Source organism: Trichomycterus rosablanca, chromosome 20, assembly GCF_030014385.1.
Source record: "Trichomycterus rosablanca isolate fTriRos1 chromosome 20, fTriRos1.hap1, whole genome shotgun sequence".
NCBI lineage: Eukaryota > Metazoa > Chordata > Actinopteri > Siluriformes > Trichomycteridae > Trichomycterus > Trichomycterus rosablanca.
In genome coordinates, this window is record NC_086007.1 from 22,377,053 (window position 1) to 22,521,231 (window position 144,179).

Sequence of the window (144,179 nt, forward strand, 5' to 3'; positions counted from 1 at the left end):
TGGCACCACACTAGATCAGGCTCATTCTACAAAACTCATTTAAAAACACATGGACTAAAAAGCTATTCAAAAATTTGTAACTACCCCTACTGTTCATATTTGACATGATCACATGATCACATATTATGAAAAGTATGTCAAACCACATATACTGTATGGACAAAAGTATTGGGACACCCCTTTTAATTGGTGAATTCATGTGTTTTAGTCGTAACAATTGCTAACATGCTAACAAATTATTTATACAAAGGAAATTATATGCTTCCATTTTTTGGTCCAGCATGACCTATGCCACTTTGTCCTGACCTCAGCTTCATTGACCAGCTGTGGAATGAACCGGAACATCAATTGAAGCTTTCTTGACCAGCATCAGTGCCCAGTCGTACAAATTCTCTTTTGACCGAATGGACACAAATTAGCCACATATTGATGGACACTGGACACTGAAGAAAACGCAAGAAATACACATTCATGCTTTTAAGAACAAGTGCATCAGAAAACTGCAGAAAATCTCACTGAGGAAGATGATCACCACTGAGCAAGTTTACGAGATGGCCAGAACAGAAATGTAACTACTAAACCACATTAAGTCCTGTAAATAGTGTTGCTTTGGGTATGTGATCAGTGCCCACATACAGTGTATCACAAAAGTGAGTACACCCCTCACATTTCTGCAAATATTTCATTATATCTTTTCATGGGACAACACTATAGACATGAAACTTGGATATAACTTAGAGTAGTCAGTGTACAGCTTGTATAGCAGTGTAGATTTACTGTCTTCTGAAAATAACTCAACACACAGCCATTAATGTCTAAATAGCTGGCAACATAAGTGAGTACACCCCACAGTGAACATGTCCAAATTGTGCCCAAATGTGTCGTTGTCCCTCCCTGGTGTCATGTGTCAAGGTCCCAGGTGTAAATGGGGAGCAGGGCTGTTAAATTTGGTGTTTTGGGTACAATTCTCTCATACTGGCCACTGGATATTCAACATGGCACCTCATGGCAAAGAACTCTCTGAGGATGTGAGAAATAGAATTGTTGCTCTCCACAAAGATGGCCTGGGCTATAAGAAGATTGCTAACACCCTGAAACTGAGCTACAGCATGGTGGCCAAGGTCATACAGCGGTTTTCCAGGACAGGTTCCACTCGGAACAGGCTTCGCCAGGGTCGACCAAAGAAGTTGAGTCCACGTGTTCGGTGTCATATCCAGAGGTTGGCTTTAAAAAATAGACACATGAGTGCTGCCAGCATTGCTGCAGAGGTTGAAGACGTGGGAGGTCAGCCTGTCAGTGCTCAGACCATACGCCGCACACTGCATCAACTCGGTCTGCATGGTCGTCATCCCAGAAGGAAGCTGACGCACAAGAAAGCCCGCAAACAGTTTGCTGAAGACAAGCAGTCCAAGAACATGGATTACTGGAATGCCCTGTGGTCTGACGAGACCAAGATGAACTTGTTTGGCTCAGATGGTGTCCAGCATGTGTGGTGGCGCCCTGGTGAGAAGTACCAAGACAACTGTATCTTGCCTACAGTCAAGCATGGTGGTGGTAGCATCATGGTCTTGGGCTGCATGAGTGTTGCTGGCACTGGGGAGCTGCAGTTCATTGAGGTACACATGAATTCCAACATGTACTGTGACATTCTGAAACAGAGCATGATCCCCTTCCTTCGAAAACTGGGCCTCATGGCAGTTTTCCAACAGGATAACGACCCCAAACACAACCTCCAAGATGACAACTGCCTTGCTGAGGAAGCTGAAGGTAAATGTGATGGACTAAACCCAATTGAGCACCTGTGGCGCATCCTCAAGTGGAAGGTGGAGGAGTTCAAGGTGTCTAACATCCACCAGCTCCGTGATGTCATCATGGAGGAGTGGAAGAGGATTCCAGTAGCAACCTGTGCAGCTCTGGTGAATTCCATGCCCAGGAGGGTTAAGGCAGTGCTGGATAATAATGGTGGTCACACAAAATATGGACACTTTGGGCACAATTTGGACATGTTCACTGTGGGGTGTACTCACTTATGTTGCCAGCCATTTAGACATTAATGGCTGTGTGTTGAGTTATTTTCAGAAGACAGTAAATCTACACTGCTATACAGGCTGTACACTGACTACTCTAAGTTATATCCAAGTTTCATGTCTATAGTGTTGTCCCATGAAAAGATATAATAAAATATTTGCAGAAATGTGAGGGGTGTACTCACTTTTGTGATACACTGTATAACACTGAAGGTGGTGATAAGACAGGACTTGTGGAAGGGCCCAAGAATAAGCTGGATTGACAGCATCACAACATAGATTGCGTTATCAGGAGCAAGTCTGCAACGAGCGACACAAGACGAGGCATTAGAGATAGCTGACCCGTCTGTACACCCATCCATCGCAAAGCACATTATATTTACATAAGCTTTAATACAAATACACTCTAAGGGTACCTAAGTACCAGTACAGTTCAACACCTTATTTAGATTTTAGCACTGCTTTCGGTATCAATTATTTAGGAAGGTTAATAATCTTGATCCCCCCCCCAAAAAAAAAAAAAAAAGTGTTTTTAGATGCTCTGGATATTCTGTTAAGTTGATGGTTAACAGAATGTCACGCTCTAATGTCCTCCAGCCCTGTATACATCTTCCCAGAATCAGAAGTTTGCATACTAGGAAACAGTCACCTGTACACAGAGGCAAAAACTATTTTACTTCTTTAAAAACTAGCCACTAATAATCGATTGTTGCCTAATAAGGATAGCAAAATATGTTATATTGAATATATTCAATTAAAATACACATGTGAATTAAAAACATGTTTTGTTTAGTTATATCTTAAGTAATGGCTACTTTATTAGAAACACCAAACTAATACTGTGTACTGTGTCAGAACAGTGTTTATTTTTTATGCCATAAGCACTGCGCATTCTACCACACCCCAAAGCCGTTCTGGTGAATTCAGATCTGATGACTGGAGAGGACATTGAAGTCCACTGATTACACTGTTATATACATGGAGCCAGTTTAAAATAACTTGTGCTATCTTTTATGGTGCATTATAATGCTAGAAGTAGCTATGACATGATTTATTTATCAGACCAGATCGTTTTTTCAACTAGTACATGTCCATTGTTAGTGAACCCGACACTGTAGCCTCAGATTCTTGGCTGACGGGAGCAGAACCCGATGTGGTCTTTTGACATATAATTGCACTCACATGCGCATTGTGGTTTTCTGAGTTGAGATTTCATCTGTCCTCTTATCAACAAGGCATTTTTGATTCTGTTTGGTCCACAGAACTGCTGCTGACTGAATGTTTTTAGCTTTAGAACATTGGATGAAGTATCTGTCATACTGAAAACTGCCTGACTGGCACTAATAACCACACCATGTTCAAAAGACACCTCAAATTAGATTTACCTCATACATACGTTTGATGTAAACATTAACCGTTGACCGATTATGACCGGTGCCTGTATGATTTTATTCGTCACTCTGCTGGTTAATTGGATAATTACAAATGAGCAGTAATATAAAGTGGCTGGTTGGTGTAAATAACAAAGAACAATCTTAATAACATTATGTCTATATGTTTTAATACCTAAATTAGTATTTTAAAAGCACACACACTGTTTCTGGAGATACACGCTTGTGCGCTAGGTAGTTTGTGATACAGTGGTGCGATAAACAATGACACCTTTCAGTCAACACACACACACACCGACACTACTGATTTGTGTCAGTGCAAAACTAAAACATGCTGATCCCTCTGACCTCTGTTACTCATTAAAACCAAGCAAAAATAAAAATAAAACCATCTACTGTTAATGTCAAACCTTGATTTTGTAAATTTGACTGACATACTGTACATGCACACATGAAAAAAATGCATCATATCTATCTTGTACCAACTGTATTCTGTTTATTAATAGTCAGAAAACAGTCAAACAATAGAAAATGGTACAGTCCAGTCAGTGTTTTAAATGTGATGTTTTAATTGACCAACTTTCAGGAATTCCTTTCCTGCAATACTTGGGACAGGATCAAAACACACATCAGATAATAGATTGCAAATAATTCACATCTTAGTAGCATGTTCCTAATTTTTAATTATAGTATACTCTAATTGTAGTATCTTTGTAATTTGCAGTGTGAGAATTTTGAATGTCCTAGTGTGGCTGTAAGGAGCTCTATACATTTTACACTGCGTTTTATTTATGTATTAATTAAACAAATTGCTTCAACAATACAGAATACTAATGAAACAAAATATGTGAATGCTTATATTTGTATGAAAAGGTAGGTTGGGCACTTGGGTGGCGCAGGGGTCTATTAGCCCACTGCAGCTGGGATCCCTGTTTAAATTGGCTATGTCTGAGGGGGGTGGCCAAAGCCCTGCCTACAGGGATACTTTAAATCAAAGATAATGTTGTGTATTTGCCTTTACAGAATCAGTTTCCATAGTACTCAACATTCATGCAGAGAATTAGACAATTCGAAGAGTTCCAAGCTTCTCCCAACTGTAAAACTGTTAGCGATTACAGTGCTCGTTTTACTTCATCTGAAATCTCCACAGGTTTTACAGGGCTGTAAAAGCAGGTGACAATATTGCCTTCAGACGAGCATTTAAAATGTTGACCCTATATGATAAAGGTTGATCACCTTACTGTTTAAATGTTACAGACACTTATACTGTTTCAATAAAGAAAGTCATTTACATTTAACTGCAGAGGTTTGGATAACAAAATGTAGTCCTAGTGTTCATTCATGTTCAAAAATAATGTATCTTAGAATAGATGGCCAATTGCATCTGGACTCTTGACGAGCTTGTTCGACATCCCATTCCCAATCCATGTGCATTAATATGAAGTCGCCCTCCGACTTTCAACAAGATTCTGTTGGGAATACATGCTTATTTAAACAGCCAACTCATCAAAAGGGCTTTGTGCAGGCCACTTGAGTTCCACTACACCAGCCTCATCAAGCCACATGATTGGCCACAGTCATTCAGACACTTCATATAGTCATAATTATTTGGCTGGAACATGGTGGGTCAAGCTTTTCTACTAAAGAGCAAGGTGAAGCCCCACACCTGCAAGATGCTTAACCAGGGTAGAACAATAGAGAGGCCAAAATTCCACTAACAAAAATGGCCAACACAGTAAGAAGGGTGGCCAAAATAACATAAACAAAGTAATAAATGAAAGACACATTCACAGCCCGTAACATAGAAAGTTTTAGAGAAATAACAGCTTGCCAGACAGAGGAGCTGGCAAGCTATGAAAGAGAAACCATGATATGTAGAAACACTTCCACCTGGAGCGGTTTAATGATCAGTAAGGCATAGCTGACTGTCAATTAAAAGGAAATGACACAACAATCATCTCTGCCTCCATACCCCATCTGGCCAAATTTGCAAAAGCAGAAGGACACGATTTCATATCTGAGCCATACTGCCAATATCGACTGCAGGTGGGCTAGTTTCAGAAGTCACATTTGTGACCACATAATTTTGTACATAATGCGTTTTATTTGCTTTTTGTTAATGACTTCACTAAAATGCATATTCTTCACCTTTATAGGTCCTTATAATTTATTTTTGAATATTTTTACTACACATTAAGATGACTTAGATGTCATACAGCCTCTGCCAAAATTCTTACTGACATTTATTGACATCTATTGTGAGTGTGCCAGATTTTTTAATAAAAATTTCTGATTTATCACGACAAGAATTCTGCTAGATGTCCTAAACATGCAGTAGAAGTTGCTTTTTCTCCCTCATCACTTCCATTCTGCTAAAGAATGCGTCTTTTTGTAATGTGCTTATTTTTAAAATAAGTACTTCTGCTTTCCAGTTGTTTGCCGAACAGGTTTCGGGCAGGATGTTCCATTTCTCATGGCTGCTAATGGATGTGCTGCGTGGTCCTGCATTAATGAGGGGGTTGTGAAGCCAGCCTTAATCGCAAAGGAAACCAAGCAGGTAATTGCCTTTGAATGCTTAATTGGGTGGAGTGGGGGCTCAGTGGGATGCTTAGTAGGAGGATCAAAGTCACATGAACCTCTGACTTCCAGTTCATCCTCTGACTTCCAGCCTGCTCACAGAGGTAACTGCTGAAGAGTTTACCAGAGATATGATCCAGGAGAGAGACCTCAATGTACCACAACGTGGCGCCAGGGAGTGAAAATACGAGCAAACCCTGAAACTGGAACAAACGGAACATTATTAATTGCTGCTAGACAATCAAGTCTTGAACTGACCCAAAATGCAGCGCGGTATTGTAAAGCAGCATGCAAATACGTCTGAATGCACATCAGTGGTATTAATGACTAACACATGTATAGATCCTTTTTGTGTTCCTGCTTTTAGAGTTTTAATCTTCCTCATATGTTCTATTCTGGCAAAAGTATGAACAGTCATTAGCATGACAAGCAAGCCGGTCATTGGGGTTTCTCCTATAAAAGCCTTTAATGTTCTGTGAGGGTATTCTGATGAGGTTGGGCAGTTCTGAACCCTGGCTTGCAGTCTTTTTAGATTTATCCTTAGGTGATTTGATGGAATTGAGGTCAAAGCTTTGACGAAGCCAGTCAAGATCTTCATTACCAAACACACCAGCAATCTTGCTTTAGGTGTCAAGGCATTTTCATACTGGAACATTTCCCCCAAGCAGCCACCACAGGACTGGCGGTAATAATTCAGGACTGGTTTTATTGGAGTGTTTTCCAGCAGAGGAAACCTTGTGAGCTTAGGGATCTAAAGACGATTTGCCAAGAGGAATGGGTCAAAACATAACAATAATTATTATTATTAGTAGTAGTAGTATTATAATACTGTACCAGTATTATATTGTACTTACTGTATGCTACAGAATTAAGCATATGCTACAGACAATCCTTTCATTGGAACCAAATGAACTATATAAAAGACCTTTAGTTTGTTTTTCTGTTTTTGTCTTCGTAAAACTGAAATGCAATAACATTACAGCTCATGCAATGTTCTTTGTACATGTCCAATATTGCTTTTTCTTTTTATACTTTTAGATCTTAATATTTAAAGACCTAAATGTTGTGTGTTCTTGTTTCTTTTTTTCCAAGGAGTCGCCCAGAAAATTTCATTGTATTTTTATATACAATAAAAATTAAGGCATTCATTCATTCCTCCACCAGCTTTAAGATTTTCTCTGTAGCAGAGTTTATCTGGCATCCTAAAAACCTAGATTCCTTTGTAAGACTGCAAAAAATACTCCAGATTATGTGTTTTATTGGTGGTGTGCTTTGCACCATTCAACTGATGCTTATCAGTAAACGTTGTAGTCTTAGCCATAGAAGCCTAGTTCATGAAACTACTTCCAAAGTTATTGTCCTGACATTGAAATCAGAGGCAGTTTGGAACTTGGTAGTGATTGTTGCACCAAAGGACCAAAAAGACAATTTCAGTGCCCTTAAGTTTTCCAATGCAGTGTTGCTATAACATGTGATTTACTGATTGCTTCCCAAAGCACATTCCATGTGCTACATAATATGTAACTATACCATTAGATACACACTAATACTGAAGGACATTTCTTTTTAACAACTATAGCAGACTCATTTAGTGGACTGGGGCTGTGGGAGTTCTTAAAAACTGACATGTTTGAAAGGCTTCCAGTGACATTTGCACACTGAAAGGCACTTCTCTTTATATGAACCATTTTATTGGCAGTGGTTGTGTTTGATTTCAAGCGCATGTTAGCAAAAACTTAGTCTTGCAAGGCCATTCTCTTAACATGATTTAGTGTGTGGGAAAAGTCAATAAAAAACTTGGATCATTTATATAGTTTTGGTTATATAACATATGTACTGAATGCTGTATTAGGAGACACAGATTATCTGTTCATAATCATTCGATATGAACAGTAGATTGACATAGGAGACATAAGAGAATTGCACTCCACTGTCTAATGACACATTGTATTTTTCCTCTAATTACAATTTCTACATGAATGATAATGAAGGATAAAGAATCAGAGCAGACCTTGAATCAACATTAGTACCAGTGAAGGTGTGTGATCAGCGTTTACACGCCTTTGCAAAAGCCAAACAAAAGCCAAGTCAAAACCTTTGTCTGATCTGACCTTTACCTATCATAGGTGAACGCTGTGAAGCCGTTAGAGAAATTTGGGTTGGGTTTGCTTCCCTTTCCCACTTTTCATGCCTCAGTGTCCCTGTATGTGTGTGTTTTTGGGTCATTTGTTTTCTCTGAGTCATTCTGTTTAAATATGTGAGAGCTATTAACCTAGGTGCCAGCTGTCTTATTAGTCAGGCAACTGTGGTCAGGTGTCCACCTCCGAACCTTTATTCATTACACCTCTACTGGAACGAACACAGAAGGTTTTATGCACAAACACTGACTTTTCTGCAAACTGTCGCTGTTAGATGGACACAGTTAAATGAAAAAGACATCAGTGTGACCTTTAGATGTAACCTAACATGTAAATCAGTATAAAAATGGAACAGTGAGACAGACAATAAGACTTATTCTCACAATACATGTATATACTGGTAAGCAGCCCCGGTTCTGGACTGCTTTGCTTGGGAGGGCAGTAAAACCTAATGAGGGGGCATGTTGATAGTCATGTTTTTGAAGCCAGAAATATATTCAAGGCTTGATTTGTGCATGAATGATGACAGCCAAGCTATTGATACTGGCTTAAAGTGATGTATGAGGTAAATAAATAAAAATGCATGTTTTCGAACTTAAACTTAAAACCCAATGATTAAAAAATACATGTTGATTATGTAAATGGAGAAAAAAGATTATCTAATTGTATTTCATTTTAATACGCCCCCTTAATTAAATTGCCATTACTAATAGAACAACTCTATTTCTTGAAAGGCTTTAATACAAATTTAAGTCAAAGCTGACAAATGTACCTACACACAGACTGAGAATATTCAAACGTGGAAATAGGAATGAGTGAGAATATTTATATTATTGGGAAATTAAAATATAAAGAAAACAAAAGAATACTAATTCTGTAAAAAAAAAGTGTTTACCAGTATACCTGCCTCTCGCTCACACTAACAGAACATATACTGCCGAACTGAACTGTTTGGGGCAGTCTGCCGATTTTTATATGACTCAAAGAGCCAATCAGGAATAAGCAAGGAAATATCTTCACACTGTAAAACAAAATGCATTTTTGTGATTGGTTCAGAGATCATTTTAAAAATAGCCGTTGCTTGCATTGTGCTTGGGGGGGCAAAGACACAATTTGGGGGGGCAATTCCCCCCTCAGTCCCCTACCCCCTAGCGCCGGCCCTGCTGGTAAGTCATGGCCAGCACGGACAATGAGGGGTAAAACACTTGGTTCACAGTTACGTACAGTAAATAAGCAATACTCTGAGTTTCTGAGTCAATATTGATTTTAGGATGGGCAGGGTGAGCAGTACAGAGCAATGTGGCCAGAGGAGACATTAAAATCTTACAACAAAATGCTATTTCACCCATCCATTGCTCCATGTAATGTGAAAAGACACATTTTACCAACATGTATTTGCATTAAGGGGAATAGTCATGACTTAATCAGTAGGTTTATAACATACTTTTCTGTTTATAATTTGTAAGTACAAAGTCAAAAGCTGGTGATTATTAACTGTAAGATTTTAATTAAAGCTTCTAATGCATTTGCACTGTTTAATCAACATAACCTGGTAGGTCACATGGCCACAACAAACAAATAAACATTTGCTCTTAATTAAGAGTCATAAATTTATTTATTGGCTCAAATTTGCCAATGCATTTCCCAGTTTGATCATTTGTGTTGTATTTGATGCTTCTAGGGTTATACATTTGTGAAAAACACTTTTAGTGTCTATGTGTGGATAAATTTAAAATTTAAAGCTGACTGACTACAACATCAGTGCAGATTGTGAATGCATTGTGCTAACAAAGTTTGTGTGCTGTATAAGCAACTATATTACCATTATATTCACACAGCTGGCCAACCAGTGCATCTGTATTTATTTAGAACTACTGGCCGTTCATGCACAATGTGTCTTAAACACCTGATCACCAAAACTTTGTTCCAAATGGTACATTGTGCTGTAAAAATGTGTAGTAAGGTTTAATAATGCAGCCTTATGAAGACTTTTATTATTACAATTGCATAAAGACAGGTTAAATGCCGAATGATTTGAATAAAAAGACTATTAACCCTTTAAACAATTTAGTTTTTTCCCCTTCATCCCTGCGCAATTTTCCTGTACACTTTGGCAACCCTTGACTGTCACATGACGTTTTTGCTAGCCAAAACAGGGATGCAAGCTTGCCCACAAGTCATTCAAGGTATTTTTAATTCAGCCAGTGAAAGGTTCTTAGAGGGTCTAAGAATGTGAGAACCGCCTCGTTATTACCTCAGTGTTTTTGTACTGTTTAATCTGGTGTCTCAACTAGACATTTGAAGTCACTGGTGAATTTACATCTTCACTCCATCAGAAAGGACTGCTGTGCCACCAAAATGTCCACTTTAGACTCATTTTCCGCAGTGACTGGTATTGTGCAACAAGGTGATGGCATTTTCACCTCATAGAAATTATTGTCTCGTGTTTTTTATTTTGTTTGTATATTATTGTCATTTTTATTAACAGATAAATATGTCTATTAAATAATTTTGGAATTATTCTGCTCTAAAGTAGCATGTGTGGAAGCTTACAGTATGTACTGCATGTGTCACAGTAAAGCCTACGCAGATCCTACACTTTTTTTAGACTAAGATTGCACCCTTTTAATAACATGTAATTACACTGTATGATGAGGTCAAGCATTTCTGCCCAGCTGATGTAATGAATTCGAGCCTCCCTACAGTCATCGGTAAAGGCCAGGAAAGGATGGGAGGTTATTCATGGGGTCACTGTGCTCCGAAGATGAGTTATACTGTGCTCATGCAAGGACATTCTGACCCCAGCTCATGAGATGTTTCCCCAAACCCTCCCTGTGTCTACTTTATCATGTTCTTTTGATTGTCCTTGAGAAACCGGCCCTGGGTGCTAAATACATAGGTGAGATATTAAAGAGATGCTTAGACTGCTATCTCAAAACCTATTGTCTTTTGTTTGCAGGCGAAATTTTAAAACTGTCCACATTTTCAAAGCTATGGAGCCAAAATTATGTGGACACTGGACCACGAGCTACTTTGACTTTCCTTTCCAAAAACATGGGCATTAATATTAAGTTGCTTATGACCCTGCTTTGAGAATAACATGATTTTGGAGAGTGTTTGGAAGCTGGGGTCAGAGCACAGGAGCAGTCATTGTATGCCGTCCCTGGAGCAGACAGGGTTAAGGGCCTTGCTTAAGGGCCCAAAAGTGGCTGCATAGCAGAGCCGGAAGTTGAACGACTTATGTCTTAACGACTATGTCTTTCTGGTCCTTGCTGTGTGCATAGTGATACTGATATTTACATGTGCTTGTTAGCAGAACTCAATAATTGCATGTGCTACCTACATATGTTTGGCCATGTTGTTTATATAAACTCATTTTATTAAAATAAAAAGTACCAACAGAAGTTTGGACAGCTTATATTGATGAATCACAACAATGTAGTAAGGCGGAGCCTTATGATCCCGGCCCTGACAAAAGAGAGCTGTGATCCTGATCACACATCTCAAGCACTTCTAAAAGTAAACATATCAGACTAGACTTTCATGTCTCAGACTTCATTCAGGAAAAGTGCACACAAACGCACACCCTTTCCACCATCTGTTGACTGAGCCAACAGTGTTTGTGAGCCAGAATCTCAAAGCCAGAGAGAGGTAACTCTTGTGGGGTTGTTCACATCGTTTTGGTCTTTTCGCAGTCTGTGAACATCTAAGTCAACTTATAAAGGCAAAAAATGTGTTATTATTGTAGCTAGTGTGTGCTGCTGTTACTTTCCTTAAACTGTCATTGAAGAAATGGTGATGCTTTGCCTATCAGCACTTAATTTGCTTCCAGTGGTAAATTCAAGTGATCTAATCAGAGCCCTTACGTCCTTGATCAAAGTCAGTGATGATCTTGCTGCTTGGAACGTCTTCCTTAAGTAGTATCTCGCACAGCGCAATGTATTGTTTAATACTTGTACCAAACATAGCAATGTGCAATAGGAAAAAAATGAACAATACTAATAGACAAGTTAAGTATTGAGTATTTCAATTAGAGTTGGCTTCCAGTTGTAGCAGCAGCTGTTATTCGTTATGTTTATGTTGCACACATTGGGTGGCTTAGTGGGTAGCACTGTCACCTCACAGCAGGAAGATCTGATCTGATTTCCAGGTAGAGCGTTCCTGTTTCTTTCTGTGTGGAGTTTGCATGTTCTCCCAGTGTCTGTGTGGGTGTCCTCACACAGTCCAAAGACATGCAAATGAGGTCAATTGGAGTTAAAATGGTCCGTGACTGTGTTTGTAAGTAAGTAAATAAATAAATGTTGCATACATTTACTGATAGTTATAGTGGTAGATTTAGTTTGGCTACTATTAATTAAATTACTAAAAAATCAGAACAGCTAAGGAAACATGCAAAATAAATTGAGTTCTTGATATAAATGCTGCACAGGCTGCTCAGGTGGTGTGGTGGTAAAATACGCAAGCACTTCACTACTGAGATCCAAGGTTTGAATCTCAACATTGCTATCGGTCAGTCAGACGTCTACACAGACATGATTGGCTATATCTGAGTGTGTGGGGGCTGGAGTGCTTGGGATGGTCGAACAGCCAAGCCACTCCCGGGTGCACTTGTCAATGCTCTCAAGCCCGAGTTGTAATAGGAGGGTTTTGTCAGAAAGGTAATTCAACATAAAAACTGTCCCAGATCAGGTATGCGGACCAGAATGACCTGGTGTGACGAGCTGAGTACTACGTTGTGTCACATTACCATAGCTAATTACTAAGGACAGTTGTAACTGGTTTAGGACGCAGCCAAGATGAATGTTGCGGTTTAATTTAAACATCTTTGCATTTTCCATAAATCTAAATGTATTTATCCCACTCAGTTCTGTGGCACATGCAAGTTAACATACTGTAGCTGTTACTGTTTTTTAACTGACTAGCTATGATGAGATGACAGAAGGACAAGAGAACATACATATTCATGCATATTTACAGATCAAGGTTGTTTTAATTAGTGTAAAGGTGTATTTGAACATTTGCTAAACAACATCAGTTGTCACTGCTTTCAATCAAGTTAAGTTTTACTCTACACACTATATACACCTCCAGCAGCAGGTTGTGTGGAAGGAATAGCGACACTCTTTAAAGCAGAGGTGTGGAACAGTCGTCGAGTGCAGGTGGAGGGTAAGGTCCAAGTCACAGTGTGGAACGGGACATGATCGCCAGCCACTGAGCCTCACATACGCCCTGTACCTCTGCTGCCCTTTTTGCCCAGGAAAGTTTCCAAATGTTCCGCTCTGTGCTGCAGACCGTAGTGAGGGGGATTGAAAGGAGGTCACGCACCTAAACGCCTGCCAAGTTGATTTTAGTTTTAAAAGTTAACGTCAAACCACTAAATTCATAACATTGACACCATACTATAAAGTAATTATAACTGGATTGATCTTGTGGTTCAGACCAATGAAAGGTAACCTGCCAACATGTACCATTGACAAGGTTGAAAAATAAATAAATAGCCTACATGAATGCATGCTTAAAACATTTGAGTAATTGATGTTGATACTATCACATAATCTACTGCAAATCCATCTACATATTAGGGAACCTAGTAGTATTTTGTACTTAATGTGAAATGTATTAAATTCCAGTGAAATTCTAAAAAGCACATGAACTACTGTGTTCTGGACTAATTAGACCTTGCTTAAGTATCTACTGGAACATCCAGTACATCATGGCACTTCTTTCAATTTTTTTTTGTAGGTGCAGTTAGCCAACAATGCTTCACATCTACCAGACCCACCAACGGATACAAATGCGTTTCTTTTTACTGAACAGTGTATATGGACCACTATAGGTCATGTAGGTCACCTGAGATATCAATTTAAAGATGCAATACAAGTATTGCATTTGCTGTTATGATAAAAGAGTTAATTCTACCTAACATCTGTCAAATATTTCCCAATAGGCAAATGTAGAACCTTAAGTTTAGATAAAAGCAGAATAAAATGTGTTTCGTCAGGACACAGAGCTTAAAACAAACATTACATAAGTGCAAGATTTAAAAAGGGCTGAATGAATATATTTGCATTAACGTCATGTTTTTACACCTTTAAGCAAGTCTGTAGCCCGGAACTGAACAATGAAGGGATCAAATCTACCAGGGGATGGGGTGGGGGGTTTGTTCCTAAGCTGTCTAAAACATTCCTGCCATGTTCTATGATGTTAATATTATGTTGTATCAACTGATATACTGATGGATCTTAACATTATGCAAAGCTAGTGACTTGAATATAGGGGAGGACATGAAGACATAAGACAAAATATTTAAATTTATGACATTTAGCAGATGCATTTGTCCAAAGCAATATACAACTGTGGCTGATTTCAACACAAACAGTTGAGGGTTAAGGGACCTGCTCAGAGGTCCAATAATGGTGATGCTGGGGCTTGAAGCGGCAACCTTTTGCTCACTAATCTAGTATTTTTACATGTTTTACATGTTCAAGTGTATTGTAAAGCAGGCATTAAAATTTGAGCAGTTATTTTTGTGTTATCTTCAAAGTGAGCATTGTGGTGATACATAAATCTATTTTGCTTCATTGTTGTGTATTTTCATTTATTATGTTTATTTATTTATTCATTTTGTAGGTACCATTATTCTTTTCCTAATATTCCAGCACTGATTCACTGTCATTAATTTGTAAAGGACTTTATTGCTATCAGCATAGTTATTTTGAGTGGATTTTTAGTGTTGCTCCCTTTTTTGTGAGCAGGGGTGTCTATAATCGAGCTCAGAGATGGCTGGTGAGGTCCCGTGTTAACATGACTGATGATCCACATCTGTCCCTCTTACCCAGTCATGCTGTCAGTGTGATGCGTGTGAGAAAGCCTGAAAATGCTTAATGTATTTTACTACGCTCTACTACCCACATGGCTTACAAAACAGGATTGAGGACTTGCGCTCAGGATACATAGGCTTTGCTGTTTGTTATTTTTTGTTGTTAATGGTTGACATATTGGCAGCTCTTGAAGAAGTGTGAAATTTAGAAGTCCTTCCTTACAAACTGATTCATATGTTGTCTATCTGACAATTGCAGTGATGGAAAGTGTTTAACCCTTATGGTTTTTGTCATTTAATATACGTCTAGTGCAAATATCTGCTGTAAATATAGACACATATTGTTATTTGACATTGTACCTTACAATATAAGGCAAACAATGTTTTATAGGTGTAAACGTGTGTGTGCTTGTCCAGATTTGTCCCATATTGAAAGTTGGAGACAAAGTTATGGAGGCGAGATTGAGATGGTTTGGGCATGTGCAGAGGAGGGATGAGAGTTCTATTTGGAGAAGGGTGCTGAAAATAAAGCCACCAGGCAAAAGAAGGAGAGGAAGGCCAAAGAGGAGGATTATGGATGTGGTGAGGGAGGACATGTAGCTGCTTGGTGTGAGAGAGGAGGATGTTCAAGACGAATCATCTGCTGTGGCTACCCCTAATGGGAACAGCCGAAAGAAGAATAAGAATAAGAAGTGCATATGATATACCTGAGATGATTGAAAAAGCTATCTTATATAAATTATGAGTTATAGCTAGCTTAAGTATATACAAATGTTGCTTTGGACTCTATCTATCTATCTATCTATCTATCTATCTATCTATCTATCTATCTATCTATCTATCTATCTATCTATCTATCTATCTATCTATCTATCTATCTATCTAATGCATTTTAATGTTGTACCAACCTACCCCATTACGTGCCCAACGTTGGGTTGGCTGGAACATTATTATTAAGTCAAAATTATATATTTTAGCAAATATTACCTGACATTGACAGTGCTGTTTTAGCTATGATATTAAGAATGTGTTTGTTGCTAGCTGACCTATTGTGATGTAAACGAAAACTGTGCCAACCAACCACAACAATCAACTAAGTTTTTCGTGAGTTGATTTCAAAAAGTGTGTTAAATACAATATTTTTACCGTTTGTAGTATTAAATGCTGTTGTCATCTATAATCTACACTCACTGACCAGTTTATTAGAAACACCTGTACACCTGCCTCCCCATTCCACAATGTTCCCTTCATACCCACGGACTTATAGTTCATAAATCCAGTAAACAGTTCTCTCATTGTTTACCACAACTTAGAACATCGGTGAGCAGAAATGCATGTTAGAAGCAACAGCTTACAGCGAATTAAAACAACAGCAGAAGACCACACCGAGTCCCACTCCAGTCAGCCAATAACAAAAAGGTTAAAAATACAGTGGACACAGGCTCCCTGAAACTGGACAGTTAAAGATGAAACACTGCCTGCAGAAATTGCGTTATGCAGTCATGTCAGCTGGTGAAGAAAATATCTTAAAGAAATGTTTTTTAATACACTGTGGAACCCATGCAGATTTGATTTGTAATAATATTACATCAGATAGGACACGCTGATGTTCAACAGAATCCAAAGCTTGAAGAATCAAGAATTTCTAATAAAAATTGCGATGTGTCTGGGGGAAATATTTGATCCTTTAAGGAAAGCAAACTTTTCAAATTAACCTGGTAATTAAGCCCTTAATTTAACTTTAGTTTCCAGTGTTTGATTAAAACCTAGCAGTGTACATGGGTACAAATAAGCACTGCAGGGGTTCATTAAAAACTTCAAGTATTAATAAAAACATATTAGGCTAATAAAACACAAATGATTTTGTTCACTTTTAAAAGCAAAGTTCTTTAATGCTTACTTTATATATTGTTTTTTATTTAACACTATACTATGAATAAGATTCCTTTTATTGTTTGTTAGTTTGTTTATTACGTGCTGATATGCTGCAGGTGCAGCCGCGCCCAACAACTACCCATAATAATAATAATAAAAATAATAATAACTTCTGACTGAGCTAGTTTTATATACTATTAATGCACCGTAAAATGTAATACTTTCAGAGGAGATCGCAGTTGGTCGGCAGTCTTAACGTCTAACAAGTTTCATTGTTGTTGTTAACAAGTAACATATTGAAATGTATTCGTTTTTTAAAACTATTAAAAGAATGTTTCTATTTAGACCCTAGAAATTAATATTTAGTCGTTAAATGTTATTGTTGGGTTTGTATGGGACAGTTTGACTCAATACTTCAACCAACCGCTCTCAGATCAAGACGCGTCAATATACAGTAAATAGATAATAGACAGACATATAGATAGATAGATAGATAGATAGATAGATAGATAGATAGATAGATAGATAGATAGATAGATAGATAGATAGATAGATTTAATCTATCTATCTATCTATCTATCTATCTATCTATCTATCTATCTATCTACAGTGTATCACAAAAGTGAGTACACCCCTCACATTTCTGCAGATATTTAAGTATATCTTTTCATGGGACAACACTGACAAAATGACACTTTGACACAATGAAAAGTAGTCTGTGTGCAGCTTATATAACAGTGTAAATTTATTCTTCCCTCAAAATAACTCAATATACAGCCATTAATGTCTAAACCACCGGCAACAAAAGTGAGTACACCCCTTAGTGAAAGTTCCTGAAGTGTCAATATTTTGTGTGGCCACCATTATTTCCCAGAACTGCCTTAACTCTCCTGGGCATGGAGTTTACCAGAGCTTCACAGGTTGCCACTGGAATGCTTTTCCACTCCTCCATGACGACATCACGGAGCTGGCAGATATTCGAGACTTTGCGCTCCTCCACCTTCCGCTTGATGATGCCCCAAAGATGTTCTATTGGGTTTAGGTCTGGAGACATGCTTGGCCAGTCCATCACCTTTACTCTCAGCCTCTTCAATAAAGCAGTGGTCGTCTTAGAGGTGTGTTTGGGGTCATTATCATGCTGGAACACTGCCCTGCGACCCAGTTTCCGGAGGGAGGGGATCATGCTCTGCTTCAGTATTTCACAGTACATATTGGAGTTCATGTGTCCCTCAATGAAATGTAACTCCCCAACACCTGCTGCACTCATGCAGCCCCAGACCATGGCATTCCCACCACCATGTTTGACTGTAGGCATGACACACTTATCTTTGTACTCCTCACCTGATTGCCGCCACACATGCTTGAGACCATCTGAACCAAACAAATTAATCTTGGTCTCATCAGACCATAGGACATGGTTCCAGTAATCCATGTCCTTTGTTGACATGTCTTCAGCAAACTGTTTGCGGGCTTTCTTGTGTAGAGACTTCAGAAGAGGCTTCCTTCTGGGGTGACAGCCATGCAGACCAATTTGATGTAGTGTGCGGCGTATGGTCTGAGCACTGAGAGGCTGACCCCCCACCTTTTCAATCTCTGCAGCAATGCTGACAGCACTCCTGCGCCTATCTTTCAAAGACAGCAGTTGGATGTGACGCTGAGCACGTGCACTCAGCTTCCTTGGACGACCAACGCGAGGTCTGTTCTGAGTGGACCCTGCTCTTTTAAAACGCTGGATGATCTTGGCCACTGTGCTGCAGCTCAGTTTCAGGGTGTTGGCAATCTTCTTGTAGCCTTGGCCATCTTCATGTAGCGCAACAATTCGTCTTTTAAGATCCTCAGAGAGTTCTTTGCCATGAGGTGCCATGTTGGAACTTTCAGTGACCAGTATGAGAGAGTGTGAGAGCTGTACTACTAAATTGAACACACCTGCTCCCTATGCACACCTGAGACCTAGTAACACTAACAAATCACATGACATTTTGGAGGGAAAATGACAAGCAGTGCTCAATTTGGACATTTAGGGGTGTAGTCTCTTAGGGGTGTACTCACTTTTGTTGCCGGTGGTTTAGACATTAATGGCTGTATATTTAGTTATTTTGAGGGAAGAATACATTTACACTGTTATATAAGCTGCACACAGACTACTTTTCATTGTGTCAAAGTGTCATTTTGTCAGTGTTGTCCCATGAAAAGATATACTTAAATATCTGCAGAAATGTGAGGGGTGTACTCACTTTTGTGATACACTGTATCTATCTATCTATTTTAAAAAGTCTTTTTAAAGCTTTCTTGTGTTGTACTGACTGTATTTCGAAAAATCTAAATATATGTCAGCTTCGAAAGTCTTGATTTTGTAAATGCTTTCCCTGTCATATTTATATAAATAAATAATTATATGTAATAGCACGTATAATAATAACTGATCATTCTAATTGCAATGCATAAATACTGTTTTATTCAATTATTGTGGAGTTATGTATTTGTTACAAATCAAAAGTGTAATTGAAAAATAAATGAAAATAGTAATGTAAAATAATTAAAAGCATTAATAATAAAAGCAAAACAATTGTATGTATTTTATACTATATAAAAATTATTATTATTATTATTATTATTATTATTATTATTATTATTATTATTTACCCCCTTGCAGCAGTCAGAATGTGGAACAGTCCAAAGTTCAGGAAAGTTGCTGATAAGAGAGGCCAATAAAAGCGGCCAGCAGTTCCAGTGTAAACAGCTCAGCTCTACCTGCTGCGCAGCCACATGGCCCCGCCCCCTCATTAGCATATTGTATAAACCCCGCCTACCCAAAGCATCATGGCAAGTTATAGCGAGTGGCACAGCCTTACCAAGCAGGTGTCACTCGGGGAAACTTTTTACACACTGGAGGTGGAGAGGAGTGGAAAGTTGTCGAGGCTACAGTTATTTCACTCTTCTTTACTCCGCTCAAGGTGAACATTTTTGGATGTTCGCAACCATGGTGTCCAAGCTGACATCTCTGCAGCAGGAACTTTTGAGCGCCCTGTTAGATTCAGGAGTTACTAAAGATGTTCTGCTCCAGGCGCTGGATGATATGGATCCGGGCCCGATCAGCTATGGAGTTAAACTAGAGAATCTGCACATGTCGCCGTCTTCGTCTAAAACAAATACTAGCGACGTGGAGGTCAAGCCGATTTTCCACCAGCTGACCAACGGGCACAGTAAGGGAAAACTGTCGGGGGATGAAGGTTCAGACGACGGAGATGATTACGATACACCGCCGATCCTGAAGGAGCTTCAGTCGCTTAATACTGAGGAAGCGGCCGAGCAGAGAGCTGAGGTGGATCGCATATTGGCGTGAGTGGATTTTATTTACAATTACTTGCAAAATAACTTTACATTCATTTCTAAAAATTCATTGATTTAATGTATCACGATTGGCCTGTTTTACCACGCCAAATTAGAACCATCCAACAATGAGTCAAACTTAAGAGTCAAACATCTAAAGAAGTATAAATGATCAGTAAGAGTACATGTTGTGTACCTACTGAAAATAGAAGAAAAAATGATCTAATAAATTAAGTGTCAATTAAAATAACATTAGTGAAACATGCCCCTAAAAGTCAAACACTTTTCTTTTCATAGACCTTTATACTGTATATCTGAGTACTTGTAGCCTATATTTGGTTTCCATGTATTTCTGTGGCAAAAGTGTCCCAATGTACATAAATTCACTCTACATTACATTACTACAGTACTATACAGGCATACTTTATACAATAATTAACTTTTTTCCAAAAATGGAAGCAAACCGATTTTATTAGTTAATAACAGCTGTTTAAATAAAAAAAGTCATATGAAATCAGCCGGTCTAAATTTAAAACCACCCGCCAAATGTATCTTTTCACTTTCTGGTTACTAATTATCTACCTGGTTATTATTTCTTTAGCTTAGAGAAATATCAACTAAAGAAGCTCTATTTATCATTAACTATAGCAGCCCTGCCGATCCGAAATATAAACTGTGACCTGTTATTTGCATCTTTTCAAATCCAAATAAACTCTCCCGCACATTAAATCAAAAATAATTAAACACATAAACAAGCACATTAAAAATACAAATAATTCTATAATTCGATTTTTTTCTTTAATATATTAATTTGAATGCTGATGCGACTAATTAAAAGCAACAAGTGGGACACGTGTTTTATTTATTTCATAAACAATAAATAATTAAAATAATGCTGGATATATAGTTATTAACTAAAGGAAAGCGGTGATTACTAGCTTTAATATGCGAATTTTGAAATATAAACTTGGCTGTTTGGTGCGCAACACCAACCAAAGTATTTATATTTTTAATTCGCACCTGGAGTTATGATTATTATAGGACTTAATGTTAATTTAGTAACAGGATTTATTCTTTTCTTTTTACCTAAAATAGGCCGGTTTGACATTTTTGCATATCAGCCTTCTTAATTATATTTTTAATTAATATTATATCCCTAAGATCCATGTTAACGGCTCGTAAGTTGATTTTAGTAAGTGGTGAATTATACCATGTACAAACCGCACTAATGAATCTAATAAACGTAAATAGGAAAATTTATGTTTATTTAAAATGATGAAGCTCATTAGGTCAGCCGTAATGTTTTCATATTTTTATTTTTAATTAAAAAAGATTTTCTTTTTTTGTACGCAAAATGTCCACTTTTACTGATATTACCGTATTTAAAATAAACAGTAATTATTGATACAACCAGCCAGGAACTGAACATAATAATAATAGTAATAATAATAATAATAATAATAATAACAATAACAATAATAATAATAATAATAATGCAATGTTGCAATATTAAAAATCTGTGTGCACATTTGACGTACTCAAACACTCCTCTACAGTAAAACGTAAACACAGCAATGCTTTTAAAAAACCCAAACTAAAGCACGTGGCTCTGATTTCTTATTAATTTTATTCTATAAATCATCAACTGAAAGATACACACTGGGTATGATTAGCGTGAATGGAGATCTGGTTATTCATTGTCAAAAGTCATAATGCAGCTTCTGTCTGACTGGAAGTGTGTGTGTGTGTGTGTGTGTGTGTGTGTGCATCTTGCTGCATAAGTGAGTGTATTAGTGTGTGATTGGAAGTGTGCATGCTGTCAGACTTTAAATCAGACGCATTAGATTTGTTAGAATGCAGCGCTTTAATGATTCTCAGCTTTTACCGGTAAGAAACTCAGCTGTACACACAGTCTGTCTTTATACTTTCTGATCTACTGTAATTTATAGGCTTGTTTTTTAGACCCAAAGTAAAATCTTGTTGTAAACGATCATTTAATTTGCCGTTGTTGGTTACGTGTTGCATTTATTTTAGCCAATATTTATCATTTTTGACGTTTTAGACATTTCAGTGCTCGTACATCTAAAAATCTATGGACCTTCGTTATAACAATTTGCCTTTTGCAGTGCGTTCCAAATGTTGTTTAGTTTTTTATTTAAATGCTAAAATGTCTTTAATAAAATAAAAACGTGTTTACTGTATTAACTGAATTATTAATTAACCTAGTAATGTAATAATTAATTTACTTTATATTTTTACAAATTATTTGAATCGTACTAGTATGTTACAATTTAAAAGGCTAAAGCTGGGAATGTATGTGCTGTGTGAGTTATTTTTTTACATTTACATTTCATTTACTTTATTTTATCCAGTTCCAATTTCTTGTATTAATATTATTATGGTTAATAATAATAAAGAATTTTTAAAACATTAACCACCAACAAGACAAAATAAGACAAACATCCAAAATAAATTTTACTAAAATATATTCTTTCTTTTTCTTCATTTTAAATAAAATGTGATTCTTATTTTTTAAGAATATTTGGGGAAAAATTGCTTTCAAAATAATACATCATTATTACACAATAATGGCCAAAAGTCAGTAACATACCACATAACACAATTGAACATTTAACTTAATACAATTAAAAAAAAAAAAACTACTAAACTCTTTCCTCTCTTAAGCTTTGTAAAGCTTTTTGAAACTGATTACAGCTCTTTGGTCAAACATAATAAAGATAAAATAAACAACAATTTAGAACAATTTACAAACTCTCAGGACAAAAACGGAGAAATTGTGACTGCTTTTTTGAAGGCGTCCTTTTGTAATTAGATCACATCAGCTTGAATTGTGTTTCCCTCATGAAATCTGTAACCTTTGGAAGTATTTACAGCCTATTGAATGTGATGATTAACGCTCGTTTATTCGGCTGATTAACAATGGTGTGTGTGCGCGCTTACAACCACTTAAAACCTGGAAACAGGCAAAGCCGAAGGGAGTGACTGCAGAGAGAGAGAGAGAGAGAGAGAGAGAGAGAGAGACTTTTACATTTTTTTAGGACTCATTTTTTCAGGGATTATAATAATAATAATAATAATAATTGACGCTCTGGCCAGAGTATTCCTGCTTTTGTGCCTCCTTACTGTGACCAGTTCATGGAAATAATAATAATAATAATAATAATAATAATAATAATAATAATAATAATAATAATAATAATAAAGTGTTGAATGTATGTATTGTTTATTGCTCTATACATCTTCTCTCTCGCTTGACCGCTGTGTGTTTGAACTGTCTGGGTGCAGGGTGGACTCGTGGCGCGCGGCGCGCATGATCAAAGCCTACATGCAGCAGCACAACATTCCCCAGCGCGAGGTGGTCGATGTCACCGGCCTCAACCAATCACATCTCTCACAGCACCTGAACAAGGGCACGCCCATGAAGACGCAAAAGCGCGCGGCTCTCTACACCTGGTACGTCAGGAAGCAGCGCGAGATCCTTCGGCGTAAGTTCACTAAACTCACACTAGCACGCGGCATATTCATTTATTTATAAATTATTAATTCATTCACTTTTTGAGGCATTTTTGTGCCCTATTATATTATTATATTTTTTATATATTTCATAAATACACAAAATGTAGCACTATTTTATAATACCCCTTTTTTAGAAATAGGGCCACTTATATAGAAATAATTAATTATATTTTATTTCAAACAAACAAATATGCCATTAATTTTGGGGCATTTGAACCTAAATGCCATTTGTGGTGCAGTTTCAAAGTCAGAATTGTGTCAGGTGATTTCACTTGAACATGTCTATGCAATATCATGGCAAGTTTAGTCACAGTTGTTATACATGTGAAAATGTAATTATAAAATTTGTAATATTAAAAAAAAAACTGTTCAGCACCTGACATTGTCATTAAAATGAATGTAAATATTGTTTTAAAGGTTCTAAAACAATTATAATACACAGTGATTTTGAATGTAAGGGATGTATTTTGTATCCATTTCTTACATTTGTTATTTTTTTTATTTTAAGACTTTCTGAATATAAAATTCCCCTGTTTATTAGGAAAAAACAAGAATTAGTAAGGAACTAGTAAAGTTATTGTGTCTTTTTATGCATGGGAAATATCTGTTTTACTAACAAGTCATTCACATCCATTAGAATGTACATTACGAAATGTAACTTGGAATAAGTTTTTGTTGATTTCAGAAATGCACAGTAGCAAGTTTACTTGCAAACTTTTTTGCCCCATTCTTCCTATCACATGTAAGTCAACACACTCTCTCTTCATCCTTTCAGAATTCAACCAAGCAATACATGGATCTGGCATTAATATGACAGACAAGGGCAGTCAGGATCAGGTGCTCCTTCTTTTCCCAGAGTTCAATCAGACTGCGCCGAACATGATGCAAACAGTGGACGATGCTTGCAGTGAGCCAGCCCTTAAGAAGCTCCGGCGTAACCGCTTCAAGTGGGGTCCTGCATCTCAGCAAATCCTCTACCAAGCTTATGAGCGGCAGAAGAACCCGAGCAAAGAAGAACGAGAGGCTCTCGTTGAAGAGTGCAACAGGTAGTGAAGCTATTACAGTAAATACTAACAGTCAGTCAGTATTTGCACCAGCTAATGCTTTTTCTTGACCTGTTTAGGGCGGAATGTCTCCAGAGAGGTGTATCACCATCAAAAGCCCAAGGGCTTGGGTCTAATTTGGTCACAGAGGTGCGTGTTTACAACTGGTTTGCCAATCGCCGCAAAGAGGAAGCCTTCAGACAGAAACTGGCTATGGATGCCTACACTGGACAGACGCATGTCATCAACCCCCTCCTGTCGCACAGCTCACCACACCATTCACAGTCCAGCACATCTCCATCTAGCAAGATGCAAGGTACAAAATTTAATTCTCCCAACTCTAACTTATTGAAACTTTCTCTAAAGAAGCTCCAGGCTTTTTTTTGTCGTGGCTTGAAACCACTTGTGACAAAAAGGTGTAGCAGTGCACTTATAGCAAACACCATTGTGATTCTTCACTTTGAAATCTCCTAAATATCCGTCTGTACACGCATTCTGTACTCTACAGTCAACAGGCAAGAGCTGATTCACCAAACGCTACCTCCCTGGGATTAGCAGGGTCACCCTTAGGTCAAGCAAGCACACAATCAACTCATCACTGCAGTGTTTTGTACCTATATGATCACCATAGTATTATTATACCATTTTCTACTAGCCACTCTTCTGTATTGCAAAATAAGGCACATTCCAAGCTAGAATAATTGACATACTGTAGCTTGATACAGCAGTGCCATGAAAGTAAAAAGAAAGGTTTCTGAATTGGCAGGCTTTGTGACTATCATTATTCTTTTATGTCAGCAGCAGGAGAAATGATTGCTCTTATCATTAGGCATGTTGTTTTTAGTTTTGTGGACGCACTGCTTTTGGCAGTGAGTGGCTTGTTTGTTTGCTTGTGTATTTTCCCTTCTGTACACCTGGCCAGTCAATGACCTCAGGTCACAAGGAGAGGCAGGGTAATTTCCCAGTGTGTAAGGATGGAAAGGGCCAAAACTTTAAAAGCTAGTAGAGTGGGGGTGTTAGGGTTAGAAAAGGAGGACACAGCTTTTCAAGCTCCTCCTTAGCTGGGGGTTACAGGACTTACAAGGCATCCTACCAGCAACATCAGATGTTTTTCAGTGTAGGAGCCTGACCTGACAAGAAAGGCTCAGCAGGACCCCCTCATCGTGTTGCTAAGGCACTGTCTGTATTATGCATGCTTAATTGACAATTAAAACCCTCAGCTACTACATCTCCCAAGCCTTTGATAAGGGGCTCCCCTGTCCCCTGCTCTCTTTACTCTTTCTTAGCAGGAAGCCCTATTGTCTCTGGTGTATTAGAAGACTGCACTGACTGTAACCTAGGTTCATTTATCTCTGTTGGGCTAGAAGAGGGGAGGGGATGATGAAAGCCCCCCCAGCCCCCCCACCTTTATGAGCTAGAATATAGTGGTTGAGGCAGGGATGGGAGCAGATCAGCAGGAGCTGTCCACTAGTGTTGGCTCTTTTTGACCAGACAGGACTGATCACCCCTTTTGCACTGGATAAAGTGGGCTCTTGGTAAAACCCCCTGTCTTTTTGACCCTTTTTTGAAACACTGAGCACAGGTCACAAGAAAGGGGTCACTACAGGGTCAGAATAAGGAACAGCACTTATTTTGTGTTATTGATCTCTTATTGATCTTATCACTGTTAATAAAGTTCAGGTATTGAATTGCTGAAACTTTGTATTTGAAGTTTTGACTAAGATTCAACAAGAATGCAGAAAACTTTAAACAATTGTGTCATATATAAAACCTTTGATCTGACTCATGAATAAATCTTGTGATTAAATTTAGATTTTTTTTTAATTAAGACTTCCTCTTAATTTTTGAGTCACAGTGAACAGCACTGTTATTGTCGCTGCTGTGCCCTTCTGCTTGACCTTTGCCGAGAACCTACGGGCTCAGCTGTCCCTGCACTTTCCACTGCAGGCCACGGCAAAGCTGAAAGGACACGTACGTCCTGCAGAGACCCAGGAGGTCTCTCATATGCAGTAGCATTATAAAGAGTATTGCCTGGGGTTGGGCACCAAGGCTTTGATATTACATGGGTCCCAGGGAGAACAGAAGCCTCTTAAACCTAGCTGCAGCTCTCTACTACCACTCCCCTTGGTGCTTCCCACCCTCCTCCTATTTTGACCAGTGGCACAAGCTTTGACTAAATCTGTCTGCCAGGTCTTTTGATCAGAAATTGAACTGGTGCATGATGGAACTTTCTTTAAAGTTCTGGACACTGAAAGGTGTGCATGTGACATTTTTGTCCTTCATTGCCCATGTGTTGTGTGTTGTCACAGACCATATTTAGCCTCCTTGTTGCCCAAGAAACAGAGCTCTCCTGCTGGTCAGACTGGATCAGACATTACAAATCAGGCTGGGCGAAAGACAGAAGCAGTCCCCGCAGCCTAGGTGAATGGTAGACAAAGTCAGACAATGCCCCCGCAGAATAGCCCCGTCCTGCCCCTGACACTTTTAGAGGCTACAGGCCTGTAAAATAAAGTCTGTTTATTATGGTCGGTCTATTGTTTGGCGAGTGGTCCATAGGTCCAATGGAGTGTTTTATTGTCCTCTGTCGGCGTTTACAAGACGCTGTAGAGTTGTAAGAGGGTTGGCAAGATGGTGAAGAGGATAAAAACAGGTTTGCAGACTTCTGTGGATAGTGTGGCTTGGATTTTTTAGCAAATAAACTATACAATGAATGAAATATGGTTGCAGTATCTAATCTTCTGACTATACATTGGTGTTATTACGTCATCTGAGTAACATATTCCAGTCTGAGAGGTTTTTTAAATATCTGAATATGAGTACATAGTGTATTTGCCCATGTTTAGCAGTGTTTGGGATCTCTGTGCCATGGCCAGGTGATGGCAAGGCAGGTACAAGGTTAGAAAGATCATGCTCTCGGTTCAGATAACTGTAGCCCATGTCTTCGTCATTTCGATGCAAGAGACTAAGTGAGCTGCTGACAGCAGATCAACAAAACTGTTTGACACTGGCATTGATTTTGTAATGTTTGCTTGGCCAGTATCAGAGAAGGCTGGGATTTGCAAACACCCATTAAATAAGGCAAGGCTGAAATTCCTACCCTGGGACTGGGATTCAAACTGCAATGCGGTATTCTCATATATGGATATCAAGTTTAGATTCTTAACATGAGTGTATGTACTAAATGGATCGGGAAATTTATGACAAATCTTGGGAAATTCTGGCTGTTGAAAGTGTGTTGTGTTTTGAGCAACAGGCAACATGTACACACACACACACACACACACACACACAAATGGCCTTGGCTCTTTCAGGCACGTATCTGTAGTGGCTACGTTTGTTTGCTTAGCTTGAGCCTGTCTGAGGTCATAAGGCAGGCAAAACTGACTAGCAGCCTGCAGTGAATGTAAAATTGTAATAAAAAAAACATGCCTAAATGTGAATGTATGACACACATTAATTAAGCCAAGATTTAATTAAACCTTAAAACACTTTTTTTCCTTCAGCTGTCAGGTACAACCAGAGTTCGAGTGAAGTCAGCTCCTCTAGCACCATCAATCACCACAGCATGACGAGCAGCCAGTCGGTATTGCAGCAGGTCTCTCCAGGAGCGCTGGACCACAGCCACAGCTTGCTGTCACCTGACGCCAAGATGGTGAGCACACCTGGCCACTCCTGGCCCAGATAAGATAAGCCTGGGCCTGCTTGTGATACGGAAACATAAAGCGGGCCCCAGATAGGTGCCACTATTGACCACTGAGCAGTCCAACAAATGCCTCATTGTTCTTCTTTTAGTATAGGCTGCGGTAGACAGTAAGGTCTAGCACATGGTACAATACAGGCCAGCCATAGTGTTACTGTGTGGGCACGGCCATGGCTGAGTTAATAAACCCGACAAAGGAACATTCAGTTGTTATTGATTATGTGCCACTGACAGGTGTAGTGACGGGTGGAGCTGTGCTTACTCTGGCAAGTGGACTGACAGCATCGTTCGATTAAGCTCTGTGCTGCAGGAGCGAAACAACGGACCCTGTCTGTGCTATACAAATATTGAATTTTGAGCTAGACAAGCTTCAGTTCATTTTACTGTTCTCAGCTGTATACATCACACTTTAGATATTTACTAGGACCATTTTATTTATTATTTATTAGGATGTGTGTAGGATGTGGGGCAGTGATAGCTCAGTGGTTAAGGTACTGGACTAGTAAACAGAAGGTTGCCGGTTCAAGCCCCGCCACCACCAAGTTGCCACTGTTGGGTCCCTGAGCAAGGCCCTTAACCCTCAATTGCTCATTGTGTAAGTCGCTTTGGATAAAAGCGTCTGCTAAATGCTGAAAATGTAAATGTAAATGTAAATGTTAGGCAATCCTTTGTGTTCTATGGTTCAATTCCCAGTGGATGGACTCAGACTAACTATTTGGAATCCCACTTCTGACACCAAGAGGGTACCAGTGGCGGTGGCGTGTGAAAGGCAGGAATACTTACAGCCCTCTAAATTGTGGTCTAGTACCTTAAGTGCTGAGCCATTGTTGCCTTTTATTATCGTCCTCTAGTGCAGTTGATCCACCAGGTTTGACGTTAATGGGAAAAATGCTTGACTGAGGTATAGATGGTCTTCTCTTTGACAATCTAGTCTCATAGAGCAAATGTTCAAGACAGCTTTTAAGTCACAGATCCATTATTGAAACCATTTTATTCCCATTACTTGGCACTAATTGGTGGCACAAAACATAAAATCTAAGAACAACTAGAACAAACCTTGATTACAGGTATCTGGTCGGCCTTTGACTAAGTCTCTCTCTTTCTTTCTTGATAGATCTCATTATCAGGCGGAGGACTTCCACCAGTAAGCACCTTGACCAACATCCACAGCTCCCACCATCCTCACCAGCAAACGCAGAACCTTATCATGCCCATCTCTGGAGTCATGGCCATTGCACAAAGTAAGAACTCCTTCAATTCTCTCTCTCTGTTTATCTTTAGCTTTTTAATTTTACCAGTCTTACTGGTTGACATCCCAGTTGTGAAAATCTAATGATTCACACATTTTTGATCATTTACTTTTCCTGTAACAAAGATATCACAACCCAACCCCTAAACGAGACTTCTGTAAATGCTATCTTGCTAATCCCATAGACTCTGCTTTTAAAATTAGTTTAAGTTTATAAGCTAACTTTGTATCTCAACTCTACATTTGTGTCCAGGTCTAAATACGTCGCAGGCACAGACGGTACCGGTTATCAACAGTGTGGCGGGCAGCCTGGCCACCTTACAACCTGTGCAATTCTCCCAGCAGCTGCACAGCTCCCATCAGCAAAGCCTCATGCAGCAGTCCCACGGCCACATGAGCCAGCAGCCCTTCATGGCCACCGTCACACACTCACACAGTCAGTATTCCCATCTGCTTTTAAACACACACAGTAACCAAATAATTGCCATTGTTCTTTGTCTTATTCTTTGTTGTGTTTTTTTTCCAGTGTACCCTCACAAGCAGGAACTGCCACAGTATTCCCACCCCTCACGCTTTCCCTCCGCTATGGTCGTGACAGACACAAACAGCCTTAGTACCCTCAGCCAGATGTCTTCCACCAAACAGGTCAGTCACATGATCCGAGCTTTACTCTCATGATATAAATTTACTGCTCTTAATATGAATAAATGAATGCGGTTAGCAATGGGGGGTGTAAATATACACTATATGGCTGAAAGTATTCAGACATCTGACCATTATCTTGTTTCATTGTATGGGAATTTGTGCCAAGTCAGTCAAAAGAACAATATGGCTGGGCAGTGATGTTATTCAGGAAAAACTCAATTGATGTTCTGGTTCATTTCAAAGCTGTTCAGTTTAGACGGGTCGATGTTTCTTTAAACAAGCTTTTCCAAGGTCATTATAGACGCTGGCACAGTCATTCTGGAACAGGAAAGGGCCTTGCCTAAACTGTTGCTGCAAAGTTGGAAGCCTTTCATTTCCTTTATATAATTGATTTATTACACCTGTTAGAAAATTGTATTGGGTGTCCCAATACTTTTGTCCATTTACTGTTCTTTGGGCTATATTGTGTACATACATAAATATACACAGGCAGGGGTAGCTCAGCAGTTAAGGTACAGAAGGTCGCTGGTTCAAGCCCCACATCTGCTAACTCTCCACTGTTGGGCCCTTGAGCAAGGCCCTTAACCCTCAATTGCTTGCAATTTATACAGTCTCAGTTGTAAGTCACTTTGGATAAAGGTGTCTGCTAAATCAGGACAAGTTTGAACCTGACTAATTGAAAAAAAGTCAAGTTAACCCACACATTGGTGGAACAAAATGCTTGAGATGGGCCATACTGCTTCATGAGATCAGAAAGATCTGCAAAAGCTAAGCTATCTAGTCCTTTAAAGGTCATTAGCAGGACGTTTCAGTCTGTGCCCTGTTATTTAGCCCTTGTGGTTGTGTTTATTAGGTATTTTTAAACACTTTGTCATACAGTATAAGGGTGTTCTTTTAAATGAGATGTTGCAATTAGGGGATCATTTAAATGTAGTCACTCTCTAGTTTTAAATCTGCTCATCCTTAAGCTCACCTTACCAAAGTCGTGGATCTGGAAAGAGACTCACCCAGTCTTGTCTAGCATAGGTGCTAGCTTTGGTTTGCCTGCCATGCTCGCTGCACATCTCAATCAGTGGAGCGACCGAGTATAGCGATACTCCCCCGAATGCCTATTTCCTTTGAACAGCCTGACTGATCAGTCACCCATGACTTCTTGATAAATGATGTAAACTTTCTGTCCCTCTCTTTTAATTGTTAGCTGCTATACGTTCTCCTTTTGTCTGTCATTTTATTAGGATTTTTTTATACCCTATATGGACAAAAGTTTTTGGACACTTGACCATGAGCTTGTTGGACATCCTATTTCAAAAACAAATGGGATTAGAATAGAGTGACCTCTATGTGATCTATTCAGCTATAACAGCAGCCACTCTTCTAAGAAGGCTTCTCACAAGACTTGAAATATGCCTGTGAGAATTTGTTTGTATAATTTCCTTTATATAATTTATTTAGTACTACAAATTTGAAGGGGTGCCCCAATGTTTTTACCATATAGTGTAAATAATACTTACGCTTTTAAATTTTATATCTGACCCTTTGTCACTTCCACTGTGTCACCGACCCTCTGTGTTGTGTTTATTCTGCACTCCCGGGCCAGCGATCACTGGCTCAGACCAGGAAACGGCCCCCTGTTGTAATCAAAGCTTACGTGTGCCGCTCCAGTTTTCCTGGTTTGTGTGTGAGGAGGGGGGGCATTTGTGCTCACTAATTATACATCTTCCTCTTTCTGACTTCTCGCCGCCCTCTGTGAGCGCTCTAGCCTGAAATGTAGTCCTCACTCAACCGATTTCACACGCTCAATTTCTCACGCTGAGCTAGTGCCAGCACCAGCCGCTAGCTTAATAGCTGACGTATGTTAGCTTTAACGTCAGGGTGAACTCTTCACTCACATGACTGTTTACAAAAAGGCATCTACGCCAAACCTGAATGTCATGTATGTATGAAGTATGTACAGACGGGTGATAAATTAAAAGAAAACTTGAAGTTAGCAGCTTGGTAGGGTGTTGAGGGTCTTAAACCGCACATGAAAGACAGAGCATCATTGTTTTTATAAAAGACTTTCTACTTGTTGGTGTTTTGATGATGCCAGTTGAGAGAATCTTCACACCTTGACCTAAATCTTCCATACAAAAGGCCATAGGATATTATTTAGACATTTTGCATGCACATATCCATGCATTTAGTTTGCCCTTATTGATAGGGCATTGTTATCTTGAGTTCTCATATTCCAATCAGCATTATTTTTAACTTGCAGTGACCCAAACCATGACAGGCAGATGTTTCCATGCAATAAGGCCATCAGACCTCTGCACTGTAAGGGTCAAGTACCTAAGCCATTACCATTCATTTGGTCAACACATCCACCTATCTATTTTCAGAAATATTGAAATCTGTTGAATCCTCTTTTGAAATCACCTATTTTAGACCTCTGGACATCTAGATTAAAACCAAAGGTCCAAGCTTCAGTTACACTTGTACTCATTTCATCACATTGTCTGTATGGATACAAATAACATACAGTTATAGACTGATCAATATGATGCAGTTGATTGTGTCTCAGGTATGTGATTCTCCTGAATGGACACTTTCAGGTCCTCCAATCCCTTATCAGCGACCCCGTATTTGAACTGAGTGGTGCAACAAATGGCTGTGGGCTTTCAGGGGCATATTCCAAACCCACTCTGGCTTTATTACCTTCTTGTTTGCCCTGTTTTCCCCTCACACTAAATGCCCCCCTGTGCTCACAGTGCAGCATCTAATGGCTCTGGTCCCGCCAGCTGGCCGCACCTTTATCAGGTGAGGCTGTTTGTTGGCCAGTGGGTCACGGCGAGGTCACGGCGTGCCTCCACCCATACAGGGAGCGAGAGAAATAGTCATGGCAAACAATCCCGTAAAGGACGTTTCATTGGAAAAGGAGGTGCAAGATCAAGCGGAAGAAGGATGAGGAATGTATTTGGTCAGGTGTGGCACGGCTTTGGGATCGATAATTTCACTGTTATCTCCGGTCACCTAGGGAAAGTTCATGTTTTCTCAGGCTGATGTTGTAGTCTTTGTGCTTAGCAGTTTTACCAAGGTCTGATCATTGATTCTTATTTTTTTTTCTTCATTTTTCACAGTGTCCTTTACAAGCCTGGTGAGCATGTACACCTGACCTCTTCAGTGCCTAGCAACAGGAGAACATTTCCCTCTGTCATCCCTGCTGTAACTGTGGTAACTCCTAATAACTGCCAACAGTGCACTGGACGTGGAGCTGGTCACTAATGTATGAACTGAAGTAAGATCAGGTGCTATGCTTTGGTCTTCTGTTGCCGTGGAATGACACCAGGGTGACCTGGATGCAGATGCAAGAAATCTGGGACAGTTTTGTATCTATTTGCAAAACACTAAGGGAGAGGTCAAAGTTCACGTGTTCACCTGACTGCCCCTGAGGAACAAATGGAACGTATGTGCAGTTGGTGTAAACTGACGTATGGGCACTAAACATCTAAAAACCAACCACAAAGGAAGACCAACGCTCAAGGAGGTCTGAGGAAACGCTGACGGCTCTTTATTAGACTTTGCTCACGCGACATTGACATTGTGTTGAATTGTAAATGAATTGACAATCACTGTTTATTATTATTATAAAAGTTTTTGTCAGGTATTTTGAAGAATTTTAAGTGTGCGCACTGGGTCTCAGTAAGTCTTCCATCGTGAGTTAGTAGGAATAGTCACTGTTCTGTACAGGTGTAAATATGAATGATAATTATGACCTTTCTTAAGAAAAAATGTACATATTTTTAAGTCTATTACTTTCATAGATGCTGTTTTTAAATGTATAAACTGTGATTTCGAGATGACAATCTGTAGAAGAGGAAGGACTATGCAATGTATTGGAAAAGCACAAAGATGGGTGGTGTCAGTCCATTTTCCCTTGGGTTGAAAAAGCAAACTCAATGCCAGTTACACAAGCCATCTATGCACCGCAAAGTTAATCTTTCAAGTGTAACATGTTAAACAAAGGCATTCTTTTTTATTTTTCTTATTTTTAATTTATTAAAAAGATTGTAAGACTAAAATAAGACTAACGACCTATTTTTGGAATTAATTTGCTGGCCCGAAAGATGAGCTGGCTTCTTTTAGGAAATAAATGCTCATAATACATACAAACATTTGGCAGTGAAGTGAGTCGATTTTACCTAAAATTGGTTAAAATGTCAAAACACAGGCTAAAGCGGCAGTGTGTGAGTTTTAGGACCACGCTGACCAAGTAACAAAGTAGCAAAACACATTTAAAATTGTGCTGTCAGTCAGTCCTGCCCAAAAAGCTTGGCTTTGCATTATTTTAGGTTGGCACACAGATAAACAACAATTGATGTGAAAAAAATCTCATATTCTTTTCTCTATGAGATTATAGTACAATAGCTTTAAGAATACTGTGCATTTTTCTAGGTATTTGTAATAATTATATAGTAAACTATAGTTTTAAAACCCATTGGCGTACAATTAAGCATCATTAAATAATCATGGTTGTTTTGGGATAATCTTAAATAAGAAATATGAGAAAAGGTGAAATACCAATTTCAGTGTGTACACTTGCAATGATGAGGTCATTTTACAGCCTGTTAAAGCAAATCTGCACATCTGGTTCTGTCAATATGAATGTTTTTTTTGACATTAAGAGTCTCCTGCTTTACTGTTGTGGTAACCCTCAGACACTAATCAATGTAAGCAAGATGGCTAGCTTTTATCAGTTCAGGGTAGCCAGAATGAACAGTATTAACTTTCAAACCAGATGTAATAACACCAGATGCTTGTTTATTTGGGTATTGCTTAAAACGAAAAACCAAAAGAATCCTGTCACCTGTTTTGTGCCTCCAATACTTTTCAAAAGGTCACTTTTTTAATGCATTTACTGAGCGTTTGTCACTTGGTCATGACTGCATTCCAAACACAAACCATGTGATTCTCTCCTACTTGTATTATTTTTGTATAAAATGAAAATCAATCTTTTAAAATCATTATTTATATGGTGAAATAAATGAAGTGTTTCAAGTAAAGGCTCTTCCCCAGACTGGAATTAGTGCTTCGTCTTTTGTTTTAACTCATGTTTCCGTCAGGTGTCAGTGGAAAATGTGTGTTTGTCACAGCAGCCATGGTACGGTCCAGATAACAGATGTTATCAGCAGTGTGCTATCCCTGAAATCCAAAAAGCCATGTTAAACCCAACAAAAATTCACTGTGATAGATCATTTTCAATGAATACTTTCTTTCTGATGAAACGTTCAAGGAATGCGTGTCTATTGAACACCTCCCAGTCCTGACAAGCATTGTTTGTTGAACTTATCTGCTCCTCTGAGGTCCCACTGTTACACGATGCATCACATTGTCTGTGACTGGTGTGTTTGCTCATGTGTGTTTTTGACCTCTGGTACAAATTGTGCTTTACTGGCAGGGAGGAGAAGCTTGGCATAACTTAAACTGAACCGATTGGGGTATACAGGAAAATAAGTGCCTGGGTCAGCAAGGATAGGAAGAACTTAACAGAGTCACTCTAAAAGTGTTCCAAAGGTCCTCTCCATTAATCAGATCTTTATGGCAGAATGGCAGAGTGGAAGTCAGTGTTAGGTGGTAGCTTGTTTGGAAGACATTCTGATAGAACTAATATTAAACTATTTAGGCAGAATAGCAAGCAATTTTGTTTGGTAAAAAAATGCTAAAATCTCCCTACTGTGAAACATGGTGGTGGCAGCATCATGTTGTGGTGCTGGTAAAGACAACTGGCAAGAACAGTGGTAGCTCAGTGGTAAAGGCACTGGACTAGTAATCAGAAAGTTGCTGGTTTAAGCCCCCCCACTGCCAAGTTGCCACTGTTTGGCCCCTGAGCAAGGCCTCAACTCTCAATTGTTTAAACTGTGAAGACTACATGCAAACTCAGATTTCTACAATGGTTCACCTTTCAGTAGGTCAATGACCCAAAGTAACCAGTCAAAAGAACACTGGAGTGATCTTGGCGCTATAAATGGCGTCTATAAATGTCTTCTAGTGGCCCAGACAAAGCTCAGACTTTCAACCCAACATCTTAAACTTAATCTTAATCTGTGGAAATACCTGAACACAGCAGCACATATAGGTCAGTTTGGTATTTGGGGAAAAATGTTGAATATTTAAAATATGTCTGCCATAACAGGGCTTGTGCAGCAGAGTGAAGCAAGCATCTGGGGTGTTTGCTTCACCTCCCTCATACCACTCTCCTACTGCGCTAGAACAACAGTTTCTAATATTCCCCTCATCAAGACCAAATTTGGAAGATGAGAATTATCTTAGTGACTCATCACACAGCATAGCTTTAATGAGTGACTTGTTGTTGGATGTTTTTAAGCTAAGATGTCTGACAGTTATATGACAACAGAGACATTATTAAAGAGAATTAAAAAATAGCAACAATATAAGGCCGCTAGCTAGCTAGTTAGCCTGATGTATGACATTAAACTTGCTAAGAAGCTCCAACTGTCAGTACAAAGAAGGCTGTACAAACTTTTGTGAACAGGCTAAACCTTAGGAGTCCAAATTATAGCTTTATCCACATTTTTGTTTTTATGTTGCGCAATTATTACTATTATTGCAGTAAGCTGCTTTTGAATGATTTCTACATTTAAATAATTATTTATTTCTTTTATAAATCACATTTATTATTTAGATTGCTTGTATTTTTCCCTTCTTTCTTCAAATGTAATCATTTCCAATTCCCCATTGCTCTCATACCCTCTCATGTAATAACCCAAACAGCCACAAATTCTCTAATGCATATGGAGGAACACTCTATATCTTTTCTATTTCTTTATCATTTTTTTATCATATATTTACCATTCCCTTTCTCAGATGTGTCCAATAGTCTCTATCAAGTACCCAACCAGGCTGTTGGCATAGCAGTGGTTCAGGGTATTGAGTTTGTGTGAAATTACAGCCACATTCCCAAAGTCAGGCCATCCCCTAAAAATGTAGGATATTGGTTGGAACAGATATGTGTAGGGCGCATTAGCCAAGGTAATACAACAAAACTATAAAATGTGCTGGTGGTAGCCTAATGTCATGAAAATGGTTTTCATCAGTCTGGTAAAGATTTATTAAAAATATATGTTGCATGGTACAGAGTAATTTTAAATAAGAAATTGCTTCCAGAAAGTTTTATCTGGGAAGGAATATAAAGCACACCAGTTTTAGGAACACTGCCAAAGCAAAAAATAAAGACACCTGTCTGCAAGCAACCCTTTACTTGGCTCTACGTCTTAGTCCTAATCCAGTCGAAATTCTGTGCTTAGACGTCTGATTATTAAATGTTTTATATAGACTCCAGCTAATGTGGTAGAATTATGGGCCATAAAAAGATTAGCAATACAAAACAAGAGGAATTCTTTATATTTAATTTTTGCATTAGAAGTTTAGGAGTAAATACTTATTGATCCTGACAGAATTCTTCGATTTTTGCTGCCTGTTTTTCTAGCAAAATGTAGAAAGGGAATCCTCATTCTGTATTGTTTGTCCCATTTACAGTAAAGACCCTCAGTATTTCACTAATTAGCCACGGATTGCGTAATGCTGTTAATGAGCAGATAAAGCATTTGTTTCATTCTGTGACAATGTGTTCTAATGTGATAGCACCTAAAACACCATGATTGGGCCTTTTTTGTTGGCTCAATGCACCTTAAAGAGTGCCATGCATAGTTATGAAAAAGAATGTCCTGCTGAGTATACACTTGTAACCCTGTGATGCCTCCCTGTTTGGTTATCAATGAACTCTTTGATACTTCACCATGGGGGGCCACTAAAGATCTTACTGCTGCCCTTTTTACTGCAGGGCTCTGAATAGAACAGAGCCTCGGAGCGGAGCAGAAAGAGCAATGCTTATTAGCATCCTTTAGGAAAAAGCAAGTTAACAATACAATCAACTACACTGTTAAAGCTATTGTGTGGGTTCAGTTGAAAAAATCAATGCTTACAGATATGGTTGAAGGCATGTCGGGTCTGTTGGGAACACAGCATTGTTTGACAAATTGATTTAAAAATGAAGTGGAATAAACTACAGATTTAATGTATTGATTCATCCTGGTCTGGGTCAGGGTTGGTTCGGTGCCAACGAGAAACACCGGTCACCAGTCTTCACATTTAATTAATCCTATTTAGGAGTCTGATTGAACTTTTGAGAGGTGGGAACGAACCAGAGTTTCCTAAACCCATGCAGACATGTGGAAAGCATAACAAACCCTTTATTGTTTAATTGGCACCAATGTTGAATATGGTGGCATACATCTTTACCTTTGGGATGAACTATTAATTGACAAACACTCAGAATTTAATAAACTAAATTTATAAATAAACTCTTTTCATGTGTCTTGTATAGCTATTGAAAATAAGTGAGGCCCTTGGATGCCAAGACAGACAAATACGCAAGCCCACTACTGAAGAGTTGGCGCTAAGGGTGCTACAGGCCTGGCCATATAATCAGCCATCAGAGATGGTTGGGTGTGAGGGATAACTAGTGGAGGAACACATAAAGCAAAGCATGACTCTCTGTATGATGTAGGACTTTCTGTGAAAATTTACCATTGGCTGGTGTAAATGGTATGGGAGCTATACTGTGGCTCTTCATGACCAGTGTGGGGGTGGTGCAAGCAACAGAGGAATTGTATAGGGAATCAGAAATGACTAAACAAAGGCACGGTTTAAAAGTGCTTAATATTACTAATATTAGTTGTTGTTAACATTTTATTAGACAAAGAGAATCAGAAAATGGCATTTCGTTGTTATAAGACATTATTTGGCCTCACATAACTGAAATCCAGCACTGAGTTGGCACAGACTGACTTGCTTTTTTATTGCGCTTTAAAAACTTTGAAATTCACACCGACGTAAAATTGATGGTGGGCCAATATTCAGCCCGAGCTCGGTAGGGTGTATGTGCCTGGTCGAGCAGGCACGGTAGGAGAGCAATGGGTTTCCACTTCCACAGAGGACACAGAGGTCAAAAGAAGGATCAAGCTGGACACCCAGAAAACAGAGCCAAGGGACAAAGGAACAGAAAATGGAAGTTTAGGCCTGAATGTGGTTGCGTGTTTAGGAGCTGGAAGAGAATGGGCACTACATCAACTCCAGTTGGGCCCCAAAGGGATAATAGGCAGGAGAGCTCAGCAGGGGTCAGAGGTCACAGGGGCACACTCTGCCATGGCTAATTGGTGACACTGGTTCAAACTGAGATCTGAACTGTCTTTTGAAGTTACGTTATTTAAATTATACAGTAAAATATATTTAACAGATCAAATTCATTGAGGAAAGTGTTCAGACCCTGTACAGCTATTGTTGGCTTCGATATGTCAACAGTAGGAAGGAATTCACTTTTTGCCGTTTGAAACCTTCCTTTTGGCAAACTGTCCTCAGTTCCAGAGGGTCACAAGGGCTCATAATTTCAAAACCCTTGACATCTTCTATATCATTCAAGTCAGGACATTGACCCAGCCATCGTTACCTTTTTTATTAATAACCCAGTCTTAGGCTATTTTGATCTTGGAAGTTATTGGGAGTGTACAAGATGTATGAGTTTTGTTTAGTCTGGGTGACCATTGTTCTGATTTGTCTTAATGTTTGTATGCAAATTTCAGTCAGTTTACTGCTTATTGTCCTTTGTGTAATTGTTGTTCCTGATGTTTTCAGTTTGTTCTGCAACTCTTTTCGATTTACTGCTGGCTGCCTGTCTGGGTATGATTTGTGGTTTCTGATGTTACTCATTACTGGGATTGCTACTCATAGCATGAAATCTTTCTTACAAACAGAAAAGTGCAAGATTCATAAGAACAGCCTATTATATAATTTGAAACATTATATCCAGACTCCTTGCATTTATTTTATGTAACTTAAATGTATTGAATATTTATTTGCTTACAACAAGCTTATAAGCTTCCTGAAGGTAATGTGCCACAAGTGGCAGGGACTGGATTTGACAGTGTCACATAAATGTAAGATATTTGCACTTGTTTAATTAAAAACTTTATACCTGTTATGTTTCTGCATACAATTAGGACAATAGCAGAAAAGTAAAGTGTCCTAGTCTCAATCATTCAGGAATTTGTAGCAAATGTAATGTAGTAAAACCATGGACCATGAATGTTTTTGTGCTACAAAACATCAGTAAAGGAATTTCCATTCCAACTTTTATCCATTGTGAGACCTCACTCGCTTCATCAGCAAATTTTCAAGCAGCACAGAATGAGAAAGCTTCTTTCACACCATTGTGTGTAAATGGATGGGTAAATGAATTGGCCCTTTTCTGGTCCTTTCAAATGGGAGACTGATCATACAGTAGAAAAGGCCTGTGACAGATAGCAGTTGGCATGCTGATGCTGTCGTGGAGCTTGGTGAAGACTCTGGTGATTTATGGTGATTGGTGGGATGCTCAGAGAGAAAGCTGGGTTAATGTTCACCTGGATCTCTGAGCCACCGCTGGAGCCTCACTGTATTCTGACTCGGCCGGCCTCAAGCTAAACCCGCCGCTCCCTGCAGGGTGACTGCATCCTTCACAGCTCCTCGCCACATCCTAATAGTTATGTAAGGTATCCTATTCAGACAAGTGAATAGGCTGGGGAACAAATGAAATATCAATCTTGCCTGATGGTCCACATTCTCTCAGTACCTTACCTCCCACTTTTTTGGCTGTATTGAATTTTGTTAAGAATTTTACAATTTCTGTAACTTTTAGATTCAATGTGTTGAGTTTTTTTTAATACTTTGGTGAAATTGATTATAAAGATAAAATATTAATGAATTAAATAGATTTTACAGAAAACTGTTGTCACTAAACACAGTCTACCGCTGCATCAAGAAATGCAACCTGAAACTTTTTTATGTAAGGAGAAAACTACTGTATATTAATTCTATGCAGAAATGCCACCATGTTATTTGAGCCCAAGGTCATCTGAGATGGACAGACGAATTCTTGTATCAAACAAAAATAGGCAAAAATTCCACTTGGAAAACAAACCTCAACAATTCAGATGCAGTTAATAGAAAAGGTGATAGGAGTGGTAAACATGCCTCTGTCCCAACTTTTTTGGAGTATGTTTCAGGCACCGAATTCTTAATTTGTTTATATTCTCAAAATACAATTTAGTTGGTCAATAAAAACACTGGGAATCTTTGGTTAAGATATGACAGGAGAACTGAAGTCTTTTATTGTGTTGTTCTAATTGTTCTGTGCAGGACTTCTAGTTGAATCCTAAACAGCACAGGCAGTGTCCTTGGTCCATTGTTCAGTTATTTCTCAGAAATAAACAGACAAATTAAGTAAATTCATTTTGAAATCAGCCAAACGATGTAAACACCAGTCTTTGTGATGTCAAGGGCCATCCAGCAAGACCTTAACAGAGAGTTACTTTTAGGTTTGGGACATGATGCCCTCTAGTGCTTAAAACATGATCGTCAGCACCTTACATATATTTAAACGTGAAGCATGTAAAAATACTGTACACATATTTTACTAAAGCTGAACTTCAATACACAGGTAAATCAAGTGTATCCAAATGTCCAAAATCCAAAAATGTGGAAAAAAATGTTTTGGAATTGTTAATTAGGCTAAAATTAAGTTTTTGGAATGACCTTAACCAGGTCCTGGCTTTAACCATGTAAAGTATTTGTTTACTGTAGTGGAAAGTCAAGGTATAAATAAATTATAGTCAAGGTATAATTAAAAGCAGATTTTGTCATGTTTTATGAAAACTTACAATAAACGTACAAATAAAATTATTCATTCACAGTAAAGTCTGTCGTGACATACATCTCCCTTACAAGTGTATGTACACCTTTGTTCCTAAATTTAAGTAAAGCGCTTGTAGAAGCTGACTTTTATTCAGTTGTAGCCTAGTGGTTAAGGTACTGAACTAGTAAGCAGAAGGTTGCTGGTTCTAACCCCACCCTTGCCAGGTTGCCACTCTTGGGCTCTTGAGAGAGGCCCTTAACTCTCAATTGCTGGGAGAGCAATTGAGATATACTATTAACTATATACTGGTAGCCGCTTTGGATAATTGTTTGTAAATGTAAATTTTACATTTACATTTTCAGCATTTAGCAGACGCTTTTATCCAAAGCGACTTACACAGTGAGCGGAACACGATGAGCAATTGAGGGTTAAGGGCCTTGCTCAGGGACCCAACAGTGGCAACTTGGTGGTGGCGGGGCTTGAACCGGCAACCTTCTGTTTACTAGTCCAGTACCTTAACCACTGAGCTATCACTGGCCTCTCTCTGGTGGATTTTAACACTGTAGTTAAAAAACGGTAGTCACTCATTACACAAGGTTCATCAGTTCACAAGGTTATATCGAACACAGTCATGGACAATTTAGTATCTTCAATTCACCGCACCTGCATGTCTTTGGACTGTGGGAGGAAACCGGAGCACCCGGAGGAAACCCACGCAGATACGGGGAGAACAAGCAAACTCCACACAGGGAGGAAACCGGAGCACCCGGAGGAAACCCACGCAGATACGGGGAGAACAAGCAAACTCCACACAGGGAGGAAACCGGAGCACCCGGAGGAAACCCACGCAGATACGGGGAGAACAAGCAAACTCCACACAGGGAGGAAACCGGAGCACCCGGAGGAAACCCACGCAGATACGGGGAGAACAAGCAAACTCCACACAGGAAGGTCCCGGACCGCCCCACCTGGGAATCGAACCGAGGACCTTCTTGCTATGAGGGGGACAGTGCTACCCACTTAGCCACCGTGTCGCCCAGCTTTGGATAAAAGCAGCTGCTAAATGCCTTAAATGTAAAAGTTTTATGGAGTAACGGCGCCATCTGCTGGTATTGAGGGTCAATCAACTGATGTTACATCAATCATGAATAGAAAAGATTTGGTGCGTATTTGGACACCTGGTAACCATCAGCTTGTTGGACATCCAATTTCAAAACCTATTACAACAGCCACTCTTCTGTGAAGGCTTCTCACAAGACTTTGAAGTATGTCTGTGGGAATTTGTGCCCATTCTGTCAAAAGAGCAGTTCCATGGCTGGGCGCTGATGCTGATCAAGAAAGCCTCAACTGATGTTCCAGTTAATTCCAGCTGCACAGTGGGACTGAGGTCAGGGCTCTGTGCAGGACACTGGAGTTGTTCATGTCTTTACAGAGCTTGCTTTGTGCACAGAGGGGCAGTAATGCTGGAACTAGAGAGGACCTTCCCTAAACTGCTATAAATATTTAGTATTGGCAAATATACAGAATACAAAAACAAACAAAACAAATGCTAGCTAGCCTAGTAATGCTTGTTGTCAGAAAACAGATATAATAATATTATAATGTTATATTATTGTAATTTAATAATACTAATTGACGTTTGACAGGTGACGCCGGAAGTGTGGCTGCATGATGTCACTGCATCCAGCTGATTAAGATGGCGCTCCGGCCCGGATCAGGGGGAGGTGGCAGGTAAAGAAAAAACGATAATTAAACGTGTTCTGTTTTATTATTTGATGTGTATTAATATGCATGTCAATGTAAAACATATAACATTTAATATTCAAACTCGTGTAGCGCTGTTTTTTTTACTGGTTCGTCTGTGCTTCTGGTTAGCCCGATGCTAAGCTAAGCCTAGCTGTCAATTTGCTGTAGTTACGGTTATGTAGCTGCTAGCCTTATTGCTAACATATAAGCGTATTGTTCTGCATGAGCAGCTCTTACAACCTGCTGTCAGCCGCCCTATTTACTTTTTATTCACTATTTTTTTAATTATATGTGTGCTACTTCTATTTAGGTAGTCGCGTAGCTAACGTTATTGTTAAATTCATTAAAAAAAATGGACTAAAGGGAAACGGCACAGATAGTCGGAATTGTTGGTGGAAAATAGATTGCATACTACGTACTTACTAGTATGAAATAATAGTATCATCATTATTGTTGGTTTGTTGATGTAAGATACTAGTTAGTACAGTAGTATGCGGTTTGGGACTCAGCTGTCTTGTAGGTGCATCATCTGCAACAGCTCATTCAGTTACAGACTGGCTTTACACAGACTGGTTTCTTACTGGTTACACATAACCTGTTTCTATTGCACTGGTTTACATTTATCAGATTTGTTTTATTTAATATAACAGGACACATAAAGACAGTATGTACATTCACATCTCCAGCTGTTAATGCTTTAGTGTTTCTAATAAAAATTAACATAGCTTAGCATTTCACATCTGTTTATTTCCACACATCTGAAGGTCCCAAACCCACCCTTCATATGTTTGATATGATGGTCGATGCACATCTTTAAAGACGGACTGACTGCTAATACTGATCAGATACTGACATTAATAAGTAGGTTATTACTAAGTCATTACAAGCTATGGATGTATGAATTCTTCTGATGACAAGTCCTGCAAACTACTGCCAACCCAACCAATTTCATTTGTGCCTGGAACTATATACTCATATCAACGAAATTGCAGATGTGTAGTAGACTCATTGCAGCGGATTTAAGACATTGCAGATTTTGTGGACAAATTTGATGTATAAGGTGTTTATAAGATTTGAGTGCACCCTTAGTGCCAGTCCCAAACACGGATAAATACGAGGGTCGCACCAGGAAGGGTATCCAGTGTAAAAGCTGTACCAAATCAGATATGTGGACAAATGATCTGTTGTGGCAATCCTAACAGAATTTATACAGGCTGTAAAACTCTGTTATATTGTACCTTGTTTATTATATTTACTGTAGTAAATATAAAATAAGCCTTTTGGGATTCAACATGGCTTTGGCATGACTAGTTTTGTTTTTAATAATTATAAAGGCATATTAATAATAAACTAATAATATAAAGTACATTATTTAGTATGTAATTAATTTATTTGTTATTACATTAGCATTATTTATTTTGACTTTTATTTATTTGGAGTATTCTCATGCCAGATGTCATCTAATATTAGAGTCTGCTTGGATATTTAGTCAAAGAAGTGTGTTTATTCCTGGTAATTACTCCATTTTTTGATTAACATATTCCATGGAAGGCACCTTATGAACTTGGCTTGTTACTCACTTTGTTTATAAATTCTAACTGGAGTTTTGTATATAAATGGAAGCTGTTAGCAATGCAGTGGTTTTTGTTAATGTCAGAACCAATGACATTTGTGCATCACAATCAATGACACTACATGTCTTTGTTTTTTGTGTAGTCGCTGTTGATTGTTACTGATGAAACGTACGCTGTCTGAATGAATGGTTTTAATAAAGCTTCCTATCTAGTGACCTGTGAGCTTCACTCATGGTATTTCCATGAGCTTATGGTCAATAAGCTTGTGGTCAGGTGTAGTGTATACAATGACCAGCATGTTTTGTAAGCTAACAGTGAATAGTGAGTGTGCTGAATTTGAAAGCACTCTGTAGACCTAGGCTATTGTCTTTCAGAAAGTTTGGTCTCATCATTTATTTAGCAGCAGAGCTTTATCCTGGTGTATGGTGTGAATAATGAATGTTTTACTCCTGGCACTATGTAACGCTGATCCTGGTTGTGAAACACAAAAGTGGAAGTGCTCTAAACATTCAGGTCCTGTTATGTGTGTCAGAAACTGACATTAACATGGAACATGGAAATTTACTCTGTATGCTGCATGTTTGAAACGCAAGTCCTTTAATCTAATATGATTCCTCTATAATGACTGGAAAATAAATACTATCAAGAGTAGCTTTGTGAAATCTGTTGCATCTTAAACGTATTTAGCTGATGACTGGCTGTTGAACTCTAAGATACCGTCTTAGTTTGTATTAAATAATAATTTTAAATGGTGAGCTAGCCTTGTTCTTTATTTATGTTCAGACTACAATTTTAGATAGTGTTATGGTATCATGGTTAGTTTTTTATTCCAAAAATGTTAACGCCATGTTAAATTTATGAAATTTGAAGACACATTTAATGTGTCAATGGCTTACTAGAAGCTTGTCAGTTAACAGTTAACCATCAGCTAATGATGGTTGGTTGTCGGTTAATTGAAACGTGTAGTCTAATACTTTGGTCTCTTTGGCTTCCTTGCACCTTACAAACTGGAAGAAAATTTAAGTCAGGACATGTCAATAGCCTGTGCATTGTGCATCATGTGCTGTAGCCTTATAGCTTTGGAGAATGCACATTTGTTGGTTTTTAGTTTTAAACAGCTTCACATCATTTCTGCTTAAATTGCTGAATATAGCTTTAATAATTAATCCTTTTGTTCCATAATCCTGAAGTAAAATTCTCAAAAGAGCAACTTTTACACAACACAGACAACAAACTATTCATGTACAGGGTTGTTTACCAAAGCAAATCACCAATAAAACTTTTAATTAGCCCACTAGTGTTAGTAAAAAATGTATGGGAAAAAAAAAAAAAAAAAAAGGTGAATGTTAGGTTGGCATATGGTTAATGGTATTTCAAATGCTCAGGGACACTCCAGTCCCTGATGTCACCGCAGATTTTTATCAGCATTAATCTTTGGGCCTTATCCAGAATGACGTTTCTGTGTATTGACGCAGCCTTGTTGAGTGCCGTGTAAAGCCGTTAATCTGAGCGGACAGATGCATCACTGAGCTCCTCCGGGCCAGCGGCTGGTGTAATGGCTCCCAGAGAGCTTTACATCAGTAGAGTGGACAGCATTTTAATATAATAGTGTCAGACAGCATATTAGAACAGTGAAATAAGCACAAAGCCTGGCAAACTCTGCATGTTTGGAGAGTAGTAAACTTCAGTTTTCAGTTGTAAAATGGAAAAAAGGCCTAAAAAGACTCCTGTGTGTGATGGATCATGACAGGGTCTATGTATTCTTTCGGCACTTGTGCCAGTGCCTTCACCAGACAGTAGGTGAAGGCACTGGCACATACATTCGATCCTCCCTATCCAGGCCTAACAGGCCGTTGTCAACAAAAAGTAACTCGTATCCGTTCATTAGACTGCCATATGAGCACTAATGCTTAGTTTTTTTGTTAACGGTGGAACATGCTATTATGTTTTACTACTGGTAATTCAATGTGCTGGACTACAAAATTAGGGCCACATATCGGGATGCCAGTTTTGCATAGTATGTGCTAAAACAACAACAAGGTGGTCTGTCATTTCAAATGTGCTGCAACTGTAACTACAGAAAGTTTGTTGAAAGAGTCGTGCACTAACCTTTCAGCTAGTTTAATTCCATCTGTCTTCATCTTTGTTTTGGTCTCCTTCTTTTGGCAGTTTTATGTACCCTGTTGGAGGGGGACTGGGACCACCACAAGGTAAGAAGTAACCGTGTATAATCTTTTTAAGTGTAAATGTTTTTGATTGAGTGGAGTTTAGAAAACCATTTATTCTTTATACAAACCTCATTTTTTGGAAAAGTTGGAACATTTTCTAAAATGCAGTAAAACGTAAATCTGGTATTTGGTCATTTTTATTGAACCTTTATTTAATTGACAATATTACAAAGAAACAATTTTGTAAATAAATACCAATTTGCCACTAAGAGAGGCATGTTTACCACTGTATAAAACATGAAAGTTGTTATCTGCTGTGTGTTTGCTAACAGGAATGATGCCCATGCAACAGCAGCAGCAACAGCAGGGCTTTCCTATGGTCCCTGTCATGCAACCCAACATGCAAGGCATGATGGGAATGAACTTCGCCGCACAGATGCCTGCCGCTGCCATGCCCATGCAGGTTTGCTTAAGACGATGATAATTGTGACATCACGACTTTTTGGCACACATTTACATTTTCTGCACTACATTTTCAGCAGACGCTTTAATCCGAAGCGACTTATATTACAGTTATAATATGAAGTCTGAGCAATAAAGGGTTAAGGGCTTTTCAAAAACAGAAATAATGTTTTGACCCTGCTGTGAAAGAATTTAGCCCATTCTTCTTAGCAGAACTAAACTACAGACAGACTAGGCTAGACTTCCAGTCATGTCACTTCTGTAAGTCAATTTGTTGCTTACTGTTGTGTCTGTGTGTGCAGGGTGGGCTGGCCATGGGGATGCAGGCGCCAGGCATGCAGTTCATGGGTCGACCCCAGTTTATGGGCATGAGGGCCCCAGGACCTCAGTACCCTGCTGACCTGCAAAAACAGATGGCAGAGGAGCACCAGTAGGTCTCTTTCCTGAGTCACTACACAGACGGGAGTGTGTTTTCAAGCTGAGCTCTCAGTTTGCTTACACGTGGGTGTGTGTTTGCAGGAAGCGTTTGGAGCAGCAACAGCGCATGCTGGAGGAAGATCGGAAAAGGAGGCAGTTTGAAGAGCAGAAGCAGAAACTTCGGCTGCTGAGCAGCGTCAAACCCAAGGTGAGGTTTTATATCCCATTAATGACATGCAGTGCCATGAACGAGTATTTGCCCAATGTCTGATGTCTAATGGTCTAACTGTACTATTGGTGACGACCGGTAGTATAAGCTACTTTGTCTGCTGTCAGTCTGTGGGATAGTCTTAGTATTTAATATTGTAATTTCCCTGTTAATATGAATAATTAATCCCTTATAATAACGTGTATCTCTCTTGTTTTAATTTCATATTCCCTAAATTGTAGGGTGTATTTTACTATATTTTCTTTTAATTTTTCATGTTCTTAATTTTTTATCTCTCTTGTTTGAATTTCATGTTCTTTTAATTGTAACTAAATGTTTGCAAGAAGTCTTTCTGAGGTTCTAGATCTCATAAATGTTTTAATGCTTTTAATTAATTTGTTTTTTCCTTATGTAAAGCACTTTGAATTGCCACTGTGTATGAAAGGTGCTATACAAATAAACTTGCCTTGCTTTGCCATAATGGTTTTGCATATTAGTCAGGAGTAATTGTTTCAGATCTTCAAACTCAATTGATTTATTTGATAGGAAACTAATCAACTAAGTTTAATTAATAACTGGCTGTTAGACTAGCCACATGCAGGCTTGATTACTGGCAGTTATGCAGAATGTTTACTTTACATGTGGAGAATTCTCCAGCAATGCTAAAAGTCTCAACAAGCAGCAGACTATGACACAATTGAGTCTTGAGATGCTTTCAAAGCCATTTCTAAGACTTTGGGACTCCAGCGAACCGCACTGAGAGCCATTTTCTCTAAATGGAAAAGATTATAACTACGGATTTGCATGTCCAGTTGTACCAGCAGGTGAAACCCTGTGTGTGATTTATTTATCTATTAGTTTCTTCTTTCTGCACAGACTGGGGAGAAAAGTCGAGATGACGCGCTGGAAGCCATTAAAGGGAATTTAGATGGCTTTAGCAGAGACGCCAAGATGCATCCCACACCATCCGCAGGGTCTAAAAAAACAGGTACATTCGTGCGGTTCCTAAGCTAGTAGGATGTGTTTGACAGTAGCTGTTCTAATGCCAGTTTTTTTGCGTTGGATGAACAAGATGTTTAAAAAAAAGACAAACTCTGGGACAAAGAAGTTAATCGTCACACTGCTCGTACTGTCTGTCAAGTGTGTTAAATGAAAAGCCCTCTTATTGTTGAAACACTTTCAGAAAAAAGGTGTTTAGTAATAGCCAAGATCCCGCTGTTCCCCATTGACACTAGTTCATCCATCCAAGTCATCATAACCCGTGTTGTGCTTTTTATTATTTTGTGTTTCGTTTTTGCAGACTCATCGCCATCTCACTCCTCTGTCCCACCTCACTCCGTCTCCCCTGCTTTCGCAGAGGACGACGACGAGTTTAGTGACTTTATACAGGGGCCCGTTGACGCCCCCTTTCCTTGTTCTTCCCTCCCTTTGCCCTCGTCCTCCACAGCTGTCAGTAAATCTCCTTTAGAAGCAGCCGCGGGGCCGCGGCCCTCTTCTAGCCCTGTCCCCTTCTTACATGCACCCTCACTGCCCCCCTCCACTGCCCCCCACCACTCTTCTGTCATCTCCAGCTCACAATCTGCATTCCAAGGTAAATCCTTTCTCATTCTCTCTTCTTCTTTCCTCATCAATCATTCTCATTCTGCATCAGTTATGACCCACTTGGGTTTTGTTGTGTCCTTTGTGTTTTGAAGAGTTTTTCTATGGACTGTGCAAGCATTGCAACAAATGTTACTGATGCTAATTTATCAGCCAGTCTATAAACCGTCAGCTACGTATATAAGTAAAAATGTCATGTAAAATGAGTTAGTATGAATCTTTTGCAAGAGGAAATGGGCTAGCAGATGGTCTAGTTTTTTTAATGCTAGTGAAGTGCACTGTGACATCAAATTTCTTCTGCTTTTTATGGTTGTGCAACATAAAAGTCTCCTAATTTGATGAGGAAACTCGGTTTTGAGTCTTGGCAGTTCAACAGACCCAACATAACTTTTACTGGCTAGAGGAGCTGCTAGAACAAACAGCTGAGGAATACAGAGGGTATAGTGTGGTCCTCTGTACATGCTGATGCTCTCTGTAGGAATTCACTCCTGGTCGGTGTAAGGAAGCGCCAGAGGAGGCAGTGGGTGCTAGACAGTGGCAAGTGCCTATGGGAATCGGATGTATCCAAATTGGAAGTATATAATGAAGAAAACAAATGCCAGACATGATGGTTTGTTTACATTGAAAGTATAATTGAAATCTTATTGACTACCATCTTATTTCCAAGTCTGATTTGGAAATAATGTCCTCACTGAGAGATTCGTCTCCTGCTGAAACGCACCATGCAGTCCACAATCAAAACAGCTTTGCTTCCCAGCGTGAAGCCTTTACAGATTCGCAGCTTGCCCGTTTGTCATCTCTAAAGAGCTAATTAAATCACGCCCTAGCAAATGTTCTTGCTTTCCCGGTGGTTTGACATTGTTTGCGCAAACATTTTTTAGTATCCTTAACAGCAAGAAGTTCAGACAATGTGAAACTCATGCTGTTGTTGACAACTTTTCCATTTAAAAGAATAGTCCAGGGGATTTCAGCTCGGCTGGGATTACTATAACCTATGTAGTGGTGTGTGATTACCATAGAAAAAAGAGTTTTCTGTTTAATAGAAGTAATGGAAGCCTACGGGCATGCAAGCATTTCTGTGATTTAATAAAGTATATAAAGTCGATAGTTATAGGTAATAAGAGTCTAAATCAGCATAATCCAGTTTTTAAGAGATTAATAACATTATTAACACAGCCATGTTAGTCTAGGGTTTCATAGATACTAGGGGCATGAACGAATGATTAATTCCTTGGCAGTGTGATTGTTAATCTGTTATGCTACTGTATAGTTAAATTACTTATATTGTGAATACGTTTTATATAATGTAGAAACAAATGCCTGTAGCACGCTCATTGCCGTGGTGAACTAGCGTATTTCACTGAGTGCGTATTAGACCATTATGCCACCAAAGCCCTGAATAATACAGTTTGAATAATAAGCTCTTTGAATAATAGGCATTTTAGAATTTCATTTTATTTTGCACTACTGAAATTAACAATGACAATGGGACAGTAGTAGCCAAGTGTGCAGAGCTTTGGACTCTCAGTTGGAAGATGCTCGGTTCAAATCCAGGTTCTGTTATGCAGCCACTGTTGGGCCCTTAAGCAAGGCCCTTAACCCTGACTGCTGCAAGGGCGCCGTACAATGGCTGACCCTGCGCTTTGACCTCAGCTTTCAAACAAGCTGGTATAAGCGGAAAATGAATGTAATTGTTCTAATTTTATTTTATGCCAATTTTATAACAAACCCCATTTCCGGACAAGTTGGGATGTTTTGTAAAATGCATTACAATCAAGAGTCTTTGATTTGTTAATTTCTAACCTTTTTTTTATCTGACAAAAGTACAGGCTGATCAACTCAATTGTATTTTTAAATATAAACATAATATAGAATGTGATGTCTTCCAAAAAACATTGGTACATGATCCAAACAAGTTTGAAACGTTTCCTGCATTGCTCTTCAGGCCCGTCTTTGGAGGAAAAGCTCTTGTGCTCGTTCGATTTAACAGCTGATAAAAAGGCACAGGTTAACTTCAGGTCCCGACAGGCCATATCTGAGCTCACACCCAAATCTCAAGTCATGGTCCAGTTCCACAGCAGCCCCAAAGCCCGTAACTGGGCCCAGCGCTCAGATGATCTCAGCACTGCCTTTACGGTCGAGACGATCACTGAGCCTCTACCTGCTCCAGCAGCTCCTACAGCGGTGGCATCTCCACCAGGGATCCATCAGGAATCAGGTGTCTGCGGTGAGAGAAATCGTCGTTCACGTACCTGACGCTCCTTCTTTGAAACTCTACGCCTTTGAGCTTGCGGATTCGCTCGCAGACTTTCTTCCCTGGTTACTAACAATGGCAAGCTAATGCTGAAAGTTTTTACTGGTGCGGTTTCTAACATCATTTCTTCGCCAAAACACTTTTTTCTCTATTAATCTATGATTCTGCATGAATGTACTTTAACTTCAATTAAATTAATTCTGTACTAACATAATCTGTGGAGAATCCCATGATCAGAAAACACATTTGTTTTCACACTTGGTTTATATTCTATGTTGTACCCACGGTTGATTCTGATATCGCAGGATTGTGTTCACGCAGACACAGTCCTTCCAAACTTAAACTTCACAGCTCAACTGAGCAACACTTTACTGTTGTGTCTACTTTCATATCAATTGCTGATCATCTGTACTGTTTTAATGAGTAGAAGTTACTAGTGTTTAAGATCTTTCTTGCTTTGTATATATCAGAAGGCAAACTGCTTTATCAAAGAAGAAGACTACCGCTCGGTCTCGGTCTCAACTGTTGGACCCTTGAGCAAAGTGTCATCCATATGTTTTACTATAAATAAATTAATATAAACTGCAGTAGTTAAGAAGCCGGAAGTCAAGGGTACTGGAACATCTGACTGCCACTGTTGGCCCCTTGAATAAGGTCCTTAAGTGCTTAGTTACTTAAAAATGCCTTCCAAATGCTTTAACAAACATTATGAATGTTTATGACTTTATATGATTATAATTGGTCTCCTCCCTGTCAGTGCAGGACTTTAAACAGAAAGTCACATGACATTTTCAGCCAATTGTGTTTCACTATTTTTTGGCTTTGATCTTTGGAATCCATTAAGAGTCTGGTAGCATGAACTTAGTAGTCTGAAAGCGTCATGAACTTGAGTCAAGATGGACCCAGGTACAAAACAAAGCTAAAAGTCTAGTCGCTAGTGTGGATTTGCACAAAGCTCAGGTTTATGGATCACATTCACACATACAGTGCGGTCCACACCAGAGCTGGCCTGAGTGATCTTTCAAATCCATTAAGAGTCTGGTAGCATGAACTTAGTAGTCTGAGAGCGTCATGAACTTGAGTCGAGATGGAACAAATCTAAAAGTCTAGCCACTAGTGTGGATTTGCACAAAGCTCAGGTTTTACAGACTCTGATATAAACTGAGATTCTTCTTTTGCCAAGGCCGAGTTTTTTTGTATTTCTTTTTCTGACAGTAGCTCTGCTGTGAATGGTGAGATGGTCCACGTCTCTGGAGATGCACTTGCTGACTCACCTTATGCTCTGTCTCTACATGCTAAAAACTTTGAAAGTCTGGCTTTCTTTCTTATCCTTGTATGATTGTATAATTACATTGTTATTTATGATTATTCTAATATTGTGAATAATTATTCTTTGATAACCTTTTACCTTCCTTCCATTCTTGTTAGTAGGATGAAACTTGCTTGATTTCAGGAAATTCTGTCAAGTTCCGGATAATCGTAACATCAGATTCAAATGAAATAATGCACAAATGCACTCTATGGTCAAAAGTATGTGGACACTTTTTTGTTTATGTTATGTGTGCATCTTCACAGCTACTTAGCTAGCAAGTTATTCAAACACCCAGGTTATAAAGCGAACTTAGGGTTTGGGTGACAGTCTTGCTGAATCAATGCAGATTATTCGTAGTCAGCACATGGCATCCGTTGAAGCATCTGTGCTGAGCTGTGCACCCAGCAGGAAACATGCTAAACATTAGCATACTTAGCTTAGCATTCTGCTACATCAACTTACAGCTGTGATTTTCCTATATAAGCAGGTGTTGGTGTTTATCCTCAACAAGAAATACAGTCCATGTTGCCAGCCTGGCTCTACAATGACGCGCTCATTCCAGGTAATCAGACACCCAGGCCATGTCTGAATGCTCAGTTTTCGTTTCAGCTTTCTTGTCTTTGGTAGTCTTTGGTTTCATGAGTGTTATTTATGTGTGTTTGTGTGTTTTTGCCCAGACATGTTTAAGAAAGTTCTGGAGATGACCATGACTCCAGCAGGCATCGACACGGCCAAACTTTACCCCATCCTGATGTCATCTGGTCTGCCCAGGGAGGCTCTGGGTCAGATCTGGGCCTCAGCCAATCGAACCACGCCAGGGAAGTTAACCAAAGAGGAGCTGTACACTGTACTGGCCTTAATTGGAGTAGCACAGGTAATCTGCCTATATAACTAAAATTATGTGGACACTTCTTCTAATCATTGAGTTCAGCCATAGCCCTAAAATTGCATACATTAAATTATATTCTTTATTAAATTGTGCACAATATTGTTATTTAGTGAATTATATTATTATATTGTTAGAATTGTTCACTGAAGAAGGTGTAAACTGGTCAACTCTTTGTGCCCATGATGGGTGTTTGTCTTTCGTTACAGAGCGGGCTTCCGGCGATGAACCCGGATATACTCGGTCAGTTCCCCTCCCCTCCTGTGCCCAACTTGCCTGCGATGGCTATGGCAATGCCTGCCGTTCTGGCCCACCAGCAGCCCATGATTCCCCCTGCCGGTCCTGCTGTCATGCCCATGGCTCCAAACCCGCTGGCGCAACCTCCCAGCAGCTTCGTCGCCAACTTTCCTCCTGTCCAGGTAACGAACACGGTGTTAATGTTTGTTTAAATGCTGTCAGAGGGTTCGTTGGCAAGTCAGATCTGTCTTGACTGGTTCTAATCCCTTAGATTATCTGTGTGTTGATGTTTGTACATTAACACTAATGAACAGATGGAATTATAATAACTTGTGTAAGTCTGTTCTGTTGTAGCAACGGTAAGGTTGTGAGTTTCAGTCTCAGATTTCAAAACTGCCACTATATCTCAAGCCTCAGCTTCTTGAGAGACAGCAAAGTGTCTGTTACCAGATTTTGATAGACGTGCCAAAAAATGGGTCCAGGACAAATTTGAGACAAATAAACTATAATAATGCATCCTATATGTTTACCACAGGGAACCAAGGTGGATGATGATGATTTCCAGGACTTCCAGGAAGCCCCCAAAACAGGAGACGATTCATTTACAGATTTCCAAGGAGACACAGGCGGAACGTTCTCCAGCGTGCCCACTTCTCAAAGCAGGTATGTGTTTGAATGTGTTTGATGCTGCTCACTCATTCACCACCATCACTGTCTTACCCGGACATGAACGTGTTTTCCTACTTCTTGTCAGCGATATTCTAAATAGTGTATTATAAAACGGATAGTTCCGGTCCTAAAATCTGATTGGCTGAGCCGCGTTCGAAGCCGTTGTAAAATCCCCGATAAACGCACACCTAGGACCACCTCACATCATTCCATAGTAATACGATACTGAAAATAAAAAGTAAATGTTATTTTCGCAACACTGTTAATCGAACTATTTTGCGTCGCGGAAGAATGCTTTATTGTAAGTTTATACACAATAAATACATTTATGAATTAAACATTGTTGTATTTATTTTATGTTGACCGGCGTTTTATAAAAGCAATAAGCCACTCGAGACCGTGCATTACTGTTATGATTTTAGCACGGGGAAAGAAGTTTTAGGCACTCCGCTTCGCGTCGTGCCAAAAACGTCATCCCCGTGCTAAAATCACAGTAATGCACGGCCTCTCGTGGCTTATTGCTTTATTAAATTACAGTTTTTTGAAAAGGTTGTGGCTTTTAAATTAGTGTGTTACTCCCTGCACCATTCGGGATTTTAGAAGAGCTTGTAATAACCCACCAGGAGGACCAATTAAACCTCACCATCTGCTAACGAACCCATTATAATAGGCAGCTGAGCTTATGCAATTTTATTACATTTCAAAGTAGGCAATTATAAAGACGTGGTCGGGAGTGGGGGGGACGGTTCAGGGGGATGAGTTGGCACTTAAAATAGTTTTGTAGATAAGTGACACTTCAACAGGCGCCAAGATTCTAAGCTCCCGGGTTCGAATCTTGGCTCGTCTACCGGTTGAAACTGGCTTCCAGTCTGCTGGGTGGGAAAGACCGTACTAAGGGGTGGGGTTATCAACACTGTGCAAGGACCTTGGTTGACCAGGGTGCCTTTACAGAAAACGTAGGAGTGGCGAGATCACAAATCCACAGTTAGTATGAGTGAATACGAAGGGATCGGTAGGACTGCGCACACATCGGAGGAAGTGTGTGTCAGGCGTGTATACACCTCCTTGGATGCCGTTGGGGTCCCCAGCAGTGGATTTATGCTAAATTGGGAGAAAAGAACTTTCCAACACATTATACGTTTGTTAAAACACATGTTTAACAGTTTTCACAGTCATATTATAGTGTGTGTGTGTGTGTGTGTTTGTGTGTGTGTGTGTGTGTTACAGCATTCCTGTTATGCTGACTCCAGTATCGGGCTCTTCATCCACCTCTACCTCTGATAAATATGCAGTGTTCAAAAACCTGTCAGTGGAGCAAACAACAGAACCCACACCCCCTGCTTCAGGTAATAACAACAATAGTTCAGTGGTTAAGGGACTGGACTAGTGATCTGGAAGTCACTGGTTCAAGCCCCAACACCACTAAGCTGGCACTGTTGGGTCCTTAAGCAGGCCTTTAAAACTCAATTACTTGCAATGTATTCGGTCAGTAATTGTAAGCTGCTTTTGATAAAAGCACCTGCTAAATGTTGTAAGTGTAAATGAGATTCTAACTGTTGCTGGTGTTTGCTGAGGAAGCCCTGGATAGGTGTCTATATAAACCCTACTCTGCTAAACTGTATATCAGAATATGTTTTTGACCTCACTTATTATTTACTCAGTTCCATGTACTGACCAACACTACTCTTGTCTTTGGTCCCGGCCCCGTCAGTTTCTTTAGATTAAAAATGTCTCTTGTATTTATTGTAGGTCTTTGTATTTATAGTACTTTTGCACCCTGGTCCTGGAGGAGCATTTTTTCATTTCAATATGTACTTGTATATAACCGAAATGAACTGTTGAACACTTGAGTGTCCGCTCAGCCCGCGTTCACTTGGACGTTCTTGGCATCTGTCAGAAAATGCACTGAGTTAAACTCACAACTCGAACCACATCCTTCATACCTTTACTGAATAAAAATTTAGTAACAACACATGCAAAGCAAAGAGTGATGGGAATTTGGACATGGACGGAATTCCTGCTAAGCTTTCCTCCTCCAGCTTTCCTAGATATGATGACTGAAATAAAAGTCCTGCATTTACATTAACAGCATTTAGCAAACTTTTTTTTTTCTTCCTTGCCATTCTTGCTTCGATTCTGTAATTCAGAGAGACACATTACACTGATTATTTGACACTTATTGATGTATTTTATGGTTTTTTTTTTTCTAGATCCTGAAGACAAATACAGTGTGTTCAGAGAGCTCGAGCCATCAGACAGAAAGCCAGTTGGTAAGCAACATCCTAGCACATACAGACACTGGTTACAATCATCACAGTATTCCAGGACTGATTTGCTTGAGCTCCAGGGCCCTCATTATTGGAGGCATATGTACTTATCATTCCTATCAGTTATTGTTCCTGCTTTCATGGACTAATGTGTCTGTTGGTCTGTGCCAAGTTTCCCAAGCTGATCCAGGTTTGTGTGTGTCCCTATCTTACTAGAGCAGAATCCAGTAGGAACTCTGAGAGCTCCAGTAAGTTAGTGCTTGCAGTGGCTTCTTTTACCCCAGATTCATACAGCCGATGTGCTGTATTCTTTACTGTGCTATCTGTTTTCAACCTGTGTGTGTTACAGCTGATGATACCACTCTGTCCATTTTTTGCTTTTGTAAATCCTTAATCTCCCAGAACTGACCCGTGTTTCCGTCAGCACAGATTATTTTATTAGATCAGGAGATTCCAAGTGACCACACTTGGTGTAAGAGTAAGAAAATGCATCAATAAAATTGCTAAGATTTGGTGCATGTAATTTTTTGTGTTTGTTTGGGCCTTTATTGACTCAATGGGTGCCTGTTATGCTGTGTTTTTTTCCTCATTCTTTCCGACAAGGGGAAGTGTTTTGACAGCCATCATATCTGCAACCAATTTGTTTTTCTCTATTTTAGACATTAAATCAATAGTACATTTAGCCATGTGACGACAAATGATGTTTTGCTGCACCCTGTAATTCTTTTCTCCTTCCTTTCCCTGTGTAGGAGAAGGGTTTGCCGATTTCAAGTCAGTTGGTGCCGACGACGGCTTCACCGACTTCAAAACGGCCAACAGCACATCTCCACTAGACCCACCAGACCAGACCAAGACATTCCAGCCTGCTTCTTTCCCTCTTCCTTTTGGCCCCTCTCACTCTCTTCAGCAGTCTCAGTCACAGCCAGCTCCTCTGGCTCCAGCCCCTCTGGCTGTGCCCAAGAACCCTCTAAACATGGCAGACCTGGACCTTTTCTCCTCCATAAATCCCCCTTCCACTGTCGACCCCAAGTCCTCTTCTGCTTCTTCTGCATCCGCAGTCCCTCCGCTGCTTCACCCTTCCGCAGGCCCTAAACCCGATGACTTTGGCGACTTTGCACTCTTCGGTTCCTCTTCTTCATCATCTTCAGCCTCTGAGGCAGCTGCATCAGCCTCCAGAGTAGCTGGAGGAGGAGGAACAGTGGCAGTAGCACAGGACGACTTTGCTGACTTCCTTGCGTTCGGAAGCTCTGGGAAGCAGCAGAACGAGATCACCAAGGAGAGCGACGACTTCGCTGATTTCCAGTCATCCAGGTTCCTGGTGGACAAGATGGCGGCCTTCAAGCAAACCAAGGAGGACTCGGCTTCGGTCAAGTCACTGGACCTGCCGTCTATCGGGGGCAGCAGTGCGGGAAAGGACGACTCTGAAGACGCACTTTCTGTGCAGCTGGACTTGAAGTTGGCTGACGTTGCCGGAGAGCTGAGGCACGGTGCGTCCGACAGTTCATTAGACCTACCGGGCCTGAGCTCCCATCAGCCCCCTGCTGCAGGTGAGGAATTAGTGCGCTTGCTGTGGTGAGACACTCGCACAAGTACACACATCCACACACACACCTGGGCCTTTACATGGCCTACATGCGCTAGTTCCAGCGGAATAGGAAGGCGTTGGTTTTAGATTGAGTGGCTGAATCTTTTTGACATATCAAAGCTTGGCCCACTTTAACTTATTTATTTAATTTATTGCCAACCAGTGTTCATTTTCTTGTATTAACATACATTTCACACTATATGGTCAAATATATAAGGACACCCCTACTAATTATAAACCTATTGCTAAAAAGTGTATAAAATCAATTATATAAAATAAATACAACACCAGTTTTGTGGCTACAGTTTTATTAAGGCCTTAAAGCGGGGGCAGCAGGGTGGCTCGGTGGGTAGCACTGTCGCCTCACAGCAAGAATGTCCTGGGTTTGATTCCCAGGGGTGATTCTCCCCATGTCTGCATGGGTTTCCTCCCACGAATTTTGATTAGTCCAACATCAGTGCCTGACCTTACTATTTCTCTTTTAAGAGAATGGACACGCATTCCCACAGACACACTCCAAAATCTTGTGAAAAACCTTCCCAAAAGAGTGAAGGCTGTATTAGCCAGAGAAAGAAAGCAACTCCATATCACTGTTTTTTTTTGGTTTTAGAATTCAATGTCTAACAAGTTTATAGCCAGGTGTCCATATACTTCTGACCATATAGTGAATGTGTATTTTACCTATTTGGATTAACATGAGCTTTAATTTTATTATGTGTCAGTATTTGACTCAGATTAAGCTTAGTTTAGCATTGGCAGAATTAGTATCACGTATTATTTATATACAGTTCCCTATCTCTCTCACGATCACCACCACATGCGTAAGTGTCGCACTGGCCGAGGTGGACCACAGGCTAACACACCCTCCTCCAAGACCTGTGCACCCAACCAGGCTTTGTTTTACCAGAGTCATTTTGGTGGCCAAAACTCCTGTCCATTCCAACAACAAATCAACTTTAATAGACCTTTTTAAAAATGATCACGTCCCCTAATTCTTTCTGTCTTGTTTACTCTGGATTTATCTTATCATCCGTGGCTCATATTGTCCTATCATCATGCAATCATTACGCTGGTCTTATCATGATTACAGGCCTAGAAACACCAACAGCTTAATCAGCCCTTGATTGCACTGTGGGGGTGAAATACCAAAATCATTTAGCTTTAAATCAATGAAAATCATCTCTGCTTGTTTGGCTGTAGAACTCTTGTTTATATTGGCATGATCAGTGCATAAATGACGTAATGCTTTTCACTTCTGACACATGCCTGTGGTTACCAAGAGCTGAAACATAATTCTTTAGAATTTATATATTGATTTGCCAGAAATTTATACCCGAAGCTACTGGCAAGTAAGACAAAATGAGAACAATCATTTATTTCAGGGGTATGGTGGGGTCTGCTTGCTGGTGTGTGATAGCAACTTAGTCACAGAGTATAATCTAACAGGAGCATCACTAGGCTGGGAATAAGATAGCCTCAGGCTATCACCTTTTCTCTCCCTGTCCACAAAATTCATGCATTATTAGCTGGCACTTTAAGCCGAGCCACCTGCAGAGCCCGCAGTTGCAGCAGCAATAAGGAATCACTTTGACCATTCTCCCAAAAGACATAGCCAATCATGTCTGTGTAGACATTGGCCAGTCGATAGCACATCTGAGATTCAGGATAGTTCCTGCAAAAGTCAGTTAACACATAAACCGACACTGTATTCTGTTTTCACCATGAAATTGGCATTTATACTCTGGAACTCTGGTTTGTACTAGTGTTAGCGTAAATCCCTAAATGGGAACTTAATCGACCAATAGCCAGTGTGCAAATTCCTTAACCATGGCCTAATTTTGAAAGTATTTAGATTTAGAGTTTTCCAGTACTTGAACTATGTTCTAGACATCTCACTTACCTCTGACAAGACAGTATTTATCAAAAATCATGGTTCCTCCTCTTGTAGGGGACGTTCTGGTTTCAATGCAGTACATAAGAGCCTCCGACAGGCACGGTTCAATTTTATATTTCTTTTGTTTGCCACAATTTGTGCCTGCTTTGGCGATTTGTGAAATTGACAAGAAAGCAGTAAGACATTTGATAGCTTATGTTCATGGACAAAAATGTATCTGTGCTCCATTAATAGTGTATTTTTATTACAGGAATATATACTCCTATTTATTTTTCATATTAGTAGACTTGAACGATGCTTCGAATTGTGCTCGTTATATGTGTACGATCACATATTCTGATTATTTATGCTAAATGTATTTGGGGTTTTTTGTTTGTTTGGATTGACGGATGTAGCCCGTATTACATCTGGGATGAAATAAGGTCCTGCTAAGAGCATGTGCACAGGAGTTCTTAACATACTGTTGGTAAGAGAACAAGGATTCTGTCTCTTTAGCTCTGTCCTGTACCTGGCTCTCAAACGCCAGCTGCTCTGATTGGTTAGTCCCCTGTTTACTTTCGACCCTTTGAGTACCTGGTGCCAGAATCTCATTGTTTTGCTTTGATTTGTTGTCTTCTGGGTCAGAATGGTCTTAATAAGATAGTTTGGGAAATGCTGAGGAAGATTTTGGCTTGAGGGTGGGTGGGAACTGAGGCTCTGGTTGAATTCTACAAACTAATCACGCTGCACCAAGCTGGAACTCAAATTGATAACTGCAGTTAAAGCAGATCGCATTCTAATACACTAAATTAATTAGTGTACTACTAATGGTGTAGTTACACGATATGTAGCACACATTGCATTGTAGTTTGGGATGCTACGGTAAAATCATGTTTGCTGTCCTCCTTTAGAAAGGATGCAAAAAAAATAGACCAGAAATCAAAAACGAAATCAAATAATGATTCTGTTTCTAAAATACACTGTATGGCCAGTAATATTTGGACACCTGACCATTATGAGCGTTAACCTTTAAGCTTTTACTCCTCTTTAACTCCCAATCTAGTCATTACCAATTCCTTGTTATGAAACCCCTCTGCCGCTTGCACAACTCCCAGTCTGATCAAGGAGAGCTGGCTCGGCAGCCACTTCTTATCACCCGCCAGTGTTGGGTTTTTACACAAAGCCATACAGTGTATGGAGAGCAACACTAGTGACACCCAACTTGTGCATGATCCTGGGCCAGTCCCAGAGATTGTGTATTGCAGCAACAGGGAAACGAACTCAGCCAACATTTCCTTCCTCAGACATGCCCGATTGTGTTTGTGTGGACGCCCAGCCAGGTCGATGGTCAGTGGTGTGCTTGCACGTTAGACAGCTGCGGCACCCAAGCACCCTCTAGGGGTCTGTTGGAATTCAGGCCAATTAGTAAAATGAATATTTTCATGGCCATATCTTCCATTTGTGTATAAATCACTAAGGTTAAGGACCAAATTTATCTGTGGGTCCACATTCAGCCCAACAGAAAAAAGGCCTATCCCAAATCGTTGATGAATGTACAACCATGAAGTGAATTTTATATACTGGTTCTGTCTGAAACACCTGAACTTCGGTCTAGACTTGACTTGCGTACTTCAAGTTGAGAATGAGTTTTGCATTTGCTGAGCAGGTTTAAAAAAAAAAAAAAAAAGCTATGGGGAATGTTGTTCTTAATTTGGCCCATGCACATAGCCATCATTTTTAACGACTTTCCCCAGACACCGAATCTCATTAAGAGAATGCTGGCAACCTGCAAGACTAGATTACATGAATAATAAGTTCAGTCCTGGATTACCAACATGCAAAAAGGTGTTATTTTGAGGAAACGGTACTCAGGTTCCCAAAGGGTCTGCAAATCTGCCTAAAACTTGTACTTTGATTCGCCTTTTACCTGTGCTTAAGTGTTCTGAATGACTCTTACTTTGTTGCTTTCTCTTGTTTTAGCACAACTAGAATGTGTCTTTAAACTACAGTAACATTTTAGTCTGTGAACGTGCCTTCTCAATTTTGGGTCCTGCATTCGGTTTTGGGATTCTTTAATTCATTTCTTTGTTTTCTTTAACATTCCTGCCTCTGTTCTCCCTTTCGCCCAACTGTGCATGCCTTTGTATTCTTCTAATGATACAGATAAGAGACTTTTTCAGTGTTTGGCAAAGCTCTTGTAACAACAAACCTTTTTGTGATCTATCTTTCTCTCTCTGCCAATGTTGTCGTAATAAATATGAATGATGGTGTAGCGGAAACGTGTGCAGTCTTCATTTTTCCTTTTCCTTTTTCTTCTTTCTTTCTCCTGCCAGCGTACAAGCGTTCCTTGCTTTCCACACTAGCTTAGTTATGTAGAAAAGCACTGTGCAAGTGCCTTGTCAATTTCACAAATTGTTTAAGGAGGCAGTCGGGTCAAACAACTGAATTACTTAATGAGTAGTGAATTCATTGGTGCTTTTGATTAGGTGACGAGTACATATTATAAACATGATGCAAACGTTTAAAAACCTTGGTCATTCCATGTATTGCTGATTTTTCTGAGAGAAAATAAGCTAACACATTGTCTAAAGGGAACAAATGTAAACATGTCGTTTTTCTGCACATTTTTAACATACTGCAATAACTAAATAAATAAGTTCCCCAATTTCTTAAGATCTCTAATACCCTGTCATTGGAATCATGCCGGCAGAGGAGGGCTGACTTTATCACACGCCCCCTTCCTTACCCCCATTATTCACCTGCTCAAAGCTGCATTGCATTTGGAGAGACACTAAGCACTCCAGATTATCCATTGCTAGTGCATGCACCGCAACCAGACATCAAAAGGCGCCACTAAACTGTGCTATACTGCAATGTTGAATTTTTAATCCTTTTCCTGCTATACAGACACAGCCTGCGTGTAGACCCCCAGGTGGTCAATAGCACAGCTGAGATTTATAGTCGCTGTGTCACCCGAGCGCCCCTAAAAAGGAACATTAAATGTGACAAAGCTTTTGTACATGCCACATTTAATGTTTTCTTTTTGCCTGTATAACTGGTGACTGTGCAGAAATTATTGTTGTTACATCAGAACCGCAGAAACGTGACCTCTTCTGTCTGGTTGCGGTACCTGGACTAGTGGTGTATAATTCATTAAAGACAAAATATGACCCTCCGTACACAATACAGCTCTCTATGGGAAAACCACTGCTGGAAGGTGCCTGTGCACGTGTTGCTGAATGTAGCCAAGAAAAAAGGAGACAAACAGCAAACAAACAAAAGCAAAATCCTAAATGTATCACTTTGTGATCTGGTAAATAAAAGGTTGTGATTATTATTGCCATTAACTTAGATAAAATGTATATAAACCATTTAATTGGGCATCTTTGGAACTTGTATGTCTTTTATGAAGCTTCCTAGAGCAGGATGAGTCGCGAGCTGAAAAAAATGGGTTGCTGAGAAAAATAATTAAATAATAATTAGATAAACTTGTACATGGACACCCTCTTGTGAAGGCTTAACGTTACATCTTGTAAACCGCAGTTGGAGCAGATTGTACAGAGAGTAAGATGTGTTGCCTGTGTTACCCTGTCCTAGATTTTCCATATTAAACAATATTTGAAAGGAAAAACACCTCCAGTTGCATTGCAAAGACTTGTAAACATCCACAAGAGGTAAGCTCATGGATCTACAAATCATCTGCAACAGGTCCAATGATAAGGCAGGTAAGAGAGATGCAGGGTGATCTGAAAACAGCAGGAGCAACAGTTACATATAACAATAAGCAATGAGCTGCACCACAATTATTGTTGTTCCGAAAACCCACAGCAAACTACTTTGCTTGAAAAAGAAAGACAGAAATGTGCATCAAGGTGCTGTCAATTCTCCTCAAATGCTGTCAATTATTTTCAATTCATGGTGTTTCACCAAATTACGTGAACTTAGCTATGGGGGGGGGGGGGGGTTGCATCAGGAAGGGCATCTGGTGTAAAAACGGTGCCAAATCAATTATGTGGACGAATGATCTGCATGGCCTAGCCAGTCTCCTGACTTCTCCTGATCCTGTTAAAAATTGATGGGGCATTTTTGAATTGCATGTCCAGCTGGGGGACCAAATGGAACTGGGGATTTTGTTATTTTCTAGAAAACGGGAATAAGGATCAAAATTTTTTCACTACAATTTAGATTCAAGTGGCACTAGACCTGGGAACTGTGCTACATCTTATTATTCACTCTGTTGCACTGGCATTTTAGTGACACCCCGAAGAGGCCAGCAGTGGGTGAAGTGAATACCATTGACCTCTTCTCTGGTGGTGTAACCTTTTGTGTACATGTGATTTAAACGTGGCAGCCATCGAAACCAGAATAACAAGCTGATTTTAATCCAAAGCACTGACTCCCCTTTTAAGAGACATTTCGTCACATTTTCCTCCCAATCTTGTGGAATGCCACCTGTAAAATTGGAGGTCCAAGCAGCAACAAACAAAAGAGCAACTTCATAATAATAGTTTTTTTTTTAATGTCATGACCTGAAATCACATGGTCAAGTATCTTTATTTAAAAAAAATATATTACAATGAGGTGCACTAATGCACTACTGTTTGTCAAACACAGCTGGAGTCCTAAATTAGTCTCTGCAACAGCGGTAAGTACTGTGGTTGAGGTGTCGACATGAGCAGCAGAGGAATACAGAAAGCAAATCATGTTGCTTTGTACATATTTAAACTCTTTATTGGAATCCGCTTCTGTCCAGAATGAAGAAGCAGTTGTGGGAAACGTGATAGGGATAATTACAGTCACCCAAATAACAATAAATACTCAATTGAGGTAGGTTCTACTTTTTCACAAATTGGAAAACCATCCATATTTCCTGTTGTCATTCCAGACGCAGACGACATGAAGTTTGACCCCTTCGGGAGCACTTCAAGTGGTGGCCCAGCCACCAACGACAGGTCGGACAAAGACGACACATCCTCAGTTCAGAGCACCAAACTGCCCGTGCTGCACTCCTCCGCCGTCCTCCACAAGAAAGAGACTTCTTTCGGAAGCTCCGAGAACGTAACCCACACCACACTGGCTAAAGTCACCACGTTCCCCATCGAAGATTCCGGGTTTGCTGACTTCGCCGACTTCAGCTCCGCTCGCCCAGCGGCCGGAGGAGACCACACCAACAATGACTTTGGCGACTTCGCCAGCACCGTTTCCGAGAAATCAGATTCAGTGGAAACGGGCCTTGAGGGAACCCAGTCTGAAGTGTCTGATGATTTTGGAGCGTTCCAGGCTGATAAGCCTAAATTTGGGAAATCTGACTTTTTGAAAGCCAGCGCTCAGCCCAAAGTCAAATCCAGTGAGGAGATGATCAAGAACGAGCTCGCCACCTTTGATTTGTCGGTGCAAGGTGAGTAAAAGTGCTTTTAGGTGCAGGTTTTGGACACCCCTCTTTAAAACCTAAATCCCAAACACAGAAACCCTCCATACCAGATTCGAAAACCTAGTAGAGAGGATCCTAATAAGACATTTAACTTATAAGGCAGATTTTTCAGATACACTACTTAGACTGATTATGTCAATGCAGTTTTCACTTACTAAACTAACACAGTTAGCTTCAAGCCATTCAAACCAATGGGCTGAGCGACAAAACCCACTACCATGCCAGCTAACATCTCCCTCTGTGTTCCGAAAGCGGTTACTTTGTCACTGACAAGTCCAAATTTGCAAATAAATGACACTTGTTGCCACTATATTGCTGTAATGGTAATTTTTTACTGGGATTGCCTTCACCGCTTCCTTCACCGCTAAGGAAGCATCTATTCAGTCAGATTATTGCTTCGAAATAAGGCACCTCAGTAGGCAGCATTTTAAGGCATCAAAGAATTCGGACAGCCTTCTTCTCAGGAGCATGTAGGATGACGCAAAATGCGTCTATGTAGAGAGATCACTTTGTTTTCGGACAGACCCATTGCAGATAAAGATCTAGTATTATGTGCTACACCTTTTCTTGAAGTGTAACCAGTCTGCTGGCCCAATCACTGTCCTTATTACATCATACTGGAGCACTCCCACTTCTCTCTAAATGTGTGTGGATGTTTGCTTGTTTTTATGCATGCACTTCCCATCTCTGTGTGTAACCTGATAAATAATTCATACCTACAGTGCCAAGATGATGCTTTTCTCCATTATTATCATTTGATGCAAATCAGCTGTTTGTAGTTTCTTTCTTTTTATGGTTGAATTGACAACAACAAATTCTGAGCTGAAAGGTTCAATTATGGTAAAACAGTAATTCAGACATCATTAATAAGATTTACATGTGCATTTATTTGTGTCTGCAGGTTCTCATAAGCGCAGCCACAGTCTAGGAGAGAAGGAGATCTGTTCCACACCTTCTCCGGCTCCCGAGCAGCTTTTCCGTGACCGCTCCAACACCTTAAATGAGAAACCTGCACTGCCAGTCATCCGGGACAAATACAAGGACCTCACAGGCGAGGTCGAGGTCAGAACCGCTCCCTCTCTCTTTTATTTTTACTTTGACTCTGAATTAACACCAGATGCTTTAGGAAACGGTGTATTCATGACTCATGGTCATAGACTCACAGAGATGGTGGTGTGACCAAAATTTAATCCACAACCTACGTGCCTACGTTTTAAACCAGTGTTGATATAAATATGGAGAGCTGAACAGTTCTGATTTCAAACAGTTCAGCCTGACCAGAGTGGCAGTTTGGAGTAGTCAGTCCTTCAATATGCATGTTTATCCCTGGAATCCCAGGAAAATATGACAAGACATGCCAAACTCTTGACAGACAATGATAACAGACGGGGGTTTGAACCCATGACCAAAGAAGCCTGTATATTATGTTATATTCTAGCTCATTTTTAATCAGGTTTGAGGTGGGTCCAGTGCCAAGGCAGGAAGGAATACACCCCAGACAAGGTGTCTTACCATTATTCACCAACTCCCTTTCTTATACCTAGGGCCAATTTACAGCAGCCAATCTACACATTTACATGTTCCATCTGAGTGCTCGGCTGTGCTTCTATGTGGACAAGAGGAGAACATGACAAAGTCCAGATATCAGCTAAGCACACAGATACTAGGGCTGCCTCACAGCTCCAGATTTTGGAGCTCTATCCTCCAGGTCTCTTTCTAGTTCTTAAAACAGTGAATTAAAATAGGTTAATTAGATTTATTTTGAATAAAAGTATGACAATGTGATGACCCACAATGCCCAGTTTTTTCATGATACAGCAGATACTGAAAATACTGTTAGGCAAAATTTATTTTTGTATTCTTTTATGACTGATATGCAGAAGATAGTGACAACAATGCATCCCATAATACACTTATGTTTATTCTTAGTTGTCTCAGATCGGGTTTGATTTCTTTATTACTTTAATCAAGTTTTACTGAGTTGATACACTGTGAGATGTGACTGGTCTGTTCTCACCAGCCCGCCACCCCGATCCCAAACATAAAACACACATTACTGATGTAAAAGCAGTGGAGTTAAATGACCCTAGAGTATAATATTTCTTTAACTACATTGTCATGATGATCATTACTGTTCCATTTCTTCCTCCCTCTCACTGAATGACTCTTTTTGACTCAGGAGAGCGAGCGCTATGCATATGAATGGCAGAGGTGCTTGGAGAGTGCTCTACAGGTAATACTACACCCACAATCCTCAGCTCTAAAAGCGACCCAGACTTTGGAGAGCCAAGTTCATCTTTGTTTTGTTTTTTTTCTTCGTCTTTCATTGTATCTTTACCTCCTCTGTGCGTCTTCACTTTCGCTCTGCAGGTGATCACTACGGCCAACAACACCCTTAATGGCATCAGCAGCTCCACCGTGTGCACTGAGGTCATCCAGTCAGCACAGGGCATGGAATACCTGCTGGGTGAGACTGACTTTTTTTGTAGTGGTCAATAATATTATTCTCCAAATCTTCTCTTCCTTTTTTAACTACAGATCTAGGCCCTATTTACCTCTTAGTATTGAGACTACTACTCTGTAAGAGATGGAGTCTGTGCATGTAAAGAATGAATTTTCTTATCCTTACCAGGGCCAATAATTGTGGAGGGGACTGTGATCTAACTTCTCAGTCTCAGTGCTGCAGTAGCTTGCACAGTAAACATGACTGCATTAGTTAAGCTGGAACATTTACCAGTGCTTCTGTAGCACACACAGGCCATCAGGACCCGACTGTGCCTTGATATATTCTTGTTTCTAGGATCGAAGCTTGCTTCTGTACAAAAGCATTCTGCTACAGACATTAAAACTATCGCAGTACTGCATCAGCACCTCATTAGCACTTAGTCCAGCCCTGACAAATAAGCTGCTCTTAGGATGCACCAAGCCTCAGTTTATTTTCCCTGGTTAATTAACACCCACCAACTCCTAACCTTCAGATTCCGTTGACCACAGAAAAAAGATGCCAGCTAAGCTTAATTCGACAGCACTTTAATAATATTTATTGTGTGTTTTTCTTTCTCTACGTGTGTGTGCGTATTAGGTGTAGTCGAGGTGTACCGTGTGGCCAGGCGGGTGGAGCTGGGTATCAAGGCCACGGCTGTGTGCTCGGAGAAGCTACAGGAGCTGCTGAAGGACATCAGTCGTGTGTGGAACAACCTGATGGGATTTATGTCTCTGTCCAACCTCACAGTGAGTCCTTTCACAATTTGCTTTTGCCATGCTGCAGCTTGAAACTGAGTTCATCAATAATGGGGTGGGGAGTTTATTAGTAATAGGATGGGAGTCCATCAACGATGGGGTGGGTAGTGAACAGCCATTAATAAAAGTTGCAATTTCCTCACTGTTTCATCACTGTTGTTTGGGAAACATTGTAGTTCACTAATGCTACATTCAGAGGTTGATTGTGTGTGGATAGAAGATGCCTTGTTTTTTTCTGTCTGATGTTTTTCTCCTGGCAGTACATCGATTGGTAGGGTTGGTAATTTCAGTGCAGTCTGAGAGTTAAAACCAGAAATATAACACTTATTGAAGAAGGCACAGTTTTTTATTTATTGTGTGTGTGTGTGTGTGTGTGCGTGTGTTTTCCAGCCTGATGAGAGCTCTCTGGACTTCTCATCCTGTATCCTGAGGCATGGCATTAAGAATGCGAAGGAGCTGGCCTGTGGAGTGTGTCTGCTTAACGTGGACTCTCGCAGCAAGGTCTGTAACTCACACACTTTGTCTTTTTGCTTTGTTGCACTTGATTTTTATAATTCATTTTAGGTTTCTGCCCAATGTGCGGCTGCTTGCCTAAGCTCAGAGCCTGCCAGCACTGGGCTTGGTCTTTGAGGATGTAGCTACACGTACCTTCTCACATACAAAAGGACATGACTGACCCTGCTTAACTTACTTTACTTGGTTGCTTTACAGAAGGTGGAGAACACGTTTGGACGGCTGTTTAAAAAAGTATGACTCCCTGATCTCTGACTTTAAACATTTTCGGTGCACTTGTTGTGGGCTTTAAAAAGGGGGTCATAGTTTGTGGTGCCAAAATGTCCAGCTCTCCTTCTTCCTATAGCTGCTGCCAGTTAGATGGAAACTTATTCTCTCTCAATTAATTGGCTCTTTTGTCGTTCGACAGGCTGCTTGTTGAACAAATCTGAGGTTTAGGGACTCTCACTTACATTTTGGCAGGAAAACTGGTTTAAGCAATGCTAATGTGGCTAAATAGCTTTAATGTGGTCAGTTTTTTGTGCATCACTAATCCTCCTCCATACAGTCTGACCATTGTGATTTTTACTTTGCTGTTGTCATGCTAATATGCATGCTTTTTTTATTTTTAGCCACATTAGCATTGCTGCAAGAATATGGCAACCAGGTGGTGTCTAAACTAACATTTTATTTTCCATTCTTTTTCTCTTCGCTACCCTCAGTCCTGTCAATTATATTACTGGCTGAACTGGCTGAGGGGTTAAGAGGACAGGATGTGTCCTACACATCTATCTTTATTACCATTGTTCATTTCCTGAGACCTTGTAGTAATGGGCATTTTAAAACTTACTAATAAGAGTGATGGTTGTTATAGGGCGCATTCACATGAGAATGCCAACTGTGACGTTATTTTCTATGGAGTGGCCATGCACTTTTGCCACATTGGCCTCGCAATTTTTGCGCTTGTCGTGGCGTTCAAAGTTCACCTGAATGAACTTTGACCCAGTTTACCACAGACCTTTTCAAGTGCCTCCAATGAGACCAACTGTTTGATATGAGGCGGTAAAAGCGACAGTACAAACAGTGCTTAACGTGAACAAAGCTTAACGTGACCCATTGTTTTAAAACAACGTCCAAGACCTCATGAGCAGTAATAATTAAGAGAATTTTAGTGTTCCTGTGTCGTTCATGTTTTTTAGACTCTCGGAAAAGCTAATTCTCACAATTTCTCAGCACCCCGAGCTGTAACACAAGTTTAAAAGTGAAACGGTGAGGAAAATACAGCTAAACATAGATGTATGTGGACTCTTTCAGAGTGGATTTGACGGTTATTCCACACAAATGCAGATTCGTCTCATATTTGCACTTTGGTGACGTTTTACCGTACAGCTCAAGCCAAGCGCTGAACAAAGCAGCAGTTTCAACTCAACTGTCAGCCTGGCTTTAACAGATTACCGCTTTCATGATTAGTGTTGAAGTGTTCAGGATATGGGTTGCCTGTTATTTTGAAGGTGAAGGTGTTCTCTGTGGGGCTGTAAGGGATTTCACCGGGATTTGGTTGCTTTACTTGGCTTACTTTGGGATCAGCTTGCTAGGGCTATGACATTAACCTGCTACATCTTCATGAATGGAAAACTTCTGGCGATATTTTTATGGTCTTTAAAGAAGTGGAAGCAGCTCCATACACAGAAGGGTTTGATGGACTGCAGGTTGTGAAACCAGGATTAAAATGATTTCCACTTTGAGCCACAGTAGAATATGGTCGGAATCATTTTATTCTTCGTACGTTTTCCCATTACTGGAAGATCTAAAGGTGGTGGGAAGAGATGAACACTGGGCTTCTTGCTGCTGAACTGTTCTTCTCAGTCTCAGAGCTTCCGAGTTAGTTCCTGACACTGTTTATGCTACTTGCAGGCACCAACAAAAGATACTGGCGTGATATTAAGGGTAAATATTGTGCTTTATTTATTATTCCAGAGATTTGCCACATTGTTATACATAATCTGTGTGTAAATGTTGACCGCAGTGCCCTGACTACATAGCTGACATTTCAGATCATAATATATTGTGTGTTATTGGTTTGTGTAACAAATATATGCAATATTTCCTCTAAAATCATTTTTTTATGTAGTCTTTATATGTAGGAGTCCGTGATTCACCACTCATGACTCATTTCTCTTCACGTCCAGCACAGACAGTTTCACCAGGAATGCAAATCCTTTATCTGCATAGCGAATGCGCTCTCGTACAGAGCTGCAGCTGTGGCTTTCAAAAATAGGACACTTTCAGTGTGCGCAATCATCATAAGATTTTCATTTTCCGCCTGCATTTATATACACTGTGGGTGGAAAAATCAGATCATTTGTGTTGCACGACTATGATTGTATGATTGTAATTCTAGAAAATCGTCTAGATCAACCAGTGTCAATCATGTTAAAGATTGGTCATACACTATATGATCAAAAGTATGTGGACACCCCTTTTAATTAATACGTTTTGGTGCTTTAGTACACCCGTTGCTTTCCTGTTCCTGCGTGACCGTGCCCTTGTGTACAAAGCCAGGTCCACGAAGACATGACATCACAAGTTTTATGTGGAGAAACTCCAGTGGCCTGGAGTTCTGATCTTAACCCCACTGAACACCTTTACAATGAACTGTAGCGGTGACTAGCTCGTTCAACATCAGTTAATGCCCATGGTTTTGAAATGGGATGTCCATCAAGCTCATGTCCATGTGTCCACATACATTTGGCAGTGTACATACAGCATATACAAACCAATTTTGAGGTGTTTTTTTTGTACACAGCATGTGTGAGATCTACTTACATACAGATTGTTGTTGAAGTCAGGATTCTCTAAGGGTCGTTTTGAAAGCTGTTTGAGAGCAACTGTCCTGTAGAAGTCTTTTAGCCTCAGTTTCATCTATTACACATGTTTATTGGAAACCATTTTCCCATGCAATGTTTCCAGTGCCACTGGCTGCCACACAAACCCAAAGCATAATACAAGGGATCTTCAAAACGTTTCTGCACTTTTATATTTGGGTTGGAAGTGGTGAGGGTGGCGGAGTAGTAATCGGTCGTGTCTGAGAGACTGAGAAAGACACTTATAGTCCGGATTTAGCACCATCTGATTTCCACCTTTTTGGACGCTCAAAGTAGCTTTAAGGGGAAGAAGATTTTCATGTGATGATGATGTGAAAGCAGCGCTGCATCAGTGGCTAATCACTCAACCAAAAACGTTTTTTGCTGATGGCATTAAAAAGTTGGTACAACGCTGGGAAAAATGCTTTCGAAGGTGACTGTAGAAAAGTGATGTAATTTGTTTTTTAAATTCTTAATAAATAGAGTTAATAAAGTGCAGAAACTTTTTAAAGAAAAACCTTGTGCATGTCTATTGAAAACCTTTTTTTCATCTGTTTATGCAATGTTTCCAGTGACACTGGCTGCCACACAAATCCAAAGATTAGATACCTACTGTATATGGTTAACATTTGGCAAGATGTTCTCAGCAGATGCTGCACTTCCCACCCAAACCTACCTATCCTCCTCCCAAACATACTTATGGTGATTGTGATTTCCTTGTTTACATTGTCGGTCCAGGACACTTGTTTCCAAAATGCCTCTGGCAGATCAAGATAGGCTTTTGTCATGTATTAGGTGTAACTTTTAAAGGTTGCAGGTTAAGGTTTCCTTTGCAAGACATAAACACTGCACCAGAAGTATGTAAAGACCTGATCATGAGCATCCAATTCAATACCATACGCATTAATATTAAGTTTGCCACCTTTTGTGCCTATAACAGCATCTATTTTTCTTGGAAACCTTTGCACCAAGGTTTGTGGTACTCTATTTAAAAGAGCATTTGTGAGGTCAGACACGATGTTGGAAGAGGTGGTCTCGCATACAATCATCATTTCAATTCATCCCAAAGGTGTTCAGTCGAATTATTTCCAGACTTGCCGCCAGACTTGTTAAACCTTGTGAAAGGATAAAATGACTTTATATGAGAATTAAAGCAATAGGTGTGATTTGTAAAGCAAAGTTACATTCTTGTTTTTTCAATTGCAAAATATACACCAGCCTAATCTCTGTCCCTCTTCTCCCCGCTGGCTCGGACACCGCGCTCAGGCTTTTAACTCGGAGACGGATAACTTCAAGCTGACGTACGGTGGGCACCAGTACCACGCCAGCTGCGCTAACTTCTGGATTAACTGTGTGGAGCCCAAGCCGCCAGGCCTCATTCTTCCTGACCTGCTGTGATTCCCCCATATTGTCTCCACCGCTGCTGAACCCTGGATGAACCTCACTCTCGTTCTTATTTATGTTTTCTTCTCTTTATAACCCATCATGCTCCGACTCCTGCACTGACTCCTGGGCTGAGATGGCACTTCGATTCCTGTGAATGTTTGTGGATGAAAGAAAATTGTCTTACTGTAATGAAATGGATTAAGCTTATTATCTTTGGAACTTGGACTGCATCAGAGAGGCAGCGCTGCCGGGGTTTGAACTACTGAAGGATATCATTCTGTCTAAAGTCTCAGTGAATTAAATTATATCTTTTATTAAGTTGCATGAAGTGAATCAACCATGATGTGTATTTCTCTGCTCGTTATTGACTACTCAGTTATTAGATCCTGTTTTCAGAAGTCTGATCATGACACTTGTTACTTTGCTGGAATGTTATTGGCTGGATCTTGAAACAAAGAATGTAAAATTCTCTAAGAACTAGTTTTTAGCTGTTTTATAAAAGCAGGAGCTGCTTAAATGACTGACTTTAGCATTTTTGAAATTGTGATGCCATCTTCGGATGGCTTTTCATTTTTGTGTTATTTTAAATGAATGGATTTAAAAATGAACTGTTTTTTCAGCCTGAACTTTCTCTCTCTGTCTCACTAAAACTCCAGCTGTTGCAGTGATTTTATGTCTAGCAGTTACTGAGTGCTAATAGCATGTCTGTGCTAGAGAGTGATGTTTTGGCTAGTACTGTGTTGATTAAAATGCTGTGTATAATTGTGACGTTTCCATGGCGTTTTTTAAAACTGTTTTTGTTTATTTTGATAAAACATGATTGAGTTTGGGGTTGGGCTAAATTACTCAGAACAAGTAACTGAGTGTGGAAAGCACCGTTTCGAATGTGTAACCTCAATTCAGAAAAATGGTACAGTGGAAATGTACAATCCAATGTTTATATACAGTATATTTAATTGAAATACAATCAATTTTTATATGTATTTAATTCAATTACAATCATTTTTATATGTATTTATTTAAACCTGTACACAGATTAGATATTAAATGTTGTGTCAACAAAAACAAGAAGTTTAGGCCCAAAGTCAACGGCAGGAATCCATTGAGTATTGGTTTTTAGCCTTTAGCCTTTTTAAATTCTCAAAATCTTTTAAAAATTGTATGTGCACTACATGGATAAGCACACATATTATATGTAGATTATTTTATATTGATTTTTAAATGTAGATTTATATATTTTATACATTTTATATAGATTTTTCTAAAGTGGATAACTAATCAGACCAGGATCATTTCAGAACTTTTTCCACCTTCAATGTGACCTATAATCTGTACAGTTCAATTAAAGGGTGTGAAATAAAAATAAAACACTGACAATAATGTGGTTGCATTCACTGACGATGTGTCCAAGCCGCACCGTCAAGGTGTTTCATGGAACTGGTTGCACAAATATGCACACCCTTAAACTAATTCCTTGTTGAAACACCTTTTCAGTCTTTTGGTTTAGATTTGACCAATCTTCCTTGCAGAAGCGCTCCAACTCTGTTACATTGCGAGGGCATGTTCTGTATGCCGTCCTTCCCACAGATTTTCAATTGGATTTAGCTCTGGGCCCTGGCTGGGTCATTCCAAAACTGTGATCTTCTTCTGGTGAAGCCGTTTTTTTGTTGTTGATGTGGAGGTAGACTTTTCCCAGATGTTAAATCTTGAGAGCTGTGTTTTCTAAACTTGGGCTAAGGACCGGCATGTACGGTCGCAAGAGGTATATCCATGTAAATTTGGTTCTAGCAGATAGTTACAAAACATTACGATATCTTTCCTTTTGATGCCATTCCAAAATTTCATCAATTCTGGCTGTTTAATTTTATTTAAAGCTCTTATTATTATTATCATGTTATTACTATTGTTATTACCTATTCCTCCACATCAAACTCGTTTTTATTATAGATTTTATTTACATTTAAGAAATGGACATTGCTAAACACATAGACTTAATGATTAGAATGGGTGTCCACATCTTGGACTGTAATCTAGATCCTTGCTTTGCATTACTGCCCAACATCAATCGTTAAATGGATAAAATGTATAACAAAGAGCAGTTTTTTTTATTATTATTATTTCTGTTACTGGTTTATGCTCTTCGCTCTTCTCTGGCAGTGGATTGTGTTTGATTTCACCGCAAACAGCAGCACTGCCATGGTGACAGTAACCATGGATACTGTAGTTCCTCTTCTGGTTATCACATTTCTGTACAGACATACAGACTCGGCACACGATGACTTGTTGCTCTAACAGAAATGCTGTTTCCACTGACGGGTTCCTTTAAATCAGCTCTGCTAAACCTGTTCCATTTCTATTCCCATCATATATTAATAAATATCATTAATCAGTCCATAAAATATTTTCCTCTTTAATAGTAATGTTAAATGTGAGTTGTTGCTCTGCGTGTGCTGGTGTTTAACTGGAAAAAACCTCTTTAAAGTGTATACATTTATTTTGGGGAGTAAAATGCATTGTGCTGAACATTAAAAGGTGTTAGAAAGACTTTATAATGTTCTGATTTTTACATAATAAACAATGTTGTCTGCTGGCAATACAAAAGGCACCGAATTGTAGAATCAGTGCATAACATCACTAATCTGTACAGTGAATTCTGAAGATCCTTGAGCTCTTTGTTTGGGAGACACAAAATGCATTGTATTTGACGACCCAGCTACATAAAATAATTCCTTCAGGTAAAGCCATGGATGAGTTTTATTTCTGACGCACCACTTGAATTAGAAACTGCCTACTCAATTTTTTTTTATTTCCCACCCAATCACCGCTTGGGGTATGCTGTAAAAACAGCCAATCACTGGTTTACCTCTTTTTGTGTTAATGATGCCCACATTCCCACAGTTTACAATTATTTTTGGAAAGCTTTTTTAGAAAAGGGGGAGGCACAGTGGCTCGGTGGGTAGCACAAGAAGGTCCTGGATTCGATTCCCAGGTGGAGCGGTCCAGGTCCTTTCTGTATGAAGTTTGCATGTTCTCCCCTTGTCTGGGTGGGTTTCCTCACTGTGTTTGACATTAAAACTTGAACTGATGAATCTTGTGTAACCAGTAACTACCTCTCCTGTCATGATTGTAACCTAAGTGTGTAAAACATGATGTTAAAATCACAATAAATCACTATTTTAGAAGAGTAAAAGGGCTAAAATGTCCAAATTTAGTGTATAATACGAGTAAAGCTTAAAAAAAAAAATTAAAAACCGTATGATTAGTTAACTATGGAGGACAATCATTTAAAAAACATGGTGTAGAATTTTTGCCTTGGTGGAGGTGCAGCAAGTACCACATTTCACCATATTTTTAAAATAAAGACACTGTTCCATAGCACAAATTTAATATGTGCGAGCTGTTGCAGTTGCACAGAAGTAGTAAATATAAAGCTGATTTTTTATACTCTGGAATTTATTTTTTTAATCAGGAAACATTTCATTTACAGGTCAGTGTTGTTAGTTGCGCAAACTTTGTCCAAAGCTTGTGGCTTTAAATCCAAAAATTAACAATATTAAGACTTTTAATGCACATTTCTGGTTTGGTTAAAAAAATGCTACCAATAATTAAAAACACATTGTTGCATCAGGGGAGGAACAGACTGTCACATCATCACAACATTTAACGTGGGTGGAAACGTAACCAGAAACTGGACATCTTGAGTCTCTGCTGCCCACTTTGTTTCTTTAAATGCCTCTGACTTCAGCTTCCAACCTCCAGTTCATCCAGCTTATCTTAAATAAATCAGGGTCGGTCAGCAATCACCGTTCCAATCACTACAGACCACAATGCAATGGCAACTTCCAGCGTTTTAAACTCAGGACTGTGGGGGTCATTTCCAGCGTTTTGCTCAATTGAACCCCTGAATCTGGCTAGGCACAGAGTGGCTGGACAACGTTTGACTGATCTGATTGAACCACCTTTGATTTACAGTCTTTACCCTGTAGACCGCAGCATCGTTGCTTCTCCTACAGGCCCCAGTAAGGTGCCAGGTTCCTTCGATCACGTTCGTAAATATCTGGAATGATCCCGTACGGCGTCTGCACCATCTTCACTGAGGTCTTCCCAAACAGTTTGCGCTCATAATCGATTAGCTGACGCCAAAAGCCGCCGTTGGGACGTATGATGGGCCGCCTCGCCTTGACCCAGGCGTGTGCCTCGGCCAGCGACAAACCGTGATATTTCATGAGATACGCGAGGCAGAGCGAAGCCGAGCGACTTATGCCGGCGGCGCAGTGCACCAGCACGGCACCACGCTTGCGTCCCACACTGTGAATCTTATCGGCTATGCTATCGAAGTAAAGCGCGATTGGTGAGTGCGGTGCGTCGGCCAAAGGAACTTTCACGTATTCCACGTGTGGCCAGTTGAAGTTGGGCAGCTCGATGGCGGCGTTTACGACACACGTGATCCCCTTTGCCAGCAGCAGGCTACGGTTGGATGCCACTGCGCCTCGGCTGAGGAACAGCGTGGGCGTGATTTGTGCCATGCCGCCAAGCAGGCTGCCCGATTCGGACACCATCCTCGATACAGCCGGACTGGGCAGTGTAGAGCTTCGATGGTGGTGGTGGTGATGATGGTGGTGATGCTGGTTGTGGAAGAAGCTCTGGCTGCGAGAAGCCATTGAAGAATCGAGCAGGCTCAGGATTGAGAATAAGCAAACTTAAGAAGAACTGAGGAGTGCTGAAGAATATCTGACCTTTGACTGGATCTAAAACAAAACAAGCAGGTTTCAATTTAGCTTAGAATTTTTAATTGTGTTCAAATGTCTTAGATCTTAGAAGAAACGTCACTCTTAAACCTTGGCCCTCGAAAAAAGAATATACACTGATCAGCCATAACATTAAAACCACCTCCTTGTTTCTACACTCACTGTCCATTTTATCAGCTCCATTTACCATATAGAAGCACTTTGTAGTTCTACAATTACTGACTGTAGTCTATCTGTTTCTCTGCATGCTGTTCTTCAATGGTCGGGACCCCCACAGGACCACTACAGAGTAGGTATTATTCAGGCGGTGGATCATTCTCAGCACTGCAGTGACACTCACATGGTGGTGGTGTGTGTTGTGCTGGTATGAGTGGATGAGACAGCAATGCTGCTGGAGTTTTTAAACACCTCACTGTCACTGCTGGACTGAGAATAGTCCACCAACCAAAAATATCCAGCCAACAGCGCCCTGTGGGCAGCGTCCTGTGACCACTGATGAGGATCTAGAAGAGAAGTGTAGAGAAGTGGAGCTGATAAAATGGACAGTGAGTGTAGAAACAAGGAGGTGGTTTTAATGTTATGGCTGATCGGTGTATATAAGAACATCTTAGGCCCTAGGCTGACAGTTTCCAACACAACATTTGCATGATTAAGTGATGACAAAGGATTGAGATGAGCTAAGTGTCATCACGCTTTGTCTGTCAGGAAGCTGTTATTCAAAGAAGGAATAATAGAATCATGGTAATGGAGTAATGGAGTCACTGCCTTGTTGTGATATCGTATTCTAAAGAATAGGAGCATCACTACGAGTAACTGGTAATACTCTGGAAGAACCCAGTGCTTATATAAACTACTTAATTACTAAGTAACTATGTAATTACAGTAAATTTATAGTTCAGTAAATTATAGGCAGTAGTTTGGGCAAGGCAAAGTGACGCCAGTCGGGCACTTCACAGATACAATTGGTCGTGTCTGAGGAAGGGAGGGCAGGATGAAGAAGCACCTTCTTGCTGCTGCAACAGCGACTCCTACTGGTCAAGGCGTCAGCATTGTTGTTAGCCAAATTCAAAGAAAACAGCAAAACCTTGCAAATGTGTTTGGGCTTCAAACATGATGGATGAGGCATTTGCTAGCCTGCAGCCCATCTCTACCAGCAAGGGGGTCAAGCAGGCAGCACAGTGGAATTTGGAAACTTCCAAATTGTTACAAGAAGCGAGACAATAAACGGTAAGTTTGTGTTAAATTAAAATGAGGTTCGGCTTTTTCATAGACACAAACGTCCCTCCCTAAGGGTTCTGTTTCTAGTTTTAACATCCTTGCAAGGTGTTTGAGTTTAACTCGAAGCTTTACAAAACCTCAAGTCAGATTTGTTGTGTTTCTGTGCTGAATTTTCTTGGCCAAGATCATCCTAGACGTTCTGCAATAACTGCTTGACAAATTTTTAATTGAAATGATAATTTGCTGATGTTATAAAGCAAGAAGTTTTGAATGCTGTTGGCTGTGTTGGTCACCCAACTGCTCTCATTGCCGCTTATGGCAGCTTAGCGTCACTCTGTGCTCAATGCCAACTACCCCTGAGGAACACAAATTTACCTAGCTGCTGTTTGGGGCGAGTTAGCGCTCGCTAGGCTGCATACAGATCAGCTGCCTTCACTCATGTTTTTCTATTAAAGCGATTTTCTTTGCATGATACATTTTACCTCATCCCCTCCCTCCCAGACGCCGTAGGCTCAGACAGCATTCGCCGTTCTCAGATGAAGGGCTTTCTAACCTCGATTAACATGTCACGGATATCAAAGCAGACACATTAAATATGAATTAAGTCTGATGGAGTTGCAGACAGCACCTGTGCTCCTGCTGTCAGACTCTGGCTGCCTGAAGGGTGAACGACGGAGCAACATGTGGCCGTCTAAAACATCCCACCTACGAAAATACCGAGTCACAGGCAATCTGGTGCATATGTATTATTTTAATAATCTCATGCCATCTGGTTTCCTGGGTGTGCTGGGAATTGGTGCGCCAGTCACAATCTGCACATCCAGACAGCGTCGGTGTCTTTAAACCTTTTGTTTTAACAAGCTGCCTGATTAAAATTCTCTAAGGATTCTACTTGTGGTAACATCTGTCCTCTGAAGCAGCCCACTGTTCACCATTCTATGTACACACAGTGGATTCAGAGAGTATTCAGACCTCTTCAGAAAGTATCTGTACCCTTTTGGTATTAGGAATTGATTTTAAATGGATATAACTGCCAATACTGATTCATCACCAACAACAACAAAGTGAAATGTTGTGAAATCAACTGAAAATCATTGTGCACACAAGCACCATTTTATAGACCTGCAATATGGGTGGCTGAAACACCTGATCCCAAAAACAGAAAGGGAGTCCATTCACTTTTGACTTACTATTGTAAATCAAAGGTACAAAAGGGTGGTTGATCCCAATACGGAGATTCACAGTCATCTGGGTATGAAAGTCCAGGTATGAGAGGCAGCACGGCTTGAGAAGCAGCTTAGTGGACACACGTTGGCTCATCAATCAGGCTGCAGTCTTCAGTCTTCAAGCTGTCAACACTAATGTACATCTCTGATTCAATCACACACTTCACTATACTTAGGTTTGTGGACCTAGATATGTGCAGCCTGTAATCTAGAGGAATCAGATTCCACCATGCTGGCACTAATGGCAACAAGAGACGCCCGGGCAGAAACCTGAGCTGCAAAATGGCAGCATTTCTTCCGCACCAAACACGGAGAACAAGATCTGTAATCTAATCTGGCTATCAAGACTAAATTAAAAATATCTGATTCAACAAGTGGTTTCTACAGTGCTCGCTCCATATACACTCACTGAACACTTTATTAGGTACAACTTTCCGTCTGCTGTACAAGCTACTCCTCTAAAGCAGATGAACTTTGTGGGTATACAATTACTAACTGTAGCCCATTTGTTGCTCTGTACACTTTGCCGGACAATAAAATCTTGACCAGTGCACCCTTTATTATTAATATAGTGTTTTGGAGCAATTATATGATATTGCCACATGTATACTAGGGTTTCTTAGGGTAACTTTGGTTTATATTGAGGTGCTAGAATCGCACAGCAGTCAATTATGCAAACCCAATATTGTCAGGACCCAGGTCTTGAGTTCAAGTCTTGGTAGAATAAACAGCCTGGCTGGCTGTGTCTGAGGGAGGACAAGCTGAATAGGGGATGTCGGAACAAGCTTCAGAGGAATACAGTGACAATAACAAGTTGTCTGATATATGTTGATGTACACTGAAAGAATTCACCAGTGGCTTTACATGTGGCAGGGAAGGCATGTGCTTCAATGTGGCATCCTGCAATGGGCAGAGGTGCCACCGTAAATTGGGGAACTGAGTATATCCAATATGGAACAATGCAAAAATTATAATAATATAATGACTTATATTGCTAACAATGACACCACCATGCTTTACTGAGGTACTATTGGGTAAGAAAGAGTACAAATATGATTGATAATCCAATACTTGCAACCCATGGTTTGAGCCAAAACAAGGTTTTCACTTAAAATGTGTTTATTGACGTAAATGATTCAGCAAAGTAAATTTCTATAGGCCTATAAATCCAAATAAATCGTTTAAAATAGAAAAAGTGTACACTGGGTTGTGCTCCAATACAAAAATAAATAAAACACTACCAACGATTCCAGATCCTTCTGAGAGTGGACTGAACTTACCTGCTCACTTTAACACACTGAACGAAAACGGCGATGCTCTTCAAACAGCTTGAAGATTAAAAACATGGTAGAAGATGTAATAAGGTTTGGGAGCATCAGGTAAGAACTGGTCCAGGTTATAAACTCCATTCATGGAGGCGCTGCTGCTGCCTTGTGTGACAAGAAGCGTCTGATTCCACTAATACAGCTATAAACGAGTCGGGTTTTTTTGAGTCGACTCGGAGCCGACTCACAGTGAAGAGTCTGTGTGGACTCGAATCAAAAACGGTTAGTCGGTCACTCTGGGTCAATTTTTGTAAAGAAACCCAGACAAATACGAGGAGCACATGCCAAACTTCTCACACACAGTGACGCACTGTTTAAAACCTGCTGCGTCACTGTGTGTTTACAGTCATGGTTTCACATTCTAGTAACCTGGAAACGATACTAAAGGAAAATACGTTGGGAGCCAGAGGAGTCGACTCCTATTTATGTTCTGAGCCAATTGATATGACTCACTAAAAAGAGTCGAATGGTCACTTACAGAACGCTGGGAAGACACACCTTCTCTTACTCATTCACTCGTTTACATTCGATGGTGTTCAGTACAAGTTGCCATTTATCTACCTGTTGCCCCAGTGTTTGTTAATGTATTATGTTTTTAACGTCATGTTTTACACTTTGGTTACATTCATGACAGGTACTCAATACACAAGGTTCATCAGTTCACAAGGTTATATCTTATATAAGATATAAGATGGGCCCTGTTGAGTCTGGTTCCTCCCAAGGTTTCTTCCTATAATTTTAAGGGAGTTTTTCCTTGCCACAGTCGCCCTCGGGTTGCTCAACAGGGGTTTTTGTATCTGTTGGTCCTGGATTTTGTAAAGTTGCTTTGAGACAATGTCTATTGTAAAAAGCGCTATATAAATAAAGTTGACTTGACTATATCGAACACAGTCATGGACAATTTAGTGTTTCCAATTCACCTCACTTGCATGTTTTTGGACAGTGGGAAGAAACCCACGCAGACACAGGGAGAACATGCAAACTTCACACAAAGAGGATCCAGACCGCCCCACCTGTGGATCGAACCCAGACCTTCTTGCTGTGAGGCGACAGAGCTACCCACTTAGCCACCGTGTCAAGTCAAGTCAAGTTTTTACAATAGACATTGTCTCAAAGCAACTTTACAGAATCCAGGACAAAGCAGGAAAAACTCCCTGAAAATTTCAGGAAGAAACCTTGGGAGGAACCAGACTCAACAGGGCCCATCCTTCTTGGGTGGCCTGAAGGATACTTTAAATAAATAGTATTTACACAAATCATACAAACACAGAATTAAAATGAACTAAAAGTTATAACTAGCAATAATAAAGAAATAAATAATAATAGAGTTATTATTCAGTCCAGTCTGTAATAAAGTCTGTGGTGAGTTCTTGACATTTTTGGTGCAAACACGCCAGGTCCCGTCACATCCGGCAGGAGCAGCATTGTTGGCACGGCAGTCTCGACTTTATTCCTTAACCTCGGGCAGGTAAACAGGTTTCCATCAGAACCACCTCGGGGTAAAACAGCAGAAACTGTAGTTAAAAATGTCAAATTTGAGTTGAGAAAAATATGTTTTACAGAGAGTTTTAGACTCCGGCAGCCCTAATTATTACAGCATAACTAAAAGGAAGAGCAAGCAGGTAACAAGGTCATGAAGGCTTTCACAGGACATCAGCACCCACCTCCCCACCATCATCAAACCTGATTGATTGAACAAGAGAGGCAGAACAACAGCAACCCAACATCCCTGATCACCACAACCTGATCACCACCGTGCCGCCCTTGCCCCAGTGTAATAATATGTAGTTGCCACCTTGTCCTTACACCCAATTCCTGTTTTACCTATGTTTAAAAGGCGGATGACAAATTAAAAGAAATAATGAATAAACATGCGATTAAACAACAAGAGATACAATTAGCATCTTACCGTGCTCTGTGGCATGTATACATGCTAAATGGGCCCAGTTGACCTCGATTATCAACCAAGGTGGTGTAACGGGTGCTCTTTTGTGTTGTGTCTGTAACATCACAATTGAAGAGGGTTTATTTATTGAGCTCACATGGCAGAGATGGTTAGTGCTGTGTGTCTTTCGTATATTTAATGGCAGGGGCGTGCACCAAGAGAACGGTACAGGTCTAAATGCTTGAGCTCTTCAGCGAGTTAGCAAGGTGTAGCAGAAAGCCACAATGCAGCCATCAAAATTTCTAATTGTACACCTATTAGGTGTCTAGTAAAGTGATATTTGAATGCCAAAAATGCCAGTGCCGTTGTTGTGCTGAAAACAGTCAACCACCCAAAAAAATATCGAAACAGTGGTGGTCCTTTTCATCTTTGGGCCAGTCAAGGGTGACCTATTTCAAAAAACAGGTTTGGGTTTGCATATCCTGGAAACAATAAGTGCAAGCTGAAAATTCAACTTAATACTCAATACTTTGTTGACAAAATATGGCCAAATTGCCACAGACACAGAAAAGTAAAGGCTGTTGCTTTGGAATAGATGTCTAAAAAGCTTATGGTCAGTTGTTCACATACATTTGGCAATATACTGTATATGAGAGTATACCTGACAAAAATAGACAGTGATTATAAATACAAGACTGGCAAGTGTTGTTACTGTTGTTGATACTCTAGTAACCAGCCAGCTGTGGTTTATGAGCCATTTCTTGCTATCAGTGTTAATTTATAAATCATGAGCAAGCGTTTCAGACTTCACCACTCTCTCACACATCCTTTGGTGTAAAGATAAGTCAAATATTTGGTCTCTGAGACAGTCTACCTTTAAAAAGAAATGATAAATTTCCATTTATATTCTCCTTCCCAGGATTACAACAAAGAGATGCAAAGCTGGACATTCCTGGTTCTCATGCCAGGCAGCTTTACTTTCATGTCTGTCCTAGCTCTTAATGTCTATTCATCAGAAGAATTTTACCTACCCAGCCAATACAAAAGCCTTCACTGTTCTAACTACCAATACTGTGACCTTTAGAAGGAGAGAAACAAAGCCTACAGGGTAAATAAGCTCCAAGAGGCATGGGCCCACAGGAGGGTTTGGGTTTCCACATTAAGCCTTTTCTGAGATGAGAAAAAGAGAGCTTTGCTTTGGCCTAAAGTGAAATCTGGCCTTGAATTTAAGGTTAAAAGATCAAGTTTAAATAGCTTAACCTCACACTGAAAATATGAGAAAAGTAAAACCTTTAAGTAAAGTGACTTTATTACCAAAAATTACTGACACCTCACAGTTATATGTAACATCCTGTTACATACATAAACTACACATCATAAAAGATGGAACAGCATGTTACAAATAAAACCAACCAAAAACTGTGGTTTGTAACTGATTTTTTACCTGTATTACTTTTAAACAATACAACAGCAAATAATTTAAGATTATACTTCAAGAACATTTTTAAATAAACACATTTCATATTTCCCATGTATTTCAGAAAAAAACGTTGGCAGTTACCATTCTACAATTTGCATTTTAAAATGTGCCACACATTCTCTATGAGGCAAAGGTTTGGACTGCAGGCAGGCTAGTACAGCACCTGAACCCTCTTCCTCTGTAGCCATGCCTTTGCATTCCATTTAGTAAAGAATGGCAACATTACAAAGTGGTAAATGCTTTACCATCCCAGCTTTTTTGGAATGTGTTGCAGGTCTGAAATGCAGGAATGTATGTATATTAAAAACGAAACAAAGTTGATCAGACAAATCATGAAATATCTTGGGTTCATACTGTCTGCAATTAAATAAGTGTTTGGGGTTGTGTTTCGAGGTCACTGAAGTTCCTTCCCAACAAACTTGTGAAAGCTGTAATGAAACACCTGTTTCTGAAAACAAACCTACGTTTTTAGAACTTCACTACAATGTCTGAGGAAAGGTGTTTCTACTCCTACTTATACAACATCATAACAGATAACATTAGGCAATATTTACAATCTGCCCCACCATGTACCTGGTGCAGTGGCAAAAAAGCACACAACTTAACACTGTATTTTATTAAATGACACACAATCCATATAAATAGATCCTGAGTGATGGGACAAAACAAAATACAGGGAAAAAGAGAAATGAGTAAAGGTAAGAATGAGGAAGTGACATGAATGAGAGAGTGAGCAAAGAGCTGCAGGATCCATTGATGGAACGTCAGTGAGCGCTAAATGTCATATGAGTCATAGGAAATAGCCGGTGGTGCATTAATATCATTCCTCTAAGCTGAAAACAATGCTTAACACTTACAGCCATGCTATCAGCACAGTCACAATCATCTGTTTTCTGTTTAATTCAATCTGTCAGATACAAACCTTGGATGAGAAAAACACTGAGGTCATAAAGTCCTGGTAAAAGATCAACCTAAAGCAAAACTGAATGGGGCATCACAGAAGTCAAAATAACACATCATAACTTCTGACAGACTAGTGGGAAACATTTGTTGAAGGCCAGTGTCTAATTAAATGACTAGACAGGAATGTTGAATGCCATGCCTAACTCATTTCAGCATCCCAGTGTGAGAGCCGGAATAGAAATTGAGTTGCTGTGCCAGGCATGCTGGCAGATACCCAGGGAAAGCTGATCCCTGTCATTCTACTGTATCCCAAACATCATCTGTTTACCTATGAGACAGATGTCTAAGATGACAGCACATTGGTGTGTCTTTCTCCTCATTTCTTGGCTTAACAACCTTAAGCCCATACCCTGGAAAGTCACTTCTTAAAACACACTTTGAGGAATCAGTGTGCAAGGATATACAACACATAAAAATTGTTAAGTAATATTTGATTTGTTTATTATTATTTAATTAGCTTGTTTAGACCAGTCACTCACCCCATTTTATTGTCAGCCTTAACTCCTTGTGATGGCACCTCAGCCAGACAGTTCGAGTTAGGTACAACACAAGCACGATGGTAATAATGTAACCAGTTTTCAAAATTCACCTCATGTGGCTACATTTAATAATAATAGACATTACATGTTTTAACGTTTTCTAGAACTGTTAATTAGACTTACACTGCTAAGAAAGATTTTTAAATGATTCTGGGATTCCTTGCATGAACAACCATGTTTAGATAATAGGTCAAGGTCAGAAAGAACAGTTACTGGACTAGTAATCATAAGGCAAGGCCCTAAAAACCCTCAAGAGTTTTAATTGTACTCGGTCACATTTGTAGGTAGATTTGGAAAAATGTGACTGCTAAATACCATAAATGTAAATCTAAACTCTGATCTGGCCTTTCCAATGTCCCAACATTTCTGGAACAGGGTTCTGTATAAAAGAAACAATGGCAATAGGATGGCAAGATAATTTAATATATTGAAGGTGTGTATACATATACGTACAGCTAAATAAGTTATAGGCCACTGCTTCAGCATAATTAAAAAATTAGATTTGATGTGGAATGCAACTGATGTTCCACAATAATTTTATCTTCCCAAAATTAGCAACATTGGACTTTTAAAACACCAAAGACATAAAAAACATAAAACAATGAAACATCAAAGTCCTTAATAAAAAAGTTCCAAATGTCATATTTATTTTGTTGGAGTTTCATATCATGAACAACACTGTACCAAACACTTATTCCCTAGCAACAACATAAAAACCAGTTTATCATTAATACCTATAAACAGAATGTGAAGGTAATAGTACTCAGTGCTGATGCAGAATGTGGGCATGTCCACCCCTCTGTCACCAGACATGTACACGGCAGTCCTGCTGCATCCACACTTAAACTTTGTTAATGTAGCCCTCCTTTATGAGAAAGTCGTAGATTTTGCGGGTTTTGTTCACATCGATTTTGATAAGCGAGCGTGCCTGTGCCAGCCGGAGGCCTCCTTGACGCTGGCACTCGTTCAGCAGGGCCTGTTTGTACTCGAGGTACGCACCGGGCACAAGGCGCACCACCTGGCAAAGCTGAGAGGCACGACACAGAGAAATGGGTCAGAGTCAGTGTAATGCTGTTTATCCAAGGACTTACAAGATCTGGTGAGGGGAAACACCGATTCAAGCCATTTTTGTTTTATTGCTACAGACGTTCAGTGCACAAGGTTACGAGGGTTCCTTCAAAATGTTTGGTCAGGAAGTTGGCTAGACCAGGTGCTCAGGTGGCACAGAGGCTTATTGCACTAGTCATCACCACTGAGAATTTGATTCCAGTGGTGCTATCAGCCAACTGGGCGTCTACACACACACACACACACACACATGACATGCTTAGGTCTGAAGCCCTGCATTGGACTGGCACCCTGTCCAGAGTATTCAGGCCTTGCATCCAGTATTCGTACTATCTTGGTTAGAGTTGTGGTGGGTCCGGTTTTAACAGGAAACACCAGGAGCCAGGCAGGAACACCCTGGACAGGGCAACAATCCATCACATGGCTTCGGCCACCCCTCCTTTCAATCATGTGGTGGTGGTGGGCTACAGTAATAGACCGCTGTGCCACCCAGCCTCATCACCTCCACCTCAACCCCAGTATTCTGATTTAAGTAAATATATGCACTGAACGTATATAAAAGAACAAAAACAAAAGTGGTTAAATGTGTAAGGTAAAGAAACTTTACCTCTTTTTCTCGTTCATTGAGTTTTTCTGTGCCTGGCAACCCAGTCAAGTTCAGAGGTGGTGCACTTCTTCTGCCTGCTGATTTAAATAAAAGAAAGAAATTTAAAACAATCACAGGATGTAACTCTTAAGACCCTACACTTTTAGGGTCTATTTTTAGTGGTGTTAATGTGTGCAGCAGCTTACCTGAGGTAGTAATGGTTGTGACTACAGAAATGCCCGCATCACTGCAAGAGAACGACATGGAAGTCATTAGTACACATGCACACACATGCAAACACTCCTGCCTTCTAATATATTACTATCCACATTTCTTCAGGTCTGCCCCCCCCAAACAATTTATCCATTACTACGGCAGACGTCTCTAGCAGACACCAGAGGTCAAAATTGCATTTCCTTGATCAGACATCCTGTTTGGATGCCAGGCTAGGTTGATATGACTGAGTCTGTGATCTCTCAGCAGTGGTGGGCTCGCTCCTTTAAAGGACAAACTCTGTGTGACTTCAATTTCACTAGTACACGACCTCATCTCATCTCATCTCACCTCAATAAAACGCTATATAATAGATCTGTACAGCCAATTCTCAACCACTAGACAAAAGTATGTGGACACCAGACCATGAGTGTGATGGATATCCCATTTCAAAGCCATGGGCATTAATTTTGGCTTCACTATGTGCATAATCATGCGGAAACAGGAAAGTTCATACAATTTCATATATTCCTAGCAATGGATGTGGTAACTGGGAGGGGTGTCCACATGCTTTTGGCCATAAACTGTAACTGTATTGTAATAAGACACAAGTACACATGAGCGTATATGTGAATAAAAGCACACGTAGGAGAAAGATTTCGAAATATTGATCTCACATGGCAGCTAGTTTGTGGAGCCACTGCTGGCAGGCTCGGTCATCCGGGACGTACTGAAGAACTTCACACATCATGTTCCTCTTATTTCTCTCGTCCTCTCGCGCTCGCTTCACCTGCTCGTAAACCTTAGCACCTGCACCAAAGAACAAATCTCAATAATGCGTTTGTTGCAGATTCTTTTCTCCTAATGTTCATGTAACACGTTTCTCCCAAACCACCACACTTTAAAAAAAGCTTATACAGGCTAATAAAAGTGTTATAATTATATATTTAGATTAAATAATCCTGGAATTATTTAGCTTAGGTGTTTTAGCCAAACTCACTGCTCACAGGTTTTTAAAACTACAACTGTGTGAAAAGCCATATAGAAAAGTAGCTGCAAAGCCTCCTTAAGGTGCAACTCCAAATGAATGGCTATGAATTTGGAATGGGATATCATGCACAAATACATTAACATCTGGGTTTTTGGCACTCTGGGGATGCAGCGGTCTATTACGCTACGCTGACAGCTTGAGCTCTGAGGCTATAAAATGTCCTACAAAAATTATAGAAACATTTTACATCATGTCCAATCTCATCTTCACTAATAATGTCAAGACAAGTGTCAAGCTTTTGGACTATGTCTCTATCATTTCATTAGCATGTGTAGTTAGCCTTAGTAATGAACACTTGATTGGCTAGTGTCTGGGGTAAAAGGTGGAGTCGAAGTAGCCCTTGCCATTAGGAGGTGCACTTGTCAGTGCTCTCTCAGTGCCGGTCCCATGCCCGGCTAAAACATAAAGATGGTTATTACATGTTTGTGGGAATTTGAGCCCATTAAAAAGAGAATTTAAACTTTGTGAGGTCATGATGTTGGTCGAGGAGGCCTGGGACGCAACTGATGTTCCAATTCCTCCCAAGGGTGTTCAGTGGGATTGAGGCTGAAGCTTTATTCAGACCACTGGCGTTCCTCCATACTAAACCGTGTCTTCACAGACCATGCTTTGTGCACAGGGAAAGAGTCAGGCTTAAACAAGACATAACCTTCACGAAACTGTTGCCACAAAGTTGGAAGCATATACTATGCATTATAAGTAATCATGGAGCCTTTTTAAGGAGGCATATCCACATGTTTCATCTAAGTCGCAGTAGGTGCAGTTTTAGTACCCACAATAAACTGTGATGTCTCGAGCCTGCCACGGTACCTACTAGTACGTATAAACTTGAGTTTGAGAGCCAAGTTGATCTTACCACAGAACGTCTGGATTCCTTCTTTTCTGTACTCCTGCAGTCTGCGAATCTCCTTCCTCAACTCAAACTCCACTGCAGGACAGAGGAAACACAATACAGGACAAGGCTATTATTTCTATCCCCTGCTGACTGATGAGAACTTTTCACCCCAGCACATTTGGAGTATTTGCTAGATCAGATTTCTGATCTGTCTCACACTGTTATGCCTCATGGTTACTGTGTAGTAATTTACATTTACTAAATTAATGTGCTGTTTTAAGAGGTGGTGTTAAGGTCATTTATATTATTGACAGCAAACCTAAATATTTTGATATCTAAACACAACTTTGTAATCTGACTTATCGAAAAGGGGTGTGTTTATACTTGTAATTCTGTTCCCTTGGTCTGGAACCCACATATGACGTATATTTTGCAAACCAGACATCAGAACAATGCACCATGCTGGGATTAATGCACCTATCAAGGTTGTGTATATCTGGTGGTATTTTTACCAACTGGAAACACAGCAAGAGGTGGTAAAATAGAAAAAGGAGTCGAAACAGCAACAGAAATTCAATGCACTATGTTCTCTCCTAGAGAGCTCATGACATCATGTTCTCTGTTATTCATATTTGAGAAATCTGCTAAATAAGGCTATGTATCTGACTAACTAGTATCATCTAAAGCACAACTCCACCGCTACTCTGGTCCCTCTTGGCTTTTTTTCTGACCCTTGAAAAACAATAACTGCAGATTATCACTAACATGAAAACATAAACTGAAATATTGTACTTACGAGCATGGCTTTCAATGAACTTATCATGCTCTAGTGGCCCAACCACCCTGGCGAAGCGCCTCATGGCATCATGCAGGTCCTGCACCTCCTTGGGATAGCGCCTTTCCAGAACTGTCAACACACAAAACTGAATGAACTTCTGCACACGAACAAAGAAAAGAAAATATGAATGTAATCACACCTCAGTGCTAATTCAGATTCCTAGAGAGTCACTTTCAATCTCCCGTAATGGGTGTGGTGAATGGTGGTTAGAAAAACGTCCAAGCCCAGGTACATTTTGTGAAAGCCTACGTCAAGTCTGCCTTACCACTGCGTCACCTGAATGCTCTAATATGGGAATTATTCCATGTGGACTATCATAGATATATTAGGAGGGTGTTGTCCACATTGTGGAATGTGATAATGAAGCAGCTGGATGGTGCAGCTCACCTCAGGTCACTGACTGTAAGCTGTTGGCATACCCGTGTCTGTATGGGTTTTGTATGTGTTCTCATAAAAACATGCTGAAAGTGGATGAGCTGCGCTAAACTGCCCATCTGTGTAAGCACACAGGTGTTATATCACATGTTATAAACATGTTATAAAGAGTTATGTTGCCACCCTTGGTATGAACCCTGCCTCTTACACTTTAGCATCTGCAAACATGCACGCACACACACACACACACACACACACACACACACACACACACACACACACACACACACACACACACGCGCGAGCGCGCAATTTCTGAGTCTCCATGGCGACTGGACTGCAGCACCATGGCAACTATTGACTGTCTTTTGTCTGGTCTTGAAAGCAGGAGATAAGAGATGTGATAGAGGGCTGATAAACAGAAAAGGCAGGTCTTATGCCTTCTTGAAAGCTTTAGGGAGCTCGACAGGGCTTCGACCAAAACAGAACCCAACAAAGGAACATCTGAAGAGGATAAATATTTGTGCTGAGCGATCACCGCTGTGACAATAGCAGGAGCTTCGTTCCACTGACCCTCCCATGCCTAGGAGAACAAATCAACAGCAACTTGTGGAGCTGCGATCGTTTTTATCATAACTGGCAGAGTGTACATTCATGTCGGGCTATTCATACGGAGGAGAAGCCGACAGTGAACTGTGTGGTACTAGCCCAGTCAGTCTGATTCTACTCCGAGTCTTTTTTTTTTTTCACAATTTTTTCATACTTTCTTTTTTCGATCTAGCAAAATCCAGTTCCCCGTGGCTGCAGCCCCCCACCCTTAAAGAGGTGAGCCGGAGACTATCGAGCACCCCTTCCAACACACATACAGTCGCTGACCGCTTCTTTTCATCTTCTGTACCGCATATGCACTGCTGTGAATCTGGGTCACGCACTGCTATATAAAAAAACCCATCTCTAGTGCAGTCGCCTCGGACGGTCAGCAGAGGACACAACTGCAGCAGCCACAATGAATGCCCCTGTATTTTTGGGGATTTGGGGGTAAATAATAATAATAATGGTTGGTAAGAGTTGACATGTGCTACTCTTACATTGGGGGGGAAAAAAGCTCAAGTCATTTTGATAAAACACAACTCAAAATCAACAGTTTCAGAAAGCTCTTACTCTGAAATTTGCATAGGTTTATGAGTCCATGATCCCGAATGATCCTGAAAAACAATAAAAAGATTGAAATGCTATTTAAAAAAACCATCCACACTCTAAATGAATAACCATGGTGACACACACAAGTAATGAAGCAAAATACGTGTGGGCATCATTTCTACTAAAGCGTTCTATTACCGTCTAGTACATTTCATACAGAACTGCCTCTGAATAAACTGTCAATACTGTCGGTCAATACTGTCGACAGTGTTATTATATCAAAGTGGTACAGCCAGCAAAAAGCAATTTGCCTCACATCATGTGAAAGGTTTATCATACCAGACAGACAGAGTGGTTCACAGATCAGAATACAAACACTGTTCAAACTTACTTTTTTCTTCGCTGTCTCTCTCTTAATCTGGAATGGTAAATGTCCACAACTGCAATTTTGAGAGCTGGAGCAAGAAAAAATCATCTCATAAATATTAATCTGCCTACCACATGTGCTTAATGACAAGATGATGACAATTTCATTCATCAATCAAACTACCAAATCATTTTTCTAGGGTTTGGGTTAGCTATTTTTCAACAGTTATTGAGCTCTGCAGCGATTGGTTACTCGGTCTCCAGCGTAAATGGGCAATGCCAAATTTGGCTCTGCACTCAAATCTGAAGTACTGTTAATTTGATTCTGATTTCTGGTAACCAGATGAAGTGCTTCCCCAGAATACCTTGTCTTCTGTTCAGGTCTTTATGTCTGTCTTCTTGGCTCGTTCCTTTTTACTCTAATTGTATTCATGTTGCTGGCCACCCTCTTCCTTTTGCACCTTCAAATCTTCCAAGCATATTTGTCTTTTCCAAAGAAAATGTGTTCTCATAACGTATCCAGAAGAAAAAAAGCTTCAGTTTGGGTATCTGGGCTTCAAGTGAGACTTCGGGTTTGATTTGGTCAAGGATCCATTTGATCACCAGCAAGTTCAAAGGCATTGATATTGTTCTGGTCCAGCTTTCTATTGTCAAAAGTTATGCAGCTTCTGTCTACCGTGCTAGCACAACACTGTGGTGATGTGTGATAAGAAGATAAGATGATCGGGCTTTCCTTGATCAGATTGCGGGATGTGGCAGTGGATTCACAGTTGGAAATCGGAAATGCTTAGATTGGGAGATAAAGGGGGAAATAATAGTATATTCTTACCATGAAGAATGTCTGAGTCGTCATCAACAAAATCAATGTCTTTCAAATCCCATTCTGCGTAATTATCAAATTCCTATCATGAAATAAAAACCAGTAGCTGCATTAGTCTAAATTTTAACGTGTCATATATGTACGTCATGTATTACACTATTGTAGGCTTTTATCCTCACCTACTATATCACTGATAAACAGCAAGATGAACTGCTACATAGTTTTACAATTATTAAGGTAACCATAAATAAAAAAGGTTAAGTGTTTTAGCCACACTTATTGCTAAGAAAGACAGGGCCCTAAAACAACAGTCGGGTTTAGGAACTCAAGGTTGACCTGACTTCACAAATGGTCTTTTGACTTAACAGACACATTCAGACAAACGTGGGGTGATGTCTATATTGATGCATATGGTTTCGGTGAAGCATGTCCAACAAGCACATGGTCAGGTGTTCACATATACTGGATATAAAGTGTACAACTGCAGTTAAGTGTATTATCAATTCATACAGTGAGAAGTGGGAAACTAAACTGGTACTCTTGCAACCCTAGTCACAACCTTAGCACTTCTAACGAGTATATTATACAGCCAAAAGCATGTGGACACCTCTCCTAATGATGATTTAGTTGTTTCTTAAAAGTATCAATAGATCTACAATAGAACTACAGACCCTGTGGTTTTACTGTCTTGTTAAATTTACCTGCCTTTATTTGTCTTGTTAAGTTTATCTAATTACACAGAAAATACAAAGCTCTGACCTCCATGAAGTCTGCTCGAGCAGGCATATAGCCAGCCATGTCTCTGGAAAGCTGAGAGTCAAACGAAGGCCTAGGAGGATCGTCGGTGGCTGAAGGAGAAGGAAACAAACAGAATTCGATTTAAGAATTTACAATCTACAAAACAGAAGACGAGCAGGACTATGTGGTCAACTGCTGATAAGCTGAGGGTCAAAGCGTTCTAATGATGTGTCAATCCTGTCTGTGCACCAAGCAAATGCAGGAAAATTTCAGAGTCAAACAGGAGGGACATTGCTTCATCAGTTAGGGAAGCAGGTTAAGAAATCTGGTAAATAATAACTTGTAATGTAATAATAAAGCTGGTCTCTTACGTTTGAATGTAATGGCAGTGTCAGCCATGCGAGCTTCCTCCACCTGCCTCAAACTGAGCAAAGTGGAGGAGAAGAGAGGATTGTTGATGAAGTGCTTCATGTAGTGTGCTTCACATTCTTCCTTGATCTTTGTGCGCATTTGGTAGGCCACGTCCTGCCTATACAGACATTAGAAGATAAAATTGGTTGTAATCTGACAATAACATATCGTGTTACATTAGAACCAATGAAGTAAAATGCACTATATGGCCCAGAGTATGAGGAAGCCTGACTACTTATTCCATCTCACAATCTTAGCAAAAAATACACTGACCAATTTCCAAAGCCACAGTCCATGACAGCCTCGAGAAGCGCCATTTCCTCTTGAGCTGTCCAGCCAGGCTCCAGTACAGGAAAATCAGATGTCTAGACAAAAAAGAATATTTATGTTAAATGTTTGCATACCTTGTCAATTTACATTTATATTTCTGTGCTCCAAAGAACATTATGCTTTGTCTATATTCTCAATCTAAGTGATTTAATGCCATTGTTTAATGTGTAATGTTGTCCTTCTTACCATGATCTCATATTTGTGGTCACTCTGGTGCTTTTTATACTCATAGCCTCTAGTGAAACACTGCAACAAGAACAGAACTAGCTATATTTACATTATCCAGGTAAATGATGGCATAAGACATATCCATGGCTGCCATGGATGTTTGTGCATGAACGACAGGATACCTGGAGGCAGAGGACGAAATCTGTGGGTCCGCATTCAGCACACTTTATGTAGGGCTCAACCAAATATGAAGAACATCCCCGACAAGGAGGCTTGTCAAAGGGGTCACCTGGAGAAAAAAAATGAACAACATTTGTTTACAAGCCTCCTCACATAGAATACATACAAAGCTGAATAATTTTATTTTCATTAACTACTTTATTATTCAAGTCAGGATCATGCCAGGTCCGGTTCCTTCAGGAAAGACTAGGTGCAAGTCAGGAATGCCACAGACAATCCATTGCAGGGCTACTGCCACCAACCTTCCTTCCCCCTCAGACATAGCCAGTCAGGTCACATACACTTAATTTGTTGAAGCGAGTATAAACATTTTGCATACAGTGCATTTTATTTCATTTCAACAAGGTGATCTGATGTATTTGAACTGAAAATGTTTGAACACCGATTGCGAGCCAGGTCAATGTCAAAGCCCTACCTCACCAACGCTTGAATAATTAGGCACAAATTCCCACAGACATCGTATAAGTCCATACCTTTTCTAAAAATAAATATAGGCTGTTATATATGGCTACCACCACTATCTGATAATCCTAACACAATGATCAGAGTTTAGTGTAACCTCGCTACGTTTAATTTAACTACTTATAAAATGTGTATAAAATACTTACTTCCAAAAGATGCGAGACGGTCCATATTTTTAAGTCACGCTGAAATGTTTGGTGTTTGTGTTGTTTTAAATAGAAGCTTTTTTAAACTGGCTGAAACACGCTAGATACATTAGCCATGTTAGCTTAGCGCTAGTCTGTTAAACCCGGCGTAATTCTTTACCCGTTAGACGTCGAGTTTAACACTGAGGATTAAAAATGAGTATATTTACACAATTTACACATATATTAATAACAAGCACTTAATAACACGTATATAAATACTGTAATAATAATATTAAAAGCTAACTAGCAAGGATAGTCCTTCAAAACATAAACACTGATGGACCAAGACAACTGGCGCCCTCTGCTGTTGGTTTTATGCCATTGAAGTGTCGTTCGCGAAAGAGTCGGTTCTTTGAATCGACTCTTAAATGTGACTGTTGGAGATGGCGAGAGGTAAAGAGTCGTTTGTTAAAGTCTGTTAAGAGATGTTAAAATTAAAACATGTCCAAGCAATTGTATGAAAAAAGAATCCTGTTCTGACGACTATACAATGAAAAGTAATTTCCACGCTGATTAATAGTAATTAACTTACTTTATTAGTATTTAACGAAGAGCCGACTCTTATTAATGAGTAAAGCCAATTACTATGAATCATGACTCACTCAAACTGAACATTATTCTTCAATGTTATCATCACTAACCGCTTTAGTCGTGGTGACCCACTTGTGCTCAACCCCAAGGACGGATTAAGGATAGTCTGGGCCCCTGGGCAAAGAGTTGTGGGTTCCGTGTGGGTTTCCTCCGGGTTCTCCGGTTTCCTCCCACAGTCCAAAGACATGCAAGTGAGGTGAATTGGAGACACTAAATTGTCCAAGACTGTGTTCGATATAACCTTGTGAACTGATGAACCTTGTGTAATGAGTAACTACCGTTCCTGTCATGAATGTAACCAAAAGTGTAAAACTTGATGTTAAAATCCAAATAAACAAACAAACAAATGAAAGAAATTCAGAATATAAAAGGTGCGTTAATCAAAGTCTCAGTTGTTTCTGCACAAGGATGGGTCCAGTGTGAGCAAACAGTTCAACAGTTTATGAACAATGCTGTCCCAGCTTTTGTGTAGTCTGTCCAAGCTTTTTTTGTATACCGTCCATGCTTTTTTGGAATTAGGTTTGTGTTACAAAAATGAGAAAATGAAAGAAATAATGTAGCATTTTAGAATAATCGTGGTCAAATGGTAATAAAAGATTTGAGATAATAAATATCAACCTTTTGGGGATTTTTGTAGTTCAGGAACAAACAAAAAATCTTTATTAATATATTTATGCAGACATAGTTTGTATTAGTGTATACAAAATGTAAGAAAAACTTATTTGAAATTGTGATGTTTTTACAGTACTTTTAAATATATTTTATTACAAAATGTACTAATAACTAACAAACTGTTAAACATTTCTTTAAAGAGATAACAGTACAACATTACAGCAGAAACAAAAAAGACAACTAGAGTAACAAATCTGTTTATTTCAGTAGTTGTTTCTTTTTTTACAATGGGCCCAAAACCTACAGAGAAACACTGGTGGGAAAACACCAGTGTTAGCCCCACGCACCTGTCCATTCACTCACCCACATCTAGGTGCAATTTAGAGCAGCCAATCACCTTTCTGCATGATTTTGGATGGTGGAAGCAAACCAAACTCTATGTAACCAGAGACAATGTTCGAAAATTAGTTTACAGGATGCTGATGTTGTGCACCCACTTTACCTGCTGCACCAATGTGCCAAAACTAAAAGTGCAAGAAGAAAAGAGTTTACAAACACTATGTTGTCAAAAGTATGTGAACGTCCCTCATAATCAAGTTTAGGTGTTTCAGCCACATGTATTGCTAACAGCTGTACATTAGTTTCAACATGAATGCTCCACAAACATAGTTTGACATTTGAAATGGAGGAACTCAGTGGCCTGAACAGCGCCCAAAACTTAACTTCATTGAACACTGTGGGGAAAAGCTCTTACGTTCCACAGACACATTTCAAAACACTGTGGAATGCCTTCACAGAAAAAGACTATTAAAGCTGGAAAATGTTAATAGCCATGGATTTGGACTGTCCAACAATTTCTAGGTCAGAATTCCAGATACTACTGGTCAGTAACTAACTTTATTTCCTACATCAAATATTAATAAGGAAAAAAATAAGACATATGAAACCAAACTAGTGTTAGCACTACATTTGAAAAGCTGTCTAGTTAAGTGAACAAATCTGTTTAGTTTAAAACAGAGGGAAGGAATTTTAAACTACAGATACATTCTGGTCAGATGATCCTAAACGGCCAATTCGACGAGATTTCTTGCCATTCTTCCTTGTCACTTTCTTCTTCTTTTTCTTTGGACTCTTGTTTTTCTCATCCTCCTCTGGAAGGTTGTCCTGCTCCAGAGACCTGTACTGCCCCATACCTCCCACTGGCACATATACTGGAGAGCATCCTACAATGAGCAGCAAGAAAGAACTAATGAACACTTGATCAACCTAGCTAAATAGCCAAAGTGTTTTGGCTGCATCACACTTTTTGATTTGGCTATATCGGCATCATGATATAAGCTTATGAGCCAGATCTGGAGTGTTGTGTGGCCTAAACGTATTACCGGCCTGCTCTTTTGGACCAGTTATTGCTCTCATTTCAAATTACCATTAGAATGATTTCATTTATTACTTAAAATAAGAAACCCCACAGGTGACCTACAAAGTGGTTGCCCCAACAATTCCTGTAACTAATCGCTTTCTTTAAATTGATAATAGTCTTTAAGCCATTAACTGCTTGATTTAGGTCTTCCTTTAAAACACTTCAAAATTAGGTTTGGAAGATTATATTTAAATGTAGCAAATGTTTTACCATCAGTAGATCTTGGATGGATAGGAGCTCGTGATTGGGGTGCATCTACAATCTCATGCAGGGCTGGACATGGAGTGCTGTTGGGTTGTCCATGGTATCTAGAATCCGGTTCATCCTGCATACGAGTTGTTGGTGCTCCTAAAGTGATCAGAAAATGCTTTGAAAAATGTTGATACACAGCAAAGAAGTATCTGGACACCTCTCCCAATTGTTAAGTTCAAACTTATGTGCTCCAGAAAGGGATTGAACCCAGGCTGTTCTTGCGGTGATGCGACAGTGCTACCGGCCGAGCCACCGTGCCGCCCCTTCAGTAATTTCACTGTGAAGTGTTATTCAGGAAAAATAATAACAAACAATAACAAAACTAAATCTTTTGCTTAGTATTATGTCCAAGAAATTGACTGTTCTCCAATATGTCATGTTATGTGAATTATCCACTAGGTGACTCGACCGGTCAGCGGCCAATTAAAACGCCTGTCAAACGCCGACCAGGTCAACAACACCGCTGAGACTAGAACTTAGCTCTCTGTAATGATGGGCTTTATTAAGCACTGTTCATATTATTTTTATACTTACGGTTGTTATAATTCTCTGCATTACTCCAGACACCTTGAAAGCTGGGGTACCTAAGGATAAAGAAGAGCTAAGTTTTAGCATTAGGAATGCTCAATGGAATGATCAATATAAACTAAAAAAAACATTAAAGTTCACCGTCCATGGTTATTCTCCACAGGCTCAATGGAATCATAGCTGCTCAAAAATGGGGTACACCTAACCAGAGGGTATGACGTGTCCCCGTAGACCACCAGCGCATTGAACCCAAACGGGTCTTCCTGGCACTGCACAGGAATCTGAAAAACGCAAGGCACCGAATCTCTCTGTGCTTATTGTCTTAATAAATAATAACATGTACACACGGGGGCATGAGAAGAACATACAAAAGTCCTCACAGACAGTTACCAGAAGCCAAGAATCAAACCCTTGCTGTGAGATAACCACTACTCGATCGATCACCATTTCTAGGTGGGACTGTGTGAGTGAACGGGTGAGTGTGTGATGCCCTGAAATGAACTGTTCAGGGTGCATTCCTGGCCTTCATTGTTTCTGTATAAGCTCTGTACTCACAGTGACCCTGATCAGGATGTACCAGTTAGTAAAGTGATAATACATCACTGTACATCTATAGAATGGCACGTCTGTCTGTTTGTTTTTGCGTGAATGGCTTTGGAATAATTTAGGCGGTAATTGTCAGCCATTGTGGTGCATTTAGCAGTTAATTAGCAGCTTAGCAAAAGCTAACTTGTGATTTAAAACTTGTTTTGCTACCTCTGTAAATGCAATATAACCAACCAAATTCAAGGGATTAAACAAAAACCTACGTGCTCACGAATAAATAACTATTTCTAAACAAAGCGCGGGATAGCCCAGTCGCCTTAGCATGTTAGCATTGTGCTAATATCTAAAGACCACTCCCCTGAAATGTTCTGGTTTTACCGCCTTGAAAAAGCAGTGCTGCATTAAAGTTCTGTGGTCCAACTAAACTCTTTTATTTACGCTTTATAATCTCTGTATGACGTATATAATTATAGTTTCATGATATCTTGAGTGTCTTTGTAAGATTTCTTAGTTTTACCACAGAACTTGGCTGTATTTTCATGTCAGTGACCCAATGGACACGACAACACCTAACTTAGCTGTAATAGCACTAACGCAAACCGAATTCCTTCAACAGGAGTAAAACTAATTAAAAATGAACATGCTTATTATCATAGCAACAACACGTGTGCTAAACACCGTTAGCCAGTTCAAACAGGAAGATTTCTAAAGACCGCTAGCCGGTTCAACAGAAAGATCCGAGAGATCCATCTCGAGGCCAAATGATTTCGAAATGTCAATAAGGTTTTGCAAGCTATCCGCCTTATCTGGCATGTCCAAAACTTTTAAAAAAAAATACAAAAACGAAATAAATACCATGTGAAGTCCGGCAGCTGCAGCTGACATGCTAAACTGCTTCTGTTACTCTTTCTATTCAGCAAACAGGAAGAGCAAATACGTCAACACTGAATACGTAACACTTTTAATGCTGGTTTCTTATGTGTTAGTCATCACTACCATGTAAGAGTAGCAATTAAACTTTTCATTTCTTAAGCAGCTCTTAAATCAGGGTAAGTGTGGCATTGAAAACATCTTATAAGTAAACGTCATTTTTTTCATTTGAATGTTGAGTACAGGCATGTTTATTACATAGCTGCCAGGAGCTAATAATGTCTGAACTAATTCCAACACAGTTTTCACAATATTTGTGGCAATATGTCCATCAAATTTTTATAGAGACGCTTATTTGATTATGATAATTATAGTTTAGTTGTATCAGCCATAACATTAAAACCACCTCCTTGTTTCTACACTCACTGTCCTTTTTATCAGCTCCACTTACCATACAGAAGCACATTGTAGTTCTACAATTACTGACTGTAGTCCATCTGTTTCTCTACATACCTTTTTAGCCTGCTTTCACCCTGTTCTTCAGTGGTCAGGACCCCCACAGGACCACCACAGAGCAGATATTATTTAGGTGGTGGGTCATTCTCAGCACTGCAGTAACACTGACATGGTGGTGGTGTGTTAGTGTGTGTTGTGCTGGTATGAGTGGATCAGACACAGCAGCACTGCTGGAGTTTTTAAATACCGTGTCCACTCACTGTCCACTCTATTAGACACTCCCACCTAGTTGGTTCACCCTGTAGATGTAAAGTCAAAGACGATCGCTCATCTATTGCTGCTGTTTGAGTCGGTCATCTTCTAGACCTTCATCAGTGGTCACAGGACGATGCCCATGGGGCGCTGTTGGCTGGATATTTTTGGTTGGTGGACTATTCTCAGTCCAGCAGTGACAGTGAGGTGTTTAAAAACTCTAGCAGCGCTGCTGTGTCTGATCCGCTCATACCAGCACACACACTAACACACCACCACCATGTCAGTGTCACTGCAGTGCTAAGAATGATCCACCACCTGAATAATACCTGCTCTGTAGTGGTCCTGGGAGAGTCCTGACCATTGAAGAACAGCATGAAACAGCACAGTTTCACAAAGAAGCTTATTTATTAGTACATATGCTATATGGTTAAAACTGTGGGTAAACCTTCTGAAATTTGAATTTAGATTTACAAAGGCATGAGTTGACGAGTTTGCTGTGGAGGAAATCCAGTGGCCTGCCATGACCTCAACTCCAATTAAAAACCTTCAAGGTGACCCGGGATGTTCATTACCATTTGATTGAATGAACAAGAATTTAACAAAGTTGAGAACACATAATTGTTTTGATTTTATACACCTGATAACAAGACGTGTGGCTGAAACACCTAAGCTAATACTCAGAAGGTTTATATAGTAGAAATATCTGGCTTCTGTTCTTGAAGTGAAATGGTTCTACTTATCATTTGTTTGCATGTCTGTGTAACAAAAGAAAAAAAACCATAAGTCACAACCAGAAGCAGAAAGAAGACAGAAAAGATAGTTGTGATGTGATCGCCTATCTTCTGTCCACTTCAGGATGCACCTAATGGTTTGCTATTTTTGTTTTTAGTTATTTTCCTTTAGCCAATTACTTCAGCTTTCATTTTCCTCACTTTCCGTAGCACTTTAGCCACAGTATTGTTCTACTTTAGTGAAGTATCCTGCAGTTGGGATTATCCTGTAGAACTTCACGGGGTGGGGTTTCATCTGTAGGTTTAATTTATTATTAATTGTTATGAACTGTCTGCAGTCTGGTGACCCTCATGAATCATTGCATCAAACAGCCCTGTAGAATTTCACGTCTTTATTAAACTGTTTTATACCATAGAACAACATTAAAAGTAGACTAAAATGACACAATGTAAGTAAAATGCTTAGATTTTAGCTTTAGCTAGGTGATAGAAAATGTAACGGTTTAAAATAAACAGTCGTGTTCCTGGTTAGGCTATAAGGAGACCCTGATCTAAAAATAAAAAAGAGGAATTACTCTGTCTCTTCTTTATTTTACCACAGTATGAGGATCTTGCACGTATGAAGATCTTGGTTACGTAATACATTATACTGTGTGAAAACTAATTTCCACCACTGACAGGAGAAACAGGGCTACATAAAGTATAAACATTTTATAATATACAGTATTTTAAAAAGTTTCATTTTATGTGAAAGATTTAAGCGTATGAAGTAAATAATACGTCTTAATGCCTTAAAATTTGATGTGTATGCTACAAGTTAGACATTTTAAAGAAAAGCTTGACTTTGTACCTTGTCGACCATGATAACTTTGACTTATTACTTACACTGAATGATCATTGACACTAAATAAGTAATCAGACACCTTACCATTAGCAATAATAAGGTGGCACCACAACCCTCTTTCTAAGCCTTTATTTTTTGGAAGGTTTTGCTCGTTTTAAGTGTGTCAAAAGAACATATTATATGGAAACACATTCCCACCACCAAAAGGAGAAAGAGGGCAGCAGAAGTTTCATTTTATTGTAAAGCTTTAAGCATATGAAGTAAATAATATGTCTTTATGTCTTAAAATGTGATTTTTGTATGCTACACATTAGACATTTAAAAGAAAATGTTGACTTTATACCTTGTTAAGCTTTATAACTTTGACTTATTACTTACACTTAATGATGAAAAGTATCCAGACACCTTACAGTGAGCTTGGGGAGTCTATCCAAGCTTTTCAATGGGCACAAGGCACACAGAACACCCTGGACGAAGCGCCAGTCCTACGCAGGGCAGACACACATTCACACACCCATTCACCTATAGAGCAATTTAGTGTCTCCAATTAACCTGACTGCATGTTTTTGGACTGTGGGAAGAAAACCAGAGCTCCCAGAGGAAACCCACGCAGAGAACATGCAAACTCCGCACAAAAAGGACCCGGCCACCCCGCCTGGGGATCAAACCCAGGACCTTCTTGCTGTGAGGTGACAGTGCTACCCACCGAGCCCTAGTGCCGCCCTTCTTTATTATTATTATTTTGAATTATTTTACATTGTTTATCTGGAATTTTTTGTGACTTCCTGGATATCACAGAGATATCAATATGTTGGCACCATCACCCTCTTTTTTCAAGGCAATGTTGCCCTTAATTCCTAATTATTCAGGCATGAAATCCTTTGCAAGATGGTTTGTTTTGTATACACAGAAGCCCTTTAGTGACTCAGCCAAGAGATTTGTCTCCTTTGTTTCCTGGCTCTGCACTAGTTTAAAAACTCTCTCACAATTTTAAGACGACGCACTTTTAAGCAGCTCAGAATAAAATGCTGTTGTTTTAAGACTTTTTGTAATTCTGAATTTGTACATTTGTGTTCAGACATCATTTAAGCTGTTTTCAGGTACCAAGCACGACCACTAGGACCTACAGTGTGTAACACGATCGAGAATGCAATGCAAGAATGCAAATACGGTGTATGTCAAGTATGGTATGTGAATCTCAACATAAAAGCAAATCCAAATCTTGAATATTTAAGGAAGTTTAAAAATAGAGGAGGCTTTCTATGTTTCCCAAGAAAGGAAATGATGTGTGATCACCGTATAATCGCATGTGTCCTTCCGGGATTTCTTAATTTTGCTGGAATTTTACTGTTTACTTGAGTAAGTGACCCTAGACGACACTACCACACCCAACATTAGGCTCGAATTGCACTAATAAACACCAAAATCCTTAGACGGAAGTAAATGCAACTTCGTACTAACACACCACTTAGACTGAAACACGTGCTTGATAAGCACCGTTAGCCTGTTCAGACAGGAAAACTCATCTCAAGGCAAAATCACATATCTGTAAATATCACAAAGCTTTGCAAAGCCTTAAATCTTATCTAAATTATCTTGTTTTGTCTAAAAAAAAAAACCCTAAAAAAATACCATGTGAAGTCCTGCAGCTCAACATTTACAACATGCTTGATTGTTGTTCCATCTCTTTTCGGTCAGCAGACAGGAAGAGCAAATGCGTGATACGTAATACGTAATGCGTAATGCGTAATAACTGTTACGTATTGGATGCATCCCAACACACTTTACTCATCGTTTTTTCCACATCTGCGTTCCATAGAGGATCTGGTTTATAAATGCTTTCTGCTTGTGTAGGAATGTTCACTACTGCCCAGGCTCTCTCAGTCCAAAGATCTTGAGGAAGTGAGGTCTATTTAAGTACTTTAAATTCCTGTTCGTGGTTTTATTTTTAGATATGTCTATATTATTTTGCACATATAGCCTTTAATTCTTTTCTCTCACACCATCTGACCAATATATTTTTAAATATATGTGTGTTAATTTACCTCATTTTAAGGCGGCATGGTGGCGCACTAGGTAGCTCTATCACCTTACAGGGTTTAATTTTCCAGCTGGACAACCAGGGTCCTTTCTGTGTGAGGTCTGCATGTTCTCCCAATGTCTGTGTGGGTTTCCTCCAGGTGCTCCGGTTTCCTCCCACAGTCCAAAGACATGCAGTCAGTCCAATTAGAGCTACAAAAATTGCCCAGGGTGTGAATGTGTGTGTTTGTCTATCCTGTGATGGACTGGCAACCTGTCTTAGGTGTTTCCAGCCTTTTGCCCATTAATAAAGACCCACAGTAACCCTGGCCAGGATTAAGCAGTGGTTTACCAGACATTGAATAAATGTTTTTAAGTAATTTTATAAAAGAATGGATTGGTTTTGATTGATGGTACTTGTCACTACAGGCCAGCTTATTAGCAGTTGTCGATCTCAATCTCAGCAAAGTTGCTTTGGAACACTCACTCACTTTCTTAATCGCTTATCCAATCAGGGTCGCGGGGGTGCTGGAGCCTATCCCAGCTTTTCAATGGGCGCATGGCACACAGTAACACCCTGGATGGGGCGCCAGTCCATCGCAGGGCACACACACAGACACATACACACACCCATTCACCTGTAGGGCAATTCAGTGTCTCCAATTAACCTGACTGCATGTTTCTGGACTGTAGGAGGAAACCAGAGCTCCTGGGCGAAACCAACACAGACACGGGGAGAACATGCAAACTCCACAAAGAAAGAACCCGGACCGCCCCGTTTGGGGATCGAACCCAGGACCTTCTTGCTGTGAGGCGACAGTGCTACCCACTGAGTCACCGTGCCGCCCTTAAAAATACAATTGGAATTTACAGTATTATATTTACAATATTGCATGTCTGTTAAACAAATGTCAGATAATTCTCCCCCTGGTTAGCAGTGCTTTACTCCTTGCCTAGTCTTATTTATTTTGTATGATCATGAACAAGGATCTTAATTTTCTTTATTATTATTATTTAATATTATTATTATTGTTATTATACATTTTACCTGAAATTCTTTCTGACTTCTTGGATATCACAAAGAAAATCCAGTAGACTGCCCACAGGTATCCACAACTAATCTTAGCTTATTGCAAGAGCACAGTCGGTGTAGGATAACTTTTTTTATTTTAATAAATACAATTATGTTTCCAATTTGCAGCAACAGTACAGGGAGGGAGCGTTCTTGTTCCAGCATGACTGTGCCCCTGTTAAGACATATAGGAAAGCTTTGATAGAAGAAACTCCAGTGGCCTGTACAAACCCTGAACAGCTTTGAAATGACCTGGAACATTAATTGAGGTTTTCTTGACCAACATCAGTGCCCAGCCATACAAATGCTCATTCGACTGAATGGGTATAAATTTCGACTGACAGCCTATAAAGTCTTGTGAGAAGCCTTCTTAGATGAGTTTTTAGATTGTTATTATTAACTTTAAATTGAGTGCTACGGTAATCATTACAATAATATAACAGTTAAACTCTTAGGTTTAGTTGGGTGGCACAGTGTCTCCTCACAGCAAAAAGATACTGGTTTCGATTCCCAGGTGGGACGGTCCGGGTCCTTTCTGTGTAAACTTTGCATGTTCTCCCCGTGTCTATGTGAGTTTTCTCTGGGAGCTCAGGTTTCCTCCCACAGTCCAAAGACATGCAAGTGAAGTGAATTGAAGATACAAAATTTACCATGACTGTGTTTAATATTAGAAAACCTAAACTGATTAATCTTGAGTAACAAATAACTACATGTACTGCAATGAATGTAACCAAAGTGTGTCAAACATGACATTAAAATCATAATAAATAAACAAATATTGTAAGTTTAGTTAACTGATGGTAACCATTTATCTGGATAAACCGTCGACAAAGCTTTATCCTGTAGTTCCACCATTAAAGATGAGGATCTTGCACTGAAAGCTCTATTGTCCGGCTTTTTAAACACAGACCCTGAAACAAAACTAGCGCTGATATCAAAATGTAATAATATAAATATAATAATATAAATATAATAACTATTTTATCCGAAAACAAAAGTGTTCAAAAAGTTACTATGTCGTACTGTTTGCTACAAGGTCTGAGCTAGTGGTGGGCGGATCGATCCAAATACCGATATTATCGATATCAACGTTGGTATTGGAATCGGATCGATACTAGCATGATGGGATCGATACTTTAGTTTTACTTTTTCTCCGCTACATTCAGCACGTTTCTCCAGTTTCATTAAAAACTAAAAACCATGTGTGTACAGAATCGCTCTTCTCACATCCTACATGCTCACCTCACTCCTGCTCTGCTGTGTTTTGATGTGGTACCGTCACGTTATGTTGTTATAATCCTAACATACATCATTAGTAGGCATTTGAAAAATGTAATTTTTGAATACTTTGCTTTGCACATACAGAAATTGGGGCAATTTTATGGAAATAATAGTGTAAATATACGTACGTAAAGTACGGACGCTCCTTTACGCAGAATACGCACTCTGCGCATACTACGTAAATGATTCTTGCGCATGCGTAGTGAGGCTCTTATTCCGTGCGTTTGTGTTTTGGTTAATAAGTGCTCATAAATGCAAATATTTTATTTTCAATGAACAAGGACGCATGTATTCGGTAACTATTAACAATTAACAAGTTGATTCACCCAGCAAACACAACTATGTGGTATGAGCCGCTTGGTGGTGATATATCATTATGGTAACTATGAGACAGTAAAGCACCAGAAACAAGAAAGCTGACCACTTTAAACATCTGAATTTATCTACAACCCCACTGAGAGCAGCTACTTACAAAATGTATGTATTACAACATTAATATAATGAAGGGTTATAAATACAGAGCGCTTATAGAGACAGAAATCACTGCAATTAGCTTAGCAGCTAACAAGTGCCGGTGTTGTTGAGCTTGGATATTAACTCACAGCTGTAATGCATTTCGTATAGTTAATGTACTGCACACAGTGCACAAGTCTTTATTGTATATATTTAATAATAATAACAGTTATGGTTTTTGAGTTATTTGGGTTTTAATAACCCAGTATCTCAGATGTGAACTAGGTGGCTAGGCTACGTCACATTCACTCGGCTGTTCTAACCTTGTTACTAGGGGTGGGCGGATCGATCCAAATATCGATAGTATCAATACTTAAGTTTTACTTTTTCTTTACTACATTCAGCTCGTTTCTCCTGTTTAATAAGAAAGTTGAAAGCGTGTTTGTACAGACAGTAGCCTCTCCTCCCACATCTTACATGCTCACATTACTGCTCTGCTGTGTTTTGGTGTGGTCACGTGACTTAGGGCACTGAGAGACCCAACACGTGTAGCAGAGAGAGACAGAGATGCACTTCCTTCTTCACTGCCAAAAATTCAAAACAACACGAGAAAATTTTACTGACAGATTGAAACTACAAATCCCAATTTACCAAACACTCACAGAATTGGAAAAATTACAAAAAAAAATCTGGGGGAAGGGCACACTGCCCCCCTCGCCGCACAGTATGTATCAGTGCTACACCGCCTGAGAGAGAGTGGGTAACAGTTCTGTGTATATTTACATATGTATATAAAATACAGTTATATATCATCTGTATATCTGCCTGTACATTTACCAAAGTATCTTTTTTTTAATCTCTATTCACTTTTATTGTTTATTGTTTTATTGTCATCTTTTGCTTCTTTTGTAATTTTATTATTGTTGTAATAATGCTTTGGCAACATTGTTTCCTACAGTCATGCCAATAAAGCTACTTTGAATCTTGAGAGAGAAAGAATGGGGCTGAGAGAGAGAGAGAGAGAGAGAGAGAGAGAGAGAGAGAGTTCTAAACAACAGCAAGAAATATGAGCTCCTGAAATTTTAAGCTTTTTTGTTGATTTTTTGGACATATACGACGGTTAGCAGTAATCTAAACTCTAGCTGAATATATCAGGCACATTTAGAGCAATTTTTGGATCCATCAACTAAAAAGAAAAAGAAGAAATACAACTAACAAGTTTTACCTATCAACTCAGGCCCACTCAGTCAAATCAAAACAACAGAGACTGACTAACAGACAGAGGAAAAAAGTGGAGAAATCTGGAAAAAAACAAGAAAATCACAGGAAAACAACAACCAATCAACAAACCAGGCTGAGTTGGCTAATAAGAAAGGGGGTAAGCTTATTTTTGTGTATATTTTTGTGTATTTTAAACATTTATAAGGACTGTTAGCTGTAACTCAGTTAGACAGAATCTTCAACTGCCACCAACTGTTATTAGAATCTGTGTCAGTTTGAAAATGAACACAATACTGAGCCAGCAAACTGAGCACAGTTTCAGCTCTCTAACTATCAGCTACCCTGAAGAGGCCAACAGTGAGAGTAAAAAGAAAAAATACAAGGCAGAAATACTGAGAGAACACCCTGAGACACTCCGAGCTGATTTCACTCTGGTCAATGGAAGAGAAGTTAAATCTGACCTGGTGTTCTACACTGATCACCCAGATATCTGGCACACTACTCTTCTAGCTGACCAGAGGAACTATAAAATGTGTGGAAACAAAACAATTAGACAGCTGTATCTTGACACCACACCTAAATTTAACGTAAATTTTTATAAAACTGGAACCATTATGATCCAGGGACCTGAATTACAACTTAAGAACTTTGAAAAGGACTTTCAAAGACTGAAGTCACTTGTTGAAAGAAACAAACCCATTCAGGCCCCTACATCCAGTGCTGTGCTGTCTACCTCACCCCCACACTCAGCTTCCAGCCCTCTTCTAGCAGCCTGTTCCAACACAGCCTCAACTACCACCAGCCCTGCAGCTCCCAGATCACCCGCTACAGTCAAGCGCATTCAAGGTTATAATATGGTATAAGGACAATTTATCACCATATTTGTCAGAAACCAAAAGACATTCAACACATATTTGGCTAAAATTAAATAAAAACATAACTGAATGTGAAAATGACTTGTACATATGTGCAGCTTATACCCCCCCCTCTAGAGTCTCCGTACTATCAGGATTGTTTCTTTGAGAATCTTCAGCAGGAAATCAGACATTTTCAGGCCCAGGGGAATGTCATGCTTGTTGGAGATTTAAATGCCAGAACAGGCAACGAGAACGATATCATCGATTCTACTGGTAACAAATATATATTTAAACAAACCTCCATCAACTTCAGCACTATCTGCTCTCAAAGAAACAGTCCTGACCACATCCTGAACAGGAATGGTAAAGAACTAGTGCACCTCTGTCGATCCTCAGGTCTGTATATTCTTAACGGTAGGATCCGAGGGGACTCTTTAGGGAGGTTTACATACTGTTCAGCTCTTGGAGCTAGTGTAGTCGACTATGCGATCACTGACATGGACCCCTCCACTATTAGTGCGTTCACTGTCAGACCACAACTCCCACTTTCTGATCACTGTCAAATCAATGTTAATCTTAACCGACTCAGTCAGCATCAAACCATGAAATATGAGCCCTGCAAAACATCCCAGTTAAACCGAACATTCAGATGGAATCATGACAGCGAAGCTAAATTTAAATCTGCTGTTGGTTCCTCAAAAATCATTAATCATATTAACAATTTTTTATCAGAATCATTTGAATTAAACCAATCAGGTGTTGATACAGCTGTTTTACAAATTAATGGAATATATTATAAATCCGCTAAAATTGCAGGTCTCAATTTTATAAACACCAAACCAAACCAAAAAGCACAAAAGGAAGAATGGTTTGATGAAGACTGTAAAATAATCAGGAAGAAATTAAGACATCTATCCAACCAAAAACACAGAGAACCAAACAATAATCAAATTCGATCAAATTATGCTACAACTCTAAGAGAATATAAAAAGATTTTACGACATAAAAAACACATCTATTATACTCAGTATTTACAAAAAAATTGAAAACTCTATTGACCAAAATCAATTCTGGGAACTGTGGAACAACCTGAGCAACAAAAACCCACATAATCTGGCCATAGAAAATCCAAATACCTGGAAAAATCACTTTGAACAATTATATGAGCAATTACCACCAGATGATCTCAATTCAGAACAGCAAAAAATAATAGAAAATCTAAATATATTAGAATCTACCATAAAAAACTATCAGAACCCAATTGATTACCAAATTTCACAGGAAGAATTAAATACCCAAATTAAAAAACTCAAATCCAGAAAAGCCTGCGGACCTGACAGCATCAGGACCGAGATGCTGAAGTGCAGCAGTCCTCAGCTGCAGCAGGCTCTGCTCAGGTTGTTCAATATCTCCAATCCGGCTGCTTTCCTGAGATCTGGAACAGGGGGCTTATTTCCCCAATCTACAAGAGTGCAGACAAATTCGACCCCAACAACTACCGAGGCATCTGTGTGAGCAGTAACCTGGGGAAGGTGTTCTGCTGTATCATTAACGCCCGGATACAGGCCTTCCTTACCGAGCACAGTGTCCTGAGTAATGGACAGATCGGCTTTTTAGCAAATCATCGCACTACTGACCATATTTACACCCTACACACCCTAATCCACCAACAACTACACAAACAAAATCATGCTAAAGTTTTTGCATGTTTTATAGATTTTAGAAAAGCATTTGATTCAATCTGGCAAGAAGGATTATATTATAAAATTATCCAAAATGGTGTAGGGGGTAAAGTCTATGACATCATTAAATCAATGTATGTCAATAATAAATGTGGAGTAAAAATTGGCAACAAAATGACTGAGGTCTTCACTCAGGGGCGTGGTGTCAGGCAGGGTTGCAGCTTGTCTCCTACTCTATTTAATATCTATATCAATGATTTAGCGGTGTTATTGGAGCAATCTGCAAATCCCGGCCTGACACTAAATAAAACGGAAGTTAAATTTCTCCTCTATGCGGATGACCTGGTGCTGCTGTCGCCCACAGAAAAGGGGCTTCAGCAGCATCTGGATCTGCTGGAGAAGTACTGTCAGACCTGGGCCCTGACTGTAAATCCTGATAAATCTAAAATCATGATCTTCCAAAAGAAAGCCAGATCTCAGGAGAGCAGATACACTTTCAATCTAGGAGACACCGCCCTAGACCACACCCTTTCTTATGATTACCTGGGGCTCAAAATCAGCGCCTCAGGAGGCTTCGGTCTGGCAGTGGATGCACTGAAAGAGAAGGCCTGCAGAGCCCTCTATTCAATTAAAAACAAATTCATTAAGATTGACATCCCAATTGGAATCTGGTTAAAGATCTTTGATAGTATAATCCTGCCCATTGCGCTATACGGTAGTGAAGTATGGGGTCCACTCAGTCATCATGACTACACTAGATGGGACAAGCATCCCACTGAAGTCCTGCATGCAGAATTCTGCAGAATGATTTTACATGTACAGAGAAAAACCCCAACCAACGCATGCAGGGCTGAATTAGGCCGATACCCATTAATCATTAATATTAAAAAAAGAGCCCTTAAATTCTGGATGCACCTAAAATCCAGTCCCACAACAAGCCTGCAGTTTCAGGCACTCCAATCCCAAGAGCTCTACCCTGAAAAGAGTCCCCTGTGTCAGCTGGTCCAGAGACTGACCAACACACTGACCCCTAACAACCCTAACTCTCTGACCAGCACTGCTTCCCAAACACCAATCAGAATCACCCAAATTATCAAACACCTCAAAAACACTTATCTGGAACATTGGACAACCCAAACTCAATCCCAAAACAGACTGAACTGCTATCTGACCCTAAAACATGAATACAACCTGGCCACGTATCTCCTCACTGTCCGAGATACGAAGCAGAGACAGATCCTCACCAAATACAGACTGAGTGACCACAGCCTGGCCATCGAGAGAGGCAGGTTTAAAAAGTCCTGGATCCCCAGAGAGGAGAGACTGTGTGGTCACTGCAGGACAGGTGAGGTTGAGACAGAGGTGCACTTCCTTCTAAACTGCCCAAAATACACAACAATTAGACACAAGTATTTTGATCAGTTTGGAAGAGAAGTGAGCGGCTTCAGAACACTGACAGACAGCGAGAAACTGGCCGTTATATTAGGAGAGGGACCATCAGCCTCCACTGCAGCCAGATATGTACACGAGTGTCACACACTCCGGGACAGTGAGTGAAACACCAAATAAATGGTTGTGATTACTAGTCCAGTACCTTAATCACTGGGCTACAGTTTGCCCATAGAAATTAGAGGTAAAAACACGTTCAGCTGGTATAAAACCACCCGGTTTCTTGTGCTCACCTTGACTGTTTAGTGTGAATCACTCGTTATGCCTCAGTGCTCAAAACACAACATGGAAACGTGTTGAATGTGATTTTCTTTAGTATTTAAGTTCCTGTACAGACGCTGTTGCGGTGCAGCCACATTGTTGAATGTTTATTTACTCTTCTTTATATCTGCAATTTCCCTCTGGGATCAATAAAGTATTCTGATTCTGATGTAGTAAATCTCCGACCAGCAGCTGGACAAGTTACCTCAGCAAAGATCCACATGATGGCGCAGAAGCACCACAAAACAATGAAAAAACGCTTCATTTGGTCAAATTTCCGTTTATTATCAAAACTGTAATAAGTAACGAGTACAAATTATTATTCTCATATATGGAATTGCAATAAATTTTTACTTAAATATAAATAAGCAATATTATAATACACATTAAAATGAATGTGTCGGTTTAGTGATTCAGTGGTTTATTATGAGTTGCTCATTGGTCTGTCAGTCACGTGTGTTTAGCGGGTGACGTCACCGACACGTCACTAGTGTATTGTTTTTGTCCGTGATGCCGTGAAAGTAGCAGCAGAGATTCCTGCATTACTTTTTTATTCTTTCATAGCAGTGAAAGCTGGAGAAGCAGAAGCGAGATGAGAGGAAACCAAACCGAGACAAACTCAGCAAGGACGTCAGGGATCGTTGTTTGGATAAATAACAGCATTGATAAGCTAAGTTGTTTGCTAGCGGGTGGAACAGCGACCACGTTGCTTATTTTGCACAGAGAGTGTTTAGTCTGAGTCTATTTACAAGTACAAATAAAGTACATATGATGAAATTTGACACAACTGTACTTGATTACTGTCCTGCTTTGCACACACTCTTAAAAACAATGGTTCTTTAGACGAGATGATGGTTCATTCGTGTACTTAAAGGCTTTTGAGCATTATGAAATACCTAAATATCATCAGAAAAACAAATAATAAAAACCACATTTAATGTTAGTCCACGATTTTGTTTTGTGTCCTTAATGCCACTTTTAAAGCTAGCAGAAGCATATATTAATCTCCCTGCTTTCTCTTTGATCTAATTCATATTTATTTCATTTTTCTTTCATTTCTAACAGAAGATTGTAAGTCTTTAAATATTTTTCTTTGCACATACAGAAATAGGGGCAATTTTATGGAAAATATAGTGTAAATTATACATCAATAAAGTACAAACGCACTTTACGCAAATTCACGAAACTCCCCTAGTACGTAGGTCAGGTTCGTGAATCGGAGCATGCGTAGTGAGGGTCTCGTTCCGTCTGCGCATGCGTAGTGAGGCTCTCATTCCGTGTTTGTTTTGAATATAAGTGGTCATTTTTTTTTACTTTGTGCTTATAAATGTAAACAGAATATCGTCTATTTTTATTTTAAATTAACAAGGACACGTATTCGGTTACTATTAAAAATGTACACATTTATTTACCCAGCAAACACAACTACTTTACTGATCCCGAAGGAAATTACGCCATAAAAGTAACGTTGTGAGAAAGCAAAGCACCCAGAAACAAGACATCTGACAGAAATGTATGTATTACATTAATAATATGAATAAAAGTTATAAATACAGAGTGCTTACAGAAACAGAAATCACTGCAATTAGCTTAGCAGCTAACACTAGCAACTAAGCTAACAAGTACCCGTGTTGTTTACTTTCGATATTAACTCACAGCTGTAATGTATTTCATATAGTTAGAATGCTACACATGGTGCACAAGTCTGTTGTATCTGCTTGTCTACAAATACTCTCATTCATTCATGCTAAGCTAACTAGTAGTAAACCACCCTTACTGTTTCTTTTGCCGGGTGTATCAAAATAAGAGTCTCATTCAACGTATGTAACCAAACATTACAAAGTCTTTATTGTATATCTTTCATAATAATAGTTATGGTGTATGAGTTATTTGAGGTTTAATCAGTATCTCAACTGCACTAGGTGGCTACGCTAGGTATTGACACATTCACACGGCTGTTCTAACCTTATTAATAGGGGTGGGCGGATCGATCCAAATATCGATTGTATCGATACTTGTTTTACTTTTTCTCGGCTACATTCGGTACGTTTCTCCCGTTTCATAAGAAAGTAGAAACCATGTGTGTACAGTCTCCGCTCCTCTCACATCTTACATGCACACCTCACTCACAAGGACGGATTAAGGATAGTTGCCCAGGACCCCAACGCTTCTTTCAAGTTTCTTTCTACTTTTCTTCATTGCAAAGTCATCCACTAATTCATCAAAATTAAGCTGTCTGACCAAATCTGATTCAATGGCCAGAAGTGACAGTGAGTTCAGGCGGTTTTGGCGCATCCTAATCCTGAATGAAATATGAAATATGGTAGCTTGCCTGGCAATTTGTAGGTCCCTAGAAAGTCAAGGAGCCATGGTTAATGACTTCTATGGAAGTCAAGGGCCCCATAGCAGGGGCCCTCGTGATCAAGGGCCCTCTAATGGTATGCCCTGCTCCTCTCTAGGGCCCCCTGGTAGGGGCTCTCATAACCAGGGCCCTATAAAAATATGCCCCCCTCTTTCCTAGGACCCCTAATAGCCAGAAGTCGAAGTCAGAGCAGTGCCACCACGCCTCATCCATTTTCATAAGGGGCCCAAAAGCATGGCTAGGGCCCCCAAGAGGCCCTGGGGTCAAAGTCCCTAATAGTCAGAGGATCCTTAAAATGGAGGGCCCTCGGAAATAAAAATATATTGTATCATAAATGTTGATAGGCATCACAAAATGTTTTGGGCCAGGGCCCCCCCCCGGGGCCCCCTGACCTCAAGGGCCCCTGGGCGCTGGCCCCACTGGCCCGGTCAGTAATCCAGCCATGCTCACTCATCCTGCTGTGTTTTGTTGTGGTACCGTCACATGACTAAGCGGCACTGAGAGACCGAACACAAGTAGCAGTGAGAGAGAGAGAGAGAGAGAGAGAGAATAGGGGCTGAGAGAGGCAGAGAGAGGAGCTGTGTGGGGATATTTGCAGAAAAATTATGTTTTGTTATTATATAATTGGTCCTAAACAAAACCTCAGACTTAGTTCATTATAGTAATAAATGCCCTACATAAAAGTAAACAAAGTGCTTTTATAAGTAAAAAGTATCGGTATTGGCAATACTGGCCCTATATTTACTTGATATCGCACCTTCACCAAATTTTTCAGTATCACACACATCTCTTAGTCTGAGATAATTTGCTGACTGGGCACAACTGAGAAAGGGGGGGGGGGGGGGGGGGGGTAACTAAATTGACTTGGCATTTTATACACTAATGTTTATAACCAGTATAATAAGCAACAATCAGGCCAGTTCACTAACTGCCAAAAAGCTACTTTGCAAGTTCCAAGAGACTTTATTTATAATCCTTTAAGAATTTGTAATGAGATGAAAGTTGCAGATCAGTTCCCCAGTTGAGAAGACAAAGGTTTGCTCAAACTAAGGTTTGCCAGGGTCTGACAGCAACATGTAGCTAATTGACGTTTCCCAAGTCCATCTGTGCTGCACAGAAGTGTTTAAGGAGAGATTTAATCACGGCTTTACCAGATGTCACAAAGAATTATCTCAGGGCTTCTGTATTGATCCTAATAAGGCCCAGACTTCCAACAGATTGACGAATAGCCCTTGTTTAAGTGGCAACGTATACAAGGAGCCAATGAATAAATAAAGGAAGATTAAGACACTTAAAGGTGGTCCTTAAAAGAAACCCTATCCAACCTTCTATAACAATATCCAACTGTGTCTGTTAGGCGGTTGGCAAGGCCAGTAAAACCGCTGAGATTTAGACTCGAGAGCTTAAACTGTGGTGGTGGGCTAGAAAATTAGACTGCTGTCCCACCCTATTGCCCCCATTATTATTATAATTTATTTTATTAGGTTTTTTTTAAGTTTAGCTGTCTTTGCCACTATAGGGATAGGTTTCTTTCTACAAAAGCTAACCAAACACTCATGCACTAATACAGTGTAATGTAATAAAATTATATTTATTTTAAGAGCATATAAATATAAAAGTAAGCAGGTTTTGGCTGTGTTTTATTCCATCTGACACTTCTTTGCATAAGTGTGCCACATTATTCACAGGATCATCTGCCACACTTCACTGAATTATATGATTTCCAGGGATGTTTGAAATCTGCATATCAAAAGAAAACCGCAAGCGTCAGTGCAAAACCGCCCACAGAGGTACACGCTTGAGCCCAAACGGTCAGGCTGGCTTTCGTGCTCGCCACCTTGTAAAGCCCTCTGTGTGCTGACCCTGGGGAGGCTCTGAAAGACACAGCGAACCCCCTCGGGCCTTTTCGGAGGATCAAAAGCTGAAAAGGTCCACAGGCTGTGTAATGCAGAAAGTGTGCCACATTATGCATGAGCCACACAATTACCTCATTACACATTTTCAGCACCCCCAACCTCTTTCTTATAGCAGGAGTTCCCCAACTCAGCATTCCCCATCTGCTGGGACCTGAATATGGGTGTTGTGGATGAATAGAGAGCATCTGGTCGATGCCTCTGTGGGTGCTTTTAAGGACACATTTTGAAAAATTGCATGTTCACATGGGTCAGCAAAATTTGAAGTGCTGTCCATCATCTGTATTTTAATATGTAGAATGTCTAATGTGTAGAATTTACTTTAAAAATCTTTGGCAATGATTTGCACTGATTTTTTTTTTTTGTTTAAATTTAGCTTCCCATAAATTACAAATCCAATTCCAAAAATGTTTAGATAGTTTAGATAGAAATGCTAACAAAAAAGAAATCAGTGATTTGTAAAGTGCAAAACAGCTCTAAGAAGAGATATTTAATGTTTTACCTCATAAATCTTATTGGTTTTTTAAATAAAGTCAGATTCCAAGAATCCTAAAACGCTTGGCTCAAACTGACATGCTTCTGTGAAACATATTAACTCTTTGGATTGGCAATACTACAGAAAACCCTCTCAGTAAGAACAGTTGTACTTACTAATCCTAATACTGTCTTACTACTAATAAAAAAAAACCTTGTTTAAGTCTTACGTCAAACATCTAGAACTGTAGCCAACATCTCAGTGCTCAAGCTTACTTAAAATGTGTGTAACATTTTTCCAGGACTCCCCTCTACCCTTGCCACAGTACCATGTGTATTTTGTTTTCATGTCTGTAACCCTCCCATTGTCAGTTTTTGGTTACCTGATTATTGTGTGCACCTCTTCCCAGTCACCTCCTTTGTTTCCTTATTGTTTATTACAAAATAGTGTAGCATCTTAACCCAGATTACCAAACATTATCTTGAGTTTAGTCCAGTTCCTTGTTCTGTGTTTCCTGTTACGTCTTCCTGTGGCCTGGCCCTCAGATTACCTTATCTGCATGTGAACCTACCTTTCTTATGGACTATGATCATGATTTCTGGATAAGCGCCTATATAAGGATTGCTGATAATACCTAAACGCATTGTACCACTTCCTTCTTCCATGGGATACAATGTAGTGTCGTTCTCTGACAAATCAACCATTTAAATTGTTAAATATAATGCTCAGCGTGTTCTCCAGGCCAAAGTGGGATGGAAGATGACCATCCAGATTGTAAGCAAAGCAAAATTCATAAGCCTGTGCATGTTATGGTATGGGGTGTGTTAGTGGCAGTAGTATGAGTAACATATTGGAGCAACATATGCTTTAATCTCAGCAGATTCTGTTTCCCCTTTTTCGCATTAAAAATGCAGTGCATTGGAAAACATTTAACCTTCTACAACTACTGCCACACTTGTCGTTGTTTTCTCATACAAATTGTAATTGTTGTTGAAAGTAGAGGTCATTTTCACAGTGGTAAACACGACTCTCTCCCAACTTTTCGGACTGTGTTGAAGCCATTGAATTCTAGGAGAAAAATAATACAGCTTACTAGCTTACTATTTTTGTACGTTTGCTTTCATGAACTTTGTCAACTCCTACAGTCAAAATTATTGGCGACCTTGGAAAATAGATTAAATGGTTTAAAAGTTCCTGAACACTGAGGTGAATTTAAAAAGTAACATCTAATTCACAAGCAGTTTACTCTGATTAAAACTGACATAAAAGTGACTTAGTAAGGAAGGTAAGGAACAAATACCACTCACGAATTAACACCACACCACAATCACTCAGTGTCTAAAAATCCGGGCAAATTTTAGGTGTTGATTAGTTAGATTATTTCTGAAATAACGGCAGTAGAAAAAAAATAAAGCCACCAAGATGTGGTGATGCAAGCCCTGTTTCACACCAGCGGAGAAAGCTGCATTGTTCGACCATCTGCTCATATTAAATCAGCCATATTTATTAATGCAGTGTTAAAGTGTGGCTGAATGACTAAGCAAAACGTCCGAGAGACCGTGTCAACGGTGCTTTTATACAAAGAAGATCGCTTAACTGTTCTCCACGCTCAGTTACAGCTTGTAAAATATTATATACTTACAGTATGACATGGGCACACGTTCCCACAGACAAACTGCAAAATCTTGTAAAAAAAAAAAATCTTGTTTCTACACTCACTGTCCATTTTATCAGCTCCACTTACCATATAGAAGCACTTTGTAGTTCTACAATTACTGACTGTAATTACTTACTGACTGTCCATCTGTTTCCCTGCATGCTTTGTTAGCCCCCTTTCACCCTATTCTTCAATGGTCAGGACCCCCACAGGACCACTACAGAGCAGGTATTATTTGGGTGGTGGATCATTCTCAGCACTGCAGTGACACTGTCATGGTGGTGGTGTGTTAGTGTGTGTTGTGCTGGTATGAGTAGATCAGACACAGCAGTGCTGCTGGAGTTTTAAAACACCTCACTGTCACTGCTGGACTGAAAATAGTCCACCAACCAAAAAAATATCCAGCCAACAGCGCCCTGTGGGCAGCGTCCTGTGACCACTGATGAAGGTCTAGAAGATGACCGACTCAAACAGCGGCAATAGATGAGCGATCGTCTCCGACTTTACATCTACAAGGTGGACCGACTAGGTAGGAGAGTCTAATAGAGTGGACAGTGAGTGGACACTGTATTTAAAAACTCCAGCAGCACTGCTGTGTCTGATCCACTCATACCAGCACAACACACACTAACACACCACCACCAGTGTCACTGCAGTGCTGAGAATGATCCACCACCTAAATAATACCTGCTCTGTGGTGGTCCTGTGGGGGTCCTGACCATTGAGGAACAGGGTGAAAGCAGGCTAAAAAAAGTATGTAGAGAAATAGATGGACTACAGTCAGTAATTGTAGAACTACAAAGTGCTTCTATATGGTAAGTGGAGCTGATAAAATGGACAGTGAGTGGAAACAAGGAGGTGGTTTTAATGTTATGGCTGATCAGTGTATGAAATAAATAAAAAGACAGTTCTAATCTAAAGAAATTGAGAGGGACGGGACCAAAGACGAGACCCTTAGGTTGGTCATGAGCCAAAAAAATAGGTCGCAGAGAAAAATAATAATTAAATAAACTTGTATGCGAATGCCCCCCTTGTGGAGGCTTTATGTTACATCTTGGAAACCACAGTCGGACCAGATTGTAGAGAGCAAAACTGAGGGAGTAAGATGCATTGTTTGTGATGCATGGGTCACATAAAAAATCATGGACATAATGTGGGTCGCTTTAAATTAAAGTGTAAAAACTAATCACAGCATGTCTAACCATGTCTTTAGGGAAATGGACCTTCCTCAAACTGTTGCTAAAATGGTAAGCATATAAATTGTTTTATCATGTGTAATTGTGTGTATGTATCCAGGTTTGTCCGGAGACAGGGGTTAAGAAATCTGCAGGCGAAGTTGTACCCACCAGTAGTAATCGATGCAAACGTTTACATCTTCAGAGTGCTGTCCTCTCGTAACCTCCTGGAACGCCTACAGGATTCACAAGCATCATGAGCCTGTGCTGTCAACATGTGCCAGAACATTTGCCGGGCTCTCAGATTTATTCAGGAGGTCTGTACTCGCTGCGTTGGAGGATCTAGCATGTGTGTTTTTGACCTCCTCTTCCTCCAGCCAAACGCAGTCGAGAAGCATCAGCCTGCACGCTAAGCTAAGAGGGCTCGACAACAGGCTGTGGAACGTATACATTTGCCATAACACACTGAGCACCGTCTTGGGCAGCATGGGAAAACATATGTCACGGCTTGGCAGGCAAAAATAGTGTATCAAGAGGTTGCTGCCGAGTACCTGATCATGCAGCGGAAAGTCCACCGACGCCCCTACAGGAATGAGAAAAACAGATCAGGCTTTGAATCAGACTCGTTTCAGGCCTTGAGAGAATATCCAGGAAGTGCCATTCTTTTGCTCTGGCAGACTGAAGACCCAGAGAGGTACAAAGAGTTTGACCGTGTTATCTTATGGCCGAACGGCCCTGCCACAACACTGTCAAAGTCTATTAGTGGCATAAAGCTACGCGCTCGCTCACATGCACACACATATAAAGGCAATGAATACGCTGAACAGCCGACAGACTAGCTTGTTGCTTTAACTCAGCCCAGGGTGGCATGGTCGAATTTAAGCACGAGTCTTTGAGCAACGTGGGAGACATTAAAAAAGGTTGACCGGGTACCAGATACCACATGACTTAGCGGGTCAGAGCTGTCTTGACATGATGAGGGTGTTTAGAATATTTTGGGGGCTCCAAAAAAAAAAAGGGCTCAGCATTACCTTCAGGGAGTCACAAAAGATCCAATAAAACCTTTTAAAAACTGCATACGTACAATATCTACAGTTAGGGTCAGTGTCCATGACTGCAAGGTACAAAAGAAATTAAGCTAAATTAGGGTGACCATACGTCATCTTTTTCCTGGACATGTCCTTTTGTTTTGGACCTAAAAAATGCGTCCGGAAGCAGAATGGATGACCTGCAAAGTGTCCAATAAAGGTACCAGTTCAGCAAAACACAAATCTGCAGCTAAAAGAGAGAGAGTTCTTCAGGTAAATGAACTATTTTGTGAGATCGGGTAACACAGCAGATGTTGTTACTGCTGCAGAGGGAGTTTTTGCATTTCAGCACACCACAAAGCATTACAAAAGCTAAAGTCTTTCCCTGATTCTAAAACAGTGTAAACATTTCCAAATGCGTGTACTAAGATAGAGGTTATTGTCAATGCCGTGATAGCGCCACAATCTGGTGAAATAGCTCTACTGATAAAGTATTTAATTTGTTGCTTTTATTGTTTAGTGCCCAACGCTGAATGGAAGGGAATAAGATTATCTTGTCTTGTTAAAGAGTAGCTACAACACCACCACACCCACCCCTGTTTGCCCTACCAAAATATGGTAACCCTAGCTTAATGTTATTAATGGAACAGAACCAAAAAGAAAACCACTGCCGACCAAGAAAAACATCAATGCAAAATTGGAACAGTTTGAAGAACAAGGGTGTCATTATGCACCTTATTGCCGAAAACTAATGCATGTAGACACCCCGTCTAATTACTAGTTTCAGATGTTTCAGCCACACCCAGTACTATCTGATTACTGATTGCTATCGGGCATATAAAGTCAATTCTATAAACTAAATTATATGCTCCCAGCATTGTGTTCCTGTCCCAACATGACTGCCAGTCTGCATAAAGCAAAGCAAGGTCCATAAAGTCATGGGTTAGTGTGACCTGTTGAACATTTTAGGGTGTTATAGATTGCTTTCTTTTCAAAGTCACAGCCCGAACTGAGTGTCTCCAATTAACTTGATGGCATGTCTTTGGACTGTGGGAGGAAACCGGAGTGCCCGGAGGAAACCCACACAGACACAGGGAGAACTTGCAAACTCCACACAGAAAGGACCCGGACCGCCCCACCTGGGAATCAAACCAAGGACCTTCTTACTGTGAGGTGACGGTGCTGCCCACCAAGCCACTGTGCCACCCACTTCATCCTGTGGTTGAAATCCAGACTTTTTCAATGCCAAGACATATAGACAAAAACAAAGAGTATTTTGGGATGGCACCTGCTCAACAAAAATGGACTTGCGGGAGAGAAAGAGAAAGGAACAGAGATATGAAACCTGCTGAGGGTCAAGAATGGAATGTAAGCACGTAGCCTCCCTGTCACCTCCCCTAGAGACACTATTCTCAACCGCCACCAACTGCAGAGCACACCTCATTACTCATTCCAGTTCTCCCAGCACTATCACATGAGGCCCTGACCCCCTCACTTTCTTCCACAGCAGCAGGGAAAGACCTAGCATTTTTGAGGCAGGGTCCATAATGAGCCCTAATGAAGACAAAGGCTATCTTAGTGGAGACAGAGGAGATGGATGAGACAGGTTACTTATGGAGACTGTTCTGGACTGATAAGAGTAGAAGACTGCAGTGATAGTAGCACTGGTGTTTTGTTGACCACTGTTTTTAAAGACTGTTTTGCTGCACAATTTCTTCAGTTGCTCTAGATTTGATATACATGATCAGCTTCAGAAACCTTAACACCCTTGGTAGAAATGGGTCAAAACATGTTTTTTGTGATCACATGTAAACTCATGACCTAAAAAGGTGTGAAACATATAAGAAGTGTCAAAGTCCATGTAAAAAACAACATAAAATGACAAAATCCACAAAATCCGGGGCCCGGAGCCTAGGTGGCACAGCGGGATATTCCACTAGCACACCAGCGCTGGGATTCTGGACTGTCCGAGTTTGAATCTCAGCTCTGCTACCGGTCGGCTGGACGCCCCCTAGCAAGCATAATAATCTGCTGGGTGGAAAAAGACCGAACTAAAGAAGGACTGGGGTCTTCGACGCTGTGTGAAGACCTTGGTTAGTAGCCTGAGGAGCCTGTTCAGAAGTGTGTGACTCTCTGTGCACAAGACTGGCCTTAATCCAGTAAAGTATGGGCAAATACTTGGAGCGTGTGTCAGGCAAATAAACCCTCCTCAGACTCCCCAGATACTTGGTTAGGGTTGAACAATAGTGTGGCAACAAAACCATTTAACAAAAGGAGAGTAAGGAAAAATAAATGAACAAAAACAGAGTAATAAATGAATAACATGGAACATTTGCAGCCTGCAATGGAGAATGTGGATAGAACAGGAATAGTGAAAAACTGAGAACTGGTTGTCGCAATAAGACAGGGAGAGTTGTAGCCTAGCGGTTAAGGTACTGGACTAGTAATTAAAAGGTCAGTGGTTCAAGACCCATCACTGTCAGGTTGCCAATGTTGGGCCCTTGAGCATAGCCCTTAACCATCAATTGCTTAGATATTATACAGTCATGGTACTGTAAGTCACTTTGGATAAAAGCGTCAGCTAAATGGCAAAAATGTCAATGTACTTCAACCAAAAGGAAAAACAGAGAACCCAAAAAACAATCACCACAACATCGACGGTTTCTTCGTGAGGGCTAAAAACAGCCGTGATTCAGTCGACACAGAATTCTACAACACAGAGTGACACTTTGTATTTCCTTCTAGTTTGTTGACTAAGTTGGTCTGGCATAGGCAGTGTGGCACCGTTTCGTCCTCGTCAGATCTGTGCTCGTTTTCAGTACTTGTTTGACTTTGTTTTGATTTTGCTCAGTGAACATGACAGGCTATTTTTCATCCAAAACGCTGAGTCGCAGATTTCTTAATAGAAAAATGATGCCTTAACAAAATCAGTGACTTGTGTTGTGAAGTGTGGTGCACCAGATCAATGCTGGCATCTAACATCACAAAGAGGTATAAACTCTGTTTGAATTGCTTTTTGAACACCTTAATTGCTATCAGCCATCCAAACCTTGTCAGCCAATTTAAACTTATAAAACTTAAATTACATTTGTATGTTTTTTTCCTATTTCATTTACGTATTTTCTTTCTTTCTCTGGCAGGTGACCAGAGCTAAAATTCTAACTCAAGAGTTCAGAATCCCAGCGCTACATGTCTTTATGTTCTGACTTTAGACAGTTCATTGACCCCTGGTTGCAAATAGAATATGCACCGTTTGCTAATTACAGACGCAAAAGATTGTGTTTTCAATTTTGAGGGATTTCCCAGTTCATAATTTGTGGGAACAGTTTGGGGATGGCCCCTTCCTGTTCCAATATGACTGCGCACCAGTGCACAAAGCAAGGTCCATGAAGACGTGGATGAGCGAGTTTGGTGTGGAAGAACTTGACTGTCCTGATCTCAACCTGATAGAACACCTTTGGGATGAATTAGAGCGGAGACTGTGAGCCAGGCCTTCTTGTCCAACATCGGTGTCTGACCTCACAGGTTATGGAGGAACGGTCAAAAATTCCCATAAACACACTCCTAAACCTTGTGGAAAGCCTTCCCAGAAGAGTTGAAGCTGTTATAGCTGCAAAGGGTGGGCCGACATCATATTAAACCCTATGGATTAAGAATGGGACGTCACTCAAGTTCATATGCGTTTGAAGGCAGATGAGCGAATACTTTTGGCAATATAGTGTAAGCACTGATATTTTCTGTGATGTGTGTACCACCAATCTGGCACATTTACACACCTTTAACCTGTTTAAAATAACAGTACTTTTGTAAGCACTATAGGCGTGTCCTTTAGGAATTGCTCTGGAAAAACTGTACCGAAACACAGCTCAGATTATAAGCAAAATCCTATAGATGAAAAATCCAGATATTTGATGAGCTAGCGCTCAGTTACACAACACTGAATTATTGAGTATGTGATGAATGTAGTGCTTATAAAGCAGAATAAACACACTGCATGTTCACGCCAACACTAACAGAAATAAAAAGGCAGAAAGGCTCAATGTGAAAATTACAAGCCCTGCATTAACAGAGTCAATCAGTTAATTAGATTTAGAAATGTACAGTAAGCACTGTGACTTGTCTGATGTCTGGTGGTGTTGTGGTCCTGCAGAGTGGATATGTACTGTAGGTCACATTACAGTTTTTCGGTCAGGATCAACAACCACCTTTTATTTTGAGTTTTTGAGTTTTACAGCTCCCTACATGCAATATCTTTGGCAAGCAAGACTGAAATGGACTGAACAGACCCCATAATCTGAAGCGAATCACATAAATCATGAATATAACAAACGTGAGGGCATTGCTGGGTTATAGATGCAGTGAGGAGAATAATGCCGACCGATATTTACTGTTGCTTTCAACGATTCGAGCTGATCAAAACCACATGCTCGTGTGTGTGTGTGTGTGTGTGTGTGTGTGTGAGACCTTGGAACCTTATACCTGCTGCAGCTGCTGCTATGTGCTCTACACACAGCTTGTTTAATACGGACTGCAGTCCTGCTTGCATGGCTGATGTAAGGCAGGAAACACTATTCTTACAAAAGCCTGCGGATAAAACCTCACACAATCCAATACCTGCAGTGTAGACGACAATACTCGAGTGAACTGATTACTCTCAGCTTCAGAAACAGTTTCTAGAACTTCATGTTCTTTAAATCAGTGTTTTTTTGTGCAAAAAAAATATCCATGCACCCACAAAAATTACTTTTATATGTAATATAATTATTAATTTTATTTATTAACAATTAATAATATGTAAATAATTAATATAATTACTAATAAAATTATTACTTCCATAATAAATAAAATATATAATTAATATAATTATTAATATAAATTTATTTATATTTTTTTCTATTTATTTATGCATTTTCTTCTGCTGCTGGGGATCCCGATTGAGTTCGAGGAGGGTATATTTACCTGCTCCACGTCCACTTCGAGCCGTGTGCAGTCCTCAACCCCTCAACCACTTCTGCACAGGCGCCTCGGTCGAGTCCTTGCAGAGCATTTGAACACCCCACCCACATAGTCCGATCTTTTCCCACCCAGAAGACTCGGTGGCCATATGTATCTGCTGCAGGCGGTAGCAGGGCCGAGATTCGAACCAGGGTGTTCGGAATCTCAGCGCTATATAGTTAAGTTAAGGACACACTGCACTAACGCATAAATATGTTGTATTCTTTTTGGGTGGCACTTTCGCCTCACAGTAAGTAGCAGTCTGGGTCCTTTCTGTGTGGAGTTTGCATGTTCTCCCCGTGTCCACATGAGTGTCCTCCCACAGACCAAAGACATGCTGGACTAAACTCATGACAGATGTCATAAAAGCCTTTTAAACCATGATAAATATTCTCTGTAAAATCTTAGCAATAGAAATGTTATGTCTCAGATAATAAAAACAGGACCATCAATCTCTACATCTCTACCTTTATTAAAAATACCAGACTATATTGAAACCACCCCCATTTCCTCCTACCCACCAGTAACAGCGGGCGATCAGAGTGATTGAAATCACAACCTTCCTTATTTTGGCTCCTTCTGAACCCACAAACAGTAGTGCTAAATGTTCCATAAAGTTGGTGTCTGTCTACCACCGAAAACACCGACATTAAACATGTGAGCATCAGACCTGGACCATGGAGCAATGGAAGAAGGTGGTCTGGTCTGGTCTGATATATGACATTTTTTGTCGTTTACTCTAGGATGTGTAGGATGGGAGGAAAGCAAGCCAGCAGAGGTGTAATGCTCTACTGGGAAATCTGGATTCCACGTACCACCTAACCTAGCATCGTTGCAGACCAAGTACACCCAGTGAGAACAGTAGTTGTTCCTTAATGACAGGATAATGCACCCTTCTACAATACTGTGATAATAACAGAATTTTATGGCTGATCTGTGCACAGCGTAGTAAGTAGCAGCTAATGTGTCAAGAGAAAGTTATCAGACGTGAAAAGTTACGAAATTGAGAAGTAAAGGCAAGGCAGATCAGGAACAGATGGGTAATTGTTTTAAGAAGGATGTCAGGGCACTTTAGAGTGTTCGTGATGGACAGATAAGGCCAGATCATTCAGTACTGGAGGTGGAGAGAGGTGAGCTGAGTTTATAGAGGTGGTATCAGGTAAAGAATAAAGACCTGTGGGTGGATAGCAGATTGCTGCCTTCTGTTCATCTGTGAGTACACCCCATGAAAATCGAACCCAGGACCTTCTTGCAACTTCATATTAAGACTAATGGCTTGTTGGGATGCCCAACAAGCTCAAGGTCGGGTGTCTACATACTTCTGGCTATACGTGTACTTAGAACGGTGCTACTTTCACTGCAATCTAATACATGTGTTTATCCTGACTGACACACAGGGTTTGTAGACTTTGAGCCATATGGAGGTATCAGAGATGCCGCCAGTAAAAACAGTGCATGTGATGGGAGAGTTACATTACACACCTCTTAACGTTGTAACGCTATACGTACAGGGTGGCTGACCTCAGGTTGGGTCTTTACGCTCAGGTTTTACACACACGTGCAGACGGCGCAGCGGCGACTTTAGAGCCGTGCAGCTGTGTGAGGGCGTAGGTGTGAGGATCCAGAATTCATCCAGGATATTATTACATCCTAATCCAGGGACCCTAAAGTACATGTGATACCACTGAGATTTACATTTGAATATGGTCCACAAATCAACCAAAACCCTAACTAATAACTAATTTTTTTTTCAAGTGACCCACATTATGACCCAGACAACACGTTCAATGCATCTTACTTTCTCTGCTCTGCTTCGTACAATCTGGTTCCACTGTGGTTTACAAGATCATTTAATTATTACTATTTTTCTCTGCAACCCATTTTTTGCCACACCAGTGCTGGGATTCTGAACTAATTCTGAATCTCGACTCAGCTACTGGTCACAATTGGCAGACAAAATTGGCTTCTAGTCTGCTGGATGGGAAAAGACCGGACGAAAAATGGTTGCCCAGGGCGCCTGTACAGGTGGTGTTCTGTGTGGGATGGGAGAAGGGATTAGTGGACTGCGCACGCGTCGTAGGGAACATGTGTCAAGCAAACATACTAACACCCTCCTTGGACGCCACTGGGATCCCCAGCAGCGGACGATGAATTGGCTACGCTAAATTGGGAGAAAAATGCTCATGCTCTTGTGTCCACATACTTTTGGTCATCTAGTGTACATAAGCAAATCAGTTAGCCACAACCGCCCTTGGTCTGCAGGACACACTGAAGACTTGGTGGCCATATTTATCTGCTGCAGGCGCCCGGCCTGTGAAAGTGGGTGGCACTTTCGCCTCACAGTAAGAAGGTCTTCAAGAAGAAGGATTCAATTCCTAGGTGGAGCAATCTGGGTCCTTTCTGTGTGGAGTTTGCATGTTCTCCCCGTGTCCACGTGGGTTTCCTCCCATAGACCAAAGACATGCTGGACTAAAATTATGACAGATGTCATAAAAGCCTTTTAAACGGGGTGAATAAGAAGGGATTGATGGACGTCAGAAAGAGCTTGTCAAGCGAATAAACACCCTCCTTGGACGCCATTGGGATCCCCAGCAGCGGATGATGAACTGGCTACGCTAAATTGGAAGAAAAATGCTCATACTCTTGTGTCCACATACCGTTGGTCATCTACTGTTCATAAGCAAATATCAGTTAGCCACAACAGCCCTTGATGTCCAGGGAACACTGTCGGACTCAGAGCTAGATATCAGTGCTTAGGCATGACCCATAACGATCAGTCTCGTTTTGTGTTTAGAGGGTTTAATTGGGCGATTCTAACAGGCTTATCTTCTTCTAACAGAAGGCTAATTACCAGGCTGACTCCACATTGGCATGCGTGTGCACCCAAACACTGAAACAAGCAACATGCCACCCTCACACATCCAAATAAACAATGCAGTTATTACGAACATGTGCAAAACTGTAAGACTGGATTGCTTGTTCTACGTGAGGATGACTGGTGCACTTTTGAAGGCAGCAGTGTGTGTGTGTGTGTGTGTGTGTGTGTGTGTGTGTTTTATGAGGCTTGTTTAACACCTGTCAGTGAGGGTTAGTGGTTTCCTGGTATTGATTTGAACACAGATGAATAAATCCTCTTGCTGTGTAATTTAAATGTACATTAAGTTACATTGACGTATTAGACTGCTGCGCCACCCGAGCGCACGTCAATCTCAAACCTTTTGCGCCAAGTATTACCCTAATCAAACCCAAAAAACGTAGTAAGTAACATCTATACATTACAACCCCCACATCTACATTTGTGAGTTGCAGTGAGATAAATAACAATTCTCTAGAAAGCCTTATTTGAAGAGTAAAGGCAGTTAAACACGGGTGATGTTGTTGGCCAATGCTAGATGTCTCAACACGAGTGATAGTGATCTACAATTGTAAAATCTTGCTGAGTCCATTAGTCCAGCTTGTTCAATCAGGGTCTCTACACCTGGAAGAACAACCGCATCAGCTTCACCTTCTCTTTAAAGAAGAGCACTCAAGCCAGAAAAGTTGTCTAGTCAGCACTGAGAAGCAAACACTGTTTGTTGGAGCAGTTGATTGGATACTAACCAGTGTGTCATTACACATTAATCACTCACTTCCTGTTCTCGGTTTACATAGCCCAGCCTGTGCCCGGTGAGACTTCCTTGTGGCCCTCCTGATCGCAGGAAGTTCCATTAGCTTCAGTCAGCGCACACAGATGCGGCGTCCAGATATGCTCAGGTATGTTCATATCTCACTCTGACATGGCAGAGGGGTATCTTCACTGGAATTCTAGTGTGTCATTGGAATATTTACAGGATTAAGAGGGTTAGAGAATTCAGTTGGTCCATGGCGACTGAAGGCTGGAAATCTTCTTCCCCTTACAGCTTCTTTGAGCGTCCAAAAAGGTGGAAATCAGATGGCGCTAAATCCAGACTAAAAGCTCTCTCAGTCTCAAGCAACTGCTACTCCTCCCACCCTCACTGCTTCCGATCAAAATATACAAGTGTGGAAACTTTTTAAAGATCCCTCGTATTTGCTTTACAGAGGGCGACACAGTGGGTGACAGCAAGAAGGTCCTGGGTTCGATTCCCAAGTGAAGCAATCACTGTGTAAAGTTTACATGTTCTCCCCATGTCTGCCTGGGTTTCCTCCGGTTGTTCTGGTTTCCTCCCACAGACATGCAGTCAGGTAAATTGGAGATACAAAAATTGCCCCAGGTGTGTGTGTGTTTGTCCTGTGGCAACCTGGCCAGGGTGTTTCCTACCGTTCGCACAGTAAATTGCAGCCACTGTGACCCTGACCAGGATAAAGCGGTGGTAAAACAGACAATGAATTAATGAATATCACTCACTCAATCAACCACTTATCCAATCAGGGTCGCCGGTGCTGGAGCCTATCCAAGCTTTTCAATGGGCGCAAGGCACACAGTAATACCCTGGGCAGACACACACCCATTCACTTATAGGGTAATTCAGTGTCACCAATTAACCTGACTGCATGTTTTTGGACTGTGGGAGGTAACCGGAGCTCCCGGAGGAAACCCACACAGACACGGGGAGAACATACAAACTCCACACAGAAAGGACCTGGACCGCCCCACCTGGGGATCGAACCCAACACCACCTTGCTGTGAGGCGACAGCGCTACCCACTTAGTAATAATGACAGTAAATTGTTGTAATGAAAATGTTGTCTGGTGGTGTGTCATCATGTCATGTGACATCACTTCAAGACAGGGAGAACATGCAAACTCCACACAGAAAGGACCTGGGAATTGAACCCAGGACCTTCTTGCTGTGAGGCGACAGTGCTACCCAATCCAGTCTGGAAGCTTCATTTTTCTCACTGTTTCACCAACTTAACACATTATTATGACATATTCTGTATTATTGTAGTGTAATGTGATGTCACGCCGCAGGCCATATTATGTTCCTCACTGTAAATGAGTAGTTTGTTCATTAGAAAGTCACAAAATCCTGATGATAATAGTTAAATTATATATTTCACCTCCATTTGTCAAGTACCCATATATAAAACTTAATAGTCTGTAATAGAGATGGACCGATCGGGGTTTTTGGCACCGATTCCGATCTCCGATCTCCTTTCAGGGACATCGGCCGAATATCACTATATCTCAGAGATCTGCAGCAACCCCGAGTCATTACAGTAATTCCTGTTCTGCCAGGTTCTCGGGGCATGTTCCACATCATAGAAGAGAATAGTGCGGAAAGAAAGTGATGGAATGTGCAGAAATAGCTGATATGTGGATGTTTTGGGCTGTGGAAAGTGCTGAGAGTGCATTTTCTTTTGGACAAGAGCTTCAAACACATAAACAGACTCTAAGCATGCTAGAGATAGTACAATATTAATGATCCTGGTCAGTGCTGTACAATTTAAGTCAAAGGTTTACACACACTTGTGAGCAGCGTGTATTTTATCATATTTTGGAAGTGTTCAGCATTTGTTTTTGTACAAACGTCCAACTAAAGATTTATATTTTCTGTAAGTCAGCTGTTCCTCTACCAATACAACCCTCCACTGCTGACTGAGGAGCTTCGCAACTGACACAGGCCCCCTCCGACACGTGTGCAATACCGACGGCATTTTTCACCTGCGCGAGGCATCGAGTTCATATGAGGATCAGCTTTGTGTACGGAGAGCCACACCCTGATCAGCATTAATCCTCGACTCTGTGCAGGCACCATCAATCAGCCAGCAGAGGTCATAATTGCACCAATTGTGAGGAACCCTGGTCCGGCTTATCCCACTCCTGAACAACAGCCAATCAAAGTTCATGTGGCCGCCCAGCCTGGCCGGATGGCAGAGCTGAGATTCGATATGATGTATTGAAAATCCCAACTCTGGTGCACTGGCGTATTTTTAATAGGAGACTAGTCTGGACTGCAGACAGGCCAGTCTAGCGCCCACACTCACCCACCAGGACTCACCCACCACTAGTACGCGCCTAATCAACATAAAAGTGTAAGCGTGTGAGAAGCAGCGTGGCAGTCACAGCAGGAGCACAAGCAGGCCGGGGTAAAGAGGTCACAGCCCGTGACCTATGTTGACATAGCATTTTATCCATCTGCAGGCATCTGCTTACAAGCAGCTCGTGTTTCAGCAGCTACAGCTCTGTGTAGCTATAGCACTGCGAGAACTATGTGGGTGGTAAGACCTACTGTCACTACTGTCACGTTTTTATCACTGGATACGAGTTCAAGGGATTTGGAGCCACACTGCTGTCACTACGACGACATTTTATCTTATTAAAGGGGGTTAAATAGATACAGGGCAACACGTATTACTGTAACATTTACAGCACTTAATATGAATGGAGGCTAGATGCAAAGAGAGGCTCAAATCCATTTGGTTTTAAAATGAGACGCTCATGATTAGGTGTCGTGATACTTTAAACCAGTATTATTTGGCAGCAGTAATTTATGTGTATTGTCATTTAGCTTTGTTAGCCAATATGCTATTATGTGCAATAAATGTCAACAGGAGGCAGTAAACTGGGTCACCCCTGTAAGACGACACCAAAGTTACTACTCACAGAGATGTATCACTTTCAGCAGCCTAAGAGTCAAAATAATGATGGTAACAAATGTGTCAAAACCTGGCATGAAAACTTGCTTTCCAACACAAATACACCCGAACAGCATGAATTCCCACTGGCTGTGTTTAATCACTGCCAAAGAATTTAGGATCACTTCAAACATCTCTATTGTTTAGAATTCTCTTCTTGCCAGCGCTTGGAAAGTGAGAAAACCGTGATCTCATCCACAACATGCTGCACCGTGCTGGTTTAATAACTAACAAAGGCTAAAGCACTACTGAAGGGTCAATTGTTTTAGTTCCACTGCACACAAAGAGCTCCATTCAACAACTTTACCTCCTGCACAGCGAGCACTGGTCCTCCAAGGCTTTATTTACAGAAATGAATCAAATTTTGTTATAAGTAAGCAGGTCAAAACAGCCTATATGGGTTTTGTGGTTCATTTTAGAGGAGCAATTCATCTTCTAGAATGAATAGATCATGATTGTTTCTGTCGTGCAGAGGACAAAAGAAATAATGATTGTGTGAATGTCAAAGTGTGGCTATGTTTACTGGTCAAGAATAAAGTCCCATGATTCCTAGATCCACCGTTAGTTTCATACTGAAGGCCTAAAAAGAAATATAACTGGATCTCTGAACCTAACCTGTACCGGTGGGTAGCGCTGTCGCCTCACAGCAAGAAGGTCCTGGGTTCGATCCCCAGGCGGGGCGGTCCGGGTCCTTTCTGTGTGGAGTTTGCATGTTCTCCCCGTGTCTGTGTGGGTTTCCTCCCACAGTCCAAAAACATGCAGTCAGGTTAATTGGAGACACCGAATTGCCCTATAGGTGAATGGGTGTGCGTCCGCGTCTGCCCTGCGAAGGAATGGCGCCCCAACCAGGGTGTTAGTGTGTGCCTTGTGCCTTGGGACAGGCTCCAGCACCCCCCGCGACCCTAATTGGATAAGTGGTTAAGACAGTGAGTTAGTGAGTATTTTGTCCCTTCTCCTCCTAATTTAGCGTCGCCAAGAAATCTTCCGCTGTTGGAGACCCCTACACATGAGCAGTCCACCGACCCCTTCTAATTCGCCTGTACTTCAGCAGATTTGGGTGTGAGGCCAGTTTTGCGCATGGAGGGTCACACACTAACCTTACACAAGGTCCTTACACTATATCCTCCTTTTTTTACCCAATCATGCTTCCCTTACTTTTACCTATTCACCTTCTTATTGTGAAATGTATCAAAACGCTATAGAACGATTAACATTTGCTTCTGTCCCAACTTTTTTGGAGTGTGCTGCAGGCATAAAATTCTAAATGTGTTCATTTTTACAAACTACACTGACGCTGATCAGTTTCTGCTTTTGTCAGATAAATAGAGATTCAAGAGAATTAACAAATCTCAGATTCTTCTTTTTAATGCATGTCCCAACTTTTCTGGAAATGGGGTTTGTACTGTTCTTATGTAGTTTAAATTATTATGCCATTAACGTAAACAGTAAAAGATGTGTTTGGTACTCGTGCAGTTTTGTTGAATCCATCTGTAATTAAATCCACATGACTACAGCGATAACTGCATTAGCGCAGCCTCTCTGGAGAACTAGTCCCAATTTTTCATTTGTGCAACTATTTCTACTGAGAGTCTCATTTGCCCTTAAATTTGAGGACAACTTTTTCACTGTATTGGAAATAAAATAATATAATATGCTACAGATGCCTGAGATATGTAGGGACTAAAAGAATTGAGATGTGTATCATTCTCTTGGTGGATGTTACACATGCATTCACCCTCTTTTTATTTTAAACATATAATAAAGAATAACTCATGTATTTCTGCAAACCAGTTGCAGAGTTTTTGGCTCACTATTTCAGCCACTGAAATCTTTTCCTCCTGCAACTTGGCCAAAATTGAGAGCAATTAAAGCTGTTTAGCTTATTTAAACGTGCCACAGATCATGATAAGATCCGAACTGTATTATATAGGACCTCTGTCTTAAATTCTTCAGTCATTATTTAGGGAATTTCCCCTCCACCCATGTGCATGTTATGTATTGTATATATTGATAGGGGTGAGATGGTTGTTTTGGATAAATGTGCATGATAAATGTAAGTGTTCTGTCTTTGTAGGTCTGCTTGCGGGAAGCGATAGGATGTATAAGACTCTCGGCCTTTCTTGGGCTCAACTGGAGTTTAACTGCTCGCTTCATAGACCACTGAAGTCGTGCGTCATTCTGTAGTCCTCGTTATGCCCATATTTGGAGTCCCGGGTCTAACTCAGATTTCCTATGGGAAATTTGAACGGGGTTTTCAAAAAATCGACTCTAACGCATCCTGTGCTAAATAAACATGTTCAGAACCCTGTACGTTTGGTCCTGTGTACATTTTTCTCCTGTACATCACTGGATCCCCTGAATTACGAGGTTGTTAAGGGTCGTAATACTAATAATGCTACACGAAAGCTAACGCTACTGCGCATTAATTAGACGTCACTGAACTACACCAATCGAATTGACTGAAAGAGCGGCCCGCGTTTGTTGAGTACAACCGAAGGCGTAACACCCGACCGTCCTCGCTTTCTACTTTAATGTAGCTAGCTACTAAAAATATCAACCAAAACTTGTGAATATCGCTGCACTGTTACTCTGGCGAATCGCGCTGCTTTGTGCGCTTATTTCAGATGCTTATAAAAGGAAAAAAAAAGAAAACATTAAGAAGCTTCCAGTTTAGTGACGTCAATTCAGTGCGCAGTAGCATTAGCTTACATGTAGCAATATTCATATTTTGACTCTTTAACGACTTCATAATTCAGAGGATCCAGTGATAATAGACAGAAGAATCTCCATAAAACAAAACCTAACAGCTTTGGAACATTTTTTATGACTACAGGATGCGAGAGAGGCAATTTTCTAAATCTCCATTCATTTTTCCCATTCAAAATTTCTCTTAGACCCGGGTTACCAAATATGGGCATAACAACATGGCGTGGCCTACAAAATGACGACACGACTTCAGTGGTCTATTGGGTGGTAGCCTAGTGGGTAGAGCTTTGGGCTATCAGCTGAAAGATTGTTGGTTTAAATCCAGGCTCTGGTGTGCAGCCACTGTTGGGCCCTTGAGCAAGGTCCCTAACCCTGTCTGCTCCAGGGGTGTCCACAATGGCTGGCCCTGTGCTCTGACCCCAGCTTCATTGTTTTAGTTTTAGTCCATGCCAAATTGTCCAACTGCCATGTATATCTTATTTACATTCTTCCTGTATCACCCACCCCTTTACTTACACTATATTTCATTACACTGTTAGATTTTTTTGCATACTGTGTATTATATAAATGCCCCAGGGGCGCCGTAGCTTCCAAACAAGCTGGAATATATATAAAAAAAAGCATTTTAATGTTCTGTACACGTCTATGTATATATGACAAATAAAGGCGTTCTTTTTCTTTTATCAGTTCATTTATCGTCTCTTTCTGTTTCATCTCACTTTAATCCCTTTTATTACAGACAGCATCAGGAATTTTTTACACTTTGGTTCGTGAGATCCTCCCTGTATTTATTACCATCATGCTCAGAACTCCCACGGTCCGAACATCACCCAGCTCACCGCTGGTTATAGCGTTCGGTGACACAGCAAACCGTGGGGAGGGAAAGCAACGTCTGCCCACACCCTCGCCCGTCCCACGATGCTTAGAGAACAGAAACGGGTTCTGCAACCTAAAATAAAAGATGTAAGGGACTACAAATGCCTGTGGTGAGATCTGTCAGTCTGGGAGGAGAGGAGAAAATGCCTTTACTACATCATGCGCTTTTTAGCTCAGTCATCGTTGTTTGAACATCTGCTCATGGTTCGAGTTTCAGAACACAAACGCTGATTGTAAGTGCATGTTGCACATGAAAACAAGACAAACAGTTTGCATGGCAATAATGCATTGCATATTTAGCATAATTAGACAAGATGTAAGTTTATGAAAAGCAACTACACAAGCACTGAACTATAAAATATATAAACTATATAACCCTGCAGAAACACTGCAACCCTCAATTTGTGGGTTTACTCTGTAAGTATACAGATTATTTTATTCAAGTGCACTGTAGTTACTCAGATAAATAAGCTAATTGTTGTAAATAGGGTTCTGAGAAGCCAAGCCACTGGCTGTTTAACAGCCTGACAAATGCAATTTCATTTAACACGCTCATACTGTTAGTTTACATCTCAAACGTGTAACTCCAGATTAATGCCCAAGATTTTAGAATGAGATCTCTAAATAAAATTGTAATTTTTATAAACAGACCATTGATGTCATTAGTTTAGTGTTGTGGACAACTGACGACAAGACTATTTGACTGCTGGTCCGATCTTTTGACCTGGTTATCCTTGAATCTCTGCCTGCTGACTGAGAAGTTTGGATAACAGGAAATGTCTGAAGTGTATTCGTCTCTGCACACAAAACAATGGAAAGCCACTAAGATGAAGAAAAAAAAAGCTTGGTGGGACGTTGAGCTTGGGTGTGTTTGTGTGTCAGTGTGGAGGATAATGCATTCCATATGTTGTAACCTAATACTGCGTGCTCTGAGCTCCGAGCTCCAACAGGAAGTGAGAGGCGCTCTGGTGTGGGCTGAACCCCTGCCCCCATGCTCTGAATTTTATCCATCGAATGCTATGAGCAGGTGACCAGCAACATTTAAAAAATACTTGAATTAACTTTTATTATTATAACATTAGAATGAATCTGAACTGCTAAAAAATACAGTTGGGTGGTTAAATCCTTTAAATGTGATCATTTGTAATGGATAATTCAGATTGTACCATATTAAACAAAGACTTTTCATTTTCATTAACTGATTTACTCTTGGCACGGCTGTGGTGGGTAGGAAGGCGCCAATCCATCACAACATTTGCTTACCTCACTCCTACTGAGGAGTCAGGTCAATTATTTTGGAAAGCATATAAAAATCTGGACAGTGCCTGGAGAAAACCCACACAGACAGTGACCAGCAGAAAGGACTAAAGCTACGATGGTGGAAGCTATGCAACCATGCATCCCAATAAAGGTGACACTTTACGAAGAGTGACCATATTTTTATATTAAAAAGAAAAGCGGGGGTTGGGTTGCCCGTGGTGGGTGGACATTTAAACAGATGATCTTGGGTTCAACTTTTGAAAATCTATGATTTATTTTTTGAGATCCCAACGCATCTAGAATTTTTATTGTCAAGCTTTTTTGACTTGACATGTGTCCGTTATACACCAATCAGCCATAACATTAAAACCACCTCCTTGTTTCTACACTCACTGTCCATTTTATCAGCTCCACTTACCATATAGAAGCACTTTGTAGTTCTACAATTAGACTGTAGTCCATCTGTTTCTCGGCATGCTTTGTTAGCCCCCTTTCATGCTGTTCTTCAATGGTCTCCACAGGACCACCACAGAGCAGGTATTATTTAGGTGGTGGATCATTCTCAGCACTGCAGTGACACTGACATGGTGGTGGTGTGTTAGTGTGTGTTGTGCTGGTATGAGTGGATCGAGACACAGCAGCGCTGATGGAGTTTATAAGTACCTCACTGTCATTGCTGGACTGAGAATAGTCCACCAACCAAAAACATCCAGCCAACAGCGCCCCGTGGGCAGCGTCCTGTGACCACTGATGAAGGTCTAGAAGATGAGCAACTCGAACAGCAGCAATAGATGAGCGATCGTCTCTGACTTTACATCTACAAGGTGGATCAACTAGGTAGGAGTGTCTCATAGAGTGGACAGTGAGTGGACACGGTATTTAAAACCTCCAGCAGCGCTGCTGTGTCTGATCCACTCATACCAGCACAACACACACTAACACACCACCACCATGTCATTGTCACTGCAGTGCTGAGAATGATCCACCACCTAAATAATACCTGCTCTGTGGTGGTCCTGACCATTGAAGAACAGGGTGAAAGCAGGCTAAAAAGGCATGTAGAGAAATAGATAGACTACAGTCAGTAATTGTAGAACTACAAAGTGCTTCTATATGGTAAGTGGAGCTCAATATTATAGTGTAAGTGTTCGGTATAAAAAATTCTGAGCTAAGCTTTTACATCTGATAGACTTCTTTCTGGCTGCTGCTCGCTCCTCCTGTTAGCAGCTGCACAGTTTAAACCGAGCGCTCACATTTCTTCTGTTAGCAGTTTGATTTCCTGTGGGCAGATGTACCTCAGAACAAAAGAAACATCAACTTGTTGCCTGTTCATCATGAATGGAAATCAAAATCCATTTTCATGGCAGTAATTGTTCTTCCTTTCACAACATCTGTAGTCATGAATCTAAAAATATGCACTTGTCGTTCAGGACAATAGTGTGGGCTTGGTTGTGCCCACTCCTAACTGCGGCATGATGGGAAAACCTGGGTTATATGCTCATGCTAGCATGTACACGTCGGGGGGTGGGGGGTTAAATAAAGTTGTGAACCGTTAACATGTTAATAGGCGTTTTGTCTTTTATGCTACATGTGTTGCTGATATTGGTGGAATACGATGACTTCCAGCTGTTTGTAAATAGTTTATTGCAACCACATTGTATGTTGCATCATATGGACACACTCACGTAGCATCTGCTAAACACAACGGCTTTCATGTCTAATGGATAAAAAAATCAAAATGGACAAATATTACAGATTAATTTGATAGTTTATTATAGGCTGGATTTATTATATCATAATTACACAGTATTATTGCAGTTGTTCAAACATATGTATTTCTTTAAAGTGAGAAATGCTAGACTATATAGCGCATACTAATTATCTGGCTCAGCTGTTCCAGCCACATTTATTTGGAATGTTGAGGCAGCAGTTTGGGGAAGGCTCTTTTCTTTTCTCTTTTCTCAGTTTGGTGTGAATCAACTCCAGTAATTTGAGTCTTTTTAATTTTGTTTAAGCATTTTCTCCCCTTTTTCTCCCATTTACGGCGTCCAATTACCCGATTGCGTCATGCTTCCTCTCCACCAATGCCGATCCCCGCTCTGATTGAGGAGAACGAAGCTAACCCACACAACAATGTGTGGGCAGCAGCCGTGTGCATTTCGTCACCTACACTTTGACGAGTGCAGTGCAGATCAGCATCGTGTACGGAGAGACACACCCTGACAGCACTCTCTCTGTGCAGGTGCCATCAATCAGCCAGCGGAGGTCGTAGTTGCATTAGTTATGAGAGAGTCCCTATCCGGCTTTTTAATATCCCACCCCCCTATATGGACAACAGGCCAATCGTTGTTCGTGTGGCTGCTCAGCCAGCCGGTGTTCAGCGTGTGTTTTACCGCCGCACCACCTGAGCGGCAACCAGTAATTTGAGTCTTGATCCAAAACCCAATAAACAAAATAATCTTTGGGATGAACTATAGTATTTACTATAAGGGGGCTTCCAATAGGGGGCTTCAGGGAGCCCAGATGGCTTTTTTTATTGAGAAAAAAAATAATCACATGTGATTGGACAGGAAAAGCAACTAGCAATGAGCATACTGGAGATCTGTCAATAAATTACCTAAACTAAACTACCTTTAGCCTACACTGGGTACCTTGCTGTGACTTTTACATAGGCCAACTGAAAGCACTTATTGTTTTCCTCTGCTTTTAGACTTTATTTAACTTAATTTTAAGATCAGTCACCAGCTTATAAAGGCCCACTGTTGTTGAGTAAGCACAGGGTTTAAAGCCCAAAGGATTTATTACATTTTTATCAGCTTATGACTTAAAATGACAATCCTAGTGAGTCAATTAATGTCTAACATGTTAAGTTCTGAGCTTTTACAATTAGCAGGGTGTCCAAACTTTTGCTATATGCAGATATAAAGTACTAAGGAATAATAATCGCAGAAGATGGTATGGTTTAAAATAGTTTGCTGCGGATGTGTTTACTTTGTTTACTTCTTTTCCCACACACACAATTAAAAGAAAAAGAAATGATTGCTACAGTACATAACTTTGAGTTATTATTCTGTTTTGTGGTTTGGAACAATATTTTGACTTGTATTTTATTAAACAGCACAACAAACAGAGGTTACAGTCTGGATTCAGCCCCACCAGTCAGTCTTAAGTCTGTGTTGTGTGTTTACGATGGCGCCTGGCTGTGCTCTGTGGCTGTAGTTCCAGATGTGCTCGGTCTTTTACCGAGCTATGAATATACATATGCACACATACACAAACGCACACATGAACTGTGAGAAAAAGCCTCGAGTCGAAGCTGAGATATGACACAGAGTCCCTCAGCTACGACTGCATTACCCACGTGTCCCAGCCAGAACCATTACTCACATGTGGGCTTTCCTAATTCATTCCATTCCTACAGCTGTACATAACCGAGACTGTAGTGTAGCTGATTGGTGAAGATTATACAACAGTGATATATGGCGAGTTCATTCCTCAGAATTTTAATAAAGCATGTCCCAAACACTGACATCAGGGCCCATAATAGCCTAAAATACACACTATACTGTATAGGCAAAAGTATTTGGACGTCTGACTCAGATTTGACATGGCCACTTTATTCGTCAGCTCACCTTTGCTTGTTCACAAGTTGATGCTATCAGCCGGCCGAGCGTCTACACATACATGATTTGCTAGGTCTGGGGTTGGCCAAAGCCCTGATCATTTAACTGAAAATGTCACAAAAAAGGACCCGGACCGCTCCACCTGGGAATCAAAGCCAGGACCTTCTTGA

General features: G+C 40.2%; 4 protein-coding genes and 1 long non-coding RNA gene across 10 annotated transcripts; 3 read left to right on the forward strand and 2 right to left on the reverse strand.

The window, feature by feature from the left end:
• Positions 1–19,796: 19,796 nt before the first annotated feature.
• On the forward strand, positions 19,797–35,391 carry hnf1ba (HNF1 homeobox Ba). Its single transcript, XM_063016431.1, has 9 exons — positions 19,797–20,167; positions 23,465–23,664; positions 24,471–24,741; positions 24,819–25,054; positions 28,242–28,390; positions 29,553–29,679; positions 29,941–30,123; positions 30,214–30,332; positions 33,449–35,391. The coding sequence occupies exons 1-9, from the start codon at positions 19,797–19,799 to the stop codon at positions 33,467–33,469; spliced, it is 1,677 nt and encodes a 558-aa protein (XP_062872501.1). The 3' UTR covers positions 33,470–35,391.
• Positions 35,392–43,741: 8,350 nt separating this feature from the next.
• On the forward strand, positions 43,742–75,491 carry synrg (synergin, gamma). 4 transcript variants are annotated; one of them, XM_063016448.1, is made up of 23 exons: positions 43,742–43,788; positions 47,547–47,587; positions 47,878–48,008; positions 48,310–48,437; positions 48,527–48,632; positions 49,509–49,620; positions 49,933–50,223; positions 52,177–52,458; positions 54,285–54,359; positions 54,475–54,671; positions 54,893–55,102; positions 55,456–55,583; positions 56,817–56,935; positions 57,800–57,859; positions 58,606–59,403; positions 66,200–66,712; positions 67,647–67,807; positions 68,925–68,978; positions 69,116–69,212; positions 69,828–69,976; positions 70,376–70,486; positions 72,392–72,424; positions 74,608–75,491. In XM_063016448.1, the coding sequence occupies exons 1-23, from the start codon at positions 43,754–43,756 to the stop codon at positions 74,737–74,739; spliced, it is 3,963 nt and encodes a 1,320-aa protein (XP_062872518.1). In that variant the 5' UTR covers positions 43,742–43,753; the 3' UTR covers positions 74,740–75,491. The 4 variants fall into 4 exon arrangements, with proteins under 4 accessions (XP_062872518.1, XP_062872519.1, XP_062872520.1 ...); XM_063016449.1 differs by lacking the exon at positions 72,392–72,424; XM_063016450.1 differs by lacking the exons at positions 49,933–50,223; positions 52,177–52,458.
• Positions 75,492–78,176: 2,685 nt separating this feature from the next.
• dusp14 (dual specificity phosphatase 14) lies at positions 78,177–83,473 on the reverse strand. Its single transcript, XM_063016643.1, has 2 exons — positions 83,200–83,473; positions 78,177–79,475 (listed from the first exon to the last, which is right to left on the reverse strand). Exon 2 carries the CDS (start codon positions 79,386–79,388, stop codon positions 78,735–78,737), a length of 654 nt encoding a protein of 217 aa, XP_062872713.1. The 5' UTR covers positions 79,389–79,475; positions 83,200–83,473; the 3' UTR covers positions 78,177–78,734.
• A 5,253-nt stretch (positions 83,474–88,726) lies between these two features.
• Positions 88,727–98,151, reverse strand: tada2a (transcriptional adaptor 2A). 2 transcript variants are annotated; one of them, XM_063016441.1, is made up of 15 exons: positions 97,899–98,151; positions 97,233–97,339; positions 97,069–97,128; positions 96,826–96,917; positions 96,513–96,670; positions 96,163–96,251; positions 95,413–95,485; positions 94,609–94,672; positions 94,239–94,282; positions 92,661–92,771; positions 91,886–91,957; positions 90,656–90,788; positions 89,972–90,012; positions 89,787–89,860; positions 88,727–89,138 (listed from the first exon to the last, which is right to left on the reverse strand). In XM_063016441.1, the coding sequence occupies exons 1-15, from the start codon at positions 97,921–97,923 to the stop codon at positions 88,953–88,955; spliced, it is 1,329 nt and encodes a 442-aa protein (XP_062872511.1). In that variant the 5' UTR covers positions 97,924–98,151; the 3' UTR covers positions 88,727–88,952. The 2 variants fall into 2 exon arrangements, with proteins under 2 accessions (XP_062872511.1, XP_062872510.1); XM_063016440.1 differs by having other exon boundaries at positions 89,787–89,863; positions 97,899–98,145.
• Positions 98,152–109,747: 11,596 nt separating this feature from the next.
• Positions 109,748–116,183, forward strand: LOC134334672 (uncharacterized). 2 transcript variants are annotated; one of them, XR_010015506.1, is made up of 3 exons: positions 109,748–109,894; positions 110,829–111,248; positions 115,905–116,183. It is a non-coding gene; the product is annotated as an uncharacterized LOC134334672 (long non-coding RNA). The 2 variants fall into 2 exon arrangements; XR_010015507.1 differs by having other exon boundaries at positions 109,755–109,894; positions 111,108–111,248; positions 115,905–116,177.
• Positions 116,184–144,179: the final 27,996 nt, after the last annotated feature.

Excerpts from the sequence above, each read along its gene's own strand:
- hnf1ba (XM_063016431.1), top strand. The coding sequence starts at position 19,797 with ATGTTCGCAACCATGGTGTCCAAGCTGACATCTCTGCAGCAGGAACTT. Across the intron at positions 24,742-24,818 it reads CTCGTTGAAGAGTGCAACAG|GGCGGAATGTCTCCAGAGAG; the intron begins GTAGTGAAGCTA and ends TGACCTGTTTAG. Across the intron at positions 29,680-29,940 it reads AGTCATGGCCATTGCACAAA|GTCTAAATACGTCGCAGGCA; the intron begins GTAAGAACTCCT and ends ATTTGTGTCCAG.
- synrg (XM_063016448.1), top strand. The coding sequence starts at position 43,754 with ATGGCGCTCCGGCCCGGATCAGGGGGAGGTGGCAG. Across the intron at positions 55,103-55,455 it reads CCAACTTTCCTCCTGTCCAG|GGAACCAAGGTGGATGATGA; the intron begins GTAACGAACACG and ends TGTTTACCACAG. Across the intron at positions 72,425-74,607 it reads ATACTGGCGTGATATTAAGG|GCTTTTAACTCGGAGACGGA; the intron begins GTAAATATTGTG and ends CACCGCGCTCAG.
- dusp14 (XM_063016643.1), bottom strand. The coding sequence starts at position 79,388 with ATGGCTTCTCGCAGCCAGAGCTTCTTCCACAACCAGCATCACCACCAT.
- tada2a (XM_063016440.1), bottom strand. The coding sequence starts at position 97,923 with ATGGACCGTCTCGCATCTTTTGGAA. Across the intron at positions 92,772-94,238 it reads AAACCTATGCAAATTTCAGA|TTCTGGAAAGGCGCTATCCC; the intron begins GTAAGAGCTTTC and ends GTGTGTTGACAG. Across the intron at positions 89,864-89,971 it reads CACAACCATTACTACCTCAG|CAGGCAGAAGAAGTGCACCA; the intron begins GTAAGCTGCTGC and ends TATTTAAATCAG.